Source organism: Cynocephalus volans, chromosome 10 (assembly GCF_027409185.1).
Source record: "Cynocephalus volans isolate mCynVol1 chromosome 10, mCynVol1.pri, whole genome shotgun sequence".
Lineage (NCBI taxonomy): Eukaryota > Metazoa > Chordata > Mammalia > Dermoptera > Cynocephalidae > Cynocephalus > Cynocephalus volans.
In genome coordinates this window covers 126,469,845-126,584,919 of record NC_084469.1, presented here as the reverse complement: position 1 = coordinate 126,584,919, position 115,075 = coordinate 126,469,845, and the positions used below count along the sequence as shown (strand labels likewise).

At 46.2% G+C, this 115,075-nt stretch overlaps 5 protein-coding genes and 2 non-coding genes across 13 annotated transcripts; 3 read left to right on the top strand and 4 right to left on the bottom strand.

The window, feature by feature from the left end:
- Window positions 1–7,203: 7,203 nt before the first annotated feature.
- On the bottom strand, window positions 7,204–34,513 carry DDX19B (DEAD-box helicase 19B). Of its 3 annotated transcripts, none has more exons than XM_063110888.1 (12): window positions 34,331–34,513; window positions 20,390–20,438; window positions 19,426–19,479; window positions 18,421–18,556; window positions 17,962–18,054; window positions 14,573–14,675; window positions 13,699–13,813; window positions 11,692–11,869; window positions 11,102–11,339; window positions 10,715–10,877; window positions 10,074–10,265; window positions 7,204–9,623 (listed from the first exon to the last, which is right to left on the bottom strand). In XM_063110888.1, the coding sequence occupies exons 1-12, from the start codon at window positions 34,502–34,504 to the stop codon at window positions 9,562–9,564; spliced, it is 1,557 nt and encodes a 518-aa protein (XP_062966958.1). In that variant the 5' UTR covers window positions 34,505–34,513; the 3' UTR covers window positions 7,204–9,561. The 3 variants fall into 3 exon arrangements, with proteins under 3 accessions (XP_062966958.1, XP_062966960.1, XP_062966959.1); XM_063110889.1 differs by lacking the exon at window positions 7,204–9,623 and adding an exon at window positions 9,856–9,936; XM_063110890.1 differs by lacking the exons at window positions 19,426–19,479; window positions 20,390–20,438.
- TRNAT-GGU (transfer RNA threonine (anticodon GGU)) lies at window positions 25,643–25,716 on the bottom strand. Its single transcript has one exon. It is a non-coding gene; the product is annotated as a tRNA-Thr (tRNA).
- Window positions 34,514–38,118: 3,605 nt separating the features above from the next.
- AARS1 (alanyl-tRNA synthetase 1) lies at window positions 38,119–59,438 on the top strand. 2 transcript variants are annotated; one of them, XM_063111964.1, is made up of 21 exons: window positions 38,119–38,188; window positions 41,508–41,664; window positions 44,066–44,254; window positions 44,601–44,746; window positions 46,604–46,795; window positions 47,460–47,604; window positions 47,936–48,081; window positions 48,726–48,834; window positions 48,986–49,136; window positions 50,016–50,140; window positions 50,572–50,716; window positions 51,882–52,060; window positions 52,665–52,778; window positions 53,471–53,677; window positions 54,466–54,650; window positions 56,051–56,159; window positions 56,878–56,991; window positions 57,601–57,720; window positions 57,852–57,938; window positions 58,332–58,445; window positions 58,893–59,438. In XM_063111964.1, the coding sequence occupies exons 2-21, from the start codon at window positions 41,521–41,523 to the stop codon at window positions 59,076–59,078; spliced, it is 2,907 nt and encodes a 968-aa protein (XP_062968034.1). In that variant the 5' UTR covers window positions 38,119–38,188; window positions 41,508–41,520; the 3' UTR covers window positions 59,079–59,438. The 2 variants fall into 2 exon arrangements, with proteins under 2 accessions (XP_062968034.1, XP_062968033.1); XM_063111963.1 differs by lacking the exon at window positions 38,119–38,188 and adding an exon at window positions 38,196–38,287.
- Window positions 59,439–60,668: 1,230 nt separating this feature from the next.
- On the top strand, window positions 60,669–61,955 carry EXOSC6 (exosome component 6). The gene has a single exon (XM_063112640.1). The coding sequence runs from the start codon at window positions 60,701–60,703 to the stop codon at window positions 61,517–61,519; it is 819 nt and encodes a 272-aa protein (XP_062968710.1). The 5' UTR covers window positions 60,669–60,700; the 3' UTR covers window positions 61,520–61,955.
- Window positions 61,956–62,804: 849 nt separating this feature from the next.
- On the bottom strand, window positions 62,805–84,802 carry LOC134387715 (uncharacterized). The gene is made up of 8 exons (XM_063110104.1): window positions 84,792–84,802; window positions 84,428–84,616; window positions 84,066–84,368; window positions 65,467–65,523; window positions 65,242–65,384; window positions 64,984–65,097; window positions 64,483–64,649; window positions 62,805–63,490 (listed from the first exon to the last, which is right to left on the bottom strand). Exons 1-8 carry the CDS (start codon window positions 84,800–84,802, stop codon window positions 63,452–63,454), a joined length of 1,023 nt encoding a protein of 340 aa, XP_062966174.1. The 3' UTR covers window positions 62,805–63,451.
- Window positions 66,737–66,807, top strand: TRNAG-GCC (transfer RNA glycine (anticodon GCC)). Its single transcript has one exon. It is a non-coding gene; the product is annotated as a tRNA-Gly (tRNA).
- A 479-nt stretch (window positions 84,803–85,281) lies between the features above and the next one.
- On the bottom strand, window positions 85,282–97,338 carry CLEC18C (C-type lectin domain family 18 member C). Of its 4 annotated transcripts, none has more exons than XM_063109374.1 (12): window positions 97,133–97,338; window positions 96,563–96,654; window positions 94,338–94,577; window positions 89,890–89,987; window positions 89,337–89,458; window positions 89,073–89,180; window positions 88,430–88,522; window positions 87,988–88,094; window positions 87,236–87,389; window positions 86,800–86,896; window positions 86,174–86,265; window positions 85,520–85,655 (listed from the first exon to the last, which is right to left on the bottom strand). In XM_063109374.1, exons 1-12 carry the CDS (start codon window positions 97,260–97,262, stop codon window positions 85,618–85,620), a joined length of 1,371 nt encoding a protein of 456 aa, XP_062965444.1. In that variant the 5' UTR covers window positions 97,263–97,338; the 3' UTR covers window positions 85,520–85,617. The 4 variants fall into 4 exon arrangements, with proteins under 4 accessions (XP_062965442.1, XP_062965443.1, XP_062965444.1 ...); XM_063109375.1 differs by having other exon boundaries at window positions 87,236–87,365; XM_063109372.1 differs by lacking the exon at window positions 86,174–86,265 and having other exon boundaries at window positions 85,282–85,655.
- Window positions 97,339–115,075: the final 17,737 nt, after the last annotated feature.

Genomic DNA, 115,075 nt, shown 5'->3' with positions numbered 1-115,075 from the left:
TCTGGTTGACCGAGGAGGGACAAGCCGCCGGTCAGGGAGGGCGACAGCTCTCCCCGCTCTGGGCCTGCGCGCGCTGAGCGTGCAATCGCTTGAGGCCGCGGTGAATTTCGCTTTCAACCCTCAGCTGAGTACTGAGCGCGTCGCCATTGGCTCCCGGACACCTCGCCCGTAGCGGGGCCACAATAAACGATGGTTGAATTAGGGCGTGAACTAATTGATAAGTGAATTCATGGTCGGACTGATAAGTGAATAACCATCTCCCAAGCTCGTGCCTTTCTGTGGTGTCATGACGCCTGCACTTCTGCTCCTGCGGTGGAGGTGGGGACGACAGGATGACCCCCCTCGCCCTCGAACTACTGCTCCTTTATCTTCCTGAGGCCTCTACGAACAGGGGGCAGCAGGAGGTAAAGGGGAAGAGCAATGCTGTGAGCACTCAGAAAGTAACTTGGGAATAATGGCAGAAGACCCGCCAGCTTTGCATCTGGCCTATAAAAGGCGAATGACTAATTTATAACGATGAAACGATTTTTAAAATGAAAAAGTGATTGGGAATAATTTTTCAATAAGATATGTAAAACATATTCCACGTTTTCATTCATTAATACACATTAACAGGACAGACTTGGGCAGCATCCCGTGCTGCCAGCTCGGCATTCAGTGGTGATTAAGACTGAATTTTTTCTTTTTTGCGGCTGACCAGTGCGAAGATCTGAATCCTTGACCTTGCTGTCACACTGCGCTCTAACCAACTGAGCTAACCAGCCAGCCACCTCACTGAACTTAAATACAAGGGAAGACAACTGGTAAACAAGCAGTCCCCAAAGGCGGCATGAAGCAAATACAGCCTAGTGGTTAAGAATGTGGACCTTGGAGCCAGACTGCCCAGGCTGAAGCCTGACTTGCTACTTCCCAGCTGTTACGTTGTAGGGCAAATTACTGAACCTCTCTGTGCCTGTTTCCTCATCCCTGTATAGGACCTTTAGAAGGTTGTCTGACAATGTTGATAAGTACAAAGCACTATGGGAGATGATGACAGAGGAACTGGGGGCACACCTTTTCTAAGAAGAGATTTTTACTATGGAAATAGGAAGGGTTAGGAATGGGCCGGCCCGTGGCTCACTCGGGAGAGTGCGGTGCTGATAACACCAAGGCCATGGGTTCGGATCCCATATAGGGATGGCCGGTTGCTCAATGGGTGAGCGTGGTGCTGACAACACCAAGTCAAGGGTTGAGATCCCCTTACCGGTCATCTTTTAAAAAAAAAATTAAGAAAAAAAAAAGAAGGGTTAGGAAGAATGAGACAGGACTGGAAGAAGAGGAGAGTTCCAAGTAGAGAAAACCACGGCAGTGGATGCCCCTGACCACAGGTTGTTTGGGGACAACTCGGTGGAGGGGCGGGGCTCCTGCTCCAGGATCCGCTCCACCCCCACCCCCTGTGTATCGAAGTTTCCTGCGCTTTTCTAGGGAGGGGGGGACTTCAAGAGACCAGGACTGGCCAGAGGCGGTACTGTCCTTTGAACTCCCTGCATTCTGCTCCTAGGCCCTTTCCAACATTGGAGGGCTCCCATTTTTAGTCACCTTCTCTCTTTCCCTAGGCCCATGTTAGCTAGAATCTCAGAGGCAAAAATTTCTTCCTCTCACTCTTAAGTCCTGGTATTTTCTTTGAATTTTTGTTTCTGATTCAGAGTGGGCTTGGGAAGGAAAGAGTGCCCTCAAGATATGAGAAATTGGGAAGGGAGATACACAGGACCATCACCTTCTCTGTGACAGCCCAGCATGTGAGAAAAATTCAGCAATAGTTGGAGCACAGGGCACGAGGGGGAAAGAAAAGCAAATAAGGTGGGTGAGTTAAGCAGGTGCCCGACCTGGAGAGCCTTGTACAGTGTTAGACTGAACTTAAAGAAAATGGAAAGCAAGTGGTGAGTCTTAAGCAGGAGTGGGATAAACAGACTCGAAGTTTGCAAAGATCATATTGGCTGCTGTGGGACAAATGAACTGGAGGAAAACTGGAGTGGAGGCACAAGCATCTGCTAGGAAGCTATTGTAGTAGACCGGATGATCACGGTGATCCAGACCAGAGTGAAATCTAGTATTAGATTGAACCATATGGAAGTGCTGCTTTTGGGGGTCAAAAATGACCTAAATAGTGGCAATTTCATTTGGTTCAACCCAACAGAAGGTAGAATTGATAAATTTGGTGGATTAAAAATGGCCATACATATTACATGGCTCCTCCCACCAGGCAATGAAGTTTATTTGCTCATCTGTGGAATCTGGGTTGGCTTTATGGTTAACTTGGATGAAAAGAATGTGACAAAGTGGCACTGGGGGAGTTCTGAGCCAAGTCCTCAAGAGGCCTTGCTGCTTCTGCGCTCTCTCTCTCAGAAGGAACCCAGAGACCACCTACCATGCTGTGAAAATGAAACACCATGTGGAGAGGCCCAGCCATCGTGGCTGCGCCCACACACCAGCTGGGGGAGGCAACTAGCTGCATGAGTGAGACTCATAAAGACCAGCAGAGCCATCGGACAACTTTCAGAGTCATGAAAAAGGCTGCGTTTTTAAGCCACTGTTTGGGGGTAATTTGTGACACAGCAATGGATAATTGATACAAAAGGACTTAGTGATTATTGGCTGGGGGGCAAGGAGGAAGATTCAGATGAACCCCAGGTTTCTGGCTTGAGCAACATGCAATTGTCATACCATTTTATGAGGTAAGGTTGGAGGAAGAGCCGAGAGCAGAACACATTTTTTTATTGGTGTGGTGGTGGTATGAGATGATGGACTTAGCATTGGACATGTTGAATACAAGACATCTCAAGTGCAAGTGTCATGTGGGCAGTTGTTTCTATGACCCTGGAGCTCAACAATTAGGTCTTGGTATATATCTGAGTCACAAGCAGAAAAATAAAGCTGCAGAAATGAACAAGATTGCCTGTGGCAGAGAAAAGGAAGAAATGGCCCAGAACAGAGACATGAGGAACAGTCACATTTAAGGAGGAGTCGGAATTTAAAAACTAAAAAAATAAGGAGTCTGCCAGGGAGACTGAGAAGTGGTCAGAGAGTAAGGAGACCATACGGGCAGGTTAGCACGTTCATTTAGAGTGTGGTGCTGATAACACCAAGGTCCAGGGTTCGATTCCCGTGCCAGCCAGGGGGAAAAATAAGACACCAGTGAGGTGTGTCACTTTAGTGACCAGAAAAGTGGCTAGAGAAAGGATTGTCCGTAGTGTTAAATGCTGCTGAGAAGTCAAATGTGATGACTAAAACGTGTTTTTGTTTTTGTTTTTTAAATGACTGGTAAGGGGATCTTAACCCTTGACTTGGCGTTGTCAGCACCACTCTCTCCCAAGTGAGCTAACCGGCCATCCCTATATAGGATCCGAACCCGTGGCCTTGGTGTTATCAGCACCACACTCTCCCAAGTGAGCCATGGGCCGGCCCCTAAAACGTGTTTTTTGGATTAGGGTCCTGTAGGTCACCAGTGTCCTTGGTGAAAGCTATTTCAGGGGAACAGTGGGGCAGAAGTCAGACTGCAGAGGGATGAGGACTGGGACTGAGTGAGTAAAGGCAACACTTACAAGACTTTTGGCCATTAAGGAGAAATACAAGGTTGGAGGATGAGGAATAGAGGGAGGGTTAGATTTTTTTTAATTTTAATTTTTTGCTGCTGGCTGGTAGGGGGATCTGAACCTTTGGGTTGAATTTCAAAGAGTCATCAGGTATGAACATGTTAAAGTACCAATGAGAAAGAGCTAATGGGGCCGGCCCATGGCTCACTCGGGAGAGTGTGGTGCTGATAACACCAAGGCCACGGGTTCGGATCCCATATAGGGATGGCCGGTCCGCTCACTGGCTGAGTGTGGTGCTGACAACACCAAGTCAAGGGTCAAGATCCCCTTACCGGTCATTTTTTTAAAAAAAAAAAAAAGAGAGAGAGAGCTAATGGGATGGCAGAGGTTGGAAATAAGAGGGGAGAGTTGACAAGGCAAGTCCTTAAAAAGCCAGGGGAGGGAATTTGATGGATTGGTAGAGATATTTAGGTAAGAATAGGGATATATCTCTCATTGGAACACGAAGGAGAGGGAAGAATAGATGCGCTTGGAGGAAGGTCGGGTGGTAGAAGGTTGAGGGAGTTTCCTTCTGTTGGCCATTTTCCTGCAGTAGGAAGATTATCTACTGACAGCTGAGAGAGATTGGGGGGTTGGAAGTTTGAAGTGAGTGAAAGTCTTGAAATAGTCACTGTGGAGTGGGAGTGGGGTGGGGGGAGTTAACAGGAAGATCCATGTGGCTAGAGGCTCTTCCTGAAGTTGTCCCCTCCATTGATGTTAAATATGAAATTAGATGAATAGAACAATATTTAATTTGTCTCTCTGATATAATCCTACTAGTTTAAGATATTAACATAACAACGCCTGAACACTGGGACCTGGTCTTTGTTAAATCTGGACTCAAATGACTTGGTTTATCGTGACAATTTCCATGCAAATTTAGCAGCTATTGGTGTCAAGAGGAAAACAGGCCAGAGAACACTTAGCACACTTGGCCACACAACCTGACCAGGGGCTGACTCATGTCCTTTCAAGTCTAAGTAGGAAGAGGTTTGCTTTCAGGGATAAGCTAAGAACCTAAGACCATTTGGATATTCTCCAACTGGGAAATTCCAAGCATGATGGAAGCACATGGATTGAGGACAAAACAGAATAGTTGCAAAGACTCACAAAAATGTGTAGGACTTCTAGGAGAGTTCCATCTAAACACCCTCCTCCTTCCACCTTCCACCCCTGCAAGAGCTGGATGTAGTCCTGGGCTACAGGGCTGCATAAATAAAAGGTCTGAGCTCCCCCCACCTATGAGGTATGCCTAAGACAGAGGGATGAGTGTCTCATCTGAGTGACCGATGTCCCAGACAGCCACCACTCTCAGGATTCATCTAACATTATTTTCATCCTCTACTTCACTAGACCTACTATGGGGAAGCCACTTGCCCAGCTGAACACTAATGCCAGCACAGTTTTTAAGCCAAGGCAGAAGCATCTAACACCCCCACCTGGCCTCTAACATCCCACTAGGAGTTTGAAGCTGTTCTGGGGAAGCCCTATCTCATATTCAGGATTAAGAAAGCAGGATATGGGAGGCTCATGAGGTGTTAGTCCCTCAGGTTGCCCTCACCTCCATTATGTCATTTTTGGAAGATATTGCAATCTGAGAGAGGCAATGGAATAAGGAACATTTATTCTCAAGCAGAAAAGCAAAGTCATGTAAAACTGAAGAGGGGTTCCCAAGAATCTGATATCTATGTTCAGGACCAACAGGACAAGAAGAAACCTGAAGAGGGCCCCTAAAATCTACAGCAGCTTGGGTGGTGTTGATGGAGAGGGGCCAGTCCCTTCTTGCAAAGGTGACAGGCCTGACATCATACATGCTATGCATGAGACTCAACCCTGATGCCATCTGTTTTTTCCAAACTTTCCCTGAGGGTTTCTTCCCCAGAATTACTTTGTATAGTGAATCTATTTTTTAAGAGCCACAAATGCTTTCCTGCAATAGCAAGAAGGTGTAAAAGCCTAGCATCCCTCCTCAGTAACGTCCCTCCAGTGCATTCCTTTTTCTATGTTCTCAACACAACCAATGACATCTTGGCACTTTCTATGTGATGGAACTGATACAATCAATTTCTCAGCTGCCAGTGTTTTCCACCTCCTGTATATCTGTATACCTCTGCTAGACCAATTTTCCCAAAAAATCAATTTCATCTTAAGTTTAAAAAACAATTTCAAAAAAATTTCAAAAAACAATTTCATCTTAAATTTACCCTTCTGTGATTTGAGAATCTATGACAATTTACTACTAAATCCAAATACCATTTGCTATGATTTGAATGATGGTGTACCATCCAAAGTTCACACTGAAGGCCGGCCCGTGGCTCACTCGGTAGAGTGCGGTGCTGATAACACCAAGGCCACGGGTTCGGATCCTATATAGGGATGGCCGGTTTGCTCACTGGCTGAGCGTAGTGCTGACAACACCAGGCCAAGGGTTGAGATCCCCTTACTGGTCATCTTTTTAAAAACAAAAAAAACAAAAAAAACAAAGTTCACACTGAAACTTAATCCCCAATGCAACAGTACTGAGAAGTGTGGTCTTTTGGAAGTGATTAAGTCATGAGAGCAGAGCTCTTAGGAATAGGATTAGCACCCTTATTAAAAAGGCTCTGGGTTGAAGGGAGCACTCTCTTGCCCTCTGGCCCTTCTGTCATGTGAGGACACAACATCCCTCCCCTCCTGAGGATGCAGCAACAAGGCACAATACTGGAAACAGAGAGCAGCCCTCACCAGACACCAATCCCACTGGCACCTTGATCTTGCACTTCCCAGCCTCCAGAACCATGAGAAATAAATTTCTTGTTCTTTATAAATTACCCAGTCTCAGGTATTTGGTTACAGCAGCACAAACAGACTAAGACACAGTACAAACAATCAAATCTTCATTTTCTACCTAATGAGACTTTTCTCTCCTCACTACCCCTCCAGTATACTTCGTTTGTCCTGGTGAACTTGCTTTAATCTTAACATTCCCTTCCCCTGCCTCCTGCACTCTTGTTTTCACTTGGAATCCCACTTTTCTCACATAAGTAAACTCCATTCCTTCATGAAATTTTCTCGGAAATCCTTACCTTCTGGATACCAATGACATTTTGTATGGAATAGCCTCCATGTTAAATAAGAAACAAGAGATGGAAACAACAAAGGGAGAAGACCTATCTTCAAGCCGTATTTCTATTCCTTTTCTAGGACGAGAATAGAATGTAAAGACTTTGTATTTGCTGGGATCTACCTTCTTTCTGAATAGCTAGCCCACATCCTCTGGTTTACCAGCAGAAAAAAAGGAGGGTGAGTGGCCCTCTGGCGCGTGAGCAGGACTCTTGGCCTACGGAGACATCCCAACTGCTCAGGTTGGAGCGATGTCAACTTTGAAATATGGAATAGTAGTATCAGGTCATAACTAGCCTATGAAATAACATGTGACTCTTCACCTAGGTATTACTAATACTAGCAACCAAAAACATGCTGCTGTTTTTTTCTTATACTTATTAATGGTGTCTTAGTAACATGAACACTTCATCATAATTAAGTTCAATTAACATCAATAAAGGACACATCAACAACTGATTAGTTCTTATGCATATAGCCAATGAATGACACTCAAAAAAGCCAATAAAATCCATTGTTTACAGATAATAAATATATCCAGAATTTTCCGTTAGATCAAAATTTCCTTTTCCTGAGTTTCTCTGTTCTAGAGCACAATTTATCATTTCATATACAGGAACTTACTAAAATCAGTTAAAGAATCCATGGGGACCGAAGCTCACCAAGCTCAATATATTTTTACATCACTGACATCTCTAGCCTGCACAAGGCAGCTGTGAACCATCAAGCCCTGGGAGCCAGGCACTGGCAGTAATGAATATGGACTGTGAAGAAATATGGACTGCAGTGACACTGGGGTGACATTCCAGAGCCATCCACAACAGTGCGTCTTATCTTTGAAAAGACACACTCCTCTGGGAGTCTCCCCAGGTAAATGCATTTAAATTCGAACTACTGCATATAATTCTTAGACTCCATGAAACCTATCCAGTGAATTCTTAGAGGTTCAATACCCCAGATTGACGTGAAGAACTGTTGATCTACACTTCTACCAGATACCCATTTTCTCCTACTACGGAAGAGTCTGCAGCACACCCCTTCCCAATTCCCTTCTCACACTTTGGCTACAACAGTAGACAGGTATGTGTGTTGTGAGGAAAAGGAGGGGCTGTAGTCCGCTTGCAGCCTAGTGATGAGACTATACTTCTTTAATTATTGCCCTTGTTTTTAGTTATTTCAGGGCTGGTCCACAGAACTTCAGGGGAAGCATAAAATTTCTTCTCTCCTTATAAGAATCCCAAGATTGGTCAGTTGACCAGAAGCATAAAGAAGATTTTGTACAGTCAAACATGCACTGGGAGAGTGTGGCAGAATTGGAAGTCTGCTGGTCTCTCTGTAATATCACATTAAGGAAACCACCTGGAGGTTGACATTGGCCCCATTCCTTCCCAGGGAACAGATCTGGTTCTAAAACACAGAAATGCCTACAAGGAAGATCTGGAATTAAAATAGTTCTCATCACATAAAATTCCTCTTCCAGGTCCTAGATAAAGTGGCGACTCTGTATCAAGGCCAAAGAGCTGAAGAAAGAGGACTCCTTTTGGCTGGGGTTTCATATTGCTCTTGCAATTCAGTTTCATCTCATCTTTGCTCTTTCACTCTGTGGGTACCAACAGCCTTGCCAGGTATGAGGAAGTATCCATTACTGTTACTTATTCTGACTATATTGCACAAACATGCCAAGTAAAGATGGAGCGGAGGCCTTCGCAATTACTTTTGCTTTGGACAGATGAATGGCTGAAGTCCATCTAGTCCCTCAGTTGTACCTGTTTGTATTCCAAGCACCGTGAACATAGACGTTCAGAATCCCTTCGAAATCAAGATGCCAAATATCTGAAATCATTCCCCAGCTCTGACAAAACTTGCCTTCTGTAATCTGGAGAGAAAGCAAGAATTTGTGACTACTGCTGACCACATCTGGAGCTGCCTTGAGGGTGACCATCAGAACCTTGAAACCACAATTTTCACTGAGGATTTAAACCTCAGATCACCTTTTATTTGCTTGGGGATACTAAGGGTTCAAGGTGACGTTAGGGACGTGAAAAACATGCTGCAAGGCCCCAAGAGACCAGATGCTGTGGTAAACGAGGGTCGCCACTAATTTTTCATGATGACTTCTTCACAAGACTCACTCAAGCACAAGCAAAGGAGCCACCAATAATCAGGTATGTACTATACACAGATTGGACCTGCTGGGAACAGGTCATGGTCCTCTTACACAAACCTGCATACAAAGGTCCCAGAGCTTGGCATTTTGGTCCAGGCTTAGCGAATTCCTTCCTGCTGGGAGCATTAGGACAGAGGGGGTTGGCCACCCTCAGTTGAGCTGTCATACCCCGAGTCCAAAGCAGCAGATCATAGGCCTCCTCTGCTGCCTCATGCCATACTTCAAACATGATGGCTGGGCTTACACACCTAACCTACTTGAAGCTTCTCTCTCCATGTTCTCTCTTCACCTCTATACGGGCTGGAGGCTGGCACGGACACTCCAAGCTAGAGAACAGCAAGGGGCTGCCACAGGGGATCCTGGGCAAATAATTAGCTAAAGCATCTAGATTAGCATAATGATGGGGAACACACAGGCAAAAAAAAGGACGAAATTTCCAAAAGGTAAATTTCTATGTATTCACATCTGATCTTCCAAAGGTATGTAAACAATTTTTTTCCTACCATCCCCCATCATTTGCATAAATTTTTGTCAAGTCCAAATATAATTTAAAATGAGGTAGGTAGTTTCTTGCTTCTCATGTCTTTGTCTTTGTGGTGACTGTCGAGGCCTAGGCCGTGAAAGCATTGGTCTCCCGCATAGGGCAGTGCCAAGGGTGGGCACCAGTGATGGTGCCACTTCTCAGTTGGCTATTTTCTCAATCTCATCCAAATCATCCGTGTCCAATCTTTCTATTTTCTTATCTGGGGGGTAAACAAGATTTGAAGAGAGATCAACATGGGGTTACTATGGACATTCAGCTGAAGCCACCTAGGAAGGGGCAGCACAGCAGGGAGAGAGAATGACAGGGCTCTGCCCTGCCCAGGAATGGGACACACCTCGGGCCACAGCAATCCTTCGCTTGCCCCCAAAAGCTTCCAGTGCCTGAGCAATAGGGCCCTGGTCACTGACAGCAACAGTCAGAGCCCCAGGCTCCCCAAGCCCGGCCACGGGGGAACTGTCATTCGAGTCACCGAGTCCCGAACTCTCCAGGTGTGCTGCCTGAGAACTTCCACACTGTAGGAAAGGATGTGTGCACAGGGACAAAGGCCTCTCTCAGGGCCACAGGAAAACCTATCCTTTTCCCCTCTTCTCCCCACTGACTTCTCCCACTCAAGAAAGGGCACCAGGCACAGGACCCTCCAGGGACTCACTAAAATGCTCCTGGATTCTGTTCAGGACGTTCATGCTGTGCTTGCTGTCAACCATGTTCACTGCCAGGCCCCTCTTGCCAAAGCGGCCGGTGCGCCCGATCCGGTGCAGGTAGGTCTCGTTGTCTGGGTTCCCATCCTTGTCCACGGGAAGATCAAAGTTGATGACAACAGATACTTGTTCAACATCGATACCTGCATGAGGGAGAGTTGGAGATAGAGAGGGGTGAGGACAGGAGACAAAAATCACTGTCGCCCACAGTCAGGCCAACGTACACCAACTCCAGGTTGAGAGAGAGTCTGGGACAGGCAGGAACCGGGTACGAGAGAGGCACATAGACAAGTAGTGGAACCCAGAGGTAACTGGAGTTGTAGCTGAAAACTCGCTGGCTGCCCTGGGAAGAGCAGGCTCCACGCGCAACCAGTCAGCTGCCTGTACGTCTCCTTCCACCACAAGTCGGGACTGCCGGCTTCTGTGTAAGTTCTCATCAACTGAGGGAAATCCAGGCTCTCACAGAAAGGAATGTCACCACCAACCCCAGCCATCTCCCTGAGCCCACCTGAGTTTTCCATATACAGGGATTTCTCTCGCTAATGGGGCCTGGGACTGGAGCCTGGGAGACCAGGCCACACGCTCTGCTCACCTCGGGCACACACGTTGGTGGTCACCAGGACCTTCTCTTTGCCCTCTCGGAAGCGCTCAATCACCGCAGCCCTCTGCTCCACCATCATTTCACCACTCAGCAGAGCCACCTGGTGGCCCTCTTTTGAGAGCTCTGCTGCCAGCCAACTAGCTGTTTTGCGGGTCTGAAGTGAAAAGAATTGTTTTAAATGAAGAAACCTGTTAAAAAAAAAATGAAGTTACCTGCAAAAACGTGGCTTACAGTCATTAAAATACATGAAAGCAGGTTAGGCTTAAAATTTCTCCAATAGAATTTTAGCCACATGATTTTTGGGGGATGAATTAGAGTTGAGCCTTTAACAACGCAGGGGTTAGGGGTGCTGACCCCTCACACAATTGAAAATCTCACATGGCAGAAGATCATGGCTTGAGCAATGGTGATGGCCCCGTACAGGTTACATAAGGCCTGGAACTTCTCGTCTCTGTTATTGCAAAGGACGTAATACTGCTTGATGGTGTCCAATGTCTCCTCCTCGCGCTTCAGTTTGATAACGTTTGGGTCTGGGACCACTTTCTGGGCAAACTTCCACACAGAATCTTCAAAGGTGGCAGAGAAAAGCAGCATCTGGCAGTTCCTGGGCAGCATCCTGCAAGGTAAGGCCCAGGCATTTTGCATGACCCCAAGGTTCTCACTGGAACCAACAGATGCAGCCTCCCCAGGTTTGGATGGTCTATATCCCCAGGAAGGCTGCAAGGGGGGAAGGAGGAGGAGCAGAGCTGGGGTGGGCACAGGAGTGAGGTTGGAGTCCCTAGGCTGCCTTCCTCAACCCAGGCTGAGAGCATAATCAGTGCTGACCTGGAAATGGCCCATCAAACAAATGCCACTGAAAGTACTACAGTAGAGAACCTGATAGAAGCAAGAAGAGGTGTTTGAAGTAAAGGGAGAAGATGCCACAGATCAAGAGGTTGAGAAGTTCCCCTCTGTTCAAGAGTTCCTACCTCTGGATGCGGATGCTCTGATCTTGATGGCCCTGGGTAGCTATCATTACGTCAGCCTCATCCAGGACAAACACCTTGATCTTTCTGGGGTCAATGAACTTGAGCTTAGAGCACCAGTCCAGGACAGTCCCAGGTGTGCCAATGACAATCTGCTCACTGATCTTCTGACCTCTTTCCACTGTGGAGACCCAAGATGATTTCCATGGTTATATCCATAGCAAAGCCTGCTCTCCTCTCTAAGAACTTCTAAAGCTATTATGTATTTTAATGCAAATGTCTTGCTGTTTGCATTAATATTTAAGGAAAAGTTAGGATATCACTACAGTATTTAATGACCACAAAAACAGACAAAAATGCTGAAAAGATACAAGTATCTGATATCTTTATTTTTTTTCTCAGTCAACATCAGTCCACCTAGACCAGAATTTTCTCTTCAGAACTGACCTGAAGTTGGCATTAGTTCATTGAATGTAGAATTGATTTCTGCTAGTCATAAAATCATATTTGTTTGAAAGATCCATAAAACTCAACAAAGTCTCAACAAGAAAACTCTTCAAAGTTCTTATCTTGCCCATGCACTCTGTCCCCTCGGCTATACTGACATCTATTTCAAATAAGTCAGTTGCGTTTCCTCCACCCAAGTCAATAAACAGGATTTATCATGAAAAGCTTTATCTTCTGAAAGAAATACAAACTGCCGCTCTTAGGAAATGTGGTTCCCCGACGAGGACTGGCAGACCGTGACATATACTCAGTCGTGTTTAGTGCAATATTGACAAGAATTTGGCTCTTCATTTTGAATTAGATGGGACCCAGTGATTCGCCTTTTAGTCCTTGAAGAACTAGAACCTTGACCAGAGATGCACAGGCTCCCTCTAGTCACAGACAAAATTCTGCCCAAATGTAAATGTTGTGTCAATTCTGACTTCAGTTAAATAAACCAATCACTGTCCCCAACAAAAAATTTTTTAGAATTCTCTATCTTTCTAACACAAATCCAAATTGCAAAATTTTAAGTATCTTATGATTATCTTCCAAAAAGTTTCATTATCTCATTTACTTTTCAGAACTGACCTTTAGTTGGCATTAGGACATTGTGTATGTAGAATGGATCTCTGTAAGTCATAAAGTCACATGTTTGTTTTAAAGATCCATAGGACTCAACCAAACTTTATTTTTATTTTTTGGTGGCTGAGGGATTCAACCAAAGTTCTAACAACGCTTTTTAAAATACTTAAATATTGTTAGTTGTAAAATAAACTAAAGTAGAAAAGATGGATAAAGAAAAAAGAATAACAAAATAAGCCCCAACAGTCAGTCAGTCACCATTACATTCTAGGTTTTCTTTCTTCTAATGACATGAGAAAGAAATTAGGCAATTAAACAAATCCAGAATGTCAAAGTTTTTATAAGTAACTGGTCTGATATGTCCAAAGAGTCAAATGTAATAGAGGAGGAAAAGGTGGGGGAACAATTCCAGACTGAAGGAAAGAAAGAGATAAACTACAAAATGCAACACATAAACACCAATTCGATCTTGGTTCAAAAACAAAACAGCCATAAACACTTTTGGGACAATTTAGGAAGAATGAAAGTAGACTGGATATCATTCTAGAGAATCTGTTAATTTTCTTGGTTGTGATAAGGGTATCATTGGTATGCCAAAGAATGTCTTTATGAGATGCATGCTAAAGTATTTAGGAATAAAAAGAAAATACTAAAAAAAAAAAAAAAAATTTTACCAAAAAAAAGGAAGAAAACAATAAAAAAGCATTTAGGAATAAGGAAAACACAGATATACAGATAAAGCAAATATGGTCCAGAGTTCAATCCCTGTACCACCCAGCTGCCAAAAAAAAAAAAAAAGATAGAAAGAAAACATGGCAAAATGTTAACTTTTTAAATCTAAGTGGAGAGCATACACGTATTCATTGTATTATTTCAACTACTTGGTATGTTTTCAAAATAAAAAGTAATTAGGTTAATGACTTATGATCACATACTCACATTTATTGCCTCGAACAGCATAAGCTAGCTTCAGTTCAGGGTAAAATTTGCCCATCTGTTCAATCACTTTTCCTGTTTGAAGGGCGAGCTCATATGTTGGGGAGAGGCACAGACACTGGTAGGGAAAGAGTTCAGAATGAGAATTCAAGACAATCGCTCTTTTTTGTTTATTTGTTTGTTTTTAAAGATGACCGTAAGGGGATCTTAACCCTTCACTTGGTGTTGACAGCACCACGCTCTCCCAAGTGAGCCACGGGCCGGCCCCAACAATTGCTCTTTTGTAAAGGGGAATTACTATTAGGACTTAGTCATTGCTCCAGCTGAGGATGAAGGAAAAAATAGGTAAATTTAAGTGTATACCATTTGATTCTTTCAGCTGCAGAGCGTAGGGGTCAAAACTCTGACTGGGTAAAGACACTTGAAAATAGCTATTGCCCACTGGAGTCCAATAACCTACCCATGAGCAAGGACCTGAAATTCCAATTGGAGATTAGCTTCCGTTTCACTTTCTCAGACAGTTCTCAACTTTTTATTTTTATTTATTTATTTATTTATTTTTTAAATTTATTTATTTTTTTTAAATTTTATTTTGTGTTCTCAACTTTTTAAAAGATTACAATTGCACAGTTGCAGATGAAGGAGGTTTTCCCTGAAAGTAAAGGAGCCGAGCCTGTCACCAGTATCCCAGAACTGGCAAACCATGGAAAGGAGAACAGGATTTCTGTTCCCAGAAGATCAACCACATTGTTCGTGCTCAACTTAAGGAGTTCTAGTTTATGTAGAAAGTAATACACAGCTTGGCTTTTAATCAGTCAAATGGAATTCCCCTTCTAGCTATGTGTTAGTAGAAAACCCAAACTCACCAAGTCCTTACCTGAGGATATCTGTTTGCAGGTTCTACTTGGCTGAGCATGGCCAATACAAAGGCAGCTGTTTTACCAGTACCAGACTGAGACTGGGCAATTAAGTTCTGTGGGCTACACAAGAAAAACTGTTTAGGAGCTTAAATCTCAAGTAAACTTTTAGTTAGTAAAAACGAAGAATGAAGCTTAAAAACTTAGTATTCAAAATTCATTTATAGAAGGAGATCTTTGGATTCTGAGAGTTATATATGATAGCTTCACAAGTACAAAGCACTATAGAGAGAAGATTTTCTGGTGGGATTTGAAGCACTCTATATCTTTTATCTATTCTCTACCTTGCACAAGTGATTCTTTGAAAATGTGAGTTGGCTCACATCACTTTCCTGCTCAGAAACCTTCCAGCCACTCCTCATTTCATTCAGAGTACAAGTTAAAATTCTTACAATGGCCTGCAATGTCCTAACTAATCTGTCTCCACATACCTATTGGCTCTCAAGTCCTACTACTCTCTCTCTCCTTTACTCAGCTCAATCCACTCCACCACAATGGCCCCAATGTTGCTCTGAAAACATGCTAGCCATGTTCCTGTCTCAGGGCTTCTGCACTGGCTGGACTCTGCCTGGGACAATTGTCCCCCGATGATAACATTCTAACTCTCTCCTCTCCTTCAAGTCTTTCCTTGGATATCACCTACTTGATGAGATGCTACCCTAATCCCTTGATTTAAAAGTGTAACCTAGTGGCTGGCAGGTTAGCTCAATTTGTTAGTGTGGTGCTGACAGCAACGAGGTCAAGGTTTTTACCCCTGTACCAGCCAGGAGCCAAAAAATAAAATAAAATAAAAGTGTGACTATTTTGAAATGCCTTAAAAAGAAACATGTAGGCTTCTAATGGCAGCATCTGAGGAAGGCATGGCTAGAGCCACGCCCAGCCTTAAAGAGGGCAAGAAGAAGCCCCCGAAGCAGCCCAAGAAGCAGGCCAAAGGGATGGATGAGATAGATGAGGCTTTTAAGCAGGAACAAAAAGAGCAGAAGAAACTCAAGGAGCTAAAAGTGAAGGCCTTGGGAAGGGACCCCTGGCTACAGGTGGAATTAAGAAATCTGGCAATAGGTGGCCAGTTAGCTCAGTTGGTTACAGCACAGTGTTATAACACCAAGTCAAGGGTTTAGATCCCCATACTGGGCAGCTGAGCCCCCCAAAAAAAGAAGTCTGGCAAAAGTAAGCTGTTCCTTATGCCTGAGGCAATGGTGACCTTTGATTCCATTCCTATTTAAATATCTTGATTCCCTGCTATAACATCTGCTGCCAGTTGTAGTTAGAATGAAGCATTGTCTTGGAGCCTGTTGTACATTTAAGAATAAACTTTTGTTTAGAAAAACTCAAAACCAAAAAAAAAAAAAAAAAAAATCCCAATAGGATGTACTGGTGGAAAAATATGGCTATATGTTTGAATATTTTCACACTAAAATGTTGGGGGTAAAAATTGCAATCAGGTCCTTGGTATTTCTCATCTCCCTTATCATGGCCTATTTATTTTTCTACATAGCACTTACCATCTTTTTTAACAGCTTTATTGAGATATTTCACATACCATACAATTCATCCACTTAAGGTATATATTTCAATGATTTTTGGTATATTACAGTATTATTATTTTAATTGTAGTAAAAAATATATATCATAAAATTTGCCATTTTAAACACTTTTAAGTATATAATTCAGTGGCATTAACATTTATAATTTATCACCTTTTAACATAATATATACTTACTTTTATTTTTATTTTTTTAAAAAAGATGACTGGTAAGGGGATCTTAACCCTTGACCTGGTGTTGTCAGCACCACACTCTCCCAAGCGAGCCACGGGCCAGCCCTAGACTTATTTTTAATAAAAGTAAATTATCTGTACTCTAAACTAGAATGTAAGCTCCTGATGGGTAGGGATTTTGGTCTGCTTTATTCACTAATGAATCCAAGTGCCTAGCACAGTATCTGTTATATACCAGGCAATCAATTAATGTTTGTTAATGAAGAAAGGTACTAGATAATTTTCTCAGGTCTTTTCTAACACTGACAATCTAAAAGCAAGCATCTGTGAAAGCATTATGATCCACAAATACAAGTGATCAATGTGAAACCATCTAATAAATATTCCATTTATTCACCTTTAAGCATGCTCAAAGTCCCAAGCTAAAAAAAAAAGACATTGTCTGGAAAAAGTATCACTGTTATGACACAAAACAAAGAAAACTTTGAGAAAATACATACCTATTTTTAGATAAATAGAAAAAACAGTTTCAGAATTTAGGATCATATGCAATAAAATTTTACATAGTCATGTATAACATAGGGATCAATTTTTATAAAAAGTTCCTCATGCTCTAGAACCTTATTACTCAAAATGTGATCTGAAACCAGCAGCACCAGCATCACCTAGAAGCTTATTAAAGAAATGTTTTTTTTTTAAAAAAATGACCGGTAAGGGGATCTCAACCCTTGGCTTGGTGTTGTCAGCACCACGCTCAGCCAGTGAGCGAACCGGCCATCCCTATATAGGATCTGAACCAGCAGCCTTGGTGTTATCAGCACCGCACTCTACCGAGTGAGCCACGGGCCGGCCTTATTAAAGAAATGTTGAGCCTCAGTCCCCACATGAGACCTACTGAAATCAGAATCTGCTTTTTAATACATCCTATGAGATTCACATGCGTATGAAGGTGAGAGAAGCACTGCACCAGAAAACCACCTTAGTAGTTGTACTATTAAGGTCTTCTAGAACACTGTTTTCTGCCTACTATAATTGACATAATAAATTTTATATATCCATATAGGGAAATAATTGTGTATATGAATGATATAAATGTGTATTTACCAACATAGAAAGATGATCAAATAATTTAGTTAAAAATACAACATATAAAACATTACATATAGTTTCATTTAAAAAATTATACTTATATATATTTATATAGAAAAAACTAAAAAAAAAAAAAAGAAATTCTAGAATTCTCTACTCCAAAATGTTAATAGTGTGGGGAGAAGGAGATTACAGATAATTTCTTTTGTCTATTTCTCACTGTTTTCTAACTTTTCTACAAAGAGCACGTATGAGTATACTTGTATTACTAGTATAACTTTTTAAAATAAAAAAATTCAAAAAATCAGAAAATTAAAAATGGAGAGCCGACCCGTGGCTCACTTGGGAGAGTGTGGTGCTGATAACACCAATGCCAAGGGTTCAGGTCCCTATATAGGGATGGCCGATTAGCTCACTTGGGAGTCGTGCTGACAACACCAAGTCAAGGGTTAAGATCCCCTTACCAGTCATCTTTTTATAGGGGAGGGAAGAAAAAAAAAAGAAAATTAAAAATGGAATATAGTTGTATATCAGGATACATACGGTTCAGCAAGCATCAAAGGCAATGCGTTCTCTTGTATCTTGGATGGACGGTTGAAACCCATGGCATAGACTCCCTGGAGAAGCTGTGGTTTCCTAGAGAAAGTTTAACATGAGAGTCACAGTCACTTTGGTTGAGGAAAGCAGCAAAATATCTGGGGAATTTTTTCTCTTTTTTACTGTTATATCACATAGCTTATAAGTGACAATAATTGAGTTGTGCTGAACTGAACACAATGTGTGAGTGCAGCTAAAGCTTTTATAGATTACCTGGAAACTTTACCTAATATCCCAAAGCAGCTAAATTATTTCATCTAGCTTGTGTTAACTAAAAATGTTCTGCTGTGACGAAAAAAAATATAACAAGACCAGGCTCTCTAAATGCAAAGTGGAAACAAATACTCATAGCTGAAAAATTTAATAGGCCTAGGCTCTCTAAAAGCAAAGTAAATAAATACTCACAGCCGAAGCTCTTCAAAAGACTTCACCGAGTAGAGGGGGGAATTTGGATCCCGCTGCAGGACTTCCACTTGGTTTGTGTTATCGACAAGGTTGCTTCTGATCAGCTTGTTGAGTAAGGACTGGGCAGCTCTGTCCTCTGTCAGGCAAAAGAAAGCAAAGATTTTTAAAAGTCCATGAAATCCACCATGAGTTCATCTGAATTCAATTGCCACTGATATTTTAAGTAATAACATGTATTTGTACTGGTCTTTCTAATTCAAGGTATATCATAGTTTTGATTTATAAATATAATTAAAATAGTTTGTTTTACTAAAGAGAAAGATTATGATACTCACTTCCCTAGTTAGAGCCTCATATTCTTCTCCAAAATACTATTCTAACTGCCCTTCTTTCCTAAGGTTATTTATTCCTCCTATATAGACCCAAATATTTGCTCTCAATTTGCACTCAATATAAACTAAAATTCTTAGCTTAACAAATGTAAATTGCAACAATGAAAAATAAGGGAGTTAACAAAGTCTGTATACTGACATCGTATAAGCTGTTCACATCTTGTCATCCATGTTAAATGTGTCAAAATATCATTAAGTTGAATTTTATTAGACAATGGGGATGCAACTTAAAATTTCTTTTATAATGCCTAGTACAAGATAATCATTCAGGGAATATTTCCTACTGCTGCTGAAGTTCATCAGTTGTTCAATGTAAAATTCCTCTAAAATGTAAACAATTAGAATTCCTTCACCTACTGATTATTATTATTATTAACTTTTTTTTGGCGGCTGGATGGTAGGGGGATCCAAACCCTTGACCTCGGTGTTATCAGCACCACGCTCTCTCAAGTAAGCTAACTGGCCAGCCCTCACCTATTGATTATGTTGAACTTTTATAGTAGCGCTGTGACTCCTATTAAAGTCAAGCCAAGTTGGGTATAAAAATGAAGCTTCATAACAATCTATTTTCTTAGAGTGCAGAACCTTATTTATAGCTCTAAGACTGTATTACCTTTCTCTTCTTCATCTGCCTTCTCTGCATTAGCATTGGTCTTGACAACAGCACCTTTATCAGACACAAAGTGGCCATCATTCAAAAACACATCCCACACCCAATAGTTGAGACAATTCAAATTTTACGACATTAGAAGTGTAAAGGCCTGGGGAGCATAAAATAAATGAGGAAACCAAGCCACTGATAAAAACATTTTATTGTTCCTAAACAAGCAAAGGTATGAAACACTGTTGCTTATAGTATTTCAATTCTTTCCTATTCCAGGTCTCCTCACCCTACCTCAAAAACTAATATTTATTTCCCTTTTAGCATCAATTATTTCTGAAATATTACAGCAAGATGATTACAGCAATGATCAGAAACCATCTTGATGCTCAACAGAAGAATATCTATGCAAATAATATTTTATCAATATGTGAACATAATATTGTCATTAAAATTCTATGTATATAAATATTTTAATATAAATTGTTGACTAATAGAAATATACAGTAAAACAATGTTGCAGTTATGTGAAAATATACAGAAAAAACTGTAAGTGAATTCAGAGTGAAGTAAATGTTACATTTCCCTCCTATAATATTAAGTACAACAATAAACATTTAATGGAAATCTCAGATTTTTGATAGATATGATTTCAGAATAATTAGAATAGGTAAACTCTCAGGATGCTCATACTTTGTCTATCTTATCTCAAATTGAGAAACATTTGAAAAAGCAATCTTTCACAGTACAGTCCCATAGTAATAAATTTAATAATTTATAAGCCAATTAGTTATCCTCATTCTTACATTAAATACATGTTGGTCATACAATCCAGTTTGTTGATTCCCAAATCAAACAACTGCCAGTATCTGCCAAACCCATCTGGTACAATTTTTTTCCCCGGAGAGTTGTTACGCCAAAACGGAAATACTAAAGGAAATCACATTTGTTTTCAAACTAGCTTTTAGTTACTCACCATTGGCATCTGGTTTGATTTTCTCTTCCTTAAGATGCAAGTTGCTCAACTAAATGGAGAATATGGGGGAGGGGAAAGTGTCAGGAAAATCACTTAAAAGATTCTGAATCAACAGAGCCTCCCTAATGAAGCTGGGGAGAAAAGAGTCACTTTCAAGACCGACTCATTAGGTACATTAGAACAGATTCATTAGGTTGGTCTGCAGGGCTCTTTCTCTTTACTGAATGTTTGAACGAGAATAAACAAAATTTCTCATAAATGCAGCAGCAGAAAAAAATGATTACATCACTCAATATCCATACTTCCTAATTACAATTCCCAGAGAAAATTATAATTTGTGAGTTTGCTTAATGCTCTGATTACAATGACTCTCTCAGTGAAGTATCATTAGGGTTGTAATTCTCTCATATTCCAAACAAGAGGAAATTTAAAGAGATATTGGAAAATGCAGACACACTTGGTAAAATCAAAATACCAACAGGCTGACGTGAGAATAGAAAGGAAGAGACAGATCAAAGGAAGAATTATTAGGACCTTGATTAAACACTGTAAATTAGAGATATCCTGGCAAGACTTATCTCCCCTTTTAGAATGCAAATTCCTTAATAATAAGGGATATTTCTATCTTTTTTTTTTTTTTTTTTGTGACCGGTAAGGGGATCGGAACCCTTGGCTTGGTGTCGTCCGCACCGCACTGGAATATTTCTATTTTTAATTGATCTTTGGATCTAGTACAAAACAGGTGCCTTAATCATAAAATGTGTGTGTGTGTGTGTGTGTCTGTTGGGTGGTGGTTGGCTGGTACAGGGTCCAATCATAAAATGTTAAGTGGGGCCAATGACATCAAGTAGAAAAGGGTAAAAGACTGAAAATCACCAAAATCAAATGGTTATTCCTTAAAGCACCAGCAGGTTCTGTACATCTTGAGGCTCACTTCTGTCTGCACTCTAAGTCCAATGGGAGCAGGGAGGAAGGAGGGGGAGGTGCAAGAAGGAAAACTTTATTTGTTTTAATGGGTGAATAGTTGGAAATGGAAAAACTCCACTTCTATTCATGGAAACTGATGGAAAGTTTCTGTTGTGTGTCTGCTTTGGTGTTGGGGAGGGGGTAAGCAGAGGGGGAACACTCTGGAGAGATTGGGAAGGAGAAAATTGGCAAAAAAGGAAATCATCAAAAAGCAGTGAAAATCCTTTAACAATTCTGAAGGATAGAGAACACATGAACAGATAATAAATATGAAGCCACCAGTCCAGTACATGATGTGTAGTAGGTGTTCAGTACATTTTAGTCTTTCCTAAAGCACTTCCCCACATCCTACAAATGAACCTAGTTTAAGTCTAGTACTCAGAGCTGTTAAAAAAAGAGACAGAGGGTTCTGGTCAAGACGGTGGAATAGATGGTCCCTAGAGTCACTCTCTCCCACAAATCAACCAATTTATTTATTTATTTATTTATTTATTTATTTATTTTAAAAGATGACTGGTAAGGGGATCTTAACCCTTGACTTGGTGTTGTGAGCACCACGCTCAGCCAGTGAGCGAACCGGCCATCCGTATATGGCATCCGAACCCGGGGCCTTGGTGTTATCAGCACCGTACTCTCCCGAGTGAGCTGGCCCTGTTTTTTAAATGACTGGTAAGGGGATCTTAACCCTTGACTTGGTGCTGTCAGCACCAGGCTCACCCAGTGAGCAAACCGGCCATCCCTATATGGGATCCGAACCTGTGGCCTTGGTGTTATTAGCACCGCACTCTCCCGAGTGAGCCACGGGCCAGCAACCAATTTACAACTATAAAAAAGCAACAACAGCCAATCTGGGGCTGCTAGAGCTCAGGGGAAGAGGAGGAGAGACATACAGAGTGTATGAAGGCAAGAGAAGCCTCGATAAGAGAACAAAAAAACTGCTCAGAGCATTTCATGCCATGGCTGCTTTAAGGCTAGAGCTGCTGAGTGCATGGAGCAGGAGCTGGCTGTGCCCTTTGGATGAAGTTGCTTGGAGGCGGCAGGGGAGAAGGGGGCCTTGGTGGTCCCCAGAACAGCAAAACCACTAACAGGGTTCCCATGGATTCACACAGGAGCAAGGAGCCACAACAACTGAAAAAAAGGCCACTCAGAGGCTGGTGAGTCATCACAAGGGACTGGCGAACAGCCCATCCCATGGAAAGTGTTTGGAGCATGGGGGGTGGGGGAGATGGGCCCACTAGGAGAACACTGGGACACAGCAAGGACAGCCGATCCACCCCCCAATCAGCATTGGACCACTCAGAGGAGACTGGTCAGGAATATAGAATTGCATGGGGTGCAGTCTGATGAAAAGACTCAGGCCCAGATCAGAGTTTCTATACAACCCAGGTGCACCCAGTCTCTGGAGAAGTACCTATAAGGTCAACCATTATAACCCTGAGCTGCACAAAAAGCCTTCCCTATGGAAACAGCAGCAAAGCAACAATTTAGCTCAACCACACAGCTCAAGTACTGGTTCCCACAGGAAGTTCCCCCATCTTAGAAGTAAGCAAAGGACAAAAAATTAGTTTTGGTCCAGGCACACCACCAGTGCCTCGGAGCCCACCAGGGGACCTGAGGCATGAAGCTGAGGACCAGACCCCACCCCCACAACCAGGCACACTGCCAGCACCAAGGAGCATGCCAAAAACATCACCTCCATGTGGGTGGCCCACCACAGCCACCACAATAACCACAGCTGCTATGAAAGCAGCTAGATGCCACAACCACCACCACACAGATGGTCCACTAGCCACTGGAGTGCATTGACACAAGGAGAGTCACCAGTGGAGACCAAAGAAAAGAAGAGGATGTCTCTCTCCACAAAGCCCATGCCAGAGTGACAGAAGAAGCATCTGCTCTATGATAATATTGGGGGACCTGATCACACCTCTCAGCATTGGACAGATCATCTAGGCAACAAATCAACAGAGTAACCATTACTTTTTCAGAAGGAGAGAAGAAATCTAGGGTTATCAGTGGTGGGAGGGGAGAGGGAGAGGGGGATAGGGAGAGATTGGACAAGGGGCATAAAGAATAAGTACAATTTGTAACAATATACATACTAGTAATATTGATTTGATCAACATATGTCAACATTGAACCCCCAAAATATATATAATCAATTATGATTGAATAAAAATTTTAAAAATAAAAATAAACAAACAAATAAATAAATAAAGAGACAGAGACAGAGATACTGACTGACTTACTGGCAATATTTGTAGGAGTAAGGTTAACAGTGTTCTTTCCTACAGTGATAATTACTACCTAAAACAAATGACAGGATTAAGGTATAAATGAGTTAATGAGGCATAAATAAAGTATAAATGAGTTAGAAATATCCATTACTATAAAGCATTGTAATATTCAACAATAAAAAGATATTCAAAGATAAAGATAAAAGAATCATTCTTTTGTTGATAATTATTCTAATCATAGTTAACTGGGTAAAATGCACTGTGTAGGAAAAGTTGGTAGCAACAATGTAAATAAAACCAATAGATATTGTTTTGATTACAATGTATCATAATTCTGAAGAGGTCCAGCACAATCCCAAAACACATTCAGCCCTCACTTGGCTGTAAGGATCTCAAAGCCTATAATTCAAAAGCAGCACTGCAGTGACATTCATGTTACCCATTGTAGTGTCAGTGAGCTGAATGCTGAAACTTATGTTGAAAGCAGTTAGTTCAGATTTTTGGTTTGCTCTATTTATTTGGACCAAAAGGAGAAACCAGTTTATCTTGCAACTTTATTAGAAACCATTTTTAAACCCAGAAAATTAACCAAAAGGCGAAAAAAAAAAAACCAAACCCAAAACACCCACTTTTTTCAAATCACCCAAAGCCCTGCTTTTTATAATATCCACATTTTTTCAATGTCTTTAATAAATATTTTAGTTTTAAAGATGTTAAAATAATTGAACACTATAGTTACTTCATTTTATTCAAAAGCTACTTAAGAAAGGATTCTTGAGACATAAGGGAAGATGTAATGGTAAATGAACTATAGTCGTCCCTCGGTATCCATGCGGGATTGGTTCCAGGACCCTCTGGCAGACAGTAAAATCCGTGGGTGCTCAAGTCCCTTATATAAAATGGCGTAGTATCCGCATAAATCCTATGTACATCCTCTCATATACTTTAAGTCATCTCTAGATTACTTATTATTCCTAATACAATGCCTACATGTCACTTCATTTACGTGGATTTAATGTAGTACTCAGTGTACAAGTTTTGCTTTTTGGAACTTTATGGATTTTTCCTTTTCTGAATATTTTTGATCCATGGTGGGAACCCATGGATACAGAGGGCTGAATGAATAGGGAATGCCTTAGGCAAAACTGTGAAGTAGGAGACAGAAAGTCTTACTCACTCCTCAGTTTCTTTCTTTCTTTTTTTTTTAAATTTTATTTTGTCGATATCCATTGTGGCTGATTATTGTTGCCCATCACCAAAACCTCCCTCCCTCCTCCCTCCCCACTCCTCAGTTTCTGAATCCCTTTTACCCTCTAAATTAAAAAAGAGGTCTCCAGTGGAACAAAGGGGGACAGAGAAGAGCCACTTAGGAATGAGAAAATAAATATAAACAGAATCTAATATTCTCTTATCTAAAATGAATAAGAAATGGAGCTTGATGAATATTTAAAATACAGACTGAAAAAAATCACCTTGCTCTGTACATATCATAGTCAACTATGTCAGACAATGCCTGTGGGAAGCCTCCATGGGAGTTCCACAAGACAGAGGGTAACAGGCATCTTTACTTATTCAGTTTTAGAATCAGCTGACCCTTGAACAACACAGGTTTGAACTGTTTGGGTCCACTTATACATGGATTTGTTTCATTAAAACTGTAAATGTAAGGGCCGGCCTGTGGCTCACTCGGGAGAGTGCGGTGCTGATAACACCAAGGCCACGGGTTTGGATCCTATTTAGGGATGGCTAGTTAGCTCACTGGGGAGCATGGTGCTGACAACACCAAGCCAAGGGTTAAGATCCCCTTACTGGTCATCTTTAAAAAAAAAAACAACTGTAAATGCATTTTCTCTTATCATTTTCTTAAAATTTTTTTCTCTATCTTACTTTATTGTAAGAATACAGTACATAATACATACAACATACAAAACGTGTTAATTGACTGTTATATCGATAAGGCTTCAGGTCAATAATAGGTTGTTAGTAGTTAAGTTTTGGAGGAGACAAAAGCTATACATAAATTTTTTTGTGTGTTTTTGTTTTTGTCAGCTGGCCAGTACAGGGATCCGAACCTGTGACCTTGGTGTTACCAGCACCATGCTCTCCCAAGTGAGCTAACCAGCCAGCTATTATACATAAATTTTTGACTGCAAGGGGGTCGGCACCCCTAACCCCACATTGTTGGAGGGTCAACTGTACTGTGATCTATTATAATTTACCTGGGCATGGTTAAATAGATACACAAATCTTATTCATGTTCAACTAACAAATCTGCACAGTATGGACAAGTAATTTAAATGATTCCTGAAAAGAAACTGTGAATTACAGATGATGATAATAATAGAAACAATAGTGATTACTGTATCAGGCATGTCCATAAGTCAATGAGATAGGTACTAGGATTATTCTCATTTTACAGAGGAAATTAAGGCACAGAGAAGTTAGGTAACTTGCCCAGGTCACATTAACTAGTAAGTGTTAAACCCAGAATATGAATCCAAGTCTGTCTGGCTATAAAGTCTGAGGTCTTAACCTCTACATAATAGTGCCTCTCATACATGATACTAGATAATCTCAGAGAAAATGACTAATCTTAAAGATAATATAATGCTCTAAAAAAAAAAAAGATAATATAATGGTCTAGCTGCTTTGAAAAATAGTCAGGCAGTCCCTCATAAATTAAACATAGAGTTACTACATAACCCAGCAATTCCACTTCTAGATATATACCCAAGAAAATAGAAAATATATTTCCTTCCCATACAGGACAGCCACAAAAAAGCAAATAAAATATATATGTCCATACAAAAACTTATATATGAATGATCACAGGAACATTATTTATAATAGCCAAAAAGTGGAAACAACCTAAATGTTTCAATTTGGATCACCTGATGAATGGATAAATAAAATGTGGTATATTCATACAATGGAATATTATTTGGCAATGAAAAGGAACAAAGTCCTGATACATGTTACAACTGATGAACCTTGAAAACATTATGCTAAGTGAAAGAAGCCAGTCACAAAGGGCCACATATTATGTGATTCCATCTATATGAAATGTCCAGAAGAGGCAAATCTAAAGAGACAAAGTAGATTAGTGATTGCCAGGGACTGTGGAGGTTGCAGAAAAATGGGAAGTGACTGCTAATGGGTCAGCATTTCTTTTGGGGATGATGAAAATGTTCTAAAATCTATTATGATGATGGCTGCACAACTCTGTGAATATACTAAAAAATCAATGAAATGTACACTTTAAAAAGATAAGCATATGGTATGTAAATTATGTCTCAAAAGCTGTTATTAAAAAGATATGGAAAAATTCTACCCTAATGCACTAAAAATAGATTCCCAAGATTCAGTTTTGTAAAATGCAAGGTTTTATGGTTGAGAGGTTAATAAAATGGCTGGTACGGGCCTGCTGAAAACATCAGGGCTAATCGTTTTATACCTGAATTTTTATCATCACAGGACACATTATTATGAGTTTCTATTCTATTTTAAAGATAATTCTAATATTACAAACTCAAGCAAAAAAGAAAATGACAAACCTACCTACTTCTAACAAACTCTCTTAGGTATATTAATAGGTACCTATTAATAACAATCTAATCCAATCTGACAAAAAGTTAATCAAAATATTCAAAACTATAAGGACTATTTGAAATATGTATTTATGTCTACACTGGCTAATGACATGGTTTTTTCTAAGTGTATATTGTGCATTAAGACACTGGCTAATGAAAACAGGAAGCCAGCACAAGGAAGTACAGGAAAATATTTTAAAACATTATTTCATCTTTAACTCAGTCTTTATTACTTCTGTATATGTTTTAATTTTTTTTTTTTCTTCTTGATGGCTAGCTGGTAGGGGGATCCGCACCCCTGACCTTGGTGTTATAAGGCTGTGCTCTAACCAACTGAGCTAACCGGCCAGCTCCCTGTATGTGTTCTATAATGTGCATAATATATTCAGTAAAACAGCACTGATATGTAGATTTTGAGAGTTCATGCTCAAAAGTTTCTTTCCAACAGAGCCATATAATGGAAAAACAAAGTATAGTTCATTTACTCAACAGTGCCTGTTAGGATAGGCATAAGAAGTGCTATGATAATGGGTACACGAAGGGCCACAGTTGAGGGAGAGGAGGCCATAATGAAAATGGGAGCAGTAAGTGGAAGCATGTATTCTGAGTACTGAGATCTCCATGCTACCCCCATCCTCTCCTCCCACTCAGATTCCAGAACACAGAGTCAGACCTCCATTGTCCAGGCAGGAAATTAGAGGATCCCTCTGCAAAATCTGGCCAGTCCAGGAGAAAAATTCTCAGGACATTACCATGGGACACTAAAGAGGTACAGTTGGGGTCAGAACTAACATGCCCCACTCATGCGTTTAGCACTTCCATTCATCTTTTTTTTTTTTTTTTTTTAAAGATGACCGGTAAGGGGATCTCAACCCTTTGCTTGGTGTTGTCAGCACCACGCTCACCCAGTGAATTAACCGGCCATCCCTATATGGGATCCGAACCCGTGGCCTTGGTGTTATCAGCACCGCACTCTCCCGAGTGAGCCATAGGCCGGCCCCTTCCATTCATCTTTTTAATGGCCTAAACTTTTCTTTTTGGCTGGTACAGCGATCCAACCCTGGACTTTTTTTTTCTAAATATTTTTGATCCATGGTGGGAACCCATGGATACAGAGGGCTGTATCAGCACCACACTCTAACCACCCACTCATCTTTGTAGTCACCCATTCTTAAGTATGAGTAGACAATTACAGACATCTGAGAAGTTTTCATCACGAAAAAAATAGATACTGAAATAAATAGATGAAAGGCACTTCATAGGAAACAAAGACTGTGCAGAGAGAAGGAAAAAATTTATGAATATCCTCAAAATGATGGGAAGATATTACAGTCATGAAAGCAGCACAGGGCATTTTTTGTAAAAAAAAAAAAAAAAAAAAAAAAGAAAGAAAGAAAGAAAGAAAAGAAAGGAACAGTAAGGGAAAAAGAAAAAAGTTAGCTCTTGAAATTAAAAACATGTTAGTAGAAACGAAATAGCCTAGACAGTAGTTGAGAAAATCTCCCAGGAAATAAAGCAAAATAATACAAAGATGCATACCAGCCAGCTGCCAAAAAAAGAGACAAAGATAGAAAAAAGAAAAAACAAAAGGATTTTTCAACAATGGGTGCTGGAACAATTAGACAAAGATGAACCTCAATCCATACCTCCTACTACATAAAAAAATTAACTCAAAATGGATCATGGACATAAACGTAAAATTTAAAACTACCAGATTTCCAGAAGAGAAGCTAGCTGGTTAGCTCAGTTGGTTAGAGCACAGTGTTGATAACACTAAGGTCAAGAGTTTGGATCCTGTACCAGCCAGCTGCTGGGGGAAAAAAAAAGATTTCCAGAAGAAGAAAACGCAGGAGAAAATCTTTGTAATCTTGGATAAGGTGTATTTCCTAGAACACGAAAAGAATTAATAATGTAAAAATTAATATACTGGGATTAATAAAAATTGAAAATGTCTACTTTTCTAAAACTTTTGAGAAAAAGACAAGTTGTAGTCTGGGAGAATACAGTACATGTTAAACATATATATAATAAAAGACTTGTATGCAGAATATATAACGAACTCTTCCAGGGGCTGGCTGGTTAGCTCAGTTGGTTAGAGGGCAGTGTTGTAACACCAAAGTCAAGGGTTCAGATCCCTATTCCTACCAGTTTTCACTCCCCAACCCCCTGCCCCCCCAAAAAAGAAAAACTCTTCCAACTCAATAATAAGAAAACAATCTGATTTTTTTAAAAAAAAGATGACCGGTAAGGGGATCTTAACGCTTGATTTGGTATTGTTAGCACCATGCTCTCCCAAGTGAGCTAACTGGCCATCCCTATATAGGGATCCGAACCCAAGGCCTTGGTGTTATCAGCACCACACTCTCCCGAGTGAGCCACGGATCAGCCCTGAAAACAATCTGATTTTTAAAAGGGAATAAGATTTGAAAAGCCTCTTCAGTTGGTTAGAATACAGTGTTGTAACACCAAGGTCAAGGGTTCAAATACCTGTACCAGCCAGCCACCAAAAGAAAAAAAAAAGCCACCTTGAAGAACTTATATGGATGGCAAATAAGCACATGAAAAGATCCTCAAAATCCCTAGTCAGAGAAATATAAATTAAAACCACAGTAAGATACCACTATACACCTATTAGAATGAAGGAAAGATGGACAATACTGTGCAAGTGAGGATGTGGAACAATTTGGAGCTCTCAGATTGCTGGTGGGAATGCAAAATGGTACAGTTACTTGGAAAACAATTTGGCATATAACTTATAAAATTATATACACTTACCATATAACCCAGCAAATCCTACTCTTAGTTATTTACCCAAGAGAAACGCAAAATATGTCCATACAAAAATCTGTATGTACCCTAACATACGGAGTAGCTTTATTCATAATCATCCAAAACAGGAAAATGCCCAAATGTCCGTCAACAGATAAAAAGGAACGAATTACTGATACATGGTTGAATCCCAAATGCATTATGCTAAGTGAAAGAAGCCAGATTTTTTAAAAGGTTACATATTATATGATTCCACTTTATGACATTTTGGAAAAGGCAAAACAATAGTGATAGAAAACATTTCAGCACTTCCCTGAGAAGGGTAGGGAGAAGGCAGTGACTACAAAGAAGTTCCAGGGAACTTTGTGGGAACAGTGGAGATGTTCTGTATGCTGACTGTGGTAGTGGTTACAGAACTGTATGCCTTTGTTAAAATTCACAGAAGTTGAGTTCCGGTCAAGATGGCGGAAGAGACGGTCCCCAGCATCAGTCTCTCCCATGAATCAACCAATTTTCAACTATAAAAATGTAGCAACAGCCAAGATGAGGCCACTGGAGCTCAGGGGAAAAAGAGGAGAGACCTATGGAGTTCATGAAGTGGGAGAAGCCACGATGAAAGAAAGAAAAAACTGCTTGGAGCATTTTGGGCCACAAATGCTTTAAAGCTAGAGCTGCTGAGGGCATGGAGCAGGAGCCAGCAGAAGCCACAGCTGTGCCCTTCAGATGGAGTTACTTGGAGGCAGCAGGGGAAAAGGGGGCTGGCCTTAGTGGCCCCCAGGACAGCAAGACCACTAATAGGGTTCTCGTGGACCCACGCAGGAGCGAGGAGCCAGAACAGCTGAAAAAGGGGGGCCATTCAGAGGCCAGTGAGTCATCGCAAGGGAGGGGCACAGGGCCCATCCCATGGAAAGTGTATGGAGCATGGGCAGTGGGAGAGATGAGCCCACCAGGGGAACTCTGGGACGCAGCAAGGACAGCTGATACGCCCCCCAATCAGCGCAGGACCACTCAGAGGAGACTGGTCAGGAATATAGAATTGCATGGGGTGCAGTCTGATGAAAAGACTCAGGCCCAAATCAGAGTTTCTATACAACCCAGGTGCACAGGGTCTCTGGAGAGCCAGAAGTACCTACAAGGTCAACCATTAAACCCTGAGCTGCACAAAAAGTCTTCCCTAGAGAACAGCAGCAAAGCAGCAATTTAGCTCAACAACACAGCTCAAGTACTTGTTCCCACAGGAAATTCCCCATTTTAGAAATAAGCAAAGGACAAGAAATTAGTTCCGGCCCAGGCACACCACCAGCGTCTTCGGGCCACCAGCAGACCTGAGGTATGGAGCCAGGGATTGGACCCTAATCCCACATCCAGGTATACTGCCAGCACCTTTGGACCCATCCAGGAGCCCAGGGCTTGGAGCCAGGGACCGGACCCCCCCCCCCGCCCACAACCAGGCACACTGCCAGTGCCAAGGAGCATGCCAAAAACATCACCTCCACGTGGGTGGCCCACCACAGTAACCTCAACTGCTTCGAAAGTGGCTAGACGTCACAACCACCACGCAGATTGTCCACCAGCCACTGGAGAGCATTGACACAAGAAGAGTCACCAGCAGAGACCAAAGAAAAGAATAGGATATCTCTCTCCACAAAGCCCATGCCAGAGTGACAGAAGAAGCATCTGCTCTATGATAATATTGGGGGACCTGAACATACCTTTCAGCATTGGACAGATCATCTAGGCAACAAATCAACAGAGTAACCATTACTCTTTCAGAGGGAGAGAAGAAATCTTGGTTATCAGTGGTGGGAGGGTGGAGGGAGGGGGGATAGGGAGAGATTGGACAAGGGGCATAAAGAATAAGTACAATTTGTAACAATATGCATACTAGTAATATTGATTTGATCAACATATGTTAACATTGAATCCCCAAAATACGTATAATCAACTATGATTCAATAAATAAATAAATAAATAAAATTCACAGAACTTTACCACTAACAAAGGTTAATTTTACTATATGTAAATTATGCCTCTATAACCTGACTTTTAAAAAAGTTAAAAAGCCAGTCCAAGAAATCCAACATTCAACTAATAGAAGTTCTGGAAAAGAGGAAATGAAGAAAAAACAAAGGGGAAGAAATCAATAATGAAATTACTCAAGAAAATTTCCCAAAACTGAAGGACAAGTTTTTTAGATTGAAAGGACCTACCCAGTGCCCACTAATAATGGATAACAGACCTATACCAAGATATATCATCATGAATTTCTTAATACTGCAGACAAACAGAAGATTCTCCACCCTTAGAAAGGGAAAAACAAGGAATGAGAATGGTCTCAAACATCAACAACAAATACAGAAATGTAGAAGGCAATGGAACAATGCCTTTAAAATTTGGCAGAAAAATTATTTCCAACCTACAGTTCTATACCCAGCCAAACTATTATCCAAATGATAGGTCAAAATAAGGAATAAATCAAAAAAGATGAGAGGGGATACAGAAAAGAGAGGATCTAATAAAAGAGAAAGGAGGAAGGAATCCCCAGAATGAGGCTGAAGGCAGACCTATCTTGTTCCCCCTCAATCCCCCAAAATAAATTCTGCTCTAAACACAGAGGCAACTAATCCCATTTGAAGCAGACTAAAAGGCCTGAGAGAGAGAATTGATAGAATACTTCATGTGTCTGAACAACATGAGATAAACTTAGACGACTGGCAGAAAGTTTAGGGTTGAATTGGTAAAAAAAACACACAAAAAATGAAGCAAACACAAGGCAATTAAAAATTCCAACGAAAATAAGTTTTATAGGAAAGTAAAAGTATTAATGAGTTAACATAAACATGGAATACTAATCTAACTAAAATTACAAAATTACAACGAAAAGATGTGGTATGTGTGCATATGTGGTGGGGGAAGTAAGATGGAGGAACTATTTGACTCTTTAAACTATGTGCATATATAACTTTTTTTTTTTTTTTTTTTTTTTTAAAAGATGACCGGTAAGGGGATCTTAACCCTTGACTTGGTGTTGTCAGCACCACACTCAGCCAGTGAGCGAACCGGCCATCCGTATATGGGATCCGAACCCGGGGCCTTGGTGTTATCAGCACCGCACTCTCCCGAGTGAGCCACGGGCCGGCCCTATAACTTATTTTTTATCAACTATAAAAAAATAGGACAAGGGGCTGACCGGTTAGCTCAGCTGGCTAGCTGATAACACCAAGGTCCAGGGTTTGATTCTTGTACCAGCCAGCTGCACCCCCCCCCCCCCGCAAAAAAAAAGTTCAAAAAATAAGACAAAATTCTTCTTCTCAAGATATTCACGAAATAAGTACTAACAGAAGTAGGTTCAAAGCCCTGCAAGAATTTAGAGTGCTTAGGTGGGAGAAATTAACTCTACATAATAATATTTAACACACATAAATGGTCCCCACGTTCCGATGGCTTGGTTCACAACTTTTCATTTTTTGATGGTGTGAAAGTGATACACATTATCACAGTAGAAACTGTGCTTCGAGTATCTGTACAACCATTCTGTTTTTCAGTAAAGTATTCAATAAATTACATGAGGTGTTCAACACTTTATTATAAAATAGGCTTCGTATTATTTGACTTTGTCCAACTGTAGTCTAATGTAAGGCTAAGCTATGATGTTCAGTAAGTTAGGTGTATTAAACACAGTTTCTTTTCTTTTTTTTTTTTTTTTTTTAAAAGATGACCGGTAAGGGGATCTTAACCCTTGACTTGGTGTTGTCAGCACCACGCTCACCCAGTGAGCTAACCGGCCATCCCTATATGGGATCCGAACCCGTGGCCTTGGTGTTATCAGTACCGCACTCTTCCGAGTGAGCCACCGGCCGGCCCCTAAAGACAATTTCGACTTAGCTATATTTTTAACGTAGGAGGTTTACCGGGACTCAACCCCATCATAAGTCGAGCAGCATCTGCATCTTGGCCCAGAAAAAAGAACAAAGTTAAGCGGCCCCAGACCTATGAGTCAATCACTCATCATCACTAAGCAAGCTGAAGCACACAGATGTGAGTAAGATATGGTCCCGGAGCCCAAGAAGCTCATAATCTGGAGGTGGAGAATGACACCTGAAAAGGTGACTACAATGCAGGGTGATGAATGCAATCTACGATTAATCCTAATGCCAGGAAGACAGGCAGGGGGCGGGCGCTGTACAGAGAGCAGCAGCACTCACCTGGCTTACGTAATGCGGGAGAGTAAACAACGCCAGCTCCGGGTCCAGGCTCCATCCCTCCCCTAACCCCACCCCAACCCGGCTCCGACCGACCTAGGGAGTATCCTTTCTCGGGGGTCGAGTCCCCGACCAGAAGTGGTTCCCCCGACCCTTTTAAGGCTGAAGCCAACTCACCGACTCGGCCGCCGCTTCCTGCTCGTCCACTGCCAGGGCCCACGAGTCGGTGGCCATGGTCCCGGGCGCGGGTGGGACGCTCGCGCTGGCGGCCTCGGAGGCTGGCGCGGCGCGACCGTGGGATCCGGGGGGTCGCGGGGAGCACGGCTCCGACCCCACCGAGGGGGAAGTCATTCACTCCAGCGTTGGGGACCGGAAGCGGCGCGCCGCAGTGACGTCGCAGCCCGTGCCCGCCGGGCCGCCCATCGCCCCCTTCGGGCTGTCGCTTCCTTCGCCTTCAGACCCCCCAGCCTCCCCCCTGGGCAGCGCACGCTTTCTCACTAAACTGAGGTAGTCGTTTTAAAAATGCCTAAACTCCGGTCAACCAAAGAGCAAAACCACATTCCCGCCAGCAGAGAGGCAGAGAAGACGCTCACAAAGGTTGAATGTATCAAAACCGAAAACCATTACACAAAGTCACCAAAATACATAAACCAGCAGACAATTGTTTCAGGTTGGTCACTTAAAATGTCCAGGCGTTGTCAGACCTGTCAAACAACCCCATTTGGTTAAAATTTTGTTCCAATGGGGCAACACCACTTCTAGGAATTTAGCTTTGAAAATACTAAAGGAAGGTGCAGGGAAAAGAGTCCCAGGTAGAGCATCAGCGACAAGAACGATTGAGCGGGTTTGTGCAACCGAACAGATACGTCCCTGCGGGAATTGACGGCAGCAGGTAGATGACAAGGGCCGCGTAGAGCAGCTGGATGAACAAGTGCACGATCAGCCTCCTTCATTTATTCCCACGTGACCTCAGGTAGCCTCACTTTCCTCTAAAATCATAGAACCCACCTCATGGGTGAAGGATTCTATGAGATCACAAGGCTAGGCCTTGGGCCCAGTGCCTAGCCTGAGGCGAAGGTCCATAAATACTAACTGTTATTATTATTCCTTTCCTTCTGCCCAGGGGTCGGGGTTTCTGCCCTCACAGATACTCACATCGCCCCAGGCAGGATGAGTGGAAACCGCCCCAGGGCTCCGCCTGGCATGTGGCCCGCAGCCCAGGCCATCGCAGCTCAGCATGGCGGTTATTCTCCTGCAACCGCCGCTCACCGCGCTGGCCGAGCCGAGCCTCAGGCTGAGGGCGGGAAGCCAGTCCCGCCAGCCAATCAGCTAAGAGGACCGTACAAGCCCTTGCCATGCGCGCACAGGACTTTGGGCCAAAGACCTGCGCTAACCTCCAGCGGAGGGTGTCATTGTCAATTGAGCTTTGTCATTTCTTGCTGAATGCCTGTCTTCCTGGCTAGAGTGGAAACTCCAGAGGGCCAGGCAGTGTCCGCTTTCCTTAAGGCTGATCTTCCGCGACTAACACATAGTAGTTACTCATTTTGGTGAATAAATAAATGAAGAATGTGCATCCCCTTGTAGATCAAACTTTTTTTATCTTTGCATCTGAACTTTGCCTCTGGGGCAGATGCTCATTGCCTGGGAGCCTATTAGAAATGAAGAATTTCAGGCCCCACCACCGACCTGTTAAATTCAGGATCTGCATTGGAAGATCCCAGGTAGTTCCTAGAACATTTTATGGTATGAAAAGCACTGCATTAGGCAAAAAATGATAATGATATGTTCAACGGAAATGTTCCCTTGGAGGCTCTCAAAGCAAGTATTCAGCCACCCCCATTTGACCTGGTAGCAAACAAACGAGCATTCTAAGCCCATTTTATAGATGCTAAAAGTAGCAAAGTGCCATGGAAGAGAGAATCTAGAACTAGAACCACATCCTTCCAAAATCCTCTTTTTCTTCAAGCCCCAAGGTGAGGTTCAACAAATGTTCTACTGAAGAGCAGGCCGTGTGTATAGCGCTCACTCTCACCTACATGCCTATTTGCTTATCCCAGAATAAATCAGGAATTTACCAGAAGTTTCCTAAATATACAATTTTCATGTTGCATTAAGATAGCTTTTCTTCTAGCATGTAGTTGAAGAGAGAAAAATATCACAGAGAACTGGGTAATTATAGAAGAATGCAACTTTCGGGTCTCAATTAGGATTTCTCTTAATATGTATTGGCTGGGTCATTCTGTGAATGAAAAAAATTTTTTTTAAATGTCTGTAATTTTTTCATTAGTGAAGGTGCTATCTCAATAGCAACAACTCTGGCAGCAGAACCAAGTTATTGATACTATTACAACCGATACTGTTTTATGATGAAAGTAGAATTTGTACATACCTTTCGACTTTCCATTTTAATTGTGGTAGCACAGAAGTCTAACTCATTTTTCAGATTATTTAGGCTAACTATACGCTATTTGGGGCCAATGTGAATCAGAACAAACACTTGTCTCTTCTGAGTTTTGAAAGAAAGTGAGCCGAGACACTGGGTACCGTTCAAGCTTTATTAAAGGAAAAGAATCTGCCAGGCTGTGCCCAGGGCTGCCCTCAAAACGGGGACAGCCCCAGGTGTGGGGGTGGTAGAGCTTATACAGCATGCCAAGGGCTGGCTGATATAATCAAGGAGGGGCATTATGCTAATATGGAGCGGGGTGGAGAACTGTGCCCTTGCAGAAGCAAAAGGGGTTTCTGTTTAAGTCATGAGGCTTCTCGTAAAGGGAAGGGGAGGGGGTTTGGTGCTGGAGTGGAAGACAAGGCTGGCAGCTATTCTGTGCGTACCGTGTGCACAATGGTGCCGGTCACGTCCAAAATCCCTCAGTTTTGTCCTTAACTGTGTTGTTTAACCTCTTCCTGACTCATTTTCCTCTGTTAAAATCAGATAATAAAAGTAACTCATGGACTGGCCCATGAGCTCAGTTGGTTAGAGGTGGTGCTGATAATGTCAAGGTCAAGGGTTCCTGATCCTCCACTGGCCAGCCGCCAAAAAAAAAAAAAGTAATAATAGGGTTGTTGTGAGGATCAAAAGCTTAGATGATCAGTGCCTGCATCCTAAGTGCTCAACAAATGTTAGATATGGTTATTATTAGCGAGTTGCCATGAACTGGGAAATTAAATCAAGTGGTTTAATTTTTACTGGCTTTTGAGCTTGACTTTCTATTTGTATCACATGCTCTTTTACATAATAGTACTATGATATTTTTCCAAGTTATGATCAGCAGTACACAACACCTGTGTATTTGGGTATATCAAATGATGTAGGTAATAATGCAGCGATTAAGAGCATGGGCTTTGGGCTTAAATAGACACGGGTTTAGATCCTGACGCTGCAACTTACTATTCAGCAAGAACTAAGGCAAGGCAGTTTCCTCAGCTGTAAAAAAGGGGGTGCCAGTTGACTTAACACGCAGTTTAAAATTTAAATGAAATGATCTATGTAAAATGTCTAACACAATGCCTTTAACGCCAACGCAAATAGAGGACCAGACGCCAATCCAATTGTCCCTCAACTATTGTCATTTTTACCACACCAAATTTAAGATCTGACACGGACAAGTGTATCCATCGGAACAATAAGAATCCTTGAGGTCTGCAATATCATTTTGCAACTAAAACGAACAGAGCTATACCAAGACCTGTGACCTCTACCAAACACATTACCGTCTCCCCTTATTAATTACGTCAACTGTTAGGACTCTGCATATGGAAACGAAAATGTCCGTCTCCAAGAGATTTAACCCTATCACGTGATGCACCCATCCGGTCTTTCCCGGCCATTGCATCAGCCGATTTAGAGCCGCCTCCTCAGAAACCGACTGATAAACTGATTCGTTCTCAGAGTGATAGGCATATTTATTAGCCAATAACCTCTCTTGGCGTAAGGCAAGGCGGGGCACTTTCCATAGGCACGCTCTGATTGGACGGGGCGGTGCGGGTTGTGGCCGATGGTCGCTGGAGTCTGGTACTGCTACGCCTCTGCGGGAGCAGGTAACAGGGGGCACCTGGCGATGGGATCTGACGGAGGAGTTAGGGACGGAGATCCTGGAGAGGAGCAGACTGGCCTCGGAGAGTTCTGCGGCGTTGTGGGTGCGGCTGAGCTCGGTGCCCTGGAAAAGCTTGGTGACCGCAGCGGGACCCTAGGCCAGGCCCCGCGTGGCCTCGGGAACCTCGGGCTGGGCTGGAGTGGGAGTCCCACAGTGGCATTTTGTCAGTCCGCTGGAGTGCTGGCGATGGGGCAGGCTCAGGTGGCCTTTCTGAGGACCGAGACCTTGAGAGGATCACGGTTGCCATCGAGTAGCCCCCCAAAGCAGAGGTTTTATTTCCCCTGGTTTTAATCCCTTAGGAGCCTGTGGGGCGGGAGGAGCTGTTAGGACAGAAGGGTGGTCAGTATGGGCGGAGTCCCTCTGTGAACTGTTCCCTACGTTCTTAACTGAGTATGTGATACCGGCCCAGGCTCACCTGGACCATCACGTTCAGCTATGACTTTTTCAGACGGTCCGCATTTCCCAATGTGCTCTGAAGTATGAGTTAATTCAGAGCTTGCTAGTCGAAGATTAGTATACCTAATCATGAAATATGTATTTAGCAGCCACTGTACTAGATGCTAAGTACGGTAATGGCGAGCAAAAGCGGTCATGATTCCCACCGAGGTGGAACCTACAGCCTGAAGGGGAGATGGGCATTCAACAAGCCATCAAATGTGTGTGGAGATTATGAAGGGAGACGCTTGGGGTTGTGAGACAGTAAAAGGGGGAACCTGATCCAGAAGGGGAAGTCTTCCGTAAATGAGTTTCTTAGGAATTGAGATACCAAAAATGAAAAATTACCTAGGAAAAGGGAAAAGAGTAGGGTGGGGCTAACGGTTTACCTGGCACGTGAAGAGCATGTTAAAAGGGCTGGAGCAGGGTCGGCCCGTGGCTGACTTGGGAGAGCGTGGTGCTGACAACACCAAGTCAAGGATTAAGATCCCCTTACCAGTCATCTTTAAAAAAGGGGGTGGGGGGTGGGCTGGAGCCACGGTGTGATTTAAGCCAATCCGTTTACAGTTCCTGCTCGGAAGTGGAATCTGAGGTCCCACTTTTGTGCTACCGCTGTATGCATGCAGCCTTCCTCTATTTATAGTGAATAAATGAATGAGTGGTGGTGGTAGGGACACAGCTTTTAACAGTCCCAACCTCTACAGGGCTATAGTCAGTATATTAGATCCTTCTACACAATATTGTAGTTAATTCTGTATATGATGATCTCTTAGCGAAGGGCAAAGACTCATTCAACTTTGTTCCTAGCACATAGTTTGCATTCATTATGTTGAATGAATAAGCAAAAATGGGAAATTCATGTGTCTTTTGGAATTTATCTGCTTATTTACCTCAGGTAGCTCATTTAGAGGAGGAACAATGAACTTTCTGAAATAGCTGCGTGTTGCTGGGAAGTCAGAATTATTGCCGTAAATTCGTTATTGCCATGTTTTTGTTTTGTTTTGTTTTTTTCTTTTTTTTTTTTTTTGGTGACTGACCAGTACAGGGATCGAACTCTGGACCTTGGTGTTAACAGCTAACCGGCTGTTTTTGCCACTGTTATTAAGATTCACTGAGAGCCATGAGGAGGAGGGATGAAGAAGAATGTGGTGTGACAAAGTTTCTAAAAACCTTTTCTTGATTCCTTAGCAGGGACAGCAAGTCCCCACTTGTGGGAATTTTAATCAGCTCTTTGGCTCTCTCAGCCAATGTTTCACCATCTTTTTACCCAAAGCATTTTTGTTTGAGTAGTGCATTGATTGAGTTGTGAATAAATCAACTGAATTTGTGGTTAAACGTAAATCTGAGAGTAAGGGTCTCATTGTTCACTGTGTACATCTTTTATTGTATCTTTCTCATATGAAGAAAACTTTAAGCTGAGTAACTTAAGGTAATATCAATTACGTTCCTTTTCAGTTTACAAATTGCTTCCAAATACAGGATGGCTTTTGATCCTCGTGACACCCCGGTTTAGTAGGCAGAGCAAACATTTTTTTTTTACATAAAGGGAACCAAATTCAGGCCAAAATGACTTATTAAAAGTTAGAATTGGGTCTAGGATTCTAGAGACTTTTAGGTAATGTTATGAATGAGATGGTTCTCATTTTTTTAGACCCCTAGTTCTTCATGGGCCATCGCAGCGCCAATACCCTCACCAAAGCCTGTCACTTCTCCCAACCTGCCTCTAAGGGAAATTGTAATATATGTGAAAGAGCTTTGAAATTGTAAAATTGTTTTATTTCCCAGTTTCCTTTTCCTGATTCCCTTGCTCTTTCATGCTCAGTGAGCTCTACCTCATCAGTGGGACTACAGCATCCTTGGTCCCTAGTAATCTAATGGCTGGGAAGGCAGCAGTTTACCAGTTTTGCTTCTGGGGGCATTTAGGCTACATAAAGGTAAATATATTCCTGCTACTTGCAGGCACTCCCTCATGCAGATAGGCCATCCCCAGGTTCACTGTGGCTGACAGCAACATGTTGCTCACCAACATGTCAGGCCAAACCTAGAGACCCTGGCTTTGGGGATAATAGAACTTTGCACAGTCCTAGGCATTTTTTCTTTTTTCTTTTTTCTAAAGATGACCGGTAAGGGGATCTTAACCCTTGACTTGGTGTTGTCAGCACCACCACGCTCTCCAAAGTGAGAGAACCAGTCATCCCTATATGGGATCTGAACCCATGGCCTTGGTGTTATCAGCACCACACTCTCCCGAGTGAGCAACAGGCTGGCCCCAGTCCTAGGCATTTAGATTAACAGACCTGGAAGGAGTTTTAGAGATTATGTAGTGTAGGTCCCTCCTTTTGTTGGTGAAGTGAAGTGACTCCCTCAGGGACTTGGAGCTAGGACTGGAATCCAGGTCTCCTGAGCCTCTCCTTCTTCTCCAGTTAGTTTCCCTGTTGGACTGTAAAGACTGTGGGGACCTTTATTCCCCTTTTCTAACTTCTGGCCTAGGGCGTGGCACAGAGTGAATGCTCCATATATATTTTTTGAGTGAATGAATACATGAATGACTACCTCTTGCTCTACTTGGTGTGTTGGTGTATTGAACCTCTTGAGGGTGGCATGGGATGGATGAATGGATGGGGCTGCTGTCTGCTCGTGCAGCAAATTTTGCTTTGGTGATGATTTCAGCCTTGGACATTACAACGTAGAGGTTTTAGGAACAAACAGCTTTCCTGTGTCTTGCTTTGATTGGGCTTGAGAAGCTGGGAGTCTTGTATAATGCCTACTTGTCTTTTAGTTTCAAGTCCCCTCGTTTTTCATTTCTTTCTTTTGTTATAATTCTTTAGGGTGACTTTCAAGATGGACCCAACCCTAACAGCAAGTGAAATCCGACAGCGATTTATAGATTTCTTCAAGAGAAATGAGCACACCTATGTTCACTCATCTGCCACCATTCCATTGGATGATCCCACTTTGCTCTTTGCCAATGCGGGCATGAACCAGGTAGGGGTTTTTTCCTTTCCTCTTGGCTGTTTGTCCACATAGGTAGCAGAGCCATGATAAAAGCACAGCCCCTGAAGTCAGACAGAATCCTGGTTCTGTCACTTGCTGTGCTATCTTGCATAATTTTGTTTACATTGTGAACCTCAGTTCATGAAATGAGGAGTAATAGTAGTGTCTGTTTGTAGATTGCAGTGAGGGGTGAATAAGGTAAATGAATAGTATTTGGCACATTAGCTATTATTATTTTTAATTATTAGGATGAGAGACCCCAATACCCATGGAGGAGACTTGTATGCTTTTCAAGAAAAATATAGCCTACATTCTAGTCTATAAAGTTTTGCCTTTTTTTCCTCCCAGCAAAAAAGCTGTTTTATTAGAATCAGAAGCTGAATTCATCTTGCTGAGCCCTGAAAAGACTTGTTAATTTGGTGATCATGACTCTCTTTTGTTGTCCTTATTTTTTTCTTTATAAAATAAGTGGGTTCTTCAGGATTCTTTCAGAGCTTTGCTTTCATTCCCATTCTAGGCTGTGTACAGTTTTCATTTTTTTTAAAAAACCCTTTCTTGAAGCTGTTGCCACTACTGCCAATCTAGATCAATTGCTGAAGAAACTTTATTAGTTAATAAGTTTTGTGTTTGGGCAGTTGAACTATAAAAGATATTTGAAAGTTTTATTGTTAGAGAAAGGGTTTTCTCTTGAAATAGTGGAAGCATCAAAAGTTTATAAAGGAGTTTAAAAGGAGTTTTTCAGTATGCCTGTGACGTTGAGAAATATTTACCAGGCTGATCCTTGACTGGAAGTGCACTCGGGTTAGGTGGTACTCACAGGCTATCTTATGATGGTTCTCTTGGACCCCTGCTTAGTACAGTGGGTCTGCCATCCCTTAGGACTTCAGGATGGAGGCCCTTAGGATGCTTGTCACTCTGGGATAAGTGGACATTTTCTTTTCTCTTATATGTTTTTCTGGCATGGAAAGTTAGAAGCAGGGGGAACATTTTCTGCCTTGTATAACATTAACTATAAAATCATGAAAAATGTGTTCAGTTATGTGTGTGTCCTATGTATATACCTGGAACAGGGGGCATTAGTTTTAGGTGGACTTTTTCAAGGAGGTTCCAGGTTTTCTGGAACACTGGAAAGGTTCTCTTCTACTCAGGCCTACTTGGGCACAAGCTCCGTCTTCTCCCCCATGAGCTGCCACTATAAGAACCACTGGGGTTCAATGTTTGTAAACCTTCTCTTAATAACAGCAACTATTAGCCTGCATGCAGCACTTACTGTGTGCCAGATGCTACTCTGTATCTTTCACATACATTAGCTCATTCAAGCCTCACTCTGTTACCATCCCTACTGAGGCACTGACAGCTCAGGTCAGCTGTCCATACTCACATTCCTGGTAAGTGTTGAGAGTGTGGATTTCAATCCATGAAGTCATTTTCTTAAGCTTTGTGCTATATTGCCTTTTGATCAGAAATACAGTGGCTTTTTTTTTTTTTTTTTTTAACATTTGAAATGGTATTATTAGATACCTGTTCTTTTTTAGGTACTATGCTAGGTGCTGGACATACAGGGTTAGATGAGATAGTTTTTGTTTTTTCAGGAATTCATGATCTAGTGCTAATTCAGGTCCAATAAAACTTTTTACAATGATGGAAATGTTCTATAAGTTTGCCACCCAGTATAGTAGCCACCAGCCATGTGTGATTATTGAGCCAGTGTGACCAAGGAACAGAATTTTTAATTTTAAAATGTTAACTACTGATTATTAATTTTAAATAATTTAATTTTATGTAGTCACAAGTATCTAGTGGTTACCAAATTGGACAGTGCTGAACTGGACAGGTCTAGTGGGAAAAATAAGACAAAGTTACACGAATAACATGTATCAAAGTATGACTTGATAAATCTTCTGGGCTAGGTCATATTATCTCTCTACACATCCAATCATTCATCAAGTTGTGCTGATTCTACTCCCTTAATAGGTCTTAAATTTTTTTCTTCCATATCACCTTTACTGCCAAGTGAGCATACCAATTTTTAGAATAAGTTCTTCCAGAGAGATGATATACCTCAAGCCCTGAATGTCGGAGACTTGTGAAGAAGCACAGATTTCACGTTATTAACCTTTGGCCCTTATCTGGCAGGCCTTTCCCCTGTGCAGGTGATGTCAGTGGCAGTGGAGGGGACTATTAAGGAACTAGGTCCAGGGAGGAGCTGCTCCAAGACAGGTTACCTTTGCTTCAGTTCCGTCAGGCTGCCTGCTTCTGACAAGTGACTGTATTCTAGGCTCATTAAATCATGAACTGCACACTTTGTGCAGGGTCTCTTCTTGCCAGCATGTGGCCACCTGACATAACCTACAACACTTTAAAAGTTGAACTCTTTCCATTCTTTCTGTAGTTCAAACCCATCTTCCTGAACACAATTGACCCATCTCACCCTATGGCCAAGCTGAGCAGAGCTGCCAATACCCAGAAATGCATCCGGGCTGGGGGCAAACACAATGACCTGGATGACGTGGGCAAGGATGTCTATCATCACACTTTCTTTGAGATGTTGGGTTCTTGGTCTTTTGGAGATTACTTCAAGGTAAGCTCAGGGTGGAAGAACTGTTGGGTAAAGTGGTCATTCGTTTCCATCAAGGGAACTGGGTTCTAATTTTGCTTGTTATAAAATATGAAATATAATCATGAAGGAGATTCAGGATTGAAGGGAATTTATTAATTCTAAGACTTCCTAGAAGTAGTACCTGTAATTTGATGGTTTCAGTTTATGTTTGGATTTCTTACATAAGTTGATCTGGAATTTGGTTGAGTTTATAGTGAAAATATTGTAGTTTTGTATCTGTGTTCCCAGGATCTGGTCTTTTGCTACTCTTACTAAGTAGATTTTGGTTTGGCCACGTTCCATATCTTTCTTTTTGTTCTCTCTGTAGGAACTGGCATGTAAAATGGCTCTAGAACTTCTCACTCAAGAGTTTGGCATTCCAGTTGAAAGACTTTACGTTACTTACTTTGGTGGGGATGAAGCAGCTGGCTTAGAACCAGATCTGGAGTGCAGACAGATCTGGCAAAATTTGGGGTAAGAATGCAACTCACTTGTTGAGAGTATATGGAGGAATAAAGTGATTCCTAAATTCAGTGCCAGAGTGGGGTCTTATGAACATTGCCATTTCCTATTTTGGGGTGTGCATTTTGAGATGCAGATAGGGGTGACTGGGAATAATTGTCTCTAGATGCATTCATTGCTTCTTAGCATGTTTGATCATTCTGTTGAAAGCTGACACAAGAATTTATTGGGTTTTTGCTTTTTATGTATTTTTTAAAATTGTGCATATAATGCATATGTTGTAAAAATCGAAACTATAGAAATGTGGAAAATAAGACGTGAAAGGTCCCTAAGATTAATCGTTAATAGTTTGATACCTCATATATAGTGTTCCAGGCCTTTTTCATATCTCTGTAGCCCTGTGTGTGTGTGTGTCTTTTTCAACAGAGTGGCATTCTTCTGTGAAAGTTTCTTTTTTTTTTTTTTTCTATATAAAGATGACCGGTAAGGGGATCTCAACCCTTGGCTTGGTGTTGTCAGCACCATGCTCAGCCAGTGAGCCAACCGGCCATCCCTATATAGGGATCTGAACTCGTGGCCTTGGTGTTATCAGCACCACACTCTCCCAAGTGAGCCACAGGCCGGCCCGTGAAAGTTTCTTTCTTATGGAAATGTAATGGCATCCAACAGGACTAGGAAAAAGAAAAAAAAATTTTTTTTAATTTTTATTTATTTACTTTTCCCCTATATAAAGATGACCAGTAAGGGGATCTTAACCCTTGACTTGGTGTTGTCAGCACCACGCTCTCCCAAGTGAGCTAACCAGCCATCCTTATATAGGGATCTGAACCCGTGGCCTTGGTGAGCCACGGGCCAGCTCTGAAATTATTTTTTAAAACATAAAGTGTGATCACGTAGTATAAAAGATAAGCTGTCTAATGGATTAGCTATCTATGTTTTGTGCTTTAAACTGAACAGAATTCATGAAGTACTATGTCAAAGGAATTGGAATGCACTGTGGTGTACCCCCATAGATAGTTGGCCTCCTGTACTGTATTCATCTCATTTTTCTTGTTCTTATCAACACCCTTGTCCTTTAGTGCATATGTTATATATATATGTATGCATACATATATATGTGTATATTCTCACTATACTTGGAAACAGTGCTGCTTCTTTTTGTTGTTGTTGTAGTTACTTTTATGCTAGGTATATTATTTTAATTCAGTATCCCCTTTTACTTGGTCTGAAACCCCTACTTGGTTAGACCCTCTAGTCTAAATGTACTTGGACATTTTGGGTAGTAACACATGTGAAAGTTAAATACTAATCTTGACCCTTGCTTATTAAATCCTGTTTTACTTGGCTTCATGTATATCTGCGCGGTCTTTATCAAGCAAGCACAATTTTTTTTGAGTGCTCTTTTAGCAACTTTCAACAAAAACCAATACTTTGGAAACATTTTAATCTTATTAAATTCCTTTTGGTATCATTTTAAGGTGAGAGATGACTAAATTGGGATATAGAGAGGTAACTTTAAATAATCAGCTTTTTAACACTTATATTGTCATACAATATAGTCATTTTGAAAAATGAAGAAATATTTGCAAAGAAAATATGTGTTCCTTTCTAGGCTTTATACATATCTTTGTGTATTTTTATTGCGTTATGATATAGCCCGTGTATATTTTGTGTTCCACTGTAGTCACTCTCAAGAAGAATCATGTTCTGCTTCTTAAGCAGGATCTGTATGCAAGCTTAACATTAGTAATTGCCAAAGAATGGGTCTTCTATATGGAAATTCATAAGGATCTCTTTTGTGTAGATGCAAGTCTAGGCAGAATCCTTGTCAGTGGCTGTAACTGGACTTATCTTCCCTGCTCTATGCAGGCTGGATGACAACAAAATCCTTCCCGGCAACATGAAGGATAATTTTTGGGAGATGGGTGACACAGGCCCATGTGGTCCCTGCAGCGAGATCCACTATGACCGGATTGGTGGTCGGGATGCCGCACACCTCGTCAACCAGGATGATCCCAATGTGCTGGAGATCTGGAACCTTGTGTTCATCCAGTATAACAGGTGGCCTTGGGGTCCTGCTCTATTCCTGCTAGGAGCAGTACATTTCTTTGAGCTGAACAGAGAAAGAGGAACTCAGAGCTGCATGGCTGTCTTCTCGGTTGGAGGCTCTTTTCTTATCCTTGTCTTTGGGGACAGTGGAGCAGTGCTGAAGCAGGTTCTAGAGGCATCAGGGAGTCTTGTGGCACATTCTTTAAATTTTATTTCTTGTTTCCCCTTTGATCTCTGGGGCAGGGCTAGGCCTATTCTATTATAAACTTCCCTTATCTCACATAATAATACCTTCTTGAGGGCTACTCCAGTGATGTCATTCTTACTGTAATGGGGCTACTGTTTTAAAGCTCATTTTCTGAAGCTTGCTTTACTCTTTTTTGGAGGAGGTGGGGCTGGCTGGTACAGGAATCCAAACCCTTGATCTTGGTGTTACAAGGCTGTGTTCTAACCAACTGAGCTAACCAGCCAGTCCTTGCTTCACTCTTAAATGAACCCCAGGGTACTTCTCCTTCCTTTCTCCCTCCACTCCCCTCTTCCCACCAGACCAGGCAGGCGCAATGGCAAATAGTCACAGCCTGCAAAGTGTGCTATGCAAATGAGTTTTAACCAGCAGGGACTGGAGAGGTAGCAACCTGAGTCCTGCTTCAACTTCTTCTTCCTCTGGAAACGACAGGGAGATGGATGGCATTCTGAAACCTCTTCCCAAGAAAAGCATTGACACAGGGATGGGCCTGGAGCGATTGGTGTCTGTGCTGCAGAATAAGATGTCCAACTATGATACTGACCTTTTTGTCCCTTACTTTGAAGCCATTCAGAAGGTAAGGGTCCTGCTGCAGCCACTGTAAACTTCTGGGGAGGTTTCCAGGTTGGACTCTTAGTAGTGTTGTGGAAGATAAAATGACCATATGCTTTGCCAGCTAAGTAGGTATCCATAACCATCTAGGCATGAGGCAGTGTGATTTGTTGAGTGGGGGGGGGGGGTGGCAGAGGCTCTTTACTCCCCCTACTGTCACTGTTCTTGGGGTTATAGAATCTGGTAAGATGGTCCTCCTTTCTCCTAATGCTCAATCCTCTAAGAATCTCCTTGTTGGGAAGGCAGTGCCAGATGGGCTGCTTCTTAAAGGGCTGCCTCCTGGTTTTCATCTGTAGGGCACAGGTGCGCGGCCATACACTGGGAGAGTTGGTACTGATGATGCTGATGGGATTGACATGGCCTACCGGGTCCTGGCTGACCATGCTCGGACCATCACGGTGGCACTGGCCGATGGTGGCCGGCCTGACAACACAGGGCGGGGGTGAGTACATTACACACTGGGCAGTAATAGGACTGACACCATGAGTTTTATAACTCTTTATGGAACTTAAAGACATACTTTGTTATTATCATTTCCTTTGTCTTCTGGGTAGTTGTAGAGATCCTCACCCCCCCCCCTTTTTTTTAAGGAATGACAGGAGCTTTAGCTTATGTTAAATAGTTGCCACTATATTAAATTTTTGCTGCTAAGTCCAATATGATAGGATGTATTTAAGGTTGTCTGATGGGATGTTAGCAGGGTTGGGGTAAGGGATAAGTATTGACTAGCCCCAGGAAACTCCATCAGTGACAGTCAGGGCCTGGGATCATGGGTATCAAGTACGCATCTGGTCTGTACTTCTTGCCTCCCTCTCTGGATAGCCGAACATGGAAGGAAAACAAAACAGGGTTTGTCCAAGGTCATCCTTGATGTGATTTTTGGGTATATGACTAAATTTTATGCTGGAATTAATCTTAATGACCTTGGGGAATGCAAAAAGAAGCAGTCTTAGGGTAAAAGAAAGTCTCTGAAAGAGGGAGACAAAAAGTTGGCCATGATGCTTCGGGTAGAATTCTAAAGGGCCCACTACCAAACCCTGAGCCGGGAATGTAGTCTAGCAGCGGACTAGGTTCTGCCTCTTACAGGTATGTGTTGAGACGGATTCTCCGCCGGGCTGTTCGATACTCCCATGAGAAACTCAATGCCAGCAGGGGTTTCTTTGCTACATTAGTAGATGTTGTCGTCCAGTCCCTGGTAGGTGTATTTCCCTCCTTCCCTCTTCTGTGCTAATACTTTAAGAGGGGTAGGGTGGGAGACAGCATATTGTTAATGGGCATTTGTAAGAGGGGTCATGGAATAGTCTCTTGCTTCACTGAGCCCCTTACCTCTGTTTCCTCTTTGTCAGGGAGATGCATTTCCTGAGCTAAAGAAGGACCCAGACATGGTGAAGGACATCATTAATGAAGAAGAAGTGCAGTTTCTCAAGACTCTCAGCAGAGGGCGTCGCATCCTGGACAGGAAAATTCAGAGCCTGGGAGACAGCAAAACTATTCCTGGTAGGGACCAGCTTGTGCCTTTCTCCATCCAGCTGTCTCATCTTTCTGGGAAAGGCAAGCCCTTTTCCACAAATTCACCGTGCGCTCCCGTTCCTCCCAAGGCTGAGCATAGCTTGATTAAATTGCTTTTGGTGTAAAATGAGATTTAATAATACAGTTTTAAAAGTAATAGATTATCCTGGTAAAGTGTTCAAATAATACAGTAAAAAGTAAAAGTGAGAAATCCTCTTTCCCAAACTTATTTCTCAGGGTAACGTCTCTTAAGAGTTTGGTGTATAACTATTCAAGATTTTTCTCTACATGCATTTGTGTGTGTGTGTGTGTGTGTGTGTGTGTATTTTTCAAGAAAAAATTGGAACATTTAGTATATACTGGTTTTTTTTGTAACTTGCTTTATTTTTCACCAGATAGGAGAATTAATTCCAAAGATTTTTTTTTTTCACTTTATTGAAGAATAATGCACAGAGGGAAAGTGTGATGAATTTTCACAAACTGAACACACTTGTGTTCAGATCAAGAAACAGAACTTTACGATAAGACCCTTTATGCTTCCTCCAGGTCAATTTGAAAAGATTTGATGGGGCCGACCCGGTGGTGCACTCGGGAGAGTGCAGCAGAGCGCAGCAGCGCTCCCGCCACGGTTTCGGATCCTATATAAGGACAACCGGTGCGCTCGCTGGCTGAGTGCGGTACGGCCGGTCACAAAAAGACCAAAAAAAAAAAAGAAAAGATTTGATGGATATTCTCGTAGGTGCATAGGACTAGTAGTGACTTGTTTCTTTAATCCCTTCTGTCACTCCAAGCATCCTCCTGGGAGAGCTTGGCATGGAAAAGGCAGATGTCCCTGTTATTTTGACACAACTCCTTTGTGCTATGTAGGAGACACTGCTTGGCTCCTCTATGACACCTATGGGTTTCCAGTGGATCTCACTGGACTGATTGCTGAAGAGAAGGGCCTGGTGGTAGATATGGATGGCTTTGAAGAGGAGAGAAAACTGGCCCAGGTAAAGAATTGGGAGAGTGAACAGGAAACCCAACACCTGCCAAGGCAGAACTTGGCTGTAAAGCAAGCATGAGTTTCCTTCCATTAAAGTCTCTGAAATTCTTTGTTCCCTAGACTAGTGGTTCTCAACTGGCAGCCATTATGCCCCCCAGGGGGCATTCAGCAATAATGTGTGAAGACATTTTTGGTTTTCACAACTGGGGGTGGGATGCTACTGTCGTCTAGTTGGTAGAAGCCAGGGATGCTGCTCAGCATCTCACAATGCAAGAGGACAGCCCCCACAGCAAAGAATTATCTATCTCAAAATGTCAACAGTGCCAAGATTGAAAAACCCTGTTCCAGAGCCTTATGCTGAGCATAATTTAGCAGATTCCGTCAGTGTTCTTTTTCTCCTGCTTTAGTGTAACTTCTGCTTGTTTCTCTTACTGGCAGCTGAAATCACAGGGCAAGGGAGCTGGTGGGGAGGACCTCATTATGCTGGACATTTATGCTATCGAAGAGCTCCGGGCAAAGGGACTGCAGGCCACAGATGATTCCCCAAAGTATAATTACCATTCAGACTCCAGTGGTAACTACGGTATGTTGCTTGGCTCCTTCTGCCTTCTGAGCTTTCTGCCCCTTATCTGGGGGGTTTTGAGAGACAAGTTTCTTTTCTTTTTTCTTTTTTTTTTTTAAAGATGACCAGTAAGGGGATCTTAACCCTTGACTTGGTGTTGTCGGCACCATGCTCTCCAGTGTAAGCGAACCGGCCATCCCTATATGGGATCCGAACCTGTGGCCTTGGTGTTATCAGCACCGCACTCTCCTGAGTGAGCCACGGGCTGGCCCGAGAGACAAGTTTCAAGATTAGGTACCCAGCGGATCTCTGACAGCCTCTCCTGTAGTGCTATACAGTCATGCTGTGCACTTTTATACTTACAGACACCCTTGACTGGTGATTTTTCTTAACTCTTTATTTTGAAATAATTATAGTCACAAGAAGTTGTGGGAAAAAATTTGTAAGGAGGTTTCGTGTACCCTTTATCTAGTTTTCCCTAATTGTAGTATCTTGCAGAAAACCAGGAAATTGACATTGATACAATCCACAGTGGCTATTGAATTTTTACATCAGGATAGTGGCATTCTAAAGTTTAGAAACAAAAGAAATGAACAGGCAATGCAAACATTTGCTTTTTTGTCTTGGCAGAGAGCATTTTATACCTAAATCCATACAAATAAGCCCATAAAATGAATAAATTCTTTGTGAGTTGACCTGGACTAGGGAATTTATTATTATTAAATATCTAATCAGATTCATCAAGTTTCTACTCAGTAGCTCAGAGTTAGGGTGACCAACTATCCCAGTATGCCCAGGACTACCATTTTAGTTTTAGTTTTATTATTAAAAAAATTTTTTTGACAGCTGGCTGGTATGGGAATCTAATCCCTTGACCTTGTTGTTACCAACACCATGTTCTAACCAACTAAGCTAATCAGCCAGCCCATCCCAGTTTTAACACTGAAAGCCTATATCCCAGAGAACCCCTCAGTCTTAGAAACTGGGACAATTGGTCACCCTACTAAGTGTTGCATTCTCTGGTGGAAAACCAGTGTGCTAAGGCCTTTTGTGGCCTTTTGCTTGCTTCCAAAATAAGATTAGCTAATTAGGACCTAAGAAGAGTTTAAGAAATAGAATCTGGCAAAAGCCAGCAAAGAACATGTGAATGAAGGCATTGACTCTTTTGTGCGTTTCCACCGAGCAGAGTTTGAGAGTACGGTGGCTACAGTGCTGGCTCTGCGCAGGGAGAGGATGTTCGTGGAAGAGGTGTCCACCGGCCAGGAGTGTGGGGTGGTGCTGGACAAGACCTGTTTCTATGCCGAGCAAGGAGGGCAGATCTACGACGAAGGCTACCTGGTGAAGGTTGATGACAGCAGTGAAGACGTGAGCCCACAGTCCTTCCTTGGTAGCTAGGGAGGGCCAGGCATGGAGCTGGGGATCTTCTCCTGCTCCTCAGAACTCTGGCCTTGGGAAGCAGACCTGATAGAACTTTGGATTGGGTCCCATTGTCAGGGTTTCTGAAGCCGAGGGAGCTGTTTCTTGTACCTGTTGCTTTCCTGGCCACTAGGTACCTGTGTAGGAAGAAGATCCTTGCAGCCAGGGTGCAAAGGTTGATCCTCGGCTGCTGCCTGCTTTTTACATCCGGCAGAAAACTCAGCCTCTAGCTCTGCCACTGCTGAATTTGGTCTTGGATGAGTTACCTTTGCTCCCTAGGCTTCAGGTTCCTTACCATGGCTTTTGAATTCTCTAAGAAGCTCCTTAATATCGTGTGTGTATATATATATTTAATATATGTAATGGTACTAATGGTAAGTATGTGTATATATACACAGACACCATTAAAGTGTGTCTTACAGACAATATATGTATGTGTATACAGTTTATATATGTAAAGAGAATTTTTTAATATGTGAATATAAATAAATATATGAGAGAATTGATAACATTTTTAAAGATTGATTTATTTATTGGTCTCCTTGACTCTTAGAAAACTGAGTTTACGGTGAAGAACGCTCAGGTGCGAGGAGGCTATGTGCTGCACATAGGAGCGATCTACGGCGACCTGAGAGTGGGGGACCAGGTCCGGCTGTTCATTGATGAGGTGAGTGGTGTCGTGCTGGCCTGTCGGATCTGGTTAGTGGTCACCTCCTCCCCTGGCTTTAAATTGGCCCATCATCGTTGTTACTCCCACGTGAAATTATAAGTAGAGTGCAGGAGTAAATTTTGGTGCGTTTAGTGGATTGTGAGGGACATAATGAAGAGTTAAATCTGTATGTTCCTAAGTCAGTGATTTCAGTTGGGATCCTATAGACTTGTTTTCATGGATTGTTTTTCTAACCTCAAAAACTTCTTCCAGAGTCAAGGATCCTGCATTCATTAAGAACTAGGCTCTGTTGCTTTTGATGGAACTCCAAGATAACAGTAGCAATGTATGTTTTGCACTTAACTGACTTAATTTTGCACCATTGACTAGGCCAGGGGTTGGCAAACTTATTTTGTAAAGGGCCAGAAGGTAAATATTTTTGCTTTGCCGACCATATGCTCTCGATCAGCTATCCAACTCTGCTGTTGTAGAGCACACATGGCCGTAGACAATACGTAAACAAATGAGTGTGGCTGTGCTCCAATAAACCTGTTTATAAAAATTTGTAAGAACAGGTGACAGGCTGGATTTGGCTCATAGGCCATAGTTTGCCAGTTCCTTTTCTAGGTGGTAGAAAAGGAAGGGGAGGGCATGGGGGACAACTAGAAGCCTATTTCAGACCTCCCCACCAGCCACCTCTGCCTGTACAGCCCCGACGGAGACCTGTCATGAGCAACCACACAGCGACCCACATTCTGAACTTCGCCCTGCGCTCTGTGCTTGGGGAAGCTGACCAGAAAGGCTCCCTAGTTGCTCCTGACCGCCTTCGGTTTGACTTCACTGCCAAAGGAGCTATGTCCACCCAGCAGATCAAGAAGGCTGAAGAGATTGCTAATGAGATGATTGCAGCAGGCAAGGTCTGTTAGACTATGTCTAAGCTCTTGGGTCATGAACCTCTCACTCCTTCCTGCACATCACTTTCTGTCCGTGGAGGCAGCAGTACAAATGCTGTCACTCTGTTGTATCATATTTGGTCCTGCACATACATTTGCCTAAAGCAGTGATTCTCAAACTGTGCTTTTGTAGGGGGCAGTGGTGGTTTTGGGTGAAAGGGGAGGGGAAGTCTTTGTTCTACTCCCTCCTTAGGACTACCAGAGCTCTTCCAGTTATATCTGTTTACGTGTAGTGCATCCACATGAGAGTTAGTTCACAAAAAAAGTTGGAAATTTCCATCTTGATCCCCTTGATTTTTTGTTTTTGTTTTTGTTTTTGTTTTTGTTTTTTTAAAGATGACCGGTAAGGGGATCTTAACCCTTGACTTGGTATTGTCAGCACCACGCTCAGCCAGTGAGCGAACCGGCCATCCGTATATGGGATCTGAACCCGAGGCCTTGGTGTTATCAGCACCGCACTCTCCCGAGTGAGCCACGGGCCGGCCCAGTTTTTTTTTTTTTTAAAGATTAGTCAAGTACAGTAGTGAGAAGGGGGAAAGAGTAGAACAGGGAGTTTGGTCTGTAAATAATCAATTGAGATAACTCAGTACTTTTGGACCAGCCTCCTTGACTTTGGTTCAGGAGGCACAGGGCACATGCTGGACAGAGTCAGGGTTAGAACCCCAGAGTCTTGCTTGTGGGACCATGCTCTCCAGCTCCTTCTTCCTCCTCCAGAGAGCCTTTCCCAGCTTTCTGTTTTCATTTTATGGCAGCCCGTCTACACCCAGGATTGTCCCCTGGCAGCAGCAAAAGCCATCCAGGGCCTGCGGGCTGTGTTTGATGAAACCTATCCTGACCCCGTACGAGTCGTCTCCATTGGAGTCCCAGTGTCCAAGCTGTTGGATGACCCCTCCGGTCCTGCTGGCTCCCTCACTTCTGTTGAGTTCTGTGGGGGAACGTGAGTACCGTGGGAGGAGCAGCTGTAGAAGGGATTACCTTCTTTTTATTAATTTGGCATCACCTTTTGAAGATGTGGGTGATAGGCTAGACCAACGTTGAAATGAAGTCCTTGGAAATGTAGCTGCCAAATAGCATTCCCAGGAACCTCAGCATGCTAGTGCTCCAATCAGACCCTCCTCGGTGTCTGACATTAACATTTCCGGGGTCTGTGATGAAATGTTCTTGCTAGGAGGAGGAGGTGGAAAACGTTGCATTGACAGCTGCCACACAGAGTTGCTTGCTGTTGTTCCCTCAGCTGATCCTAACCAGAAGGCCAGTGTGAATTCAGGATTCAGCAAGGCCATGGAATGCTCACGATACCCTTTCCATTCCTGGCGCCTCACCTGATGCTTTTTGCCACTTGGGCAGCATCTGGGGAGTTAAGCCCCATTGTCTAGGAGCCTCCGAGCAGGCCACATGGTAGTCCCAGCTATTTGGCTTGAGAGAGCATTCATTTCTGCCACCTTGGATTCTTCCATAGCTCTTGGGGTCTTATGGGGAAGGTCATGTTGCCCTAGAAAGTTCCTGCTTCCAAAGGAAGCCTGGTGAGAAGAACATTCTTAAGGCCATAGTCAAGCCTGTCCAGGGCCTCCTGCAGGCCTCAGGCAGGCAGGGAGCAGGTGTGGTGTGTGGAGTGTGTGGTAGAGATCTGGGGAAATCGAGTTTGTAGGCCTCTCTGTCCAGCTGAATTGGGCCTTCAAGTGAGCCCCTCTTCTATCTGAATACACTCTTTAGGACACAAGAAACACCTTTCAAAGACTATACCATGCTTACAGGATAACTGTGAGAATTAATGAGCATTGGAGGTTCTCTGAGCAGCTGGGGAATAGAACCTATTTAAGGAATTGCGGTATGGTTTGAAAAATAACTCTCCAATATTCTCAGTTAGTGAGCAGGGAGATAAAAACAGTTTATGTTCCATCACAGGATCAAAAGGGTCATGCAGAGCCCCTAACAGCAGTAACACCATGCTGGATAGTAGAGCTTACTGAGCACTTTCACTTTCTCTCATTTGATTTTCACAACAGTCATGTGAGGGAGAATTATCTGTTTTATACATGAGAAAACTGAGGCTCAGAGAGATGGTGTCTTGCTCAGTGTTAGAATACTCTCCAGCCTGGGCTTCCCCTGACTCTCTTCCCCTTCCCACTGCTTCTCTTGTCCTCATTTAGCCAGAGCTATTGTTCTGAAATTCCCTTAAACATGAAGGGCCTTTACCTACTGTGCCCTTGCCAGCACCTCCCCAGCCGGGATTACCTCACAGGGCTCAGGCACCCCAGCCAAGGGCTCCCACATGCAGGGAGGAGGCCAGGGCGCCCGGGCTTCCTCTTCACCACACACCTGTGTGCTGCCATGCAGGCACCTGCAGAACTCAAGTCACGCGGGAGCTTTTGTGATTGTGACTGAAGAAGCAATTGCCAAGGGTATCCGGAGGATTGTTGCTGTCACAGGCCCCGAAGCCCAGAAGGTGAGCAGATCCGGCTGGTATCTGAGCAAGGCAAGAGAAGCCCAATCTGAATCTATGCAGCAGTTATGTGGCTGTCACAGTCTGAAAGTACACACTGTGCTACCCCCAAAATGTCCCCAAGTTACCCCTGCCTGGCAGAAGAAAGCCACCATCGCACAAGATTTCCTAGCTATCATGTTTAAACTTTAAAATATATGTAAAGATTTAAAATATATGTAAAGGCCTTCTCCCTTCTTACATGTCTGTGTCTAGGAAGGTTCTGCTGTGGCTTTAAGTCCTGTACCCACTCCACCCCCTGCAGCCTCCCCCTCCACCCCACGCTTATCCACAACTCTTAGGGGCATGTGCCCAGTCTGAGGTGCATGCAGCAGAGGGACAGTTGCTCTGGGCATGGGAACTGTAGCTTGAGTCTGACATGCTAAAGCCTGGGGGATGGACATTTCATTTGGTGAAAAGGGCTCCTAATATACAAGTTCTCAGTCACTCCTGAACCTGGGTTAAGGTGCAGGCTTTCTCCTGGCCAGGTGTGTGACAAAGGTGCTCCTTTCCGGGGCATGAGGCTGTCAGCACTTGCTCCTTGAAAGAAAGAAACTTCTGGAGTCTTGGGTGTGTTGCTCCACAACCTGCCACAGGTGCTTCCACGACTATTTACAGACAGAACAGTGAGGCTGAGAGTTACCTGCCCTGGAGTTCACAGCTCTGATTGTTCCCCTCCCAGGCCCTCAGGAAAGCAGAGAGCTTGAAGAAAGCTCTATCTGTCACCGAGGCCAAAGTGAAGGCCCAGACTGCGCCAAACAAGGATGTGCAGAGGGAGATCGCTGACCTCGGGGAGGTAAGGGCGGCCTCCCTCCCTCCTCAACCCTTACACCTGATGTATAAGACATCCCCTGTTCTTGAACTCTCTCACTGTAGTCAATCGGGTCCTGGTTCTTAGTGGAGTGGGCCTTGGGGCTGACTCCTGTCCTCTTGTAGCCTTGCAAACGGGACTCCAGGGATCCTGGACCCTGCCTGCTGCTCCTATTGCTGCTAGCAGGAGAGCTCCTTCCAAGCACGAGTGGACAATGGGGTTGAGGGATCTGGAGATGGTGCTGAGGGTGCCCACCGTTGCCAAGCTTGCATTGTATTTATTATTCTTTGGGGCTTCCCATAAGCCCATCACAGGCTGTGTTCACAGCTGGGTAAGGACCAGCTCTTAAATGAGAGCTGAGCTCTTTTTATTCTGCTCCTTTTCCTCTAGCCCTGCTTGTCACAGCTGCTGCAGTTGCTCATAAAATGACTGATCTCAGAGCCACTAGATACCTTTGTGTCTCTTTCTCTCACCTTTCCTGGGCACTAGTTGGGGAGGACTTTGGTTCAAGGCGAGAAGGGCTGGGTGCACTGGAGCCTCATATCCTAGCTCCTTGTGGCCCAGATCCAGGTAGTCTTCTGCTTCTGGTTCCAGGCCCTGGCCACTGCAGTCATCCCCCAGTGGCAGAAGGACGAATTCCGGGAGTCTCTCAAATCCCTGAAGAAGGTCATGGATGACCTAGACCGGGCTAGCAAAGCCGATGTCCAGAAGCGAGTGAGTCCTGGGGATGATAGGGCTCACAGGGAGCAGGAGGGTTTCCTCAGCAGAGGCTGACAGGATGGCTGTCTGGGTTTCAGGGTCTGGGCCTTGGGCCTGAGCCTCTCTTCCGGACTTCCTCCTCACAGGTGTTGGAGAAGACAAAGCAGCTCATTGACAGCAACCCCAACCAGCCCCTTGTCATCCTGGAGATGGAGAGCGGTGCCTCAGCTAAGGCAACTGAGGGCTGGGGTCCAGGCGCTGCTCTGTGTCTGTCTGCTGCATGTCCACTTCCTTCTGGGTCTCATCAGCTCTCTGGTGGCTGATGTGTGGCTTTTGTGGCTCTGAACCAAGTGGTCACCTAAGCACCCACTGGGATTGAGGTCTGGCTGACCCATGGAGCGATCTGGGGGCTGGAGAGCTGCAGCCCCTGGAGGGAGGCAAACCTCAGAGCTGGAGTGTGGGCAAGGCCCTGTGCTTGGGGCCTTCTCCACACAGGCTCCAGGGAGAGCATCTGCTCTTGGGGTTGGGGGGCACACTCTGAGATCTGAGTTCTGTAAACTTCATCCTTGTGGAAAGCAGGGCCTCCTGCCCCAGGGCTATGGCCTGACACCGCCTTCTCCCCACAGGCCCTGAATGAAGCCTTGAAGCTTTTTAAGACCCATTCCCCTCAGACGTCTGCCATGCTCTTCACTGTGGACAATGAGGCTGGCAAGATCACATGCTTGTGTCAGGTCCCTCAGGTCAGAATTGCCTGCGGTCTTGCTCCAAACCTTGCAAACCCTTGCGCCAGTGGGAAATGTGGTCTGTAGCTTTTCCACGGGAGCTCGGTTCTCACAGTTGTTGGCTGAGACCAATAATATGTATGTGCAGCCCCCATTAAAAACAGTTGTCCCGCCCACCTGTATGTCACCTTCACCAGTGCCCCTTATTCTCAGGCCTTCTCGGTGAGTATGGTTAAACTGTGCTGGCTGATACCCGGCAAAGCCAGCATATCCAGGACTCAGTATGTCCTCATCCTGGCCACTGACTACTCCCCTGCTCCAGCTGTACAGTCTATCTCAGCCTCCGGCAGCATCACCAAGGGCAGGAGTGGGTGCTTGTGGCTCCCCATCCTTTTTTCTTTCCTTCCATACTTCTCTCAATCCCACTCTGTGTCCTGAATCCTTCTCCCCGTTTCTGTCTTCCAGAATGCAGCCAACCGGGGCCTAAAAGCCAGCGAGTGGGTGCAGCAGGTATCAGGCCTGATGGATGGCAAAGGTGGTGGGAAGGACGTGTCTGCTCAGGCCACAGGCAAGAACGTGGGCTGCCTGCAGGAGGCGCTGCAGCTGGCCACCTCCTTTGCCCAGCTCCACCTGGGAGATGTGAAGAACTGAGGGGAGGGGCTGCTTCCCCCGGGAAGCTTCTGCCCCTCATCCAGATGCAGCAGTCCAACTGGAAGCTCTCCATCTGCCACAAGGACATTTGAATCTGGGGACCTTTAAACAGCTCCATCCGTCCTCCTAACCCAGCAGTACTTGGAAGATACCTGGGAGCCATCCTGTGACTCAGTGTCCCTTTACATTTCTGCTCAGAGCCCCACACGTCAGCATCGTCTGTCCAGAACCACTACCCTGGGATTGCTATTTATCATCATCATGCTCATGTCTGCAAATACAGTTCTGTCAACCTGAGGCTTTTGGGTCTGCTTGTAGGAATCATTTTTGCTGCAGAGAATAAAAGGACCATGTGCAATACTTGATGATGCCCTGTGATCTCTAACCCCTCCTCCCTCAGTTGCCTCCTGTTTGACAGCCCTTGGCTCCCTGGGTGTCTAGAATAAAAGCTGTGGCTCCAGCTGGCTCTAGGTTGCAGTCCTCACCAAGTACAGCCCGAGACCCCTGAACTTTGGGAATTGTTTCTGGGGTGGCCTGAGGATGTTTGTGGAGGTAGAGGCAGAAGAGGTAGGGGAGATGGAGGGAAGCATTAACAATTCAGATGATCTATGGGGTTACTGGAAGCTGAGAAGCTCCTTTTTTACAGCCTCTCGTACAAGAACCTCTTATTTCTTAGGCCTGTGTCCCTCCTCCCCCTCCCTATGAAGCTGTAGGTGTGAGGTTGGTATGAGGTTAGACGTGTCCTCTGGTATAGGAGGTGTATCTAGGTGCGGCTGTTGCCTTCCCCCACTCCAGTGACTGCCTCTTCATTCCGCCTCCTTGACCAGTGAGGACAGAGACCCTGGCCGGGTCTAAAAACAGTTGAATTAGGACACGTGTGTGGGAAAATTAAAGATACCGCTTGCATATGACGGCTGGGACTCATTTTCTGTCCTCGGTACAGCAGGCTGGACCTGCTTACAAAAGTAGAGGAGGGAAGAGAGGCAGGGGTGAGAAGCTGTCCTCAGTTGAGTGTGACAGAAGTGGGCAGAGGGAGGGTGTTGGGGCCCTGGCTTCATGGAGCACTGCCCAGGGAGGAGTGTTAGGGATACAAAGATGATTACACAGCCTGGTACCAGAAAGAGACAAGTCCATTCATTCATTATCCATTCGTTCAACGCGTGTTCATGCCAGTCAGGGCACTCTGTACAGGGCTGAACAGCATTTTCAATCCTCGCCCTGTTGGGCAAGGCAGTGAGGAACACAGAAAATAGTCACATAAATAAGTGCAAAATTAATTACAGGGAATTGAGTCCGATCTCTACTCCACTGCAAGACCCAGTTGCAGCGGTCCCCATACCTATCACCATGTCGCCCCTTGAATAAAGTCTGCTTTATCATCTTTATAAATACATGAATAAAAAATAATTACAACCTGCACAAGTAAGTGAAAGGCAGACGACGTCCTTGCTGTGGCTCGGGGCTTGGCCGCGCTGGCCGTTCTCCCTCCAGGGCGCCAGGGGGCAGTGTGGCCCCGCCGCTGTCCCGGCAGCCCTCGCGCGGGCGTGCGGCTTTCAGCGGGCAGAAGAACGTGCGTGCGGGAGGGGGGTGACGGCGGAAGCGGCTCGCACGCAGGCGCCGCCATGCCCGGGGACCACCGCCGCATACGCGGACCTGAAGAGTCGCAGCCGCCGCAGCTGTACGCTGCCGACGAGGACGAGGCGCCCGCCGCCCGCGACCCGACGCGACTGCGGCCCGTTTACGCGCGCGCCGGGCTGCTGAGCCAGGCCAAGGGCTCGGCCTACCTGGAGGCGGGAGGCACCAAGGTGCTGTGCGCCGTGTCGGGCCCGCGCCAGGCAGAGGGCGGCGAACGCGGCGGCGGTCCGGCCGGAGCGGGCGGCGAGGCCCCGGCCGCGCTGCGCGGTCGCCTGCTCTGCGACTTCCGCCGCGCGCCCTTCGCGGGCCGCCGGCGCCGCGCGCCTCCGGGCGGCGGCGAGGAGCGCGAACTGGCGCTGGCGCTGCAGGAGGCGCTCGAGCCGGCGGTGCGCCTGGGGCGCTACCCGCGCGCGCAGCTCGAGGTGTCGGCGCTGCTGCTCGAGGACGGTGGCTCGGCGCTGGCCGCCGCGCTCACGGCTGCCGCGCTCGCCCTGGCCGACGCGGGCGTCGAGATGTATGACCTGGTGGTGGGCTGCGGCCTGAGCCGCGCGCCGGGGCCCGCGCCCACCTGGCTGCTGGACCCCACGCGGCTCGAGGAGGAGCGCGCCGCCGCCGGCCTCACCGTGGCGCTCATGCCCGTGCTAAATCAGGTGGCTGGGCTGTTGGGCAGCGGGGAGGGCGGCCCGACTGAGAGCTGGGCCGAGGCCGTGCGTCTGGGCCTCGAGGGCTGCCAGCGCCTGTACCCGGTGCTGCAGCAGTGTTTGGTGCGGGCCGCCCGGCGGAGGGACGCCGCCGCCCCGCCCTGAACCAGAAGCCTGAGCAACGAGGGACACCGAGGACCGTGCTGTTGTCGTCCCCGAAAGGACCCGAGCTGTCGGCCTAAGAAGCTGGAGCACCGGAGAGGATCTGGGGAGGCGCGCACTGAAGTGTTGCATTGGATGGCTGTGTTGGAACGGTTTTTTGAAACTGTTCCATTAAAGGAACTTTTCTGCTTGAGTTGGTTCCCAGCAGCCACCCAGTTGAAGGAACCTGTATGATTGCAGCCACACTCCCAAGCCGGGAAGGACTTCACCTAGACTTGCCTGTTGCTTGGAAATAGAGACTTGGAGCTATTGTCTGATAAGGGATGGGCCCTCTGCAGGCCAGCTAGTGACTCCCTCCGATATAACTGGGTTACTTTGAAGAGGATGGACAGGATGATGTACCTTCTCACATCTGAGCTAAACCAAAAACCCTTTTTTATCTGGAAAACGTTTCTGTTGTGGTTCTTCTTGGCACACAATTTAAAAGAGCAAGGCTCTTGCGAGCTGGGTAGTGTATTCTTGGACCCCTGGTGTCAAGGGTTCAGGACAACACTGCCTTAAATGTGGCTTGTCCCGTAGGCCAACGTGAGTAGAAGAGACAGGCTGAAATACTAAAGCAGCTGCAGGCGCTGATGTGGGAAGTGTGATCTGGAAAGGAGAAGCTGCCCCCTTAAGTATCAAGAGTTGAGGTAGCGGCTGAGATGTGACGAGAGTGGGAAGAGTTGTAGGGCCCAGGAGCACTCTGGGTGCCCCCTCTAGCCCCTGGTTTAGTGCTGGGCAAGACCACGGTTCAGGGGTAGCTAGAAAGGGTTTTTGCTGTGGGTGGAAGTCAGATCCTATCCTTGGTCATGTGCAGAGCAGCACAACCAGAGACCTTCACTGCTGGTGAGAGGTAGGGTCCCAGGCTGGCGTCGTCATCTGGTGCCTCTTGCCCAGGTTTGGCTCTGGGAGCAAGGTCCTGGGGAGTGTGGGTTGGGGAAAGGGCAGATGAACTGCTGAGAGTGAGAACTTCCGTATATTGGAAAATCAAATACAGCCTGGCCATTCCGTTGGACAGGGCTGGCCTGACGGACTGACCATGGGAGTGGGTTCTTCTCTGCATGGCTCCTGAGCCTCTGCCCGTTTGTGCTCAGGGTTGGATTAGAGGAAGCCAGGTGAGACATTCAGAATGCAGGGCAGCCTGGTCCCCTGTGCACCCGGCTTGGTATGAGCTTCTAAGCTTTTGTCTCAAGGGCCTGCTTCTCTAGGAAGGGCTGGCTTGGGGCAGCACAAAGACCAGAACACCTGACCAGGAAGGAATACAAATTTTATTTCTCCCTTCTGACATGACAGATTTTTCGGGAGCAGATCTGAAATAACAGTATTACACCAGCAAGAGATGAAATTAAAATGGGACATAAAAATGATAGCCCTATGCTGAAGGACGGCTTTGTAGGATGGATGGAGAGTCTGGAACTAAAAGGGGTTATGTGGGGCACACACTGGGGACCTTACAGCTCAGTTTCAGACTGGGAGGGAGACTAGGAACACTGTGTTATGCACTGCTGTGGCTAGAGAAAGCTGGGCTGGTTGCTGCACAGGTGCCCCATACTCAGGCAGGACTGGTGGCATTTTCGGAGGTTGAGAGGAGCAGCTAAAACTGTCTGTGCAAAGAGGTTGATGGTGCTCCTCGGGCTCTTGGCTGGTGCTGTCAACTGCCCCTTGCAAAGCTGGGCCTCATTCTCATGAGGATGATGAGCTGGTGCTGGGCAGTCTCTGGCCTCCTCCCTCCCAGCGCTGCCAGCCCATCTGGAACACAACCTCCAAGGCTTAAACCTACCATGATGGGGAGGCTTTCCAACTGCTCCACAACAGGGGCCTCAGCAGGGGTGGCAGTGGGAGGCCTCCAAAACAGCAAGGCAAGGGAGGGAGACACCCAAGAAGAACTCCCGCCTCCTACTGGCTGCCTGCCGGTTCTGATGTGTGATCCTTTACCTGGAGGAAGAATAGAAGCAGGACTCTGGCTGAAAGGGCCGGGAAGCATGGTGTGGCTGGGGGTGGGGGGGACTAGGAAAGGGAGGACCATCTGCTAATACCTAATCTCCACCCCATCCAACCCCACCCCACCCCCCGTCTCAGGCACTCTGGCAGCTTAGGGCTACTCTAGATTCTTCCTGAGACCTGGGAACCCAGAACCATCAGGCAAAGGAAAGCATTCTGTCCTTCTAACCCATTCTCTTCCTAATAGTTGGGACTTAGGCCCTGGGTAGCTGTGAGAGCTCTCCTGAGCCCAGCAGGCCAAGGGCAGAGCTGGCCCAGTGGAGGAAGGGAAGCTCACCACTGCTAAACTCCCAGGGGCACTGCTGGAGGGCGCAAGCAGCAGTGTGGGCTTGGCCTGCCTCAGGGACCACCAGTGGTGGAGGAAGATGTGGTAGGGAAGGGACTATCCAGGCCCTCTCAAGCTGCACAAAGGACAACCATCAGTTTCAGGGTCGGATATTCTCCATCCAGGAAGGTCAGTGTCCCATGACTTCCCTGGGGACCATGGTACACTGTAGACAGCCCAAAGACCCTGGGGCAGCAGGTGGGGGCAGGGTCATGAAAAGGGCAGAAATCTGTTTTATCAAGCTTACCAGGTAGGCTCCCAGGCAAGGGGTCCGTGGCCATGGGGCACACCTGCGACATTCCCTCTACAATGCTCAAACCACCCCCATTGCCCCTGCTTTTCAGGAAGAGATGGTATTTCAGCCCAGAACTGACTCAACTGCCTAGCAGTAGTCGCTGGCACAGCTGAGCAACCAAGTCTAGGGTTGAGGGGGATAAAAAGTGGGCAGGGCTCATCCTGGGCATTGCTCTGTGACAGAAGTCATACACCTCCACTGCACCACTGGGTTCCGGCACACACTCAAGTCCCTCCCTTGCTCCCAGGGAGGCCACAAGGACCCAACACATAGGGTGGAGATGGCAGGAGAGGCCAGACTACTCACTGCATGCTCTGCATCCGTGCTCCCCTGGGAGCTGTCTGCCTCCACGTGGGCGCACTGGCCCCTGGGCTCTGTGCTCTCTTGGTTCCTGTGCTCCTGCTGGGCCTCAGTGGGTCTGCACGAGCAGCCCTCACTACCAGGGCCCCTGTTCTCTTCACTGTCCTTTGTCCCTGTGCAGAGAGAGTAGCCAGTCAATGGCTGGGTTTGGAGGCCCCAGCTGTCCCCAGAGAGGCCACTTGAAGCCCAGCACTGATTTAGGGCATCTAGGGCTGGAGAGGGCAAGAAGGTGATGGGCGGGGTCACTGCTCTGGCTCCAGATGGCTGCTGAGTGAGTGGAGGTAATGGGACCTCCTAGGAGCCACAGGGTCCTCAAGCCACAAGAACAGCCCGAGTGAGTGGGAGCCCAGCAGAGAGGGAAAAGCCGGGCAGGACCCTGGGCACCCTGGCATGGGAAAAGCTGGGGCCTGCTAAGAGTGTGGCCTGCCCAAACTTGGGGAGCCTGACCTGCAGGCTGGTCCCTCTGCTGGTCCATGCGCTCCAAACTCGCCAATAGGCTGTCCACTTGGGCTTTGATCTGGCTCAGTTCTCCCCTGATGGAGTGCAGCACCCCAGTCCCAACTGTTGAGAGAAGGGGCAGGGTTGGTGCCCATGCTGGGCTCAGGGGCCATGGGCAGTGCTGCCAGTGCTCCCGGGCCTGCCCTCGCTGCCGGGAAGGCCGCCCAGCTCCTCCCTAGCACTGCAGGGGAGGGCCCCCTCACTCACGCTTCATCTGCCCAGGGGACAGGTGGCTATTCCTGAAGGCCTTGGGGCTGAAGCTGCTCCTGACCCCTAAGCCCATATGGGTCCTCCGGATCTTGACAGGCACGTGGTTGATGAGCGGGGGGATCTTCTGGCATTCATAAGCCCTATAGAGACAGGACAGAAAGGGAGTGGGGCCAACCAGCCCCGCCTCCTCACCCAGAGGACCCGGGGGCAGGACCTACCCACCGGTAGGGGATATCCTCCCTGTACAACTCATAGTTCAGCTTGTAGTTACTGCTGCTGCTGCGGAGAAAAATGGAAAGTGATTACTACTATCCAGGGCCAGACTCTGCCTGGTCCCCAATTGAACTTGGTGAAACAAGTATGCAGCTCGTCCTTAGAATGCCAGGATTCTCCATTGGAAGAAGCCCCTAGGGACTTGCCCAAGGTCACTTTGAGAGACTACAGCAAACCCAGCCTCTGATAAGGGGTGCCTCCCAGGTGGCTGCAGGTGGTAGGAGGGGGACAATAGCCTGCAGGCTTCTGGCCAGCCTGAGCCAAGCCCTCCAAAGGCTCCTCTGCCTGAGCCAGGCACTGCTGACATTCTGGATCTTAGTCTGGCAAAGGATGAAAGGGAAGAGTTAAGCCTGAGCCCCAAATCATGGTGGGGATGGGAGAGCTCTTAATCCTTGCGTGGGAATCGCCAGGATGCAGGGCCCAGCACAGGCAGGGCCAGCGGGCAGGGTTAGGGTCAGAGCTGTGGACAGGCCACTTTCCCTTTTGGTCCAGGTCTGGGGAGAGAGAATGAGCCCGAAGGGCCCGAGGCTCACACTGGCGGCCTCACCCCTCCTCACAAGCACCAAGAACTCCAGGGCCCCGTGCCCGGGAAGGGTGGGGGAGACGCACACAGAGGGACAACTGGGTCCTGGCCCGGGAGGAAGGGCCTGTGGGGACACCGCTGCAGGAGCTCAGGCCCGGCCGGCACCTGGGGCTGGGAAGGGTGATGAGTCTGGATTAGGGGAGGGGACACATCCAGGGGAAGTAAAGTTCTGAAACAACTTTCTGGTACTGTCGCCTAGGCCCATACTCCCCGCGCAGGGCCAACAAGAGGGGAGGCCAGTGTGGGTCCCTAGGGCGGAATGGAGGACATCCGAGTGCCGGGCCCTTCTCCTTCACTGCGCAGAGTCCCCAGAACCGCAGCGAGGTTTCCGGCCACCCCCACTTTCTGGCTTCAGGAGGACTGGGTGGGCGGCCCAGGAAGCTCAGGGCTGCTGCAGATCCGGCCAGAGGAGGAGGACGGGAAGCAGCCGCGGAGCCCGGCAGGGCCGTAATCCTGCCCCGGGCGCTGCGGGGTCAGGCCAGAGGAGGGCTGCGAGGCGGACAGGTGACGAATGTCGGCGCCCGGCCACTCCACCGCCCCTCCCCGCCGCCCCTCTCCGCCGCCTGGCAGAGGCCCAAGCCCGCCGAGGCCTGCACCGCCCACCTGTGCCGCCTAGGCGCAACCTCGTTCATCTCAGCATTGGTGGTTCAGTGGTAGAATTCTCGCCTGCCACGCGGGAGGCCCGGGTTCGATTCCCGGCCAATGCAAGAAGGTTATCTTTTCACCTTTACCTCATTTCTGTTTTTCAAAAGGACCGTCTCAGTGTATGTTTATGAGTGCCCGCAGATGAGCTCTGTAAAGGACCGGGATTTTACCGACCGCTGCCCAAATCGAGACAGGCAGGGTGGGCTCGGTGTTAGGGAGGGCGCATTCGCTGCAACGCCTGTTGCAGGCGGCTGGTCCCTCCTGGCGCCGGGGTGGGGGTGAGGGTTCCTGCCCATCCTTCTCCTGCCCCCTCTGAGGCCTGTGCCCTGGCCAGGTGGCCTTGCCCTTTTCTCCCCAGGGGGAGCCATCTGGTTGCACCCAGGCAGCGTCCGCAGCTGCCCCTGGTCTGGGCTGATGGTTACAGTCTGCAAGCCCAGGACTCCCCGCAGATAAACAAAATGCACCGTACCGTTGAAATGGCTCTGTGGCAGAGGTCAAGCCACCTCCTCAGGTGTTTTCAGGGTCAGGCGGTGGGGCAGAAAAGGGCACCTAGGGGGGCCAGTCCTTCCACCACAACCTTTCCCTCCCTGTTCACAACTTCCATTTTGAGGCCCAAATCACGTGGCCTGGACTTGGCCAGTTCTCATGGAGAGGTCGTCAGCTGCACCTCTGTGCCCGCCCCAGCCCCGTCCCCAACTTGTCTGTCTCCTGGAGACCATCCCAAGGGGACCACAGCCTCCCACCCGCTGCTGTCCTACACCCACGCTGCCCGAGCCCCTGGGGAGGAGGCCACCTCTGCCCACCTCTGTCCCAGATCTGGAGTGCCAGGGGCCCCTCTGAATGGAGTCCGAGTCCCTGCGGAGCAGGCGCCATCACTCCCCACCGCTTCCGGGTCCCCCCAAGTGCGTCCCACCCCAGAGCGACCCAGGGAGGGGCAGGATCCAAGCCTGCTGGGCAAGGGAGTGGCCCGGAAAACATGAAATCTGATGAAGGTGACTTTCACCCAGCCTCAAAAATGGCCTGTTAAAAAAGCACATGCGGTAACTGTAAGAGAACCACTTTCTTTCCATCAGACAGAAAGTTCCAAAACCCAGTCAGCAGAGCCCCCAGGTAAGCGTCTCTCATGTGCTCAGGGTGCGTGGACTTCCACAGCACCCGGGAAAACCAGGGTAAGAGACCTGCGTCACCCCCATGCACATGTCCTCAGCAGCCCAAAGCGGAAGCAGCGACGGAGCCACCCACACTGGCTCACTGCAGGTGACATACTCAGGCTGCTGCTGACAAGGAGAGATGTGGCCTGATCTCTCTCCAGGACAACCTGGAGGTCCAGCAATGCCGTAGAGCAGCCCATATCCCAGCCCTGCCATCCTGCTTCCAGGGAGATAAGCCAAGGAGAAAACCAAAAGCGACTGGAACCCTCAGTACCAGGGAGTTTACAGCAGTGCTGTGCCTAACAGCAGCCACCCCCACTGCCTCCCCAAACATCCCCAACACGGCCAGGCTGACTCCAGCCATTACAGATGCCCAGCTGAGGGGACACACACACACATGATTATGCCTGAAAACAGCATGTTTGGTGGCAGAAGCTGCTGAGCTCCTTTCCGAAAATGCTTAAAGATTTCCTTAAACCATTAAAATGGTTTTAATCTGGGCCGGCCCGTGGCTCACTCGGGAGAGTGCGGTGCTGATAACACCAAGGCCCCGGTTCAGATCCCATATACGGATGGCCGGTTCGCTCACTGGCTGACAACACCAAGTCAAGGGTTAAGATCCCCTTACCGGTCATCTTTAAAATAAAAATGGTTGTTTTTTTTTTTTTTTTTTTTTTAAAAGATGACCGGTAAGGGGATCTCAACCCTTGGCTTGGTGTTGTCAGCACCACGCTCAGCCAGTGAGCCAACCGGCCATCCCTATATAGGATCCGAACCCGTGGCCTTGGTGTTATCAGCACCGCACTCTACCAAGTGAGCCATGGGCCGGCCTAAAAAATAAAAATGGTTTTAATCTTCCCAAGCTAGAGGCAAGATGTCATCCAGAAATACTCCCATTTGCTACTTCCCAAATGTCTATACCTGGAAGAAGTCCCCAGTTGCCCCCTAGGTGAGGCTCTGCTTGGAGGACCCAGGCCCCTGACTCCAGGCAGAGGAAGACACCCACCCCTTGTCAGCGGATGGTGGCTGGGTGGCAGCTAGGAGGGGCACTGGAAGGTGCTGGGTTCCACTCCCTCAGCTTACAGACAAAACCCGAGGCTGAGGGAGGAGGGACTGAGTGGCCTGAACCCTGGGTCGCACAGCACACTTAGGGAGTCGTCTGGGGTCTTTGTCCTGTCCCAGAGGAGCCCAGAGCCCCAAACAAGCCAGCAAGCAGCCTTCCTCCCTGGCAGCCACCCCAGCCACACTCACCAGAAGATGGCTGTTCTCTGCAGCCTCTTCTGGCCTGGCCAGGCAGGGCCGGGCTTGGGCTCTCGAGCCATGTCTAAATCTAAAGAGACATCGAGAGGGGGCAGAGGGTGAGAGGGCAAAGGAAGGGGTACAGGAGGAAGGGCCCCGGGGCCGACAGGGTCCCGCTTGCTTCCCGGCTCTGGGGAGAAGCAGAGAACCTGCCCGTGAATGGGCAGCCTGGCCTGGCATCTGCCAGCCCCGGACCCACCTACCCAGGGCTGGCTCTGGCTCCAGAGGGTCATCCTAGAGGTCTCCTCAGACAAAGAGACAAATGGTCCCTTTGGCACACTTCAAAACAAAAATGCCCTAAGGGTGGAGAAGGGAGCTTTACCGTGAACCGCCCCCATTGCCCAGGCCTGGAACTTGGGGTGGTACCGTCAAAAGGCAGGAGGGGAGAGCCTGTGATCCTGTGTCCTCTGAGGAGACACCAGCCCCGATCTGGATTAACTTGAGTGTCCTCCTGCTGCCCGCCCAGGACACAGAGCCTCTGCCCAGCCACCACCCACTGGCCGGCCACTGCCAGGCCCACGCCCCACACCTGCCCCTGCGATAAGCCCTGGACCGGCTGCTGCTGAAACCACCAGGCTGCTCGGACGGAGGGAGAAGCATAGCAGCACTTTTTACAAAATAGCTTAAAGTTCACAAAATAGCTACCCTCAGACGGACAACCTCCCAGACCCAAGACCCAGAGTATTTCCCTTGAAGTCCAAAGAAAATCATCACAGAAAGGTGAGGGGCCCGGAACAAGAAGCAGCAGCCACACTCAGGACCCCTCAGGGCTGAACGTGGGGCTCAGGTGTGCCCCAACTCTTGGCAGATTGAAGAGGACAGTAATGTTTTATGAAATCCTACAAAAGTGAACCTAATATATTTGAAATTCAAATAAGGAACCCCTCACCCACGTTTTTTAAAGAAATGTTTATGGTACAATTTTATGGTTGCCATTTAAGCATACCAGATAAATGTTAGCAGGACACATTTTTTAGAAGAAAAATACAAAGAAATCCTAAATTCTGCAGACCAGCTCCTAACGGACATCCCAGGCCTAAGGAATCAGAGAGCAGGGCTCCAAGAGGGCCACTGTCCGCCGTGGCTGTTTTGAGACACTGGCTCTAGGTGCTGCCAGACAGAAGTCCACACCTCCATCTAAAGTGCGGGTGGAGGCTGCCTGGTAACACGTTTGGGGCTGGCTGAGTCCATTGAACTGAGAGGACACTGGGCAGCAAAGGATCTGGGCAAAGTGGAAAGTGGGGGACGCTGAGGACCTTGGATCCCCCTTAGGATCTGGACAGAGATGGGGTGTGGAGGGCACGTGTGGCCTCAGGCCAGCCCCAGATTCTCCTGCGACCTGGAAGGCTGCCGTTAGATACAGCAGAGTCCCTCACGTTGTGCAGGGGAGGGGGTCTCTGCAGCAATGTTTGGAGTCGCATGTTGGGTGGGGCGGGGAACCACCTGGCTGCTAGTGGAACCAAGGTATGTCCATGAGAACAACCATGACTCGGACCCTCAGGCACCAAGAGCTCTAATCCAGGCTCCTCTGCCTCAGGATCCTTGGTGGGCAATGATGGCAGGAATGGGTAAGATCCACTGCCATATTCCAGATGCAGGGCCAGCTGCATGGGGGTCACACAGGGCTCTGTGCTCAGAAGAATCCTGAGCTTAATTTGTGCTCTGCTGTTGCTGCCTTGAAGTTCTTAATAACTTCTGAATAAGGGGCCCTGCATTTTCACCCTGCCCCAGTCCTGCGCCTCAGCCTCACTCAGAACACTGCCGGAAGTAGATGACCTGGAAGGTTCCTTCAGGCTCTGAACCCTGTGGTGTTCACATCTTAGGAAACATAGCCTTTGCTCTGAGCAAAGGGTGGCCAGGTGGGTAGAGTCCAGGAAGGACTGCCTGTCCCCTGCCTGTCCCTCCCATTCAGTGTGTTGGGCCTGCTGAGCTCCCTTGTCACAGGGCCTTTCAGGGTGTTTGTTGCACATGGAGGTGTGTATTTTCCCAGTCAAGAGACAGGGGAGAAGTCAGGAGAAAGGGGCCAGAGGAAGGAAACCTTGGGATGGGCTGGAGAATTTGTTTTAAGTTTGTCCCCTGCTCATGTTGCAGGCATCCTCACTGTGCAGGGGACCTGGGAGATTCCCCGCACCACAAGCCCGCAGCAGGACCCCTGCTTCCCAGCCCAGGCTCTCTCTGCCCCTGTGTGCAGCCCACGTACTGCAACCTGACCCTGTAGGAAACGAAGTACAGACATGGCTGGGAGCTTCCCCCACACTGCTCCCTAACTCTGCCCCCTTGTCTCTGCTGTGGCCCTATCACTGGAGCCCTTCATGCCAGACTGGGAACCTTGGTGGACAGTAGGGATGACATCTGAGTCAATCTTGGCCCAGCACAGGGACTCGCACATGGAACTCAGCAAACGTTCCACCAAGCAATTCTGGCTGCAGAGCCCAGATTCTCTCTCAACATCCCTAGAAAAGCTTTTCTTTTTGAGGTGTTCAGGACAGAGGGAACCAGGCCTCTGTTCCTGAGAAGCAGAAGAGGGGACAGGGGCTGCAGGGCCCAGAGAGCGAGAGTCCTTCTCAGGCCTCCTTCCTGAAGACTGGGCTTTGCAGCTGCAGCCAACCCCAGAGGCAGGAGGTGCAACCTGGCTGGGTTCTGCGGCAGCTTGTGTCCCCTTTCCTCCAAGATAGCGTTCTGGATGCTCTGAGCAAACTGGAATGGATGCTGGCAGGATGAGGCTCTGCCCCCGTCTTCATTGAGAAGGGCAGGCACCTCACCCAACCTGGAGCTTCCCAGACCCTCCTTCAGCACACATGACATCGTTCATAGAACTATCTGTGCCACCAAACTTTCTTCCTCTTCGTTCCCAGAATGAGACGGAACAAACGGTCAGAAGAGGTGGTCTGGAGCTCCTTTTGGATCTCCCTGTCCTTGCCCAAGGACACAGAAGCAGAGGGCAAGGGAGGAGCTGGCTGGCTCCAGCACTGCTCTGGCTCCATAGCCCGTAGCCTCCACCCACAAAGGCAGACAGAGCAGGAAAAACAGAATCCAGGACCCCAAGTGCAATGAATCCAAACTCCTTTCCCTACCCAGCTCTCACCCAGAGCCCTGTGACCCATGAGGGCAGTGGTTTGTGGTGCCCCGTCCTCACTCATTTGCTTTTCATTTTGACTTTGCTCTTGAAACCGGGGACCCCATGAAATCAACAAAGAGCATCTGGGGACACCATGTCCTTCCTAGGGGAAGCTCCAGTTCCAGGCTGCTCTGCTGCTCAAGGAGCATCTACCTACCCCAAGCTTGAACTCCTGGAGATTTCAGCTAAATTCCACCCTCAGCCTGATCCCACAGGGAGCCCTGGGTTCTGAACTGTATCACAGAGGCTGTCCTTTCTGTCGCCTGCAACACTGGCCCACCATGCAATTCACATCCCACCCTCTGATTCCTCTCTCAGGATATACAGAAATAGGCCCTTTCATTTGTTGAGTGGCTTATACTTTCCAAAGTCCTTTTACATTTCATACAAGAACCCTGTGAGCCAGGAACAGCAAATATCTTCACTCTCCATTTCTCAAATAAGTAAACAGAGGCCCCAGGAGGCAAAGGGACTTGCCAAAGGACATGAAACATTTCACCAGCAGAAATGGGTTCATTATCTGTGCTTCTCGGTTCCCAGGCAAGGAATTTTTCCAAAACCCTAGTTCTCACCCCCACTCTCCCCCAGCCTCATAACTCCACTTGGGTCAATGTTCATTAAGCAGCAGGGAAACTCACTCAGCCCAAAAGTGTGACCTGAAACTGAAACGTTTGCAACTGTGCTGGGAGTAGGAAAAATGCAAAAGGCACTGTTTTCAGGCCTAGAGAAGGCCAAAGTGTACAGACATGGTGCACGCAGAGGCCCAGCCAGCATCCCCATGGCCTGCCTAAGGCAGCCTTGGGCTGTCCCCACTTCCCAGGCAATTCCTGTTTCATGCATTCCTTTTGGCTACATCAGAGAGATGTGTGGGTTTGCAGTGAAGAGCCGGTGGCAGGCAGTTCAGGTGGCACTGAGGAGCCAAGTGACATAGCCCTCTATGCTCCACCATGGCCACATCCCCTCTTGGAGGGACCTCATGCTGTTCAGATCTGGCCTCCTCTCCTTCTCTATTCTCCACTCAAGAGGACTCTTCAATAGTGGGGGAGGACAAGGAATCCCACTCACTGCCATATCCCCACCACTCACTTAGGGCCGGGCGTGTAGTAGGTGCTCAGTTCGAATTCTTGGTTTAAGAAAACCATGGGATTTAAATATTTGGCAGCTACAGGGCCAAGAGAGTAAAAAACCAAACTTAAATCTCGATTCAGTGGTTATAAAGTGATTCACATATATAAGGTGGATTCACACCTTGAAAGGTCTCTAACTGGGAAAGCGTGGAGCATGGAGATCAGAGACTATTAAAATAGGGCCGTACAGGAAGATACAGAAGACTTAGGCCATCCTTTCTGGCAAAAACAATCCTCTCTGTCACTCTGAAGACGCTGGTGGCAGAAACTCTCTAGCTATTTGCAGAGCCCATATCCCTTTCCTCCCGGATGCACAGCTAGGTGGAGCTCCCTAGCCTCCCTTGTATTTATCAGGTGTGCTATGTAGCTGAGGTGTGGTCAGAGGCGACGAATGGGAGGGATGTTTGCTACTTCCAGGCCTGACCCATAACATCCTCAGAGTGACCCTCCACCCTCCTGCTTCCTGAGTTGGCTACCTGATGCCCTGGGTGACCTGGGAAGCCATGTGCTGAGGATGGCAAGACCTTGGTCAGCCTGGGTTCCTCCTCCTCCATTGCACTTGAGTGATGCATGGCCTCTCATGAGCAGTCATGGAGATTTTCTTTAGCCAGCAGCTAGCATTTCCTTAAATAATACACCCTGGAACGACCTTGCCCAGAAGGAGTCTCCTTGTGTGCCCTACCCTACCTCATTTTCTCCAGACTTAAATAACAAGGCAGATCCATGCATGCCCCAGGGGGCCAATGACAAACTTCAAATCTAGAAGGAGGATACTGAATCACTAAAAAAACCTCGGAGGAAGATACTGAATTACCGAAAGAACTGAGAGATTTTGCTAATTGATAACGGCAAAAATCTGGCAAAGCAATCTAGGAATGGATGCTGAGGGTGTAATATAGAGGGTTAGAAATCTTGATTCTCATTTTATTTTATTTTATTTATTTATTTTTTTAAATTCCATCTGCCACTTTATTTTTTTTATTTTTTATTTTTTCTTAATTTTATTTTGTCAATATACAATATGGTTGATTATTGTGGCCCACTACCAAAACCTCCCTACCTCCTCCCTCTCCCCCCTCCCTCCCAACAATGTCCTTTCTGTTTGCTTGTCGTATCAACTGCAAGGAATTATAGTTGTTATGTCTCCCCCTCCCCCCCCGTGTGTGTGTGTGTGTGTGTGTGTGTGTGTGTGTGTGTGTGAATTTATTTATTTATTATTAGCTCCCACCAATAAGTGAGAACATGTGGTATTTCTCTTTCTGTGCCTGACTTGTTTCTTTTTCTTTTTTTTTTTTTGTCTTTTTGTGACCCGTAAGGGGATCACAACCCTTGGTGTGGTGTCGCCCCCACCGCGCTCAGCCAGTGAGCTCACCGGCCATTCCTATATAGGATCCGAACCCGCGGCAGTCCCAAGTGCTGCACTCTCCCGAGTGCGCCACGGGGCCGGCCCTGACTTGTTTCACTTAATATAATTCTCTCAAGGTCCATCCATGTTGTTGCAAATGGCAGTATTTCATTCGTTTTTATAGCTGAGTAGTATTCCATTGTGTAGATATACCACATTTTCCATATCCACTCATCCAATGATGGACATTTGGGCTGGTTCCAACTCTTGGCTATTGTAAAGAGTGCTGCGATGAACATTGGGAAACAGGTATACCTTCGACTTGATGATTTCCATTCCTCTGGGTATATTCCCAGCAGTGGGATAGCTGGATCATAAGGCAGATCTATCTGCAATTGTTTGAGGAACCTCCATACCATTTTCCATAAAGGCTGCACCATTTTGCAGTCCCACCAACAATGTATGAGATTTCCTTTTCCTCTGCAACCTTGCCAGCATTTATTGTTCAGAGTCTTTTGGATTTTAGCCATCCTAACTGGGGTGAGATGGTATCTCAGTGTAGTTTTGATTTGCATTTCCCGGATGATGAGTGATGTTGAGCATTTTTTCATATGTCTGTTGGCCATTTGTATACCTTCCTTAGAGAAATGCCTACTTAGCTCTTTTGTCCATTTTTTAATTGGGTTGCTTGTTTTTTTCTTGTAAAGTTGTTTGAGTTCCTTCTATATTCTGGATATTAATCCTTTGTCAGATGTACATTTTGCAAATATTTTCTCCCACTCTGTTGCTTGTCTTTTGACTCTGTTAATTGTTTCTTTTGCTGTGCAGAAGCTCTTTAGTTTGATATAATCCCATTTGTTTATTTTTCCTTTGGTTGCCTGTGCTTTTGGGGTCGTATTCATGAAGTCTCTGTCTAGTCCTATTTCCTGAAGTGTCTCTCCTATGTTTTCTTTAAGAAGTTTTATTGTTTCAGGGTGTGTATTTAATTCTTTAATCCATTTTGAGTTGACTTTAGTGTATGGTGAAAGGTGTGGGTCTAGTTTCATTCTCCTGCATACTGATATCCAGTTCTCCCAGCACCATTTGCTGAAGAGGCAGTCTCTCCCCCAGTGTATAGGCTCGGTGCCTTTGTCAAAGATCAGATAGCTGTAAGTGTGTGGGTTGATTTCTGGATTCTCTATTCTATTCCATTGATCAGTGTGTCTGTTTTTATGCCAGTACCATACTGTTTTGGTTATTATCGCTTTGTAGTATAGTTTAAAGTCAGGTAGTGTTATGTCTCCAGCTTTATGTTTTTGCTCAGCATTGCTTTGGCTATGTGTGGTCTTTTGTTATTCCATGTAAATGTCTGGATAGTTCTTTCCATTTCTGAGAAAAATGTCATTGGAATTTTGATGGGGATTGCATTAAATTTGTATATCACTTTGGGTAGTATGGACATTTTCACTATATTGATTCTTCCAATCCAAGAGCATGGGATATCTTTCCATCTTCTTGTATCCTCTCTAATTTCTCTCAGCAGTGGTTTGTAGTTCTCATTATAGAGATTTTTCACCTCCTTGGTTAACTCAATTCCTAAGTATTTTATTTTTTTGGTGGCTATTGTAAATGGGCAGGCTTTCTTGATTTCTCTTTCTGTGTGTTCACTATTGGAGAATAGAAATGCTACTGATTTTTGTGTGTTGATTTTGTATCCTGCTACTGTGCTGAAGTCATTTATCAATTCCAAGAGTTTTTTTGTAGAGGTTTTAGGCTGTTCGATATATAGGATCATGTCATCTGCAAACAGGGACAGTTTGCCTTCATCTTTTCCAGTCTGGAAGCCCTTTATTTCCTTCTCTTCTCTGAGTGCTCTGGCTAGTACTTCCAACACTATGTTGAATAGGAGTGGTGAGAGTGGGCATCCTTGTCTAGTTCCTGTTCTTAAAGGAAAAGCTTTCAGCTTTTCCCCATTCAGAATGATGTTGGCAGTGGGTTTATCATATATGGCTTTAATTATGTTGAGATACTTTCTATCTATACCTAATAGAGGGTCTTTGTCATGAATGAGTGCTGAATTTTATCAAATGCTTTTTGAGGGTCTTTGTCATAAATGAGTGCTGAATTTTATCAAATGCTTTTTCAGCATCTATAGAGATGATCACATGGTCCTTGTGTTTGGTTTTATTAATATGGTGTATCACATTTATTGATGTGCATATGTTGAACCAACCTTGCATCCCTGGGATGAATCCCACTTGATCGTGGTGAATAATTTTACGTATGTGTTGCTGTATTCTGTTTGCTAGTATTTTAGTGAGGATTTTTGCATCTATATTCATCAAGGATATTGGCCTGTAGTTTTTTTTGGTTATATCTTTACCTGGTTTGGATATCAGGATGATGTTTGCTTCATAGAATGAGTTCGGGAGATTTACGTCTGTTTCAATCTTTTGGAATAGTTTGTAAAGAATCGGTGTCAATTCCTCTTTGAATGTTTGGTAAAATTCTCCTGTGAATCCATCTGGTCCTGGGCTTTTCTTGGTTGGGAGCTTTCTGATAACAGCTTCAATCTCCTTTATTGTAATTGGTCTGTTCAGATTTTCTACATCGTCATTGCTCAGTTTAGGGAGCTTGTGTGTGTCCAGAAATTTATCCATTTCCTCCAGATTTTCACATTTGTTGGCGTATAGTTGTTTATAGTAGTCTCGAATGATTCCTTGTATTTCAGATGAATCAGTTGTAATATCGCCTTTTTCATTTCTAATTTTTGTTATTTGAATCTTCTCTCTTCTTTTTTTTGTTAGCCATGCTAATGGTTTGTCAATTTTATTTATCTTTTCAAAAAACCAACTTTTTGATTCATTGATCTTTTGTATTGTTTCTTGGGTTTCGATTTCATTAAGTTCTGCTCTGATCTTAATGATTTCTTTCCGTCTGCTAACTTTAGGTTTGGATTGTTCTTGTTTTTCTAGATCTTTAACGTGAAGTGTTAGGTTGTTCACTTGCCATCTTTCCATTCTTCTGAGGTGAGCATTTAATGCAATAAATTTCCCCCTTAATACTGCTTTTGCAGTATCCCACAGGTTTTGGTATGATGTATCATTATTTTCATTAGTTTCAATAAATTTTTTGATTTCCTGCTTGATTTCTTCTTGGACCCATATGTCGTTAAGTAGAATGCTGTTTAATTTCCATGTATTTGTATAATTTCCAGAATTTCATTTGTTATTGATTTCTAGTTTTAATCCATTATGGTCTGAGAAAATACATGTGATAATTCCAATTTTTTTGAATTTGTTGAGACTGATTTATGACCTAATATGTGATCTATCCTGGAGAATGATCCATGTGCTGATGAGAAGAATGAATATTCTGAGGTTGTTGGATGGAATGTTCTGTAGATATCTGCCAAGTCTAATTGGTCTAGAGTATTGTTTAGATCTTGTGTTTCTCTGCTGATTCTTTGCCTAGATCATCTGTCCAATATTGACAGTGGGGTGTTCAGGTCCCCTGCTATTATGGTATTAGTGTCTATTTCCTTCTTTAGGTCTAATAGAGTTTGTTTTATAAATCTGGCTGCTCCAACATTGGGTGCGTACATATTTATGATTGTTATGTCTTCTTGATGGATCAGTCCTTTTATCATTATGTAGTGTCCCTCATTGTCTCTTTTTATGGTTTTTAGTTTAAAGTCTACTTTGTCAGATATAAGAATAGCTACTCCAGCTCGTTTTTCTTTTCTGTTTGCATGGTAAATCTTTTTCCATCCTTTCACTCTTAGTCTATGTGAGTCTTTATGGGTGAGGTGGGTCTCTTGAATTCAGCATATAGTTGGGTCCCCCTTTTTAATCCAGTCAGCCAGTCTGTGTCTTTTGATTGGGGAATTTAAGCCTTTTACATTAAGAGTTGTCATTGAATAGTGTTGATTTATTCCTAGCATTTTGTTGATTGTTTGGTTGTCTTAGGTGTCTTTTGTTCCTTGCTTTCTGATTTACTGTTTATTTTCTGTGTTTGTTGGTTCCTTAGGTTGTAGATAGCATTTTTTTTTTTTTTAAAGATGACCGGTAAGGGGATCTCAACCCTTGGCTTGGTGTTGTCAGCACCACGCTCAGCCAGTGAGCAAACCAGCCATCCCTATATAGGATCCGAACCCGTGGCCTTGGTGTTATCAGCACCGCACTCTACCGAGTGAGCCACGGGCCGGCCCTTGTAGATAGCATTTTTGTTTGTTTGTTTTCTCTTCATGAATGCCCTTTTTATTATACTAGTGGGTATAGATTTTTCTTGGGTTTTTATGGCAGTGGTAGTTATTTTTCAGGAACCAAACCCAGTACTCCCTTGAGAATTTCTTGTAAGGGTGGTCATGTGGTAGTGAACTCCCGCAGTTTTTGTTTGTCTGAGAAATATAGTATTTGCCCTTCATTTCGGAAGGATAGCCTTGCAGGGTAGAGTATTCTTGGCTGACAATCTCTGTATTTTAGTATTTTGAATATATCATCCCATTCCTTTCTGGCTTTTACGGTTTGTGATGAAAAGTCTGATGTTAGCCTGATTGGGGCTCCCTTACAGGTGATTTGACACTTCTCTCTTGCAGCTTTTAAGATTCTGTCTTTGTCTTTGAGTTTTGCCAATTTGACTATAACATGTCTTGGAGAAGGCCTTTTTGGGTTGAATACGTTTGGAGATCGTTGAGCTTCCTGGATCTGAAGATCTGTGATTTTTCCTATACCTGGGAAGTTTTCTGCCACTATTTTGTTGAATATGTTTTCAATGCAATCTCCTTTTTCCTCCCCTTCTGGAATACCCATGACTCAGATATTTGAGTGCTTAAGGTTGTCTGATATCTCTCTCAGATTTTCTTCAATGCCTTTGATTCTTTTTTCTTTCTTTCTTTTTTTTTTGTCTGCTTGTGTTATTTCAAACAGCCCATCTTCAGGTTCAGAGGTTCTCTCTTCAACTTCCACAAGCCTGTTGGTTAAGCTCTCCGTTGTGATTTTTATTTCGCTGAATAACTTCTTCAGTTTGGCAAGTCCTGCTACATTTTTTTTCAGGGCATTGATTTCCTTGTACATTTCCTCTTTCAGGTCCTGTATACTTTTCCTTGTTTCATCATGATGTCTAGCTGAGTTTTCTTGTATCTCATTCAGTTTCCTTAGAATTATCACTTGAAATTCCTTGTCAGTCATTTCAAGGGCTTCTTGTTCTATAGGATCTAGAGCTTGAGATTTATTATCTTTTGGTGGTGTACTTTCTTGATTTTTCGTATTTCTGGTATCTTTTCTTTGATGTTTATTCATTGTGGCAGGGGGTTTCACCGTCCACAGGTTTGACACTATTGAGTGACTAAGATGTTGCTGTGGTTGCCAATTTGGTATCGCTACTTCAGTGACTCCCTGTTCCGTGTGCTCTGGTCCGGGCTGCTGGGATACGCCGAGGCACCGCAGAGCGTGTGGTCTCTATAGAGCTTCCCCTTCTCCTGCAGGATGTCTCCCTGCTCTGTGCGCGCTAGGCCGGGCTTGGGATGGAGCCGGGTGGCGGTGGTGAAGCCTACCTGCTGCTGGATTGAGCAGCAGCAGCGTGAACCCTGTGGATTTCCCGCCTCCCCTGCCGGACGTCTCCCCGCTCTGTGTGCACTGGTCTGGGCTGGGAATGAAGCTGGGTGGTGGCAGTGAAGCCTACCTGTTGGATCACACAGTGGCGGCCCCGCAGGGCGTGTGGTCTCAGTGGAACTTCTGCCTCTCCCACTGGACGTCTCCCTGTCTCGGCCGCGGGTTGATTTGCTTCCAGCTCCAGGGATGGGCGGGTGGGGGTGGGGGGTCAGAAGCCGTGGTCACCGCTGCAGCCCGGGGTGACACACGCTGGCTCAGGCCTCCATGTTTCCACGTCTGCGGCTGCAGCTGCGATGCTGGCTGCGGCGCACCAGCTTGTCGCGTGTGCGGGTTGGGGGAAGATTCCCCATTCTTGGCAGGGTAAAGACCCTTTCGAAGCTGGTCCTTTGAGCCGAATCTGCTAAAGCTGCCTCTGGCGCGGGCCTCTGGCTGCTTCTACTCATGGTGGAAAAGCGGCAGGCAGCTCTCCTCTTCCGCCATCTTGACCTGATCTCCCTCATTTGATTTTAGAATAGGGTTTTTAGGTAATACATGTATGGGACAAAAGTCCTCAGTTAAGGGACAAAAGTCCACAGCCAGCGGGCAAAAGCCTATCTAATTAATTCTAATCACTGTTTAGGTATGGGATTGTATACTTTAATGATTTTAGAGCTAACAGGTGGCTGACATACCAATCTTGTTAAGAAATTTTAAAGAATTGCTGTAGGGAAAAATGTGAAAAAATGTTTGCTATGGGCAAGCTGTTTGTTGATGGAAACTTTAGAGACAATTATACTTAGATTTAAATGATGTTACTAGTTTCCATTGCTTAACTTACACTTAGCCATAGATAACTTTTCACATTGCCCATGTCTTTGTCTTTTGAAATGATTGAATCAACTGATTTTTTCTTGTGAAACTTCCTTGTCTTTACAATAAAAAACAGAAGCTAATATTGAATCAGGGCTGTACCCAGTTCTCTCCTTCTAACAGAGGAGTTGCTGAGGTGCAGCCCTTCAGGCTTCTATTGCATTCATGTTGCTTTGAGTAATCCTTTTTTTAATCTCTGTCACACAGTGAGAAGTGTAACAGTGTAGGACTGGGGAGGGAAGAAAATTATGTTAGATGGAATTGAACGTACTAGTATTTAAGATTCTATGGAGCAGAAAGCAGGGGCACTTCCCAAGTGCACCACAGGCAGTCCCTTTGGGTATACAACAGAAAGATTAGGATGTTCACATTTTTCTTTGTTTTTACCTTTAAAAGTTTTTATCTGTGTCTCTTTCATAATGTACATAATATTTTAGTATTGTAGCTGCAGTAGATTGAATGGCCTCTCAAAGTCAGTGAAGCTTAATCTCTACTGTAACTGTTGAGGGTCGGAAATCCTATTATGGTAAGAGAAAGTAGGGACTTGAAGAGGTGATTAGACCATGAGGACTATGTCAAGTGAATAGATTGATCCATTCAGTGAGTAATAAGTTGGTAGATTAATGGTGGTCATGGGTGTGGCTCTGATGACTTTAAAAGGAGCCAACTGAGAAGGTTAGCTCTTTCTCTGCTCCGCCATTTTCTGACATGCGAGACCCCTGCATTACTGTAACACCACCACCAAAGAAGACCCTCCCCAGATGTACTCCCTGGACATTGGACTTCCCAACCTCCAAAACCATAAGCAATAAATTTTGTTTTATTACAAATAACCTGGTTCCAAGTATTTTGTTATAAGCTACAGAAACAGACTGATATAGTAAGTACATGGATATAATTCATAAGAACGTATAAACATATTAGAGGCACATGCTAAAGTTTTTACTTACACAGGTTTACAACCAAAATGTTTGGAGAGGGCCGGCCCATGGCTCACTCGGGAGAGTGTGGTGCTGATAACACCAAGGCCACGGGTTTGGATCCTATATAGGGATGGCCGGTTCCCTCACTGGCTGAGTGTGGTGCTGACAACACCAAGCCAAGGGTTGAGATCCCCTTACTGGTCATCTTTAAAAAAAAAAAAAGTGGAGAGTGATACAGTTTGGATCTGTTGTCCCCCCAAAGCTGATGTCAAAATCTGGTCCCCAGTGTGGCAGAGTTGGGAGCTGTTTGGGTCATGGGGGCAGATGCCTGGTGAATAGATTATTGCCCTCCCTGCTGTTGGAGGCAGTGAATGACTTCTTCCCCTATTAGTTCCCACAAGAGCTGGTTGTTAAGAGGAGCCTGGCACCTCCCCGCCCCCCTCTCTTTTGCTTCCTCTCGCCATGTGATGTGCTTGTACCCGCTGGCCGCCTGCCGTTTTCTGCTATGAGTAGAAGCAGCCTGAGGCCCGTGCCTGATGCAGCAGTCCCAGAATCATGAGCCAAATAAACCTCTTTTCTTTATAAATTACCCAGTTTCAGGTATTCTGTTATAGAAACACAAAAATGCACTAATACAGAGAGCCTACAAGAGAAAGCTCTGACTTGTAGAACACATTTGAAAACACTGTCTTGAAGCCATAAGGCATCCCGGGGCGGGGGGCGCGGTCCTCTGCCCACTTCTGAGGAAAACCGCAGGAAAAAGCTTCCTTTCTCCTCGGAAACCCAGACCGCTCCACATTCTTTCTTGCTCTCCTCCTGGACACGGGCTGGTTCCCACTCTGAGTCTGGGCCACACTCTGCAGGCCTTGCATCTCTCTTTCCCCTGAGGAAGCTAATTACAGGTCGGGGGCTTTCAAAGACCCAGATCTAACGCCCATTGCCCGTCCTCACTTCCTCCAGTACATGACGAAAGCACCGTGGACTTTTATAGACTTTGCGGAAAATACACACACTGGCTTAGACGAGTTTTCCATATCGAGGAAAAAAGTAAGTTCCCTGGATAAAACTCTACACAGACAGAAATATTGTGAGTCAGGTCTTGTAAGTTTTCCAGAACTCACCACAGGGACCCACAGTGAGGTGCAGAATCTTTCTGTGTCACACATAATCACGAACCGATTCCTTTGCTAACACGTTTTGATTTCAGAGTCTGTACTTTCTCTCCGGATTGTCGGGCGTGCTGAGATATGAAGGGCCAGGAATGTCTGACAGAATGAATGAAAAACTAAAGGGAGGAAGCATGGAAGGGGGTTCGGGCTGCCCACGACACCAGTGCCCCGGACGGCGCACCTGGCATGGAGCTGTGAAAAAGAGGGAGGCGAGTGAGCCGACAGCGGGACAAAGAGCTCCGGAGGAGCCAACAATGTTCCCGAACGTTCTCAGCCTCCTCACATCCTGAGGCCGATCACCTGTCGCATCGCTGACCCTTCCTTCCAGTAGCCAAAGCTCCGGCACGAGGACCACAGAGGACACTGGACTGACAGGCACGCCGGCCTCAGTGTCCCTGGGTGTGGCCTGGAGACCACCTCGGGAGCCGGAGCAGTTCTTCCTACACCCGATGTTGCACCTGCCTGGACGGGGGGTGGGGGTGGGGGTGGAGTTGGCCCCGCCCCCAGTGACACCTGTCTGCACACACACCCTACTCACGACAGATTTCCGGTCCCGGGTGGCTGGGAGGGCCATCCCGCCCGTCCTGCCGCCCGCGACCCCACTCCCCCTGACTTCGGCGGCGCGCGCCCAGGCCACCCCCGGACTCCACTCCCGCCGGCGCGCACTCACGTCTCCGACACGCCTCCAGGCTGCCGAGCAGCGTCACGGCCACCCGCTGGGGGGCCCACCCGGAGACGGGTCACTCACCCTGCCGGCAGGGGCGGCGAGCAGACGCGGGGCACAGGCGGCCCGAGGAAGGGCTTCGGGCAGGTGTCTGCTGAAGTGGGCGGCCCGGGCCGCAAGGGCGGGGCGCGGGATGGGCGGGGCCGCGGGGCGCGGGGTGGGCGGGGCCGCGGGGCGGGGCCCCCGGCGAGCCGGGGCGGTGCCAGGACCCCACAGCTGCGCGTGCGCAGATCTGGCTTCCGCGGTGAGCACGGGACGCGGCCCTCGGGGCAGGGGTCGCTTGTGCTCAGGGCGTCGTCTCGGGGCCCGTGCGGCCGTGGCTCCTGCCTAGAGGCCGTGTCTCACGTCCCTGAGAATGAGTTGCGGCCGATGGCTGACTCCCCGACAGCACGCAGGCGGGAGAGCGGTCTCCTCCTCCCACGAGGCCGCGGGGGCCGCGGGCGAGCCGGCCCGGAATCCTGAGGCCTGGCCTTCGCAGGCGGCCCTGGGCAAATGTCTGGGCAGGGGTCTGGGGTTCGGCCCTGTCGCGACTGCCCGGCTCGCTCCTTGGCAGGTGGTTGATATTGTTGGGACATCTGTGTGAACGCCCCGCGTGTGCCCGAGCGCTGTGCCAGGGCACAAAAGAGCTTCCCGCACGCCCGCGAGTAAACAGGCCGAGCCAGCGAAAGAAAATGGAAAGATTACACGATAGCCAGACTGGCTGGGTTTGAGTCCCGGCCGTGTGACTTTGCGCAAGTTACCCAACCTCACCGTGCCTCCATTTATGCAACTGTAAAGTGGGGGGAGTAATACCAGTGAGGTCATGTGAGCGTTTAAATGAGTTAATAGATGTCGAGTGTTTATTACACATGTGCCAACTATGATGTCTGAGGAGCTGAACAAACGAGTGGGACTATACGGGTTCTGATTGTACCATCAGCCCAGGTATGTGAAACACTCCCCCCCCCGCCCCCCGTTTTCAGACCTTTAGAGTAGTTTCTACCCTGTCTGCTTGGGGCCCAGCCCTGGGAGCTGCAGAGCCTTTGATCTTCCACCTTACTGAGGAGTCTGAAAACCAGAGGGTGGCCTGGGTCACGAGGTGAGCAAGAAAGGGACTCGGTGGGTAGGAGGCAACCAGCAGTGAAACCTCGGGAACCCTCTGGCCTTCCCAGGATCACTCCGGGAATCTGGGTCGTCCGAATTCCCCTTCAAAACAAACATTGGCAGGTCCAAGTGATTCATAACTTAGTTTAATCCTTTGTGGGTGCATCCAGTGGGAAAGCGCCAGCTGCCCCAGGGGTTTGGCCATATGGAGGAGAGCGGTCTGACTGCTGGCTCTGTCTTCTGCTTGGGTGCCTAATTGAAGCCCATATTCCCAATCAAAAGCAGGCTAAGGGGCCCCAGGTCCTCTAGCATTCCTTGCCATCCCCCACTGGCCTCGGTGCCACCCTCTGTCCAACTTCCTGTATGTATAAGGTCTGAGATGCTTTGGATGTTGGGCATGTGGTCCTAGCCTGGCCATTGTTCGAGAAGGTGGGCAGAAAAGCAAGCAGGGCTGGTGCATTCAGGGGCTGGAGGGGAGCTGCCTGGCCAGGCCTCAGGGCCCTGAGTCCCACTGGGAAATGTGCTCCTGAGCTGAAAAGGAAGCAGAACAGAGTGGGGGTTGGTGGCAGCCCAGGCAGTCCTGGGATAGGGACCCTGCTGCACTCGGTCCAGAGGAATTCATGGCCATGGTCCCACATGGAGCTCCAGACACTTCTAGCAGGTGCTGCTGGAAGTCAGGGCTGGGCCACGTTTTCACCTCTGCCTTCCACCACTGTTCACTGGGCTCTGGAGAATCAGGGGACACTGTGGGACCCAACAGGTCCCTAGGTAGCAGCTTTCATGATAGGAGGAGATGGGCCTTAGAGAAATCCCTAACCAGGCTGTGGTTCCAGCCTAGCCTCTGTGGACTTGCTGTGTGATGCTGGGCCCATAGTGTCCTCTCTGGACCTCAGGTGCCTGGTACAAGGCCCTGAGCAGGGTGTCCTCCGTGGCCCTGTCTGCTCAGACACTCTCTAGACCTGTAACCTGGATATCCTAGCAGCCTAGAGTGGGCCAGCAGTACCTGGGGTACAGGGACCAGAGGAAGGGATCCTCGGGAGGGCCCTCACCAAACTGACAGATGTAACGGTTTCGGGTTTTACAGCGTTGGTCATTCCAGTTGAAGGCGGCTGATGCCTGCAGCTCCACACAGTTGCCAAACCTGCCGGGCCAGGACATCGGTGTGCCCAGGGTCAGGGAGTAAAATTAGGAGTCTGGGACAGCCCCATCCCTACTCTCCAGACCACTGCAGCTCTCTTCAGGGAGGCCAGGAGGTCTAGGCAAACCCCCTCCCTGCGGTGGTGGGTGGATGTGTGCATGAGCGACACTAGGGGTGGATGGCTAGAGAGCTCCGGAGTCAGCGTGTTGACAGGGCAGACGGCAGGTGGGATGGTGGAGGGAGGGGTAAGTGGATAACAGATGGAGGGGACAGTGGGCACAGATAGACAGGTGAAACATCCTGGGTTCCCTCTCTTTTATGTGACATGCCTCTGATTGGCAGCAGTGCCCTCGTTTTGGCACTGTGCCTGCATCAGCTGTGCCTAGACTTCTCTGGGCACTTGGGCACCAGGTAAAGCCCAGACCCTCTGAGGCTCTGCCAAGGCAGCAGGCCAGGTGGAGTTTCTTCAGTGGAGTGTGAAGGTTCAGCCAAGCTGACCCAGAGGAGAAAGGGGACAGGAGGGCATCCCACACTCACCCCTGGTTGTCAGGCTGCCCGAAGGCAAAGCTGGTGAAGGACTGGTGCTCCCCAGTAGTCCAGCGGAAGGAGTCCTTGGATGTCTTATAGGTGAGCCCTGGGCGGGGGGAGCCAAAGCTAGCCCACCACCCCAGATCCCTGGGTCCCCCAGAACACAGTTACTCTGGTAGGAGAGCCCCAAGCCCAGGATCCTGCTACCTGATGTCTTTCTGGCCCCCAACCCTTAACCGCTCTTCCCAGCACTTATGGCACCCTGGTGGCTCTCCCCTCCCTTTAGCCCTCTCCCCAGGGAAGGGTGGCAGCCTGACCACTGTCCCCATTCTGGGCTCCAAGCCCCCACCATACCCTTGCTGTCTGCTAGGGTGCTCTGGGCTGTCACAGCCTAGGGTTCCTGGGGAAGTGCAGGGCATCACCCCCCAACTGGCTAGGCACTCACCGATCCAGAAGTTCCTGGTCTCAAAGTCACTGTCAGTCACCTCGTTGGTGGTCTCCAGGTGGTCCAGGTAGAAGGCGAGGATGTCCTGCACTTTCTGGCTCTCGATCCGGGCAAGCACCCCGCCCTTTCTCTGTAACCGCCACCCCGGATCACACTGGCAGGGCCCGAGAACTCAGGCCAGCCCTTCCTGCCCATCCAGCTGCCCCACATCACCATGTGTGATGTCACATGTGTGTGCTGGCTGGGCTGTCACCACCACCTCCTTGCCGACAGCCTCCCACCTCTAAGAGTAGGGTCCCTTTTGCGCTCCCCTGCCTGCTTCTTTCTCTGCACAGGGCCCAACAGGCAGCCCACAGGCCTGGGCAGCGTCCGGCCCTTGGAAGGGCACAGTGTCTTAAATACATTCGAATTGACTGACAACATTAATAAGGCTAGAGATGCCAGTGAAAATCTAGATTTCTGGCCCTCTTGAAACAGCCCAAATTCTGGCCACCCTGAACTTGCATTCCTGTGTGGCCACCAGCAGCTGGAGCTGTCAGGACAGCTCTCTTAGATGGAGGTTGAGGGGGCCTGGTCACTGGGTCCCTCAGGGCATTAAGTGACCTTCTGGCTTCTGTAAGCCTCTGAGTCTTACCCGTGCTTTATACTAATGGAAAGAGTGAGGCCAGAGAAGTCGAAGGAACATTCTCAGTCCAGGGTCCCTTACTTGAGACCCTGGGAGGGTCCCTGGGAAGGCAGGGATCAACCATCACCTGGCATTTCATCTTGGCTCCGTAATATGTGTCTGCCTCTGAAGACACCATGAAGCAGTCTCCATCAATCTTCAGGTCACAGGTGTGGAAGGGAAAGTGCACCTTGGCTGGGGGCAGGGCATCGGTAAACCCTGAGTTTGTGTGTATGGTTCTCAGAATCATCATTCTTTCCCGCCCTGCCAAGGAGTTAAGCTCAAAGTGCCCCTTCTTCTGGCCACCCACTCCAAGCTGGAGAATGAGTGGGGGTCAGTGATGTGCGGGTTTGTAGCATTTGCCAATTTCTGGGGTGTAAATACCCCCACTGTGGCCAATTTCAGGCTATCAGTGTGTCCTTGATGAGGAGTTGGGAAGAGTTGCACACGATGGCTCCTGTGAGCTGGTACAAGTGATCCAGTACCCATGAAGGGGGTCTTGGGAGGGGCCCGGGAGCGGGGGGACTCACTGGCACACTGGGCTCCCCCATAGCCGACGTCGCAGACGCAGGAGCACTCCTCCTCCCGGAAGCGGCCGTGCACGCACCGCACGCTGCACCGCACTGCCAGGATGGGGCGGAGGGCACAACGCTCAGCCCCAGCCACCTAGACCCCGCGCTGCCCCCACAGGCCTTGAACATCCGTGATTGGCAACCGTAGCAAGAACACCCCTCTAGAGATGGAGCCCATCAAGGCTTCCAGCTGCTGTCACCCTTGGCATCTTTGGTTTGATCCCCATTGTAGAGAGAAACAAATTGGGGTTTGGGACCTGCTCATGGTCACAAAGCAGGATGGGGGTGGGGGGATAGTGAGACAAGAATCCACTTCTGCTTCCTAATTCTATCTATCCTCTTCCCACCATCCCAGAGCTTAAGGGGCCAAATTTGATTCGCTCTGAATCCCCTGCACGGCTCAGGGTCAGGCAGACATTTGGTGCTCAATGAATGCTGTTGAATGAATGTATGCAGTGTGCAAACTCAGCAAGTCATGGTCAGCACCTCCTAACACACGCGAGACTCCTTCAAGCACTCTCAGTGAGTGCAGCAGCCCCAGGACACACCACCAGAGCAAGTGTGTGCACATCCAGGCTCGGCCTCCCTCCTCACCCCTCACCTTGGCAATATCTGCCCGTGTAGCCAGGGGGACAGCGGCAGTGGCAGGTGCTGATGTTGAGAAGTCCATGGTTCCGGCAGCTCATGCGACATGGGTTCCTGGGAACCTCTGGTCCGACGAGGAGGGAACTCTGAGAAAAGGTCCCCTTCTAGCAGGCCAGGCAGGTGCATCCGGGACAGCCACTTAGGGTGCTGCCACCCACCCCAGGATCACCAGATTGAGCCCTCATGTGCCTGCTGCCCCAGGAAGAGGCAGGGAACTTACCACAGAGGCCCCCTGCATGGTCCCAGGCTTTGAAGCAGCCCGACACGCTGGCTGTGCAGAGCGAACACCAGGCACCCTTCTTATAGGGGATGATTGTCTTCCCGTTTACCTCCCAGTTGCCTCTGTGAGAGCAAGTGCCAGAGGTCTGGAAGGGTCTGGTCTTGGGCAAGGCAGGGGTCGGCCTGGTGCCTGCCCTACTGACCCCTTCAGATCCTCTGGCCCAGCCAAGGAATCAGGGAACTGGATGAGACAAGGAGATGTCCTGGGAAAGAAAAGGTGACTGCCAAACTAATTCTGGGCATCTTCCCTGAAGGCACAGTTATGCTTCCAGAAAGGGGGCCTCTGCAGAGAACCGCATTATGCGTGCATAGCCAGAATCTTCTGCACATTCTCAATTCCCTCTTATCCCTCTCCCACGAAGGGTACAGACCAAGGGATGAAGGCCTTTCAGGTGGGTGGACGGGTGTTTCACCCTGGGTGAAAGTATCCCTCCCTGTCCCCCAGACAGCCCAGCAGGGGATGGCAGGACAGCCACGGTCCTTGTGAGGCTTACCCGGGGGAGTAGGCACAGACAAAGGCTTCCATCGCTGTTTGGCCCACGGAGCACAGATGCCGCCCACAACCCAGCTGGCTCGAGGTGGCCCACACGAGCTGTGGGAGACAGTGGCTCAGAAACCCTATCACTGACTCTCCCACTCCAATCTGGGGGCCAGCAGATAGGCGACACATGACCAGGGAGGGGTTGGGGGACAAAGCTTTTGCCGCAATCTGGGCAGACAGCTCTCTCACCTCTCTGGGGGCCTCAGGAGCAGCAGCTGTGCTGGGTAGGGCTATAAGGGTGGGTGGGAGCAGTGGAGGGGGGAGGGGTAGCAGATACCTGAAGGGAGGGGAGATTGTGGATGGATGGAGAGAGTGGCAAAGGAAAGACTTGGACATCAAGGGGCTGACGGTAGGTTGCAAAACTGGCAACAACCCTTTGCTTCTTGCTAGAGCTCACTCTTTTAAATATAACTTTGCAGCTCTTTGCAGCAACAGGAGCTGTCTTTTTCCCCCACCCCTTGAATCTGGGTGGCCCTGTGACTTGTGTTGGCCAACAGAATCCAGCAGAAGTGATATTGAGCCAACTTTGAACCTAGGCCCCAAAAGATCTTACAATTTCCACTTCCTGTTGTAGAACCGTGCTCAGCCACCATGTGAACAAGCCAGGATAGCCTGCTGGAGGCTGAAAGACCTTGCAGGGCAGCAATGAGCCATTTGAGGCCACTCTGGACAGGACAGCCGGCTCCCAGCCAACACACTAGCTGATTGCAGTTGCAGTAATGGGCCCAGCCAAGACCAGAGACCCTCCCAGCTGAGCCCAAACCCGAAGGTCACCTGCAGAATCGTAAGCTGCTAAATTTGGGGGTGGTGGCTCATGCAGCAAAAGCTAATGAGTACAATCTTTAAACTTAGATTTAAAGTCTTAGAATCAGTGACAACTTGGAAACAGCACAAATAATAAATACACAGGAATAGCCAAGCAAACTTTCCAGTAGCCACTAAAAATGACAAGTATGAGACTGGGTTGTGGCCAGGAGATGTGACCATGTAGTCATATACGTATATCCAACAAATAAAGAATATGCATTCATTTTAGGAATGTATGGAATTTTTGCAAACATTTATTCCTCACCAGACCACAAAGCAAGTTTCAACAAATACCAGTCAGTATCCTGCAGGCCACATTCTATGAATTCAAGGCAATAAATAATTAGAAGTAAGTAAAGAAGAAACATAGTTTGGAAATTTAAACATACACTTCAAAATCAAAAACAACATCATGATTGGAAATAGAAAATACTTAGCCCTCAATACAATGAAAACACTAAATATCAAGATTTATGGCATGCAGCTATAGAAGTGTAGAGGGAAATTCGTGGCCTTAAATGCATATAGTAGAAATGAAAAAAGACAAAATTAATGAGCTAAGAATCCACATCAACAAGATAAAAAAGAATAATATAGTAAATTAAATAAAGTAAGAAAAAATAATAAAAATAAGAGCAGAAATTAACATAAAAAAGAATAAGGAAAAAACAGCAGAAACAAAACCTGATTCATTGAAAAGACTCATAAGATAGACAAATCTCTGGGAAGATTGGTAAAGAATAAAAGAGAAGGCACAAGTAAACATATTGAGAATGTAAAAAGGACATAACTATAGACAGTAAATATTTTTTATTTTTAAATTTTTTTAAAAGATGACTGGTAAGGGGATCTTAACCCTTGACTTGGTGTTGTCAGCACCACGCCCTCTCAAGTGAGCCACGGGCCGGCCCGTAAATATTTTTTAAAATATCTGTTTAATTCTAGTTTTAAATCTTTGTTAAATAATGAACAATTATAGCCAATACATTGAAAAACATAAAATGGAAAATTTCCTAGAAAATAGAACTTATCACAACTGTTTCAAGAAGAAATAGAAAACCTGAAATGACCTATGACTATTACCAAAAGTTGAATTAGTAGTTACAAATCCATTCACCTATGCACATACACACACAAACAGAAAAAATAGAACAAGGCCCAAATAGTTTTACAGGACAGTTATAGCAAATATCATAGAAATTATTTGAGAGAATAGAGAAAGAGGCAGATTCCAACTCATTTCATGAGGTCATTATAGCATTGCCACAACCCAGGTAAGAGCAGTATGAGAAAAGAAAATTAAAGGTCAATTTCACTTCTAAATAATACTTAGCAAATCAAATCCAGCAATGAATTTAAAATACAGCACCACACACACACACACACACACTCTCTCTCTCTCTCTCTCTCTCTCTCTCTCTCTCTCACACACACTCCTCATCACATTATTTCACATCACATGACATGCCATGTAGGTGACATCCTAAATATTTAACAACCAGTAGGGCATGTTGCTCACTAGTCAGAACAGATTCTGGATTATGGAAGAGGTCGAAGGCATCCCTGAGAAGAGGCTAGTTCTGGGAATTTGGGGTAGCAACTATTTACTAATACATAGGTATTTTAGCACTTGAGTAACTGTTTATCATATGGTACATAGTTGAATTATAGCCCTGCGAGTAGGAATACAGCACAGCTTAACTTTTTTTTTGGTAGCTGGCATGGGAATCTGAACCCTTCACCCTGGTGTTCTAAGGCTGTGCTCTAACCAACTGAACTAACCAGCCAGCCCTGGAAAAGTTAATATTTAAAAATATATATTAAAGTTGGTATTGTGATTATGTTTCTTAAAAAGAGCCATCTTTTAGAGTACAGGCTTAATTATTTATGGAAAAAATGATATGATATCTGAAACTTGCTTAAAATAATATGGAGCGGCTGGCCAGATAGCTCACTTGGTTAGAGCATGGCGTTGGTAACACCAAGGTCAAGGGTTCAGATCCCCTTACCAGTCATCTTTAAAAAAAAAAAAATAATAATAATATGGGGATTGTCCTGTCAAAACTTTTTATAAAGCCTTAACAATGAAAACACGATTTGTGTAGGGATAAGTGAAAAGACCGACAGGACAGAACAGAGAGCTCAGCCACAGACCTGTATGGATATGTGATCTATGACTCTGGTGGCATCACGAATCAGTGGGGAAAGGACTCAACACTCAATAAAAGTGCCCATATGGAAAAAGATAAAGTTAAGTGCTATGTCACACCACGCACAAAAATTCCCAGTGGCTAAATGACTTCAACATGGAAAAGAAAAATATTTAAACTTTGGAAGAAAATGTAGGATGAATATCTTTTTGATAATAGGGTAGAAAATGATTTCTTAAAAATGATCAGTGAAAAGGATGAAGTATAAAGAAAAAAGGCCTTTAAAATGCCTTTACATTAATACTAAAATCTCCTATACAATAAAAATAACATAAACAAAGAGAGAAGACAAGCCATATGCTAGAAAAAAGTATTTGTAACCCATACAGTCAACAAAAAGTGTAAAGAATGCAGAAAGGATGGCTATAAATTAATAAGAAAAAGACAAACTATGTTATAAAAATGGGCAAGGGATAAGAATAGTAATTAACAGAACAGGAGATACGCTGTCTCACAGGCAGGGAAATGAAAATTAAAAGTAGGGTAAGGTTTTCACATCTTTGATTTTGGCAAAAAATTAAGGCACTTGACAACGCCGAGGGCATGGGAATGGACTTACTGGTTTATAGAATTGGTGCAATCGCTTTGTCGAGTTGCAGGCACATGTGCTCTTTGACCAGCCCTCCCAAGTCTCTCCTAGAGAAACTCTGGATGCATATGCACAATAGGACCTGAACTAGGACTTGTGTGTTGTGGTATGGCTTGTAATAACCGAAAAGTAGAAATTACCTAGATGCCTGTCCATAACCTTTTGAATGAGTAAACTGCAGTTTGTTCACAGTGAATTACTACACAGCAGTCAACATGCGTCACCCATACACATGTGGATCAATGGAAGTGAATCTTACAAACGTGGTCTGGAGCGATCAACACAGTTGCAAAAGGAGACACATGGAGCATTTGTGTACGACTTAAAAACATACAACTCACTTGCACAAGTAGAAAAGGTATAAAAACACTTACGCATGTAGTAAAGGTATTAAAACGTGCTTGGGGTTTCATTTGTGTTTTTCAGGGCTGTACCTTAGCACCTAAACAGTGCCAGGTGTAGAAAATGCACTCAACAAATATTTGTCGAATGAGGGGGGAAAAAAAGGAAACTTGCTTAGGAGTCAGGAAGTTTCCCTCTATGGAGGGACAGAGGGGAATAGGGAGTAGAAGGGCTTTAGTTTAGAAAACTAAACCTAGGTAGTGGGTAAGAGGGAGCTCATTTTTAATTTATGTTTGAAATTATTCATATTTAGAGTTGAAAAAAATAAAACTAAGCAAACTGGAGGAAAAGGAATCCCCAAATTTAGGACCAACTATAGTCTCTTCTGAAATGACCCAGCCAACCTCAGGGGCCTGGGAGCCGGTACCTTGGCCTGACCCGCCACACACTCACCTGAGTGTAGTGGGTGCAGGTGGCATTGTGGGCACACTCGGCCGCTGTGTGGCTGTACCGCTGCCCCTCGGCGAACCACAGGTTGACCACTTCGTCAAAGGCCACCAAGCCCACGGGCAGCACCTGCACGTTCCAGCCCACTTGTGGGGTGTGATGCGGGGCGGCCACCAGGCTCGGGGCTGGGGCGCCACAGAGGGCCGCCCTGGCTTGAGCCAGTCGGGCCAGGCTCTCGCTCCAGTCCTGGGGGGGCAGCACAAACAGAGGCATCAGCGGAGGAAAGAGGAGCCCTTGGGGCCAGGCCTTGATGATTCAACTCCCCTGCCATCTCTGAGCATCTAGGGGTGCCAGCTGGTGCCCAGAAGAGAGCACTGGATGAGGAGTCCTGCTTGGCCTCCTGACGCTCTGAGCTGGTTTCCCTCTCTGCACCCAGGTCAGGAAGGGTCCGGCAGGACCTGCCAGGGGCTCTTCACGCAAGCACAGGTGGCATCTGAGCCCTGACCTGGAGACCTGCTCTGCCCAGGACTGAGCCTCCAACCTCCCGAGTCCTGTCGTGGGCACTTGGAGCCGTACCCAGGGCCTAGTGCCAGCCTGGGCAATGGGATGGGCTGCTGCTGTCATTTTTCCCATCTGGCACCATGAGCCCCAAGCAGTGCCCGGGCCTTTGAGACTGGTTCTGTGTTGGCCTTCAGGTAAAGTGGCCCCCACCATTGTCAGAAAGGCCCCACTGCTCCCACCTGGCCAAGCTTCACTCCTGCCACACAAAAAGCCCCAGCAGCCGTGCCTTCTGTCCTATTCCCCTGGCCCCTCACCCCAGCCTTGGAGTAAACGGGTGCCAGCGGGAAACAAAGGGCATGAGAGGGTCCCAGGCCTCGGCGCTTTGGCTCCCAGAGCTGCCCCTCGGGCTCCCCCCACTATTCCTTGGTTCAGCCCAGCCACCTCATTCCAGTGTGTGACCTCCAGCAGTCACCTAATCTCCACAAGACCCATCGTCCTCATCTGTAAAACGGGGACGATAGGGGCCTAGAGGATAAGATTGTTGCTGGTACTAAATGGATGCCGGAGGAAGGTTCCGGCTCAGGGCTGACCACAGCAGGCCTCGCCTCGGGCAGACGTTTATAGGAGCCCAAAGCCGGGGTGTCTCCCAGGTGCCCCTCAGCAGCCTGCTCCACCCCAGGGCCCCAGTCCCCACTGGGTACAAAGAAGGGGTACCTGGAGCCCCAGAAGCCCGCAGGGGTGCTCAGGCCAAAGTGCAAAGGAGGCTGAGTGGTGGGCTCCATGTATACCTTTTTTGAAATGTGGTTTTCCAGGACTTTGACAAAAGGGCCCTGGAAAGGGTATGAGCTGCCAACCAGCTGATCTCAGCAGTCCCACCAAAGCCTGCAGGGTCCCTGGCAGGAGCCCCACCACCAGGTGTGGCAGCTGGGAGTGACCCTGGCTACCCAGGACCTGGGCTAAGGAAGGGGCAGAGCCACTCAGGGCAGGGAAGCGGGAGAAGTGACCCCTGCCCGCCCCACCCCCACCTCCTGGGAAACTGACCCCCAAGCTCTCAAGGTCGCCACCATGGCTGCCAGCCTTGGAGGAGTTTACGGGAAGCAGCCACGGGGAACCCGGCCCGCCTCTGCTCTCTGGACTGTTAACAAGGGCTGGGACTGCTGGGGTCGCAGACTGTGGCGGCAGCATTATCCGAGCTCCAGAGTGACAGCCCCAACCCTGCAGCCACAATTGAGGTGGTGGGACGCCCTATACCCCCCACTCCCGCCCGGCTCCTGCTGTGAAATGTGAACAGGGAATGCACAGAGCACGGGGGAGAGGCCCCTCCTAGTCACCCAGATAAACTGTGAAGTAGCATCAGGTCCTGGTCACACACAGGCTCCGCCCCAGCCCAGCAGGACACATCTCCCTCCCTGTCCTCCGCCCCTCCCATCTTGCTGAACTCCTTTGTGAAGCTCCTGTTCTCTGGAGGAGGAGATCCCAGTTCTTTCCATGTTTCCTGGTCTCCGTGGCAACGGGATGCCAAAGAAGGTGTCCAAGGTCTGCCCTTCAGAAAAGTGTGAGCCAAGGGGCCTGACCTCCTGCACTGAGGGCCCCTGAGAAGAAGGAAGCGCAGAGCTGCCAGCAACCAGGGCCACAGTCCCCCCAATAGGCAAGGTGACTGGCTGTCCCTCCCACCCTGCCCAGGTGAGGGGTGCCCGAGCCCCCTCGGAGCCTGGGTCGGCGGTACTCACCATTCTCTGCATGTTGGCTGCAGGGGGGTGGACCTGGCTGCGCAGGCGATTGTGCAGGGACAGGAGCAAGAAACTCTCCTTCTTGCTCAGGGCTGGGGGTGGGGAGAGAAGGTCAGGCTGCAGGGGATCTGGGGCCTGTCCCCATGGCAAGATGCGAGTGCAACCCCACCCTTAGGAAACAAGATCTAAGATGGCAGAGGAGGAGGGTGGTGGGTGTGGGGGAGGCGTGGACACAGAGATGGGGGAGACTGAGAGATGGAGAAAGGAGTGGGAGGAGAAGAGAAACTCGGCATCCAGCAGCGCTGGGCCTGAGTGCGGGGGGCCAGGCCCCTGAGTCTCTCTCCTGGGACCCTAGATGCAGGCGCCAGCTCAGTATTGCCCCTTGACCCCAACCCTGGGCCCACCCGCTTCATCTTTCTTCCTCCCCAGGCCCAGCATCCATCCATCTTGGCCTTGGACTGTCCCAGCGGGTCCTTCATTAAATCCCATCAGCACAGTCCAGGGCTCAGGCTTCCAGAAGCCCCGTACCAGAGTTCGCAATGGCTCGTCTGCCTCTGTCCTCTGTCTTACCTCCAGGCTCCTGCAGCTGGGGCAGCCGCACCTCTGCCCAGGCGATGCCAAGGAGAGCCAGGAGCACGGGCAGGAGGCCAGGCTGGCGACCCCGGCCCCCAAGCCCTGGGGAGGGCTCTGGCTGCAGCATGAGCCCGTCAGGCGCTCCAGACACGGCCTGGCTCGGCCGTCCAGCTCGTTTCCTAGGCTGGACGGAGCTATTCACAATCTCCAGGAGTCAGGCTGGGCTGGCAGACAAAAGGGGGAGGCTGGTGAGTAATCAGTGTGTCCAAACAGCCTCCCGTCGGCGCTGGCATGCAAGAGACAGACAGCTCCCGGGATGCCTCTCTGCTCGGCCTCTGGCCTGGCCAGCCCAACCGCCCCACTGACAGCAGGCAGAGCGGTGCACACTGACCCCGCGGCCCCTGCTAATCATTGCAGGATTATTAGCGCCCTCGGGGAGCCCCTGAGACCCTGCCGATTGGTCCTCAGACATTCCAGGGCTGCAGATTAGCAACCGATGGCCATGTCCTGGCTGGGACAGTGTCCTCCAAGCCCATCGGCTGCTTCCATTCCCCAGCCCCCAGGTCTAGGGACAAGGCTGGGGACTCGGCTGTTTTCCCAGTGGGCAGGTAGAAATGGGGCAAGACCCCAGGGGAGTTTTTTCCTTTCTTCGGAAGCTCGTCCAAACCCCTAGGCATGAATTAAACATAGGCAGTATGTAACCGCACACCAGCCAGATGCCACCAGTGGGCTCCTAGAGGAGTTGGCTGGGGCTGCACCTGCAGGAGGAAGGGTGCCTTGGGACAGTCTGTCTGGGCAGTGTGGGGGCTGGGCACAGCCCTGGTGCCTGCCACCCTCACCCACGTGACTGCTGGCTAGGAGGGGGCCAGGCAGGTGGCAGGGGAACACGTGATGCCCTCGGCTGACTGAGCCCTGCTGGGGACAAGCCTGCCTCTAGACAGACAGGCAGTGTAGCAGGAGGAAAGCAAATTGCCACGACTTTCCAGGGCCCAGCTGAGGCCTGCTTAATCTCTCCAGAATAAGTTGAAGCAGATCTGCACCATGACCCATGTTCTTAGAAAAGAGAAGTCTGAAAAAAAAAAAAAAAAAGAAAGAAAAGGGAAGGCCGTCCTGCAGGACACAGCCAAACGACCATGCTCCTCTCAGGGCAGATCAGAGCTTATTCAGCCATCCCAAAGGACAGCTTCGTAAACTACTTCCTCCTTCTGGAGTTTGGGTGACCCCTGACCCCTGAGCCAGAGCCCTCTGAAGGTGTCACTGTGACATCTCTCATGGGTGTCAACTCCGTGGAAACTCTGCTGAGAGTCAAGTGGGCCTGGCTTCCTTGGGGAAACACTGATGGTTTGTGGGTATCATGGGTGTCAGCGAGTGGGGGCAATGCCAGTTACAAGGACCCCCCAAGCCAGACTGGGACTGCGTGTCCCTTCATGATACCCAGGCCTCAAAAGTTTCTTCTCCCTTAAACAATGACCTGCAACTTCAAACTTACCACTTCCAGGCCCCAGCAACACTTAATAACAGCTACCTTTTTTGTGTGTGTGTGACCGGTAAGGGGATCGCAACCCTTGATGTGGTGTCGCCCACACCGCACTCAGCCAGTGAGTGCACCGGCCATCCCTGTATAGGATCCGAACCCGGGGCCTCAGCGCTCCCAGCACCGCTGCGCTCCCAGCGCCGCACTCAGCTGAGTGAGCCACGGGGTCAGCCCCTAACAGCTACCTTTTTTATAGAGCTCACTAAGTAGGTTCACATATGTGCGTTCATTTCATTGTCGCAACAACCCTGTGCATGGCAGATGTGATGAGGAAACGGAAACTCAGTGTGTCTAAGGTCACCCAGCAAGTACATGGTGCACCACAGCTAGTCCAGGGTCTCTGCCTTCATATTCCCAGCATTTCCATTCACATCGTGGATCTTTCTGAGTTCAATTTCCATAGCCCTGCTCTGTGCCAGGTAATTAAAGACCCAATTCCTCCACCCGGGCTTCCATGATAAACGTGGCGAGTTGTCTCATGCAGCGCGATGCCAGGCATTTGGGACAGGTAGGAGGAAAACACATTTTGGGGGTTGGGGTGGAGCAACTTTGGAGAGGCCTGGGTGGCCCTGGACTCTGGCTCACTGCGGGAGTCCAGGGCAAGCCCAGCTTCAGGAGCAGAAGTGGAGAGGCTGAGGGGATAAAACACTAGACAAGGCACTTGAGGGCCTAGGCTTCAACTGAGATGCTCCGTGTGACTCAGGGAATGTCACTCCCACCCTCAGGCCTCAGTGTCCAACGGCCTAAAGCAGGGGTGACAACCTCTGCTGGACTCCCTAACCAGGGCACTGCACCTTGGTTGATGGGATATCTCCTTATGCGTTCAGACTTTTTACTGGAGCCTGCTCAGTGGTGGGGGCGGGTTTTGAGAATGGGCATCCCCTTTCTTTCAAGGCAACTTTCCCCAGGTGAGGTTATTATGGGAATTTTATCTACCACCCAGATTTTACAATTCACAGTTTACTTTAAAGTGCTTCATCACACATCTCTCTCCAGCTCAGGCACAGCTGACACTTCTCTCAAGCCATCTGTCTCTTCCTGAAGCAGCTCATTTTTTCAGAGCCATGAAATTCCATTGATGTTCTTAAGAAAAAAAAACTCTTTAAGATTTACATTCAACTCCAGGAGAGCTGAAGCTACATTTTTTCTAGAAATTATATGTCCATTTTATTTTATTTTTTGGCAGCTGGCCATTATAGGACCTGAACCTGTGACCTTGGTGTTACCAGCACCACGCTCTCCCAAGTGAGATAACCGGCCAGCAATTTATTTTTAATTTTTAAAAATGTTATTTTGCTTGTTTATTTTTAAGATTATCTTATCTTTTTAATTTTCTTTTTGGCGGTTGGTCGGTATGGGGATCTGAACCCTTGACCTTGTTGTTATAAGGTCACACTTTAACCAATTGATCTAACCAGCCAGCCACAAAATTTTATTTTGAAAAAAGTCAAACCTACAGAAAAGTTGAAAGAATAGTGAAATGAATACTCATACACATTTTATCTAGATTCATCAGTTACTAACATTTGGCTTCTCTCTCTATATGCTCATATATATGAAAAAAGGCAATTATATATACATACATATACGTACATATAATTGAGGTAATATTTATATAGTCAATTGCACAGACATTAAGTGTAGAACTCAATGAATTTTTACATATGTATATACTAGTGCAAACACCCCCCTAGACAGGATATGAAATATTTCTATCTCCCCAGAAATTTCCTTCATGTCCCTTTCTAATCAATTCTCATTTCCCAATAAGCAATCTTTTAAATATTCTGATTTTTATCACTACAGTTTTATTTGTTCTGACTTTTATATAAATGGACTGTAGTGGATTGAATTATGTCCCCCCCAAAACTCACTGAAGCTTGAATTGTATCCCCCAAGTTTTATGCATTAGAAACTTGGCCCCCACTGTGACTATCAAGAGGGTGGGAAATCCTGCTATGGTAATTGATAGGGGAGCCCTTGAAGAGGTGATTAGATTGTAGGACCACGTTGTAGTGGATGGATTTTAAGTGGTGATCATGGGCGTGGTTCAGAGGGTTTTTTTTTTTTCAAAAGATGACCGATAAGGGGATCTTAACCCTTGACTTGGTGTTGTGAGCACCACGCTCAGCCAGTGAGCGAACCGGCCATCCGTATATGGGATCCGAACCCGGGGCCTTGGTGTTATCAGCACCGCACTCTCCCGAGTGAGCCACGGGCCGGCCCCAGAGGGTTTTAAAAAGAGAGTGAATGAGGAGATTGCTCTCTCTGCTTTCTCTGCTTCCACCATTTTGTAATGTGAGACTCCTGGGTCACTATCACCACCAGCAGATGGACTTTGGACTTCCCAGTCTCAGAAACTGTAAGCAATAAATTTCGTTTTTCTTTATAAATCACCCAGTCTCAGATATTCTGATATAGCAACACAAAAAGGACTATTACATGGACTCATATAATATGCACACTTTTTTGTCTGGATTCCTACTATGGGTTGAATGTGTCCCCCCAAAGTTCTTGTTTTGGAGACTTGATCCCCATTGTAACAGTGTTAGGAGACGGTAGGGAATTTATTATGGTATTCGAAAGGTGGGGCTTTTTTTTTTTTTTTTTTTTTTTTTTTTGCAGCTGGCTGGTATGGGGATCTGAACCCTTGACATTGGTTTTACAAGGCTGCACTCTGACCAACTGAGCTAACTGGCCAGCCTCATGGTGGTTAAGAGGTGACTGGATCATGAAGACTATGCTCTTATGAATGGATTAATTCATTCATGGAGTAATGGTTTAATGGGTTATTATGGGTGTGGACATGCCTTTATAAGGAGAGCACATGAAAACGCTCTGGTTGTCCTCACTGTGATTGCCTGTGTTACCATAGGACCCTAAAGAGAGTCCCCACCCAAAAGAAGGCCCTCATCAGATGTACCTACCACCTGGACCTTAGACTTCCTGGCCTCCAAAAATGTAAGAAATAAATTTCATTTTCTTTATAAATTACCCAGTTTTAGGTATTCTGTTCTAAGTGGTAGAAAACTGACCAACACTTGGGCAGGCCGGTTAGCTCAGTTGGTTAGAGCAGTGTTGATAACACAAAGGTCAAGCGTTCGGATACCCATACCAGCCAGCCACCCCCACAAAAAAATCAAAACTGACTAATATGATTCCTTTCCTCCATGTAAAGCACACCCCAATAGATCTGTTTAACAAACAGTTGGAAACACTTACCAACTCATTTTGAGTCCATCATTACTGGTACCCAAAGCAGACAAAGATAAGAAAAGTATTCAAGGTGAAATGCACTGATGTCTACAATTTACTTTGAAATGCACCAAAATCAAGATGGATTAATAGATGGATATAGGGATGAATAGATGAATAAAAATGTGATATGAAGTTTAGTAAAATGGTAGAATATAGCGTTAGTTATTTGGGCATCCATTGTAAAATTCATTCAACTTTGCAGTACATTTTAAATCTTTAATAATAAAATGGAAAATAGGGAATATAATCATAGTACATGATATAGCTTAGCTGAGAATAATATTTATAAAGTCAAAACAATGTAAACAATATTGATTTAACCCCAAAAGGAAAATAAAAACAAAGTTAAAATATAGGTGGCAAGTGGGGCTGTGTTTGTGTTTTATAAGATCTAAATCATCTTCCATGCCAGCAGAGAATATTTGAAACCTGACAACCAATAACAGAACAGTAGAAGCATGAATTAGGAAATAGCTAATGATCAGAAGAAACAGCTGTAAAAGTTGAGAGTGATTACCCCTGGCGATCGAGAATCACAAGGGTGGGGCGGGTCAGGGAACTGCTGTTCATCATTATAAGCCTTGTAGTATGACATTACTTAAACTAGTATCTTTATACTTTAGTAAAAACAAAAATTAAATTCTAATGATTAGTCATAAAAAGCTGACATTTTAAGAAAAATACTAAGCAGGCTCTGTGTGAGTCAACCTCCTGGATGTCTTCGTCTTGTTGGGTTGGATGGTCAATGGGGAGACCTAAGTTGCCCAAGGCTGGCTCCCTCAGGTCAGGGCTGCTTCTGTGTGGGAGGCCCCTGACGACTGAGGATGCTGGGGGGACCCTTGGCCCTCCATAGTCTCTGGATCCGGCTTCTGCCTCAGCAAGGGCTGAGGGATGCTGGGGGGAGGTTGCAGGAGGGTGGCGCTGCACCGTCTGCCTCTTCTGTTCCTCTTGGCTCCTGACTGGCTGGGCAGCTGCAGCTGGAGATACTGGAAGCCTGCCTGGAGGAGGAAAGCGTGGGCTGGCGAGGCAAAGAGGATTTACATCTGGAATGAGGAGTGGCACGGACATAGAGAGATGGAGACAGCGTGTGCCTGAAGAATGATGTTAGAAGAGCATGGGACCAGACGTTTATACAGCATTTCTTTTTTTTTTTGGCAGCTGGCTAGTATAGTAATTTAGAATTATTATTATTTTTGGCAGTGAGCCAGCATGGGGATCTGAACCCATGACCTTGGTGTTATAAGGCTGCGCTCTAACCAACTGAGCTAACCAGCCATCCCCCTGTACAGCATTTTGAGAAGAAAAGGTGGAGCCGAGAGCAAACATGTTGTCAGGTCCAGAGCTCTGGCAGTAAGCAGATTTGGAGAGGAGAGTGGGACTCTGATTTTTTTTTTTTTTTTTTTTTTGGCAACTGGCTGGTACAGGGATCAAACCCTGGACCTTGGTGTTATCAGCACCATGCTCTAATGATTTTTTTTTTTTTTTTGACCGGTAAGGGGATCTTAACCCTTGACTTGGTGTTGTCAGTACCACGCTCAGCCAGTGAGCGAACTGGCCATCCCTATATGGGATCCGAACCCGGGGCCTTGGTGTTATCAGCACCGCACTCTCCCGAGTGAGCCACGGGCCGGCCCAAAATGATTTTTAAAAAACCTGTAAATTCTCTCTAAGCATTGCTTTAGGGGCATCTCAGCAAGTTTGATACATTGTATTTCATTTTCATTCAGTTTCAAATACTAATTTCTCTATGATTTTGTCTGTGACTCATTGGTTATTTAAAATATGTTCATTTCTAGGGCCGGCCCGTGGCTCACTTGGGAGAGTGTGGTGCTGATAACACCAAGGCCATGGGTTTGGATCCTATATAGCGGTGGCCAGTTGGCTCACTTGGGAGAGCCTGGTGCTGACAACACCAAGTCAAGGGTTAAGATCCCCTTACCGGTCGGTCATCTTTAGAAAAAAATAAAATAAAATAAATAAATAAATAAATAAATAAATAAAATATATTCATTTCCAAATATTTGTAAAATCTCCAAATTTCCTTTCATTGCTGAATTCTACTTTAATCTTGTTGTGGTTGGAGAAATTCTTTTCTTTTCTTTTTTTTTTTTTTTGACAGCTGGCCAGTATGGGGATCTGCATATTTTTTATAAGTTCAGTCCTTCACAATTTATTGAGACTCGTTTTATAACTTAGCATACAGTATATCCTGGAGAACATTCCATATGCATTTAAAAAGATTGTATATTCTGCTATTGTTGAGTGGAGTGTCCTACAGATATCAGTAAGGTCATGTTGGTTGATAGTTTTATTCAAATCCTTTATATTTTTGCTGATTTTTTATTTGTTCCATCAATTATAGAGAGTAGAACATTGAAGTTTCCAAGTATTATTATTATTATTACTATTTATTTATTTATTTAAAGATGACCAGTAAGGGGATCTTAACCCTTGACTTGGTGTTGTCAGTACCATGCTCTCTCAAGTGAGCTAACCGGCCATCCCTATATAGGATCTGAACCCGTGGCCTTGGTGTTACCAGCACCGCACTCTCCCAAGTGAGCCACAGACCGGCCCCTCAAGTATTATTTTGAACTGCTTATTTCTCCTTTCAATTGCCGGTTCTTGTGTTGTGAATTTGGGGCTCTGTTAAAATTAAATTTATAGCAGTATCTTCCTGATAACCCTTTCATTATAAAACTTTCCTGTTTGGTAACACCTTTAAAAAATGTCTTAGTCTTGGGGGCCGGCCCGTGGCTCACTCGGGAGAGTGCGGTGCTGATAACACCAAGGCCCCGGGTTCGGATCCCATATACGGATGGCCGGTTCGCTCACTGGCTGAGCGTGGTGCTGACAACACCAAGCCAAGAGTTAAGATCCCCTTACCGGTCATCTTTTAAAAAAAAAAAAAAAAAAAAAAAATGTCTTAGTCTATTTTGCTTGACATTAGCATAACCAATCCAGCTTTCTCATGATTACTGTTTGCATGGTATATATTTTGCTAGCCTTTTACTTTCAACCTATTTGTGTTTCTTGTAGGCAGCATATAGCTGGATCTTTATTTTATTTTTTTAAAATTCAGTCTGGGCTGCTCCCTGCCCCCTGCCCCCTCTCTGCCTTGGAAGGAAAAAAAAAAAAATCCAGTCTGACAGTCTCTGCCTTTTGTTTGGAATGTTTAATTCATTTGCATTTAATGTAATTATTTATATAGTTGGATTTATGTCTTCCAATTTGCTCTTTGTTTTCTCTATGTCTTATGTTGTTTTTGTTGTTGTTCCTTGTTTTCCTTTACTATTTTCTTTGGCATTAAAGATGTTCTAATGCACCATTGCTATTTGTTGATCTTTCTATTGTGTGTGTGTGTGTGTGTGTGTGTGTGTGTGTGTGTATGTGTGTATATATATATATATATATTTTTTAGAGATGACCGGTAAGGGGATCTTAACCTTTGACTTGGTGTTGTCAGCACCACGCTCTCCCAAGTGAGCCACGGGCCAGCCCTTTCTATTGTATATTTTAAAGTTGTATTCTTAGTGGTTGCTCTGGGAATTACAATATGAATCTTAACTTAAAACAGTCTACTTAGATTATTACTAACTTATATAGAAATTTTGTTCCTAAATAGCTCTCTTCCTTCCCTCTCCCTTATGCTATTATTTTCATACAAATGACATCTTTGTATGTTATAAGGCCAACAATAGTTTTATAATTATTATTTTGTGCAGTTGTCTTTTAAATCAGTTAAGAGTAAAAATTATGAATATTCTGTCTTTTCTATTTTTCTACATTACTACCTTTACTGGGGCTCTTCATTTTTTCACCAGAATTTGAGTTTCTGTCTGGTGTCATTTTTTTTTTTTTCAGCCTGATGGAATTCCTATAATATTCTTTATAAGGTAGGTCGCTGGCATCAAATAACTCTTGGTTTTTGTTTACCTGGGAATGTCTTTATTTCACCTTTATTTTTGAAAGATAGTTTGCTGGATATAGAATTCTTGGCTGCTGAGTTTTTTCTTTCAGCACTTTAAATATGTCTTCCCCTTGCCTTCTTGCCTCCACTGTCTCTGATGAAAAGTTAGCTTTTGATCTTGTGGCTCCCTTGTACATGATGAGTAGTTTCTTCTCTTGCTGCTTTCATGAGTTTTGTTTTATCTTTTGACAGCATGTCTATGATGTGTCTAGGTGTGTATCTTTGAGTTTCTCTTGCATGGAGTTGGTTGAGCTTCTTGAGCTTCTTCATAATGTTTTTCATCACTTTGGGGAAGTTTTCACCCACTGATTTTAAAAATATTTTTCTGTCCTTTCCTCCTTTTCTAGGACTCCCATTATGCATAGGGACTCTGCTTTGTCAATGCCCAAGTCCTGTAGGACTTGCTGTCACTCAGATTCCTTTGTACCATGATTCTGCTAGACTTCAGTTTAAAGGCTGGTCGTGAAGGACGAACATCCCAGGAGTAGAAGTTCTCTGCTCCGATGAGTCTGTCCAAGCTCTCCTGTCTGTACAGCCTCTTTTGTGGCCAACGGACCTGGATGACTTTGTTCGTCAAGGCTTGAAGGAGTTGGCCCTTGTGAAAATGGGTTGGAAGAACTGAATGCCAAGCATCCTCCTGAGGTTGCTGTTATTTTCATAATTATTATGTTCAAATGGGTCCCACAATTGAGACAGCCTAGAGCACAGCAGCAGAGTGGGACCTGCAGGACTGAGGAGGGAATGAAGCACAAACATCCAGCTACATGCAGGGCCTTGAAGAAACTGGAAAGCACAGATGTCCAAATCACCAGAGGCTTGGCTATATCTGTACACATATGGTGCACACGGGTGCCCATCCTGCGCATGGGAAGAGAGGTCCCCGGGCTCAGGCAGTTGCACCTAATTCCCAGGCTGCATCCTGGAGTAAGTCTACACCAAGCCCAAGTGGTTAGTAAACAAGTCATAATGAGCTCAGTTAAAAGACATCAGCACCAGTGGCATGTGGGGACTCCAGCCCAGCTCCACAAGCAGCTGGCTAACAGGTCTGGGCACAAGTCCTGTGCTCCTTGAGCTGAACGCCTCTCAGCCTCCTTGGCTCATTCAGTTTTGCTCATTTCCCACCATCTCCCACAATCTGGAACTCCAGGTGCCAGGCCGTGCATTCACCTTGCAATAGTAATAAAAAAGCAGCTGTTGTGCACAGAAAAATTTCACAATGGGCCGAGTATTTTAAATGTATTATTTGAGTCTCACAAAAACCTTTTAAAGTAGATGTCACCGTCCATTTTACAAGTAAATGGAGGCTTAGGAAAGGTAACCTCCCTGGGTCATACACCAAGGAGGAGACGATGCTGCCATTGAGGCCCAAGCCAGGTCAGCTCCAAAGTCATGCTCTTAACAAGCCACCACAATGGCCTTTTCATCTGGGATCCTGAGGGGCTTGAGTCAGATGATGCCCCAGATCTAAGGGTCTGAGTGTCCTAACTCTACAGAGCTTTTCATGTGAACAGGCTACTGGAGGAAAAGGGCACATCCCTCTTTTCAGGGCTGCATCAAAGGAGCCTCATCTCAGTCCCTCCTGTGCCACAGAGGCCACACTGGGTCATCGACCTTCACAGGGAGATTTTATTAGTCTGACTTGGGTTTCTAATTAATCCTGACATAGTTCACTCAATATGAGGGGCTGTGTGAACTCAGGACACTGCAATTCACATGCCACAGCGCCACCCACTGGTCTGTGAACATGGACAAGGGCGGTAAGTGAATCCCGTGTGATCTGTGAGGCAACTACAGCGTTTTCCCCATTTTAAAGACTGGCCAGCAGAGCTTTTGCTCTCCACTTTCCCCCATTCATTTAATCATCTGTTAAGTGCCAGGCACAATGCAGGTGTTGGAGTTCCAAAGTTCTCCTCAGAGGGATTTACAAAACCAGTAGGGGAGAGAAAGTAAAAACTTATCAGAAAAGGGTACAGTGGGGACAGCTAAGGGAGGCCCGCTCTCTTAGGGAAGGAAACCTCCACTGAGGAGATGGCGGTGGTCTTGGGCTGAGTTTCTGGAAGATGGGAGGGCTCTGCCAGGCTGACTGGAGGGGCACGTGTGGGGTCATTTGATCCTATATTCAGCACTTTCCACAAGCATAATGGGATGGGTGCCAAGAATGGCATTTTAGTGAGCAAAAACTGGGTGTGGCAGACATCTCCGTGAGGCTCCAGAGCAGGATGTGAGTGAGATAAGATCCAGCCACTGATGGGGCAGAATGAATGGAGATTCCAGCCCTGGCATCACACACAGCGTGGTGCACAAGCAACCTGGAGCACCTCTGCCAGCCACACCATGAAGACCTTTGTCCACCATGCTAGGAAGCCTGAGGGCTTTCAGCCAGTGAGCAAAATGACCTGCTGTGCTTTAGAAAGAACCCTACAGAGTGAGCATGGGGATGACACGAGAAGCAGAAACGTCATCGAAGAGATTATCATCGAAATAAAGGATGACAACTCTCTCAACCATGGCAGCAGGACTGGCCAGTTAGCTCAGTTGGCTAGAGCGCAGCCTTGTAACACCAAGGTCACAGGTTCAGATCCCAGAATGGCCAGCCACCAAACAAAACAAGACAAAAAGCTATAGCAGTGGTAGTGGGGAAGCAAGGTCAGAATAGACAAGAGACCCTGAGGATGTAAGAGCCCACCACAGCAAATAGGCATAGACAATTACCCTGGGAAGAGCCATTTCGTAAAATACAGCTTTAAGCAGGACGCTAGCCATGAAGAAGTCTTTTTGTAACCTTGGCTCACCGATATAGCCCATGGGAAAATACTACAGGACTTAGTGTTCAGGAAGAACAAGGTAAGAGCTAATCAGGAACGTGGTGAACTAACCATTCTTCCTTTGGATTCACAGCTGCCCAGCAGCAAGACGGCGTCTAGCTTGTGGGAGCTGGATAACACCCGTATTCCAAGGATGAATGAAAGAATCATAGTACCAGATGGAAGAGCTACAGTGCCAGCCCTGAGATAAACAAAGCCCAGACCCTGCAAAATTTCATTTCTGGTCCGACTAACCTCTCCCTTTCGTTCCCACACTTCTCCCTTTAAAAACTCTTGCTGAAGCTCCAGAGCTTTTGAGACAGTTTACAACCAAACTGTCTCCCAGGCTGCACTTCCTGATAATAAAGTTTCTGACCTGGCTTCAACATCAGACTCTCGGGTCCTTTCCTCTGGGCGAAGGAGATGCCCTTCTTGGTTGCTGGTTCCAGCTCGATGAGCCAGCCAGGAGATCACGGTCCCCTAGGTGGCCTGGGCCTCCCCAGATTCCAACAGCTGAAGCAATAAGCTGTGGAGGCCCACTTGGGCCTATCTAGTCACACTTCTGGAGGCTGCCTTGTGCCAGTCAGGGAGCCCGCTGCTCTTGGTAAGCAAGCCCTGCAGCAGAGATTCTGGGACTTCCCCAGAATGGCAGTCAGGACCCTTTGTCCTGGGGATTTTCCCTGCCCTTCTTTCCTTTGTCCTGGGGACTTTCCCTACCCCACTGGCTGCTGGTTTTGCTTCACTAGCAAAACCAGGGAGGGACTGATGCGTACCAAGGTCGGGTAAGTCTGTAACCAGCATGCACACCAGAAAGCCCTGTCTGCACTGTCTATAGATTGCGGCCATAGGCATGAGATAAAACTTTCAGGGACCTCTACCTACCAGTCTGTCTGGGAATGTCCCATCTGAGTACTCTGCCAGAAGTCCTGTGCTGTTAGAAAAGGTATCATTGGTTCAGGACAACTTTTGTGAAACTAACTGATCTTTTGTTTGGTGAAACACTTCAATTCGGGTGTATGAATGAGCCATCTGTGTGTCTATTGTCTGTCCTATGTTGCCCACTTTGCCTGTTGTTCGTGCTACTACTTGGGGAGTTTAGACCCTTCTCACATGTGTGTTAACTTTGAGAACTCTTGGATGGCCCTTGGCCCCCTTTAAAACTCTCCAACCCCTTTGTGAGTTTGTGTTTGGGTGAGTTAACTGTCCATGGGAATTGGATCACACTTCTTAGAAAGATTTTGCTTTCTTAGTGCTTTTATGATGAAGGGTTTAGGAATTGGGCAGTCAGTGCTATGATGGAAATTTGATTAGCACATTAGAAATTAGAACAATTTTTTTTTTTTTTTTTGCAACATGGCTTGGTCCACGTATATGTTAGATTCTTTTTTTTTTTTTTTTTTTTTTTTTTTTTTTTAAAGATGACCGGTAAGGGGATCTTAACCCTTGACTTGGTGTTGTGAGCACCACGCTCAGCCAGTGAGCGAACCGGCCATCCGTATATGGGATCCGAACCCGGGGCCTTGGTGTTCTCAGCACCACACTCTCCCGAGTGAGCCACGGGCCGGCCCTATATGTTAGATTCTGAAGTTTCATGTTTGTTAAGATGGATAATGAGAGCTCTGTGCCCCTCCTGGATGTGTGATTTTCTCTTGGCAAGCTTGAGAAATAGAAACTATGATCTGGAAGGTTACTGGTTAAGTCTCTGGACAAAATTTGTCTATCTATGACCAGTTTAGCAAACCTGAAACTATCTCAAAGCTTGAAAGTCCTTCATGTAGGGGAAAAAAAGTTAAAAGCCTTTTTTTTACAGAAAATAGCTTGGAAAAAAAGGGATGAACTAGTTCCAGATTACAGAAGAAACACTGTTTAATTTGTTGATTTTTCTGCAAGTGTTAAGACAAAAACTCACTGTTTATGGCATTTCAGCCAAGATAAGGAAGAAGAGAAAGTGATTACTTGAAAATCCAAAGCCACTTGGAGATTTTGTTTAAAAAATTTAACTGTAAACTCATTTGAAACTGAAAAAAAAGGGGGGGGTGATAAAAAGTTTATCAGGCTGCTATGAAAATTGCCTTACCTAAGGTCTGATCCACAGTCTTTATAAGATTACCTATTAGGTATGATGTTTAGCCTTGTGAACAGGCCCCATTACATCTGAAGTATAATTAGGATTCAACTGTCTTTTATTAACTGGTGAGTTTACATTACAATCTCATGACCAAAATGAAACTGTAAGAATGTATATGTGTATGTCTGTTTACACATATGTACATACATACGTTACACTGTATGCTGTGCCCACATAGCAAACTCTGGCATAATTAGCCAAAAATTCCTTTTTAATTCACATTACCTGAAAGCTCTTTAATAAATAAGATGGTTTTAAATTGATTGATAAAATAAAAATAGAAATGTCTTCAGAATTGTCAACATGCATTTTGCCTGGGCTTACTGGTCAGATAGAATTATTTTTATCTCTACTAAGAAATTTTAAGGTAAAAATTATGAACCCAGCCTACAACAGAATGATCTTTGATTATGTACTTCTTTGATAAATGAAACTAATTTAATATTGATGGTTTGAAAGCAACTGTATCTTCTGAGTTATTGACAAAGTACCCATGCTCAGCCAGTGAGCGAACCGGCCATCCCTATATGGGATCCGAACCTGTGGCCTTGGTGTTAGCAGCACCGCACTCTCCCGAGCGAGCCACTGGCCGGCCCCAGACAAAGTACCCAAATGTTTAACTTTAAAGTTCTTATTTAGGTGAACACTTGATATTCACAGGTTATAAAATGGTTAACATGGGGCCAGCCCATGGCTCACTCGGGAGAGTGTGGTGCTAACACCAAGGCCATGCATGTTATCAGCACCACACTCTCCCAAGTGAGCCAAGGGCTGGCCCTTGTATTTGACTTTTTCTTATCTACTTGTAGACTGGACTAGATCCTGAACTCTTCTAGGTTCTTCCAATGCCCTTTTATTCCACAGGATTACTAAAATTGAAAACTGCTCTGTTCCTGAAGCCCTGGTAGGCTGAAACTGGATGAATTCTGAGGAACAGGTCTCATGTCTGATGTATGGGCCACATGAATAGTTCACTAAACTGCCCAATGCTATAATGAGATTCTTACCCTCTAATGTCTCTTTTACTTGACAGTATAAGAGTCACTTAAATCATTCAATTGGTTTTAAATATATCTCTTCTAAGTTCCTGACCCTACCTCCTGTTGCCCTAATTTGGCCTAACTGCTGTTTCATCTTCCCCCCATTGTGGGACATGACTACCGGGGAATAAGCCTCCCCAGCACTGAGGCACCTTTTCAATCAGAAAATTGATCATCAAGGGCCGCACTCGGGAGAGTGTGGCGCTGGGAGTGCAGCGACGCTCTGGCCTCGGGTTTGGATCCTATATGGGAATGGCCGGTGCACTCACTGGCTGAGTGCCGGTCACGAAAAAGACAAAAAAAAAAAAAAAAAAAAAGAAAGAAAATTGATCATCAATACTTCCATGAGGAATATTTTGATCAAAAAGGAGGAAAATAATGTCTTGAAGTTGACTCGGTTACCCAAGCATTTCTCTCAAAATATTCACAGCCTGAAGGGGGCTTTAGGACTTGGATGAGACATCCAGTTCTTAAACAAAGGATTCATGTAAGTTCTCAAAATTGTTGATGTACCAATTAATGTACAGCTTGCTAACTCTGAGTAAGCTGCCAAGTAATATTAGGTAATCACACGACTTTAGATTTTCTGCTGGCAGAACAGGGAAAGGTTTACACTTTATCAAAAACCACCTCCCTGGGGCCAGCCCGTGGCTCACTCGGGAGAGTGTGGTGCTGATAACACCAAGGCCATGGGTTCGGATCCCATACAGGGATGGCCAGTTAGCTCACTGGGTGAGCGTGGTGCTGACAAAGCCAGGTAGAGGGTTAAGACCCCCTTACCGGTCATCTTTAAAAAAACAAAAAACAAAAAAAGAACACCTCCCATACTTACATTAATACCTTGGAAAAAGTTGAGACCTGAGAAGATAAAATATTTGCCTATGCAGTATGGTTAGAAGAGATGCAGCCCACTGACCCCCTCAGTGATTTATTTAGTTGGTTACCTTTGGGGTTAAGAAACCTATTTTGATCTACATTCCAAATTATTATTATAATCACCAGCATCTCTGTTCTCTCCCTTAGGCTTAAACTCTGTATTACATGTATTACCTACCTGTTGTCTATCAACTGGTAAAACAAGAGATAAATAAATACCCTTGGTCCCTCCACCAGCTGGGTACTAAAAGCTACATCCTCTATCATATCAATGAGTTGTATTATATTCCAAATTAACCCCTTCTTTGCCCTGACCCAGCTTGAAGTTAACTCGAAAAGTCAGCACCTGTATCCATAGATATGGATGGAACTATTGACAAGGCGGAATTTGTAAGAGCCCACTGCAGCAAATAGTCACAAACAGCCTCAGAAGAGCCATTTTGCAAAACACAGCTTTAAGCAGAATGCTAGCCATAAATAAGTCTTTTTGTAACCTTGGCTCACAGCATAGCTCATGAAAAAAACACTACAGGACTTAGTGCTCAGGAAGAACAGGATCATAACAGCCAACCGGGAACTTGAACTAAACATTCTTCCTCTGGAGTAACAGCTGCCCGGGAACAAAATGGCATCTAGCCAGATAACACCCACGTTCCAAGGACAAATGAAAGAATTATAGCACCAGATGAAAGAGTTACACCAGCCCTGAGATAAAGCCCGGAACTTGCAAAATTTCACACAGCAGCTTTCTGGTGGGACTAAACTCCCCCTCTTGTTTCCCACTCTCCTCCCTTTAAAAACCCTTGCTGAGGCTCTTGAGCCTCTGAAAGTTTATAGCTGAACTGTCTCCCAGGCTGCGCTTCCTGATAATAAAGCTTCTAACCTTGCATCAACATTGGACTCTCAGGTCCTTTATTCTGGGCAGAGAGGCTATTCTTGGTTGTCGATTTCATGGAGAAAGACTGTCAGGCTGGGTGATGGACTGGAAGTGGAGGGAGAGCTGAGAGTGGAGACCAGATGAGTCCCAGGTTTCTGGTTTGTTTGAACATTGGTGAAATTGGAAATGAAAGGAGCAGGTTTGGAGGCATGATGAGGTTCTTTTTGAAATTTTAACCCGTGGGATTCCCATATGTAGCAACTGACAAAATAGTTGAATAAGCAGAATAAAGTCCAGTGACTACATTTGTGGATGGAAGTTGGTGTAGTAAAAGATCACTGGCTGCTTCTCTCAGATAGTGTTCTCTTTCCGTGCGTGTGAGCGAGAATCCACCCACGCCCTTGTTTTCCACACAAACATCGGCTCACATGTATGCACCTGGGTCATACGTCAAGTGTCAGTAGGAGGAACAGAGGCTCTCTCCGGCCATGCCCCCCTTGCGAGGTGGGTGATATAAATGCCTGCACCTTCCTTACTTCAGCTTCCAAATTCTTACACTTTGCTAACACAGGTACAAATGGTTTTATGTACAATGTTTATCCTCTGTGATGGCAAATACATATATGAAGTTACTGCAGATGAAGACCATTTTACAAGTGGACATGACAAGAGTAATTAAAATGTCTGTTTATTTACAAACCTAGTAACATGAAAAGAAAATCTTAATACAAATACAGTGCACAATGTTAATACCATGTTCATGGAGGGCAGAAATGATCAGTCACCCCATGTGCCCAAAGTCACTCGGGCTCTTGAGAAAAGATGCCACTTAAAAAAGTGCCTCAAATGTCTTCAGGACCATGTTCTAACTCTACACAGGAAGAGAAAGTGGCTGAGCGGAACTGTACATTTACCAATGCAAATAATGAGTTACAGTACTTTACAATAGTCACAATGGCATTTTTGTACACCCCAAGACTTGACCAGAGAGTAAAGTGTTAACTGTGCTGCCAGAAAACCCTTCACTGACACGAGCTGCAGAAGATTTCTACCCCACACCCATTTGTTTTGAGGAAGGAGAGGCTATGGGGGTGGCTCGGAGCCCCCAAACTGAAATGAACTGATTTCTTCCTATCTACATCCATCATTTGACATTCTGGAGTGTAAGGCACTAGAACCTGGCTTAGAGAAAAGATATGCTCCAAGCTCCAGTTCTTGGTGTGCAAAGAAATCCTGGCATAGATCTTTTGATATAGATGCTAAAAATATACTCCTCATGCCTTGTAATTTCTGTCCTTGACAGAAAATCAAGAAGGCAGAAGATTATGCAAAGGATAAAAACAAGAACATCTAAATATCATCAGAAAAATGGCAACGAAGAAATGTGAAATTCTCCAAGAGATGCAGATACTCTGCTCAGAGAGGTCAAGAATCATATTATACAAGGAACAAC

Excerpts from the sequence above, each read along its gene's own strand:
- DDX19B (XM_063110888.1), bottom strand. The coding sequence starts at position 34,504 with ATGACTTCCCCCTCGGTGGGGTCGGAGCCGTGCTCCCCGCGACCCCCC. Across the intron at positions 13,814-14,572 it reads CTGCAAACAGATATCCTCAG|TGTCTGTGCCTCTCCCCAAC; the intron begins GTAAGGACTTGG and ends TTTCCCTACCAG. Across the intron at positions 11,340-11,691 it reads CAGAGCATCCGCATCCAGAG|GATGCTGCCCAGGAACTGCC; the intron begins GTAGGAACTCTT and ends CTTACCTTGCAG.
- AARS1 (XM_063111964.1), top strand. The coding sequence starts at position 41,521 with ATGGACCCAACCCTAACAGCAAGTGAAATCCGACAGCGATTTATAGAT. Across the intron at positions 44,747-46,603 it reads CAGATCTGGCAAAATTTGGG|GCTGGATGACAACAAAATCC; the intron begins GTAAGAATGCAA and ends TGCTCTATGCAG. Across the intron at positions 56,992-57,600 it reads AGATCGCTGACCTCGGGGAG|GCCCTGGCCACTGCAGTCAT; the intron begins GTAAGGGCGGCC and ends TTCTGGTTCCAG.
- EXOSC6 (XM_063112640.1), top strand. The coding sequence starts at position 60,701 with ATGCCCGGGGACCACCGCCGCATACGCGGACCTGAAGAGTCGCAGCCG.
- LOC134387715 (XM_063110104.1), bottom strand. Across the intron at positions 65,385-65,466 it reads AGGGAGGATATCCCCTACCG|GGCTTATGAATGCCAGAAGA; the intron begins GTGGGTAGGTCC and ends CTGTCTCTATAG. Across the intron at positions 65,098-65,241 it reads GTCCCCTGGGCAGATGAAGC|TTGGGACTGGGGTGCTGCAC; the intron begins GTGAGTGAGGGG and ends TTCTCTCAACAG.
- CLEC18C (XM_063109372.1), bottom strand. The coding sequence starts at position 97,262 with ATGCTGCAGCCAGAGCCCTCCCCAGGGCTTGGGGGCCGGGGTCGCCAG. Across the intron at positions 89,181-89,336 it reads CCATGCAGGGGGCCTCTGTG|AGGTTCCCAGGAACCCATGT; the intron begins GTAAGTTCCCTG and ends TCGTCGGACCAG. Across the intron at positions 85,656-86,799 it reads GGGCAGCCTGACAACCAGGG|CTCAGGAGCACATTTCCCAG; the intron begins GTGAGTGTGGGA and ends CTTCCTTTTCAG.